Genomic DNA, 134,083 nt, shown 5'->3' with positions numbered 1-134,083 from the left:
TTATATGCTTTTCCAGCACTATTAATAATTGCAGAGATAAACTATGCTTGCTAAGCTTATTAAGCTAGCTAGATTTACTAATTAGCAATGATAATGCTTTAAGCTTGCTATTAATTATACAGATTCTGAATATACTGAATAAGCTAATATATCTGATTAATTAGTTCTTCCTAAATAAGAGCATATAAGAATAAAGAAGTTCTCTGAAAAGCTATTATATTCTATATTGCTTAAGAGAATAATACTGAATTATTCTTAAATAAGAATTATCAAAATATAATAAGCATTGCAGCAATCCGAAGATTCCAAAGTATACAAAGAGATTTATGCTAATAAGAGTAATATCAAAATATCAAGTTCTTGAATACAGAATTATATAAATCGTAATAAATAATGCAAGTATTTATTGCTTTTGAAGCTATTTAGTATATAAAACTGAATACTTAGATTAATAACTGAAAAGCTATATATTAGATTTATCTGATAGCAATGAATATATTCTTATATATTCAGCTCTTTAGTATGAATTATGGGAATCGCTAGCGAGCTTAGTGATTCAAAGTATAAGGCTTGCTGAGATTGCTAGCAAGTTTAGCGATTCTTTCTTCTTTATAACTCTAATCCTGAATTATATAATCAATGCTTTATTAGAACATTGAGTTCTTAATATCTAATTCTTATTACTCATATTCTGTTTCGTGATCTGCATGTTGAATAAGTTATAACATTAAATAAGCTTTTTAGCTTGCTTTTGCTTATATTATTATTATTTCTAATCTTTCTTCTATTAATACTAGTTGCAAATCTTATTATTAATATGAATTATATAAAGTATTATTCTATATTACTACTATTCTATTTTCTTATTTATATATTGCTTAAAGCAGTTGTTTAGTAGCTTAATATATACATTATTATGCTATCTATTAAGAACTTCTCTAAAGCGAAATTCTTGTTCTTTAATAGCTTAAAGGATTTATTTTGATTTTCTAATAAAGAACTATTCGTATTGCATTTTTTCCAAGAAATGCTTTCTGTAGCTATAATAAATATAGAAGATCTATGCTAGCTTATAATATAGATTATAAAATAAGCTGATTTAAGAATTCTTGCTTTATTATGCTTTAATATTTTGCAAGAGAATATAGATGAAGAGCTTCTCTAGTTCTATTCTATAAACGAAATATTTAATTCATATTATTTTCTTGTTCCATTCAATGCTAAAGGGAAACCTTTCTTTTCAAACTTCTATAAAGCTATCAGATTCGCTATTTACAGAAAATTCTAATAGATTGCTAGATTATTCATTTTAGCTTAATTTCTCTATTGCTTGAAAGATATTTTCAGTATTATTTAAATATTCATACTAATAGCTAAGAGAATATCATTCCTTATTCATATCTCTGATTATAATGCTTAATATAAATAATAAGAAATAATAAAGAGTATTATTACTAAGTTCTTTCTTTAATGCTTGAATATTCTATTTAGTAATATTGAAATAATTCGAATTATTGCTGCTTATAATTATGCTAAGCATATATCCTCGTTCTGCTATTGCTATCTGCTTATAATACTTAGATTTCTAAAGAAACTATTCTAAGCTTTTCTTACTTGAGAGATATATTAAGCAGTTATCATTATAGCAGAATATTTAGCTAAGATTTCTGTAATTAATAGAGTTCGATATTTGCTTCGAGAGAATATTTTTGCTTAGTTAATTGAGTTTCTGTTGCTAAGCAATATTTACTTAGCATTCTTTCTGAATTAGCTGCTATTTATTCTTTCGGAATTAATAGCAGTTGTATAATATATATTTCTATTTATTGCAGTTATAGCAAATAATACTATTTCTCTTGCTATACTGCTTATTAGTAGCATTAAGCTCTATAAAATCAGCATATATAGTGCTACTCTGAACTATATTGCTATATTAACTGCTGTTTTTATATTAAAGTTTCTTGCTTATATTAGCTAAAAGCTTTTAAATTTAGCTTTTTTCTTTCTTAAATTTCTTTATTTATTATTCATATAGATAATTATTAATACAGATTACTTAATTAAAGAATATTGCAAAGTTTTCTAGCTAATTCTGCTTAGAAATTTCATTCTTAATATTATTCTTAAATTTCTTATAATAATATTTTATAAGATTCTTATCTTTCTATAGAAATTATACTAAGAATTATTTAAATCTAATTATATAAGCAGAAGCTAATTTAGTTTGCTTAAGATTTATAAATTGCTAAGCTATAATATATTCTTTATTAAAATTATTAAAAGTTTTCTTGAAAGCTTTCTCAAAGCTTATAAAGAAATCAAATATATTCTTAATACTCTGAATATATATATTGAAATCATTCTAATGCTCTAAATAGTTATATAGAGAAAGCTTATATTAGATAAGAGTATTCTTTTCGAAATGAATTCTTGTAAGAATAACTTTCTCAGATTTCATAATAAACTAGATTGCATAATATAGAAAGTATACTCTGTAATAAGTAAGGAATTTATATAATATCTTCTGATTACTATTATATATAGCAAGTTTGTTTATTTTGTATATCTTTCTAGCATTATTAGTAATTACAAAGATAAACTGTATCTGCTAAGCTTATTAAGCTAGCTAAGCTTACTAATTAGCAATAATAGCGCTTTAAGCCTGCTGCTGATTATATAGATTCTAAATGCGCTAAATAAGCTAGTATATCTGATTAATTAGTTCTTTCTAAGTAGGAGCATATAAGAATGAAGAAGTTTTCTGAAAAGCTATTATATTCCATATTGCTTAAGGGATAATACTGAACTATTCTTGAATAAGAATTATCAAAATATAATAAGCATTATAGCAATCTGAAGATTCCAAAATATATAAAGAGATTTATGCTAATAAGAGCAATATTGAAATATTAAATTCTTAAATACGGAATCATACAAGTTTTAATAAGCAATGCAAGTATTTACTGCTTTTAGAGCTACTTAGTATATAAGACTGAATACTTAGATTGATAACTGAAGAGCTATATACTGAATCTATTTAATGATAATGAATGCATAGTTATATATATATTCAGCTCTTCAGTATGAACTGTAAGAGTTAGTGATTGATTACTGCGATCTGTTGCTCGAACTGTAAGAATTAATTATTAACTGCTTCAGTTCTCTTCTAATTAATTGCAGTTTGTAATCCTAGCTCTGGGTTACATAATCCTTGTTAGTTGTCTGATGTTGAGTTATAACATCTGGTTCTTGCTTGCTCGTGACCTGTTTTTGTAACCTGCATGTTGAATGAGTTATAACATATAGTTATACTTAATTAATAATATATAAGAATATAAAGTTTCCTTAAGTATTGCTATTCAATAGTATGCTATACTTATATTCTTGAATATATATATCGAGCTTAATATAAGCATAATCTGCTTTAAAAGCTTTATATAGAAACTATTCTAATCTAATCATTTGCAGTTCTCTTATAAGCAATTCTAGCTTTTTGAAATTATTAAGAGCTACTTATTCTTTCTCTAAGCTTGCTTTGCTACTTCTTAAGTAAGCTTTTTAGCTTGCTTTTGCTTATATTATTATTATTCTTAATCTTTTTTCTATTAATGCTAATTGCAAACCTTATTATTAATATGAATTATATAAAGCATTATTCTATATTGCTACTATTCTATTTTCTTATTTATATATTGCTTAAAGCAATTATCTAATAGCTTTATATATATATTATTATACTGCTGTTGTGGTGGCCAGGGTGGTAGTCCGTGGGACATGGAGTACAGTGGGTTAAGAGTCCTCATACATATAAAGGATACCACCCACTTTTCAAATTCTTTAGCTATAGAAAACAATGAAGCATCCTTTCTCTTCCTTTCAATTTTGAATCCTTTGAACAGATCTAAGACAGGTTTTTCACCCTGTTCTTGCGCCCGTGTGGCCTTAGTTTGCTGTCCTCATCTGTACAGGCACGCTTGGGTTGCATGAGCCCTTGCCCATTGCTCCAGCAGCTGTTTGTCCCTTTTTCTTTCGAGGGCAACAGCGCCCTAGTTCTGGTTCACTGCTTATTAAGAACTTCTCTGAAGCAAAGCTCTTGCTTCTCAATAGCTTGAAGAATTTATTCGGATTTTCTGATAAGAAATCATTCGTATTGCATCTTCTTCAAGAAGTGTATTCTGCAGCTATAATAAGTATAGAAGATCTATATTAGCTTATAATGTAGATTGTAAAATAAGCTGATTCGAGAATTTTCGCTTTATTATATCTCAATATTTTGTAAGGAAATACAGATAAAGAGCTCTTCTAGCTCTATTCTATAAACGAAATATTCAATTTATATTATTTCTCTATTCTATTTAATACTAAAGAGAAATCTTTTTTTCCAAACTTTTATAAAACTATTAGATTCGCTATTTACAGAAAACTCTAGTGAATCGCTAGATTATTTGCTCTAGCTTAATGCTTCTATTATTTAAGAGATATTTCCAATATTATTTAGATATTTATACCAATAGCTAAGAGAATACTATCTCTTATCCATATTCCTAATTATAATACTTAGCATTAGTAATAAGAAATAATAAAGAATATTATTACTAAGTTCTTTCTTCAATATCTGAATACTTTGTTTAATAATATCAGAGCAGTTCGAATTGTTGCTGCTTATAATAATGCTAAGCATATATTCTTGCTCTTCTATTATTATTTGCTTATAATATCTAAGTTTCTAAGAGAATTATTCTGAGTCTTTCTTACTTGAGAAGTATATTAAGCAGTTATCATTATAGCAGAATATTCAGCTGAAACTTCTATAATCAATAGAGTTCATGTGGCAGTGGCCATAGGGGCTTCAAGTGAATGAGGCTTGGCTGGCCACCCTGACTCACTGGCCTGGGCCATTCAATGGAAGGGCAGTGAGTCGTCAGGTACGCTAGCCTAGTTGGGACTAGTGCCAATTGCTGGCTCTTATAGAAAGGCAATTGGCAACAGCGTGCCTTGAGATAGATTAATTGAAGAACCATCTTCCCTTATACCATTTGTAGTACACCATAGAGTGCTTTCTACAAGTGGTAGCTACGATCATACACTGCATTGAGGAATTCCTTGAGGATTCACCCCACGAAGCCACTGTGCTGATACGCCCACCTAGGAAATCAGCAGCCTTGGCAACCCAAAAACACCAAAAGCCCACTATCGTGAAGATCGTGGCACCAAAACAACAAGCCCTTGGCACCACGCTCACCTGAAACTGTGCCACGGACTTCTCTGACGCGTTACGCTTACCTGAGACCTTGCAAACAGGCGTTTTCATCAAAAATACCACAAAAAACCATCAAAAATACACTCACAGGCATTCATAAGCATTCACAGCTAAGCTGTTTTTTCCTTTTACTCCGTTGCTGATGGAAGCTCTAGCAGTTGAAATCAGCAAGCATACTCTGATCCTTGCGAGCACGGTTCAAGACATCCTCGCGCAGATGCCACGAGTTACTCTGGTTACAGCACACTCGCCTGAGAAGCCTAAACCATCTCCTAGCCTTCATATCCATCTGTTGCATATCGCCAAATTGGCTTGATTAGCAGCGATTTACTGTTGATTTTGACCCCAGCTAGACAGCCTGACAGCTGAGCTAACTATGAGCGGTTTCTCAAAGAACCCAACAAAACTGCCCGCATACCGTGCTACTACAGCTAATCTAGCTGCCAGTCTGGCATTACAACTAAGCAAAGACTCTGAACTTCTCCACAGTCGCTCAACCAGCGATAACGCAATGGCGCCCTAAGAAGAGAAGAATGCTAGTTAGGACAACCCGTTCCAGGCAGGAGACTACTATGGCAATAGCTCAGCGCTGTTCGAATCCCCTGCTGCTCAATGCAATACTGGCATCCTCCAATACAAGAACCCTGAAGAACCAACCAACTTCTCAAACAACTCTGCTTTCAAGGAGTATATTCGCTATATTAAGATGCAGGCTGATAATGCGAAGATAGCTGCGATCTATGCAAATCTGGAAATCAGGAAGATCTTGGAGGCTGTAGTACGTTTTGAGATCCAGCAAGCCACGATAGCTATTAGATAAGGAGCTCTTGATACTCAAGTTGGTAAATAAACTAACATGCTAGCTTAGCTGATGCATTACTTCAAGCTTGGCCCTGAAGCTACAGCTTCAGATATTCGCTTTCAGGCCAGCAACGGTAATCTACCTCTCGCTATATCTGGCTCTTTACAAGATCCAGCAGCTTCCTGATGAGCAGTTTACTATAGCGCTGAAGGAAGTGATTCTGATGATTCGAGTGATAACTCCAACGATTAAGGAAGCAGTGGCAGAGGCTGTTGTTCTTCTAATAGGCTTCTAGAATCTGGATTAGGCAATCTCTATAATCAGCATAATAATACTCCGTTCTCTAATCAATCAAGCATTCAGCATATTACGAAAATGAAGAAAGAGGAACTTGGAGTCTTCAATTCTGAATACAACAACTCTGAAGATATTAGCATGATTACAATTAGCAAGAATCTCATCTTTACTAATATTTAGTCTTTTCTAGACTATTTTGAGTTCTTTAAAGATAGTATGAATAATACTGATATCGAGAATAAGATATTGTGCATATTCAGCATCTTACTATAAAGCGCTACTATTTACTAATAAACTAATGAATTAACTAATATCAAACGCTCTAAGCTTTGCTAAGAAGGTTACAGCATTATTACTAATCTTCTAGCTCAGCGCTTCGCTATGAAACCCATGCATGCTATACGAAAGTTTTGTAAGAGCTATTTAATATTGAGAAATATTGCTGAGAACGAGTTTGCTCTGCGAAAGTTTATTCAAAAGAATCTTCAGTATATACATAATATAAGTATTCTCAACTGCGAAAATCTCAACTGAAAGAGCGCTCTGAACAACATCTAGAGTAAGATGAATAAATGCATTCAGCACCACTTTACTCCTCCTTGCTGCTACAATACTCTGAATAAGTATATAAAAGAAATTAAGCAGGCTAAGAGTATCTTAGTTAATATAGCTAATCAGTAATACTCTAAGTATTATAAAGGAAAAGGTAGTTATTGCAATCATTCATCTGCTTGCAAGTATAACTCTCATACTAGCAGCAGCTACTGCAATGATTATAATTACTGCAACTACTGCAATAATTGTAATCGGGATTATAGAAAGGATTATAGCTGTAATCGCTGCAATAAGAATCGGTTAAGCTATTATAATAAGAGTATAACTTGTTTCTCAAGATACAAGCTTCAAGATTGCAATTCATACTGAAACCAGGATTCCAACTGCAATAAGTCTCGGAATTGCAACTACAACTGTAATTATAATTAGTTCAAGAAAGATAGCAAGTCTGAGAATTGCAAGAAATGCAACTAGAGTTGCTTAGCAATCTCTAATAAAAAGAAAGCTTACAATATTACTGAGAATAAGAATAAAAATATAGTTTCTAAGGATAATAGTAATAATCTATCTTTGCTTAGTAATAAGCAGATATACTGAATTGATAGTTCTGAATAATCGCTCTTACTAATCTTATTATACTACTCTTAATTGCTTAGCTCTATAAGCTGCATCTACAACTTACATAAAGTTAATCATTCAGTTAACTGCATATATATCTTTTGTAATAGGGAGTTTGATTCTCGAAGCTAGATGTTTCAGTATATAGGCGCTTGCTAGAACTGAGATCAGAAGATGAATATTTTCAAAGAAGTTAAGAAACATCTGAAGCATGCTATGTTTTTTGAAACAGCTTTGCTTGAAACAAGCATACTATCAGTTCAATATCATACTAAAGATATCCTTACAGAAGCTATACTCGAGAAGCAGCTGAACAAGCTTATCAGCAATTATACTCATATAAAGATCACTATATGAGCTATTCTCACCAAACATAATATAACTCTCTGCAAAGATACTAGCACTAGCTACAATTTGGTAAACCAACAGTTCCTCAATCAGTTCCCTACTGCTAAGATTTCAGTTTACAAGCTTCAGAAGATTAGGAATATGAGAAAGAGCATGATTATACTATTCAAATACGCTGAATAGAACTTCTACACTTATAGCAGGCGTGCTAACAGCTCTCCTGAATTGCTATACTAGCGCGCTAAAGCGTGAATCGTAAACAATCTACCCGCTAAAGCCCTTATCAGCAACAGATAGCTCAAAGCCTGTAAGGCTATTATCAACTACAAGAATCAAGCTATTACATACTCAGAGCAAAGCAACTTTCATATGCTTTTCGAGATCCAGCATTAGGCCCTCTCATCTACTGTACAAAAGATGAGGATAGCTCATGCTTATATTATTAGCTCTGGCGAGACTGCTTAGGTAGCTATGAAATATGCTGAACTGCTCAAAAGCTGCTCATTCTCTTTCATATCAACTCATGAAACTGCACTGAATACGCAGATCGATGCTTCTTCACCCCCTGTAGTAGCTCTGCACAATGCTATAGAAGGAGCTATTAAGATTTTCAAAAGCATGCAGATAGGCACTATTTACAAGTATGAAGATACTGGATAGTTCAAAGCTACCTTTAAGAGCGCTATAAAAGCCCTAGCAATAGCAGCTGCCTTGAGAGGACTAGCATTAATCTATCAGCTAGCTAATACCTGCGCAATAGATGCATATGATGTGCAATTCGCATCTTCATTGAAGATTTCTATTAGTTAAGTAGCAGTGAATGAAGAGTTCAATCTTATATCAGAGATTATTGCAACAGCCAAGAGTGCAGAGACAGAGATATGCTCGATTAGCAACTTTCTGTACAAGAAAGGCTTATTCTTCATACTTTACAGCAATACTGTTTGTTAGTTCCTAAGCAACATAGGAATAGCTTATAGCATTAATCTTTCTGCAAATGCTGAGCTTCTACTGTCTGATGATTACGATCTCGATATAAGGAAATCTTCGATCATTATTAAGAGATCTCTGGGAATCAAGGCTCCAAACGAAGCTTCAGCTATAGTTCTCAATAATAGTATTCATATCTGTTTGCAGAACTTTATTAAAGCTCAGCAGTTCAAGAAGATTGTTAAGAAATACTTAGCTGTATAGGAAAACAAAAGCTTTCTTAATATGCTAGAAAACTAAATGATAAAGATTCCCTTAATGAAGAGATAGCAGCATGCAAAGCTGAATCGCTCCTATTACTCTGTTTCTTGCAAAGATGAAAAGTTCATTAATCAGGTATACGAGAATATATATAAAGCTAGCTGCCTCGAATTCGCTGATAATATTTGCTTATTCGCATTGCTAATCTTTGTAGTCTGGCATACAGTATACGGAAAGGAAAAGAGCTGCATTATTGCAAATCTTAGAGCTCTTAACAAGTAAGCAGTACTTAACAACTACTCCCTTTCTCTTCAGTTAGATGTAATTGAAGCTATATGCAGTAAATAATACATTACAGTTATCGATACTACAGCTTTCTTCTACCAGTTCCCTATCCACTTAGAATACCGAGATTGTTAGACTATGGTTATGCACTGTAGCCTTAAGCAATTAATAATAGCTTTAATAAGCTACTATAACTCGCTTGCTTACGCTTAAAGATACATGGATAGGCTGCTTTATGAATATAAGTACTTTATCAAAGCGTTTATTAACGATATTATAATCTTCTCCAACTCGTTTATAAATCATCTAAAGCATTTTAATATAGCTCTTAGCATCTTTGATAAGAAGGAGATTTCTATCTTTCTTACAAAGAGTTACATTAGCTTTCCCTCTATCAAACTGCTTAGCTTCTATATTAATGCACTTGGCTTATTTACTACGAAGGAGCATACTGAAGCCTTTTAGAAGATAATCTTCCTCAAAAATCTCAAAGATCTCAAGATCTACCTCAGCGCAACTGATTTCCTGCAAACAATGATCCCTTACTACGTGCAGCTCGTAGAGCTGCTTCAATTACGCAAGATAGTGCTGCTGGCTAAAAGCTGCAAGCTTGGGAAAATCATGCTTGAGAAGAAGTTGCAGCATCAAGCCTATATACATCGCATATACTACGAACTGATGAATGCTGAAAGAATAGCTTTTGAGAACTTGCAGAATACTATTTGCAAGAAGATGCATCTGTATTATATAAAACTATTTCAGAAGCTATTCATTCAAGTGAATAGCTGCTTGCAATAAGGATTCAGCATAATGGTTTTTTAGCTGAAGGAGAACTATGCTTAGCAGCTTAGCAAGCTAATTCCTTTATACGCTATCAAACCAGTGATGTTCCTTAGCTGCTGCTTAATAAAGACTGAAATAAACTACAGTTCCTCTAAGCAAGAAGTTGCATATCTGGTCTAAGCAACGAAATGCCTATGCAAGTTGATTCAGTTAAATCAAGCATAGCCTGTAGTTATTCTTACAGATCACAACGCCACGTATGGCATCGTTACTCAAACGCATCTTGATATCTCATTAACAGACTGTGCGAACTAATATCTTGTTAACGCTTCCATCTATCTTAGCTAGTACCAGTTCAATATTTACTATCTAGCTGGAAAGCTCAACTACATCTCTGATGCCTTATTAAGGCTGTCTGCAACAGGGGATATGAAGGCATAATAGAGCAATGAATCAGCTACTCTTGATATAGTGATTAATAATCTTCTCACAGTCTTTCTCATTTTATTAAAAGTACAGATATCTGAAGATATGCAATAGCACTTCTAGCAAGAGTATAAGAAGAATATAGTCTATAGTAATATCATCACAGATTTGATGAAGATTAGTTTAGCTGGAAAGAAGCTTTCTGCCTTAACAAACAATGGAAATATTATCTCTGCTTCTAAGCTCAGCTACTCATTCTGCTTAAAGAATCAATTGTTGTACAACTACGATAATAATGGAAAGAAGCGCCTTATCATCCCACGATCCCTCATGCAGAAACTTCTGCACGATTCTCACGACGATAAATACTACTTCAGCAGAGATTGTATGATAGCTGAATTGGATAGTCTTTATTTCAGGAAGAAGAGATTGCTCATTTCTCAGTATATCGATTACTGCTATGAGTATAGCATTCAAAAGAAGCAAAATCAGAAGCTAGCAGATTTATTTCAGCCAATTCAAGCCTCTTCTGAATCTATGCATACAATCTCCCTTAACTTCATTCTTGAACTGCTATCAGTCGAATCAACAGGCATTCTGTGGCAGATGAAAGGCTTCAAAGCTTACAACTCACTGATGCTTATCACTTGCAAAACTTTCAAGAAAACCCTACTGATTCCAGGCTACTTAATCTACTCAGCCAAGCAATAGGAAGCTGTTCTGAGCAGATAGCTGCTATTAAGCAACTGAGCATACTCTTGAGCAATTATCTCTAACTGCAACGCCAAGTTCACTTCAGACTACTGAACTGGCCTGTGGAAGACCTTTAGCACGCATTTGCAGATAATCACAGCATATTATCCTTAGGCTGATGGGGCAGCTGAATGAAAGAATCAGGATGTTGAGCTAGCTATTAGATATTATGCTGCTGAATACTCTGATGAGATTTGGATAAATCTAATTCCCTCTTTGCAATGGAATCTGAATAATTCATATTAATACTCTATCAACGCAAGCCTCTACGAGTTCCTGTTCGGATTCAAGATCTAGTTATAAGGAGAAACGTATGAGCTGAGCACGTGGAAGTGGCTGAATGAGTGTTGAGATTGAATCTATCTAATACAAAAGGAAGATCTTCTAAGTAACTAAACCAGGCTCTGAGATGGTTTATGAGGAGACCAAAACAGAGGGTTAGAGTTAAATATGCCCCATTTTTCATACACCCCCCATCTGACTGGTCAGATGTGCCAGAAAAGTGAGTCTTTGTGGGGTCCCTGCAGATGCGTTTAAGCTTATGTGAGCGCGTTTTACAGTTGCCTTGCCTTCTTCCAGTCCTCTTTCTTTTTCAACCAGCTCTTTTTCCATCTGTTTTCAAGGTTTTTGAAAGCCTCTGCGCGTCAATATGCCTCTTCTAGTTACTCCAGATTTCTCGTCAGGCGAGTCTAACGTTTCTGTCCCTCTTAGCGAGCTTAGTATGGCTGTTTCTGATGACAGCGACTCTGCTGAGGGCGAGATCTATGTGGCTTCTTCTGGTCCTTCTCCCGATGTGGAGACTGATGAGGATCTCTTGGGTGCAAACCCCAGCTCCCCTGCCAGTGTGTCTGAGTTGCATGGTGGTCCCTCGATAGCCACAGAGAAGAGCGCGAGCCCTGTTCAGTCTGTCTCGCGCTCTGTCGATGATCATCCTGTCGAGTCTTACCGTGAATAGCATCTGAAGCACGAGAAAGCCAAAGCTGATATTGAAGCAGTGCTGGCTACCCTTCACTCCCCACCTAAGGAGTGAGCCCTGTTCAGGCTTAGGTGTGCTCTAAGCTTTGGTAGATGATTGGGTTTTTTTTTTTGTGGTTAAGTCCTTTGGTTCGTCGTTTGATGAAGGCTGCACGCTTGGTTTGCATGTTTCTGGATGATACCCCTGAGCTATAAGCTCTCATTTTTGATTTTGATAAATGAAATTCAGTAATTGAGAGCACTCAAAAGGGGCTAATGTAAGATCGAGTTGCTCATCTATATCCCTTTAGATTCCTTCTTAGTCCTCTGATTCAAGGTATAGCTGACATCCTGAAGGTTAAGAAACGCTCTGAAGTGTTCGAACTGTGCTTGATTGAGGTTCTTGGTTAGTTCATCAGCTGGCATGCTCTGTGTTAGCATATATGAAACCTGGAATTTGCTCTTTTGGAACTCCTGCTTAAGCTACATTTGGTATATATTCATATAGCGGAGCTTTGTATTTATCCTTTCATGCTCTGTAACTACTAGCTGTATAGCTTGTTGATTATTACAGAAGATATTCCAGAGCTTGCTAAGGTTCAAGATGAAGTCTTAAAAGAAGCGTTATAAGGCGATCGTTTCCTTGGCTGTAGCTGAGAGAGCGTACAGTTCAGCCTCTGTGGTTGAAGTGGTTACCAAGCTTTACTTTGTTGCTTTTTATTATATAGAACTTCCGAATAAGCTGAAGATATATCCTTATGAGGATTTTCGGTCCTCCGCATCGTCAGCAAAGAAAGCATCTCCAGCGATTAGCAGGGCTTGAGCCTCAGGGTGGCTTCCTCCGTACTGAATTGCCAGAAACCTCGTTCCGTACAGATAACAGATTACTCTGTCTGCCTGTTCCAGGTGCTTTAGCTCTGAGTTTGTCAAAAACCTGGAGAGAAGAGTGTATGCAAAAGCTACATCTGATCTTATTATGATAGCAGTATACAGAATTGATCCAATCTTCTCCTGATACTCCTTAATTTAGTTTTTTGATGCTTCCTCTTTCCATTTAACAAGCTTCCCAAAATCTAGAAGCGTTGGAAGTATTAAAGCTGTATTAGCTGCAAGGCCAAACTTATTAGCTATTTTCTCGATATATGCATTATAGACTAAGCTAATCGTGCAATTAGCTCTGTTTCTGATGATTCGAACTCCCAAGAACCATTCCGCTGCTCTCTGATTCTTTACCTCATATGCTTCGAAGATCCCTTCCTTCACTCTGCATGCCTTTGATGCCTGGTCCTGCGGATAGAACAGTAGGATATTGTTCATATAGAACAGGATGATTAGCTTGTTTGCTTTGTTGGTAAATATGCAGGGCTCTTCAGTTGAGGGCGTAAGGCTGAGATTTCGCAGAGTTGAGCAGAAGTGCCTGTACCAGAGTGCTGGCGAGTCCCTCAGGCTGTACAGTGCCTTTTCCAGAAGCACGATTTTCCCTTCCTCCTTGAATCCATCAGGCAGCTTACAGAAAACGCTTTCCTGGCTTTCCCTGCTGGCATTCAGGAACGCTCCAGTAATATCCATCTGGTTGATTTCTAGATCGAAATATGCTGCTACAGCTATAAGTATACGAAAGGAGTGTGTAGCTAGCGTTGCTGTATACATATCTTGAAGATTGCTTGCTTTTTGCAGATCTTCTCGCATACAGATTCAGGCTTTGAATGAGATTAAGTAACTGTTCTTATCAAGTTTGTATCTGTATATCCATTTGAGTAGCAGTAGCTTCTCTTTGGCTTTCTCATGCTCAAGGATCTGCTATACCCTTTTGTTGACTAGTCTCTGGATTTCTGATTGCATCGCTTTCTATTATTCAGTATAGAAAGGATTATTTCATGCTTCTTTTCAGATTCCAGATTCAGATAATAGTTATTTATAATGCTTCTTTTCAGCTATTGCCAGCTCTATAACTTGCTAAGAAGCATCAAAGTGCTTTTGCTGCAAATGTAAGGCTCCTCTGCATATAGAGTTTGCTTTAAGTACAGCAGCTGCAACTACATTATGTATAATCTGAAAACGCTTATTTCATATTCTGATTGCTTCCTTTAGCTAATCAGGCAAAAAGATAGCTATAAGGTTTATTAGAGCTGTTTAGCTCGTTACAAAGGCTGTAGCGAATAACTCTTGGTATTAGCAAGCTTTATTGATTAGTTTCCATGCTTTATCTGAATGCTGTATGAATTGAGATCCATAGATCTCATTCCTTATTCAATAACATCTAGTTGAAGCTTAACCAAGCTTATACCCTCGCACTGCAAGCTAGCTTGTATCCTAAGCAGTAGATGCACTAGTAGCTTATTATTCAGTACTTGAAAACGCCTGTTCAGTTGCTGAAACATCCTCGCTGCTTGCAGCAGCACTTCTTTCTAGCTGATCCGTTCGTTCCAGTACTTCAGAAGATTTTTCAGAAGTTGGAAGTTCTTGCACCTTATCCCCTAAGCTTCTTCCCTAGGATGGATTGCTTTGCAAAAGCGCTTCATTGCTAGTCTCAGATGCTCTCACCCCCAAGTTTCAACTCGGAATACCTCCTAAGGGAAACTCTGAGAATAGGCTACTATCCTCGTCAAACAGCGGATGAGATCCTTAGTTTCGATTTGTAGCATCAGGCCAGGGAACTGAATCCCATACGCTTCCAACAATGATTGTATTCATGATTTTCTCATTATTTCCAACCTCTGAAACAATTAGTGCTAGCTAAGCACAAAATAATGCTTCTAATACCTTACTGCTGTTTGGATTATAGAATTAGCTCTTATTGAATAGAATATTATGCATAATTGCAATTCTTGCAAGTACTGAAAGCTATATGCAATATAGATTGCTTGCAATGTATTCTACAAGATAGCTCTTGTATATTCTTAGTTCTGTTTTCATATCCTGTTTATAAGAGCTAAGTTCGCATTCTTCTTGCAGAATATATGCCTAGCATCCATATGCGTAGATTCTAGCTCAGTTGGGCTATAGATTCGAGATTGCTGTTCTAACTATTTCCAGTGCATATCAACAAAAGTACTGCCTGAACCAGCTATCCAGAAATAAATTTAGCATTTCGGAGTACTTGAGCATGGATGGAGAGATGTTGAATAGCCAGATAGCTGCTTTTACATACTCTAGCTATAGGTTTTTTGGTAGTTTGGCTAACAACAGAAGAACTAGCGCACACTTCTGAATTTCACGCCCAGCTCGCTCAGCAGCGCTATTTAACTCTTTCGTATGCAGTAGAGTAATCTCCAGATCGATGCTATTATTAGCACATCATTGTATATATACCGTTTCGTATAGCTTCCTTATAACTGAGAAGTCTGCATTCTGTTTGATTTTGCAGATGAAAAGGCGATATTAGCATTATATTCAGATTTCGAATAATCTAAGCATATTAAATATTATGGATTATGCTTTGTTAGATATCGGAAAGGCAAACAACTTGCTACTATACTCATCTTTGAGTATAAAAGCTTATTTTGAGCTATTCTGCGCTTTATTATAATCAAGAAGATCCTAACTAATGCGCTAGAATGATTAAGAGCTGTAGTATTCAGATCTTGCACATTGAATAATCTTTATAATACGCTCTAGAGTATAGTATTTATAATTAATTCATTTGATTCCGTTGATTCTAATACTACGAACTAAGTAAACAAGCTCCTTCAGAGTATTAATACCTAGATATTCTGATCTTAGATGCTAAAGATACTCTAAATTACTTCTTTCAGGCGCTTCATCATATGAAGAACAAGAATGCTTGTTTCTTTTTAGAATTGAGAATACGAGAACGCCAGCCCAGCTGTATAGCAGCATAGCTGAAGCTCGAGAGTAGGAAGAGTTTGCAAAAGAAATATATTCGAAGAAAACTAAGTTGAACTCTCTATATAGATTTGCAATTATTGCACTCTATTCAAGCATTTCTAAGCGCAGTATGCTATCTTTGCCACAATACTAGATCTCTTTCTCATATAAGAGAGCCTTAGCAATTATATTAATATGAAAGCTATTTACAACTGCTATACAGTTGAGAACTAGATTCTCAGTGCATTTCCCTCGCCTCTCATTCAGTACATTTTTGAAGCATCATTTCCCGAATCCCCATATTAGCAATGATAAGCTCTCTGCTTTTACAACTTCTGCATCCCTTGAGAAAGAAAAGATGTTTAGCTCTAGAAGGTTGATGCTATTAATGAAATATACAGCTTCGCAGTTATCCAGAACTATGCTTTGGGAAAGAATATAAGATGTTTGAAACAGTATTGAGAAGACTGCTATGCTTGCTTGTAGCAATACTGCTTGATTAAAGAGTTGAGAGTTGAAGATAGCGTTTATTTGAAGGAACTGAGAATGCTTTGTTTTAGGCTTGAAGAGTATTGGATCTGGCATTTTGATGTTATAATTGAGAGGTTCTAATACTCAACAGTGCCTGGATAGAGATTTCTATTATTCTCCATTCTCTATAAGATCCTCCCTGTTCAGCCTTAAGAAAGCCATCCAGTTCTGATAAGATCTAAACGGAGCTCCTGATAGTTTTTGCTAGCCAGCTTAGAAAGGATCTTCTTTCTTTGCTCATCAGATGAAGCCTTGAAGATTGAGTCTAGCTTAATTCTGATACAGGCGTACTCCAGCTTTCTGCAGCTTATAGAGCTTCATTTATGCTTCCTTTGATACGATTTGTAGAGGCACTTGTAATCTCTCTTTTCGCTCTAGCTGGAAGATTCATCTTGTTTCTTCTCAGATTTTGTGCCTGAGTTGCTGGATTGTAGGTTCTCTCCGCCTATAGTAGCGAACACTATTGAGCCTTTTTTCTGCTCAAGCTGAAGTTAATGGATTGAAGCAAGATTTTGTTGAAGCTATTCGATAGTCTTGATAGGCAGACCATCGTTAGATACTGTAGCAAGAAGATATTATTGCATTTTAGCCCACTCTATCTGAAAGCGAACTCTAACAGCAGCAAGGAAATTATCAGAGCTCTAAAGTCCCTCAACTTTATCAATGCTATAAACCTGAGCTAGATTTAGAAGATCCTAATGCTGCTAGCATCAGTTTTGGAAATCAATACCTTGCCTGATAGCCAGCTCAAAATGATAGCAGTACTGGAAGCGAACGATCTGTTTCATGCTCTCCTCAAACGAATAGAAGTCTTTCTTCAGATTCCTAAGCATCTATTGAATCAAGAGAGACTTCTTTCCTGAATAGATATACATATAAGAAACGAGAACTAACAGAAATACTGTTTTCTGAATCCAGTTCCACATTCTCTATACATTCTAGTAAGCATGCAACTGCTTGTTTTGATAAAGCTAAAAGCATTTCATCTTCTGATCATAAAGAATAGCTTGTTCCTGAATAGAAAGTAGCTTATAGTTCTCCATTATAGTATTTTTGCACTCCTCCTCAAGATTCTAAGTAAACTTGGAAAACTTGAGGTTGAAGTCTTCAGATTCGAAAGAGAGCGCATCTGAGCTATCCGGGTCTAGATACTCTCAAACACCCTTTCCCTTGCTCTGGAACTGCAAAATGCTGTACCAGGATGAAAAGGAGTAGGTATCGGTATACTTTACCGAGAGTGTAAGATCGTCAGGTTTGCGCTCCATTGTGAGCTTTGATAGAGCATAAGTATAACTGTTTGGAACAAAAGATGTGTTCTAAAAGAATAAGAAGTAAACAGCTCAGTTTGTTTCGATAGATAAGGGGAAGATTAAACCCGATTCTTGCAAACCGGGCTCATAACTAAGGAGAAACGTATAAGCTGAGCATGTGGAAGTAGCTGAATGAGTGTTGAGATTGAATCTATCTAATACAAAAGGAAGATCTTCTAAGTAACTAAACCAGGCTCTGAGATGGTTTATGAGGAAACCAAAACAGAGGGTTAGGGTTAAATATGCCCCATTTTTCACAAGTTACTATTAGACTGATTAGTTAATATTACTAAACAACTATCCGAGATACGCTTTATGCATGAATATCTGCAAAAAGATGTGTAATTAGCTATGGATATTGTTGCAGCAGATAACAAATGCGCATATAATGCTAAATACTAATACAAAGAGTACAAGAAGAGCAACAAGATCTAACTAAAACTTAGCAAGGCATACAAGCTACTACTACGCTAGAGCAACAAGATGCAAGCTCTTTGTAAAGAGCTGTTCACAATTACCAGAAAAGTATCATTTTTGGCTTATAAGCTTGATTTCAAAACTAGCAATTATGATGCTAATGTTCAAGTATACTCAGTAGTCAGCATTCAGTATCTAAGTTGATACAAACCTACTAACAACCCCTTCAATTGCTAACTATCTGAGCCTAGCCCGATTGAGCACAACGAGAACAGCAACAACTCAATTAGATCTGATAAAAACTACTACAAAGTTAATCGCATCATGAATAAGAAGATCAAGCAATGAGGTAGCAAGAATACAGTACAATACCTGGTACGATAGAAGGGATGGTTCTTACAGTACAATCGCTGGAAGGATCTGAGAAGTCTCAAGTGCCCTAGCCTCATCGAGGAATACGAATACGCACACTCCGATAAGGCTACAGAGATTCTCGTAAAGGATGGCCCAGCTGATCCCGTGAAGAGAAAGCTCAGCCAGCTCTTCAAGAAGCCGTTGCCTGACAACAACGAGGATGGAAATGCCGTGCCAGCACGAAGAAAGCGAGGTCGGCCTGCCAAGGTCACAGCCTCCCCAGCTGTCAACATTAACACGTCTAACAACGCGTCTGGAGGCCTTCCTAAGCCTGAAAAGGATGGAAAACAGAGCTCTGGAGCCTCTCCTGGCCTCCGAAGAAGCGCGAGACTGATACGTAGGCATGTGATCCCTAGATAGCTGCTGAGAACAGCAGGAACATTTTTCCGTAGCCGGCACTTGTGGCAGTGGCCATAGGGGCCTCAAGTGAATGAGGCTTGGCTGGCCACCCTGACTCACTGGCCTGGGCCATTCAATGGAAGGGCAGTGAGTCGTCAGGTACGCTAGCCTAGTTGGAACTAGTGCCAATTGCTGGCTCTTATAGAAAGGCAATTGGCAACAGCGTGCCTTGAGATAGATTAATTGAAGAACCATCTTCCCTTATACCATTTGTAGTACACCATAGAGTGCCTTCTACAGTTCAATACTTATTTTAAGAGAATATTTTTGCTTAGTTAATTAAGTTTCTATTGCTAAGCAATATTCACTTAATATTCTTTCTAAACTAGTGTCAGGTGGAAAGGTTGCAAAGGCAATGTAGCGAGGTCTTTTCTCTCTTTCAGGGGTATACAACCAGAATAACATTGAGGCCTAAGGAGCTAAGTTCTGCTCAGCAGTGCTGACGTGGCTAGAAAGCCGCTTTATAGCTGCATATTGCTTAGTTATCCGTAATCCAGCTGGCTTAGCTGGCTCTGAGCCTTGCTGGCACAATCAGCCCTAACAGATTGTTCCCCCTTATCAGGCCTTGTTCTCAAGGCCTTTGAGGCTTCCGAGCTTTCGTTGCTTTCAGGCTTCCGTTGCTTCCAGGCTTCCGTTGCTCCCAGGCTTCCGTTGCTTCCAGGCTTTCGCTGCTTCCTAGCTGCTCCTACGCCTTCTCAATGCTTCAGGCTCTTAAGATCTCTCAGTGCTTCAGGCTTCTCAAAGCTTCTCAAAATCCCTCAGTGCCTCAGGTTTCTCAAAGCCTCTCAAGATCTCTCAGTGCCTCAGGCTTCTCAAGGCTTCTTAAGGTCTCTCAGTGCCTCAGGCCTCTCAAGGCTTCTCAAGATCTCTCAGTGCTTCAGGTTTCTCAAAGCCTCTCAAGATCTCTCAGTGCTTCAGGCCTCTCAAGGCTTCTCAAGGTCTCTCAGTGCCTCAGGCCTCTCAAGGCCTCTCAAGGTCTCTCAGTGCCTCAGGCCTCTCAAGGCCTCTCAAGATCTCTCAGTGCCTCAGGCTTCTAGGCCACCCAAGGTCTCTCAAGATCTCTCAGTGCCTCAGGCCTCTCAAGGCCTCTCAAGGTCTCTCAGTGCCTCAGGCCTCTCAAGGCCTCTCAAGATCTCTCAGTGCCTCAGGCTTCTAAGCCACTCAAGGTTTCTCAAGATCTCTCAGTGCCTCAGGCCTCTCAAGGCCTCTCAAGATCTCTCAGTGCCTCAGGCCTCTCAAGGCTTCTCAAGGCCTCTCAACCATCTCCCTCCTTCTCTTCTAGCTTCGTCCCCGAAGCCTGTGAAAAAAAAAATCTCTTTTTAATCACATTCCAGATATAAGTCTTCCGAATGCAATATTCGCGCTATATATGCTACTCAATTGCTGCTCCCTCAGCGCTTTATCTAAGCACTCTTCAGAACTTAAAGCTGTTTAATATAGATTGCAAGCCTTCTATCAGGAACTTGATTTGCAGCTAAGAAGCTCAGCATTCAGAATAGCATCCCTGCAGCTATAACAGATAATTATAGCTTTCTATCTTGAGAGTTGCTCTCTAGCAACTCTGAAGCTGTTATTATGCTTTGCTTTATTGCTAGATGCAGAAGAATAATTAGTTTGCAATCTAATATTCAAGCAACTTCAGTTGCTAAGCGAATACTCCGCTTCAGCTCTGCGCTCTCGCTTAAATAGCGAAGAGTATACTCTCGAAAACAGAAGATACTCAGATCTACTGCTTACTCACTCTGCTCTCTCGCTTGAATAGCGAAGAATATATTCTCGAAAATAGAAAATACTCAGATCTACTGCTTGCTTACTCTGCTTTCTTGCTCGAATAGCGAAGAATATACTCTTGAAAACAGAAGATACTCAGATCTACTGCTTGCTTACTCTGCTTTCTCGCTTGAATAGCGAAGAATATACTCTTGAAAACAGAAGATACTCAGATCTACTGCTTGCTTACTCTGTTCTCTTGCTCGAATAGCGAAGAGCATACTTTGTTCTAGCTTAGCAACTCGAATGCTCTGAATCTCTTCTAAATGCTTCTTACATGCTGCTTGCATACTGCTTGCTTGCTATTTGCTCTAGCTTAGCAACTCGAATGCTCTGAATCTCTTCTGAATGCTTCTTATATACTGCTTGCATACTGCTTGCTTGCTGTTTGCTCTAGCTTAGCAACTCGAATACTCTAAATCTCTTCTGAATGCTTCTTGCATGCTGCTTGTATACTGCTTGCTTGCTGTTTGCTCTAGCTTAGCAACTCGAATGCTCTGAATCTCTTCTGAATGCTTCTTGCATGCTGCTTGCATACTGCTTGCTCGCTGTTTGCTCTAGCTTAGCAACTCGAATGCTCTAAATCTCTTCTAAATGCTTCTCGCATGCTGCTTGCATACTGCTTGCTCGCTGTTTGCTCTAGCTTAGCAACTCGAATGCTCTGAATCTTTTCTGAATGCTTCTCGCATGCTGCTTACATACTACTTGCTTGCTGTTTACTCTAGCTTAGCAACTCGAATGCTCTGAATCTCTTCTGAATACTTCTTGTATGCTGCTTGCATACTGCTTGCTCGCTGTTTGCTCTAGCTTAGCAACTCGAATGCTCTGAATCTCTTCTGAATGCTTCTTGCATGCTGCTTGCATACTGCTTGCTTGCTGTTTGCTCTAGCTTAGCGACTCGAATGCTCTGAATCTCTTCTGAACGCTTCTTGCACGCTGCTTGCATACTGCTTGCTCGCTGTTTGCTCTAGCTTAGCAACTCGAATGCTCTGAATCTCTTCTGAACGCTTCTTGCACGCTGCTTGCATACTGCTTGCTCGCTATTTGCTTTAGCTTAGCAACTCGAATGCTCTGAATCTCTTCTGAATGCTTCTTGCATGCTGCTTGCATACTGCTTGCTTGCTGTTTGCTCTAGCTTAGCAACTCGAATGCTCTGAATCTCTTCTGAACGCTTCTTGCATGCTGCTTGCATACTGCTTGCTCAACACTGCTTGCTCGCTGTATTCAAGGCTCGAAAGCTCGAAAATCGAAGGCTCGAAGGTCAAAGGCTCGAAGGTCAAAGGCTCGAAGGTCCGAAAAGGATAGTGGTCTGATCGTTTGCTCTGCTCCTGCTCAGTATTAGCGCTGCTCCTAGGGAAAAAAAAAGATAGAAAGCCTCGCCGGATTGCCTCCTTTAAAAGGGCCAGGCCTCAAACTGTCAGGTGGAAAGGTTGCAAAGGCAATGTAGCGAGGTCTTTTCTCTCTTTCAGGGGTATACAACCAGAATAACATTGAGGCCTAAGGAGCTAAGTTCTGCTCAGCAGTGCTGACGTGGCTAGAAAGCCGCTTTATAGCCGCATATTGCTTAGTCATCCGTAATCCAGCTGGCTTAGCTGGCTCTGAGCCTTGCTGGCACAATCGGCCCTGACAACTAGCTGCTATTTGTTTTTTCAGAATTAATAGTAGTTATATGATATATATTCTTATTTGTTGCAATTATAGCAAGTAATATTATTCCTCTTGCTATACTGCTTATTAGTAGCATTAAATTTTATAGAATCAGTATATATAGTGCTACTTTAAGCTATACTGCTATATTAACTGCTATTTTTATATTAAAGTTTCTTGCTTATATTAGCTAGAAATCTTCAAATCTAGCTTTCTTTCTTCTTAAATTTCTCTATTTATTATTCATATAATCAGTTATTAATACAAATTGCTTGATTAGAGAATATTGCAAAGTTCTCTAGCTAATTCTGCTTGAAAATTTTATTCTTAATATCATTCTTGAATTTCTTATAATAATGCTTTATAAGATTCTTATCTTTCTATAGAAATCTTATTAAGAGTTACTTGAATCTAACTATATAAGCAGAAGCTAATTTAATTTGCTTGAGATTTATAAATTGCTAAGCTATAATACATTTTTTATTAAAATTGCTAAAAGTTTTCTTGAAAGCTTTCTTAAAGCTTACAAAGAAATTGAATATATCTTTAATATTCTGAATATATATATCGAAATTATTCTAATGCTTTAAGTAGTTATATAGAAAAAGCTTATATTAAATAAGAGTATTCTTTTCAAAATAAGTTCTTATAAGAATAGTTTTCTTAGATTTCTTAGTAAACTGAATTATATAGTATAAGAAGTATGCTCTGCAGTAAATAAGAAATTTATATAGTATCTTTTAGTTATTATTATATATAGCAAGCTTATTCATCTTATATATCTTTCTAGTATTACTAATAATTATAGAAATAAACTATACCTGCTAAGCTTATTAAACTAGCTAAGCTTGCTAATTAGCAATAATAGCACTCTAAGCTTGCTATTAATTATACAGATTCTGAATATACTAAGTAAGCTAGTATATCTAATTAATTAGTTCTTTCTAAATAAGAATATATAAGAATGAAGAAAATTCTTAAAAAGCTATTATATTCCGTATTGCTCAAGAAGATAATACTGAACTATTCTTAAACAAGAATTATCAAAATGTAATAAGCACTGCAGTAATCCGAAGATTCCAAAGTATACAAAGAGATTTATGCTAACAAGAGCAGTATTAGATATAAGCTTTAAATACGAAAATGCAATTAAGTAATTATACAAGTATTTACTGTCTTTGGAGCTATCAGAGTAGAGAATAATCTAATACTTAGATTAATAACTAAAGAGCTATAAACTGAATCTATCTAATAATAATAAATGTGCGAATATATATTCAGCTCTTTAGTATGAATATATTGGATAGCAACATATTCAAGTTATCCTGCTAGCTCTGAATAGCACATATCCCAAGCTATCCTTCCTAATTGGTTATGCTTGTAACCCTAACCCTGGGCTATGTAATCAATGTTTTGTCAGGATGTTGGATTCTTAACACCTGGTCCTTGTTTGCTTGTGACCTGTTTCGTGACTTGCATGTTGGATGAGTCATAACAAAAAGCTTCGAAAAGGAATTTTAGCTAATTACTTTAATTCAAACATTCTTATTGAAATTAAACAAACAAATAAATACTATAGAATAGAATTCCTAACAAAAGAAACATTCTTATTTAAATTAAACAAACAAATAACTATAGGATAAAATTCCTATTGAAATTAGATAACAAGCTATTTCAATTCCAGTAACTAAATGTTATTTGAAAATCTAAATTGAAACTAATTAAACAAAGAATGTATAAACAAATAAAGAATGTTATAATTTAATTAATAACAAAGAAATAAACAAATTAGTTGAATTAGTAAATTTCTATTGAAAGAAATTCAAAGATAAATAGTTTGTATATTTCCTTCTTAATTCAAGATAGAAATATAGTATTAAGCAATTCAATCAAGCTTTTTAACCAACTATCAACTATTCCAACCAACTAGTATTTCCCTCTTTCTACTACCTTTTGAAGCTGCTTATTAGAAAATATTTCTTTAAATGCTTATGAAAGTTATTATATTTATTATTATTTGTAATATTTTAAGAAATATCTTTCTTTATTATTTTCTTTAAAAGCTAATTCTTTCTTAAAGATACTAAAGCAATCTAAATTGCTATTATTCAGAATTATATTATAAATTAGTTCTTTTCTTCTTATTACTAGTTGTTTAATCTTTCTTTATAATACTTTCAAGAATTATTCTAAGCTTTTCTTATTTGAAAGATATATTAAGCAGTTATTATTATAGCAGAATATTCAGCTAAGATTTTTATAACTAATAGAATCTAATATTTGCTTCGAAAAAATGTTTTTACTTAGCTGATTGAATTGCTATACTTGTATTATATTAAGCTATTATTCTTCAGAAACAGATTTCCATTGTTAAAGCTTCTTGAATTAGTTAAAAGATAGTAGAAAGAGGGAAATACTAGTTAGTTGGAATAGTTAATAGTTAGTTGAAAGGCTTAATTGAATTACTTAATATTATATTTCTATCTTAAATTAAAAAGAAAATATACAGATTATTTATCTTTGAATTTCTTTTAATAGAAATTTATTAATTCAACTAATTTGTTTATTTCTTTATTATTAATTAAATTATAATATTCTTTATTTATTTATATATTCTTTGTTTAATTAGTTTCAATTTAGATTTTCAAATAATATTTAATTACTAGAATTGAAATAGCTTATTATCTAATTTCAATAGAAATTTTATTCTATAGTTATTTATTTATTTAATTTAAATAAGAATGTTTCTTTTGTTAGAAATTCTATTCTATAGTATTTATTTATTTATTTAATTTTAATAAGAATATTTGAATTAAAATAATTAGCTGAAATTCCTTTTCAAAGCTTTTATTTCTTAGTTTAAACTAATCAATAGCTAAGAAGAGATAATTATATTATTCAGTTTTCTTGAAAAAGGATTTATTAACTCTGTTCAATATCTCGATTAGGAAAGCGTAATCCAATATATAAAGAACTTGCTAAGAAACTTATAAAAGATTATTAAGAATAATAATTAATAGAAGAGAGATAATATTATAATCCATCTAGCATACAGATTACAGAATAAGCTCTGCTAGTAAGGAAGACAGGGAATACAGCTCAAAAAGCATAAATATGCTTAAGAAAAGATTAAGTAATCAAGGGTTAGAGCTAAACAGAGGTGAATTATCAGGATTACTAGAATCACTAAGAGCACAGCTTACTAAGCTTACTGAATCACTGCAGTAATCCATAAGATATCACAAAAACAGTAATCTATACTGAAGAGCTGAATATATAAGAATATATTCATTATTACTAGATAAACCACCAGAATATAGCTCTTCAATCATCAATCTAAGTATTCATTTGTTACATACTTGAATAGCCCCAAAGGCGAATGAATAGCACTTGCACGGATTACCCAGTTACAGTTCTGTATTCAGTGGATTCTACTTTGATACTGCTCTTGTTAGCATAAACCTTTTTGTATACTACAGATCTTCGGATATTGCAGTGCGCTCATTACAATTCAGCTCTTCAGTATAGCTCTATAGATCTGATAGCAGATTCATTGATCCATGATATGAGGATCTGAGGATCTCCGAGCAGATCCATAGATCCTCCTTTTATTACAATCCTAACCCTGGGTTATATAATACTGTCTGTTGTCCAACGCTGGGTTGTGACACCTGGTCCCTTGTTGGCAGGGCCTTCTCTGTGACCTGCATGCTGGATGGGTTATAACATGGTTGCTACTTTAATATCGCTCTTGTTAGCATAAACTCTTTGTATACTTTAGGATCTTCGGATACTGCAGTGCATCATTACATTATATCCCTTTCGACAACATACTGGCCCGCTATTGTAAACAATGCACTAATCAGCACCCAAGCTTTCATAATTTGCTCATATATTTGGCGAGATCATAGTTCGGCTGCAAAGGTTGAATGCAGGGATTGGCTGTACTCATGCCTGCTGAGATCTCCTGGGCCTCCCCTTCACTGGCATTCTGAACATCCTGGATATGACCTTGTGCAAGCAAGTTCTTGATGCCATTGTCTGCTGCTTCTGATTCCTCAGTTTCCAGGATAGTTGTTGGAATCTGGCCATGGATCTCGCCCCCGCCATCCTCCCTATTCTGAGAAGAACTAACATCCAAGCAATCATCAGAAGACAATTTCATGTAAAGCTTTATTAGGACCAGAACTTACAGCATTTCCTTGAGATTGTTCGTCTCCAGTGTGCTTGTCACAGGTGCTTTTCGCATTTGGTCTTGAATTCACGCCTGGATTTGCTCAATTTTGAATGGTTCTGGTAGACGGAGAATGATAATAATGAAAGCATCTCGTGTTTCCCAAGTCATATGCCATAATCATCCACATTTATAAAGGAATTGACCAGGGACTTATACGTGATGATGACGTCGGTGTTCCGTAGCTGTTCTGAAACAGGGGCAGCATATACGACGGGAATGCCACGAGCCGAACTGCACGATCCTAGCTGAGCCCGTGTTCCGGGCGATAAGACGTTGAGGCGCCTGCAAAGGCTGCAAAGGGGTGCCCGATTTGGTGTGGTCACGACATTGAGCAAAGAGCTCCTAAAGTAATTATTCGTGTCGGCCGCTCCATGGGACAAGAAGTGTTCACAACCTCGGAGGAGGCTCCTACAATTACTGTCCCGAATTGCATGGTGATCACGGTGATTATAGAAATCTATATCTTAATGATACTGTGAGGTCCTGTGCTGTGAGAACCAGGAACTTTGCTTCTCGGAAACCCATCGAGTATATATTGATCAACGACTAAACAGGTGTCAATAGAGGCTTGAGGTCTGAAACAGCTCTTAGCTAACAGCCCTTCCGGATTCCGAAAGTCACTACCGGGTCAATCATGCAATCTTGGCATCCTTTCTCGGGCCTGCAGCTTTCAGAGCCTTGAACGCCACTATGGTCTCTCTGGTGCTCTGAAGCAGCAGGATGGAAGGTATGACAATCCAGAAGGAGTTGAGCAGAACATAGTATCCCCAAAAGTATGCTCTGTCCGGGCGCGAATATGCCGTTTCCCGCACAAGCTCCTCGAAGGTGCAGATGGCGTAGTACAGAACGTCTCCGTACAGTTGTCCTAAGCTGACGATGAATTGGACTGGGTGGCGGGCAGGGTGGTCGGCAGCAATGTAGTACGCGCACAGTAGAGATAGTGGGCCCCAGAACACTGCCGTGATGGTCTCCATGCATACAGTCTGGCGTTGTGTTGTGTTAGAGCCACATCCTGTAAGGCTTGGGGGAGATTAAGAATAATGAAGAGGTAAGAAACAAGGTGCTGGGGCATTGGCGGAAAGCTGAGAGAGATGTCCTTACAAAAGTATCGGATGTGAGATAGCGGGAATCTGATAGTGAGTACTCTTTCCACATTTGGCCCATCAGACCGCCGTCACCACCCAAGGTGGAGTGGTTGAATGCGAAGTAGCCCTGGAAACAGTGAGCGGCCCAGTTGTAACATGTTGGAGGCGGAGGACAAGGTCTTTCTTCCTACCTCGACGACGATGTGGATATACCCGCAGAGGACAAACCACAGAGCGGTAGCGAGCTCGCTGCTCGGCAGGCCAGATCGCCTCCTGTTGATGAGGAAGAACGCTGGAGATAGCGCAGCTGCACACAGACTACAGAAGTACATCAGAATGGCGGGCGTGGAGAGGGTATTCGCGACGTAGCCTGTAGCCAGGTGAGTATACGAGAAGATGCTCGAGGAGGGGATGGAGAGAAAAGGCCCGAAACGTAGCATCGATACCGACCTTGAATCACGACGCCTGGAGGATAGTAAGGGTGGAGTGGGAGGTCGGGCTCCCCTGAGAAGGCGTGCGCATCCTGTGCGGCCATTGTGTTGTCTTTTGTGAGATGTAATCGAGTATGATGCGCTCCTTCCTGAACGATGATTTAGATGGGCAGGAATCCTCCAGTTGATCTTTCTCTGGGATGGCAAGGGTTAGGGTCGCACAGGGTATTCCGCCTACTCCCTAACACCTCGGGTATTCAAGGAAAGCACGTACTTGACTGGCTCCCCCAGATGTGTTCTCCCCAAAGGACATCGACCATCAACAATCGGCTGTCGTTGGTGTCAGTCGATGAGGACAAGAATGAGTCACAAGCCGGGGCCTCTTGTAGGAGCCATTATATCACCAGTCTGTCGACCACGATGGAGGAGTGCAGCATCTCGACTTTTCCCCAGCGGCCATAAGCGCTGCCTTCAGACAACACAACAGTGGCGGACTGATGGCGTCTTCAGAGGTCTCACAGATGATCGACTGCCTATGCCATGGATCGAGGCCTTCAGGCTCCAGAAGGCTGGAAAGGGTGTAGCTACTGCGTCTGAGGCGCAGCCCCAGGAGCGCGACCTCAGCCCGCGGAGGATGAAGGACAGTTATCACAGGGTCGTCCTACCGCTTGGCCAGGATCCATGGCTCTCGGACCAGTATCTCAACAGCTCGGGACATATCAGGTAATGTTTTGTATATTATACCTAGCCATACAGAAAGCAAATCTTCAGCATCTGGCCTGCTTCAGCTGTGCCCCCTGCTGACGTCGCCGCTCCAAAAACCGTTCAAGGCTGGGAACAATCTTTATGGATTTGGATGCTCTCTCAGGGATCGTGGTATACAAACACACAGGCCCTGGCGTGACTGTGGTGACTGCTGCTCTTGACCGCATCACGATAGCACACCCCCTGACCGAGATCACGGACCTGGAGTACAGCGGGCAGGTCACGTACGCCACCGGGAGGAGCAGCCTCGAGATCACCTGCAGGGTTGCACGTGCAAGGCCTGAGGGGGAGCCCAGCAGGCCAGAGGACGTTCTCCTTACCTGCACCTTCACAATGGTCGCCCTGGACCCTGAGACTAAGAAGCCCGTCAACGTGCCACGCCTCATCTGCGAGACTGACGACGAGGAGAAGATCTTTAGGGCTGGCGAGGCAAAGTCCCTGGCCAAGAGGGAGGTGTCAAAGATGTCCCTGCTGGCCACTGAACCCAACGATCCCGAATCGGCCCTGATCCACCAGATCTGGCTCAAGCAGATCCAGTGGCATGATCCTAATGACCCTTCTCGTCAGCCATCCAATGTCGTTGCCATGTCCTCGACACAGCTATCCACCGCGTCCATCATGCAGCCGCAGGTAAGTTTCTCTCTCTCTCTCTCTCTCTCTCGCTGTGTGTGTGTGTCTGCTTCATGATATGAAATTCTGAACCGCTGACATAATTACTCACCCCGTCCCTCCCTGAAATCTAGTATCGGAACAGACATCAGACCATGGTCTTTGGGGGCTTCCATCTCAAACAGACCTTTGAGCTCGCCTTCTGCGCCGCGGCCAGTTTCGCCCACGCGAGACCTACTTTCATAAGCGCAGATCCTTGTATCTTTCGCAACCCTGTGCCCATAGGTTCGGTCTTGTACCTCACTGCCACGGTGGCCTACACTGACCCCCCCGTGGTGGGTTTCCCTTTTTACCCCATGCGACCACCACTTGATGCGCTGAAAGCCGCTGATTATTCATATCGTATGCATCTACTAGCTGGAGGAGGATGGTAGTGGGCCGCAGCAGAGTAACCCGTCGAAACCAATGACCCGGGTTCATGTGCGAGTCGATAGTAAAGTCAGAGGTAAGTTGTTCTTACTATTACCTCTCTCGACACTGCGAATTTCTTGTGTGCAGTCTAGTAGGATGGCATGATTTAAGTCAGGCTTCTTGCACCCACAGGGTCCATAGTCAGAAGATGCGACCATGTGCTGACCTCTCTTTTTTGCGATTATTCTTATGTAGATGTCGAGCACGGGAATGCCAAGTCGACTGGCCAGTTCAATTACACCTTTTCAGTGCCCAAAGACATCAAAGTCATTCCGCATTCCTACTCCGAGTACATGATGTATATCGACGCGAGAAGAAGAGTTAAACTAGGCGATATGCAGTCTCGCCAGCTGGAGGAGACCGACTCCTCTGTGCAGGAGCGAAAGCGCCTCACCGAGGATGGTAATCTCACCGAATAAGGGATATACAAGCATATATAGACAAGCTAATCCAGCAGATGTGTTGTAATGTTCAAGGCTTTCTTTCCCGTTGTCTTCTTCAACCATGTACAAAGAAATTCAGACCGCAAAATTACTGCCCTGAGTGTGTGACCAGGTCGGCGTCATTTCCGGGGGAGGACCAAAAAGCCGCCGCATAAGATAGGCTTCTGAAACACCAAGCAAGTGGATACAATGCAACCGTCCAAGCAATCGTACAACTCCCTACCAGAGGCTTTCTTGCAGAGGGATTTTCTTCTCCTTCAAGTCATGGTATTCCCTCTAGTTGCTGCTTCCGGTGATGACAAGCGCAGGCTTTTCAGTTCCTGCAGGGGTGGGATGTCCTCCAACATGCCAGCCGTTAGCTTATCCCATAGTATGCCGCACCTTGGCTTGCTGACGCTGGCGTCTGCCGCGGTTATGAGCCTGGTGGGCGTGATGATCAAGTCGCATACGGTGTCGAAGGCCTCCGGGACCAGCTCCTCGTCCAGCACCTGGCAGTCATGGACAACGGCGGCAGTGGTTGTGTGCGGGCCGACGATGCCGATAGAGTACAGCATAGCCCATTCCAGGTCGAAGAAGCCGTGGCCCTTACCGAAGCGGATGCCCTTCTTGTTGATGGCGCCCGTGCCCGTGACCATCAGCCCGACTTTGAGGTGCATGGCGGCGATGTCCTGGAGGGTGACAGGCGTGCCGATCTTCTCCATGCCGTCCAGGGTGGCGGCATATTTGAACAGCGCCGGGTTGTCGATCCGTGAGGGGTCCAGCAGCCAGAAACCCCTGCGGATGCCATAGGTGGTCATGAGGATCTTGACTCCCGCGGCGAGGGTCTTCTCGCGCAGGTGCTCGAGGCAGTTGTCTGGGGTGATGAAGACACAGGTGCATGCGGTGAAGGAGGGGTGGGCCAGGAGGGTCTCGTTGGCCGCCTGGGAGCCCTCGAAGTCGGCGATAAAGCTCGAGAAGTCGAAGTGGAAGCGCGAGTCTGGGAGGGCGACCTTGCGCAGCTCAGTCCAGATCTTGGAGCGGATTTCAGCTTTGTGGTCAGCACCACCGTGAGCAAGAGACATCTCTGTCGGAGATATGTGCTGTAGGTACTATATGTTTGGATGTTCTGATTCGTGTGGGTGAGATCATTAACAGGTCGGTCGACCAGATGAGTCTGGGAGATCAAATACTGAGTAAGTATACTACTGCTTCTACCACTACTACTGGACGTCAGTAGGTGTTGATGGATATATTCTGCTGTTTCACTCAGATCGCTCTCTCCACTGCGGTCTCCCGCCGCCGGAATGTATTGCCGGACAGCCTGGCTATACTCCCACATGTATCGAGGATGACCAGACAAAAAACAACCTCCACACCTTGTTCTCCAGGCTGTGATGTATGCTAGATAAGCACAGAACCTAGTCCTGCATACAACCTTTTTTTTCCTTCTTTCTTTCTTTTTCCCTGGTGCCTTGACGTGCATGCCACGTTCCCGACTCTCTGGGTCAAAGACGGAATGGTGACCTAGGACAGCTGCATCCCGCATGCTACGAGGTGGGTACCATTCCTTTACCATGGACGTACATACGTCTTCTGCAGTGTGCTGTGCATCCGCTTGATCTGCTGTGCATGGTCGCAATCTATGGTCGCAAGTCTAACCTCGTGGCACCACCAATCATTCGTAGTGCTCGTACATACTTTGAAAGGTAGTACTATGGATGGAGCAGCTGAAGGTGCCCGAGGCAATGTACTGTACAAAGCCCGCCCTCCTTTTTTCTCTCATACTTCAAGACTGCATCACGAGAACTGGACGGAAGGGGGGCGACGATATGGCAATGTAAAGGGAACGCGTGATGGAAATGTGTCAAGATAGTCATTCCACGCCATAGTATACGTACTGACAGTAGTTGTATCAGCTGAAATCTGGGGGAGATGCCGGAGGCCACGACGACTAATTTGACCACGACCGCCCATAGTAGGATAGTACATACTTAGTATATATATTGAAGGCCTAATTTGAAAATGCCCCCGAGGGTGCCGAGTCAAGGGCCTTAGCTTAGTACTGTCTCTTTCTTAAAAAAAAAAAAAAGGGGGCTTCTCTACTTACGTATGGAAGTCGAGACGGACATTCAGGGCTCAACCCTGTGAGGATTGCTCCGGATAAGAAGACGTGCAGCGGGAGCTAGTTCCGGCAAAGCTGAGCAAAAGGGAAGATGGGCATGAAAGATAATGTGGCAGCGGAATGCGGCGATGCCCTGTGGCCAGTCTGAGTGAATCGTGGGCGATAACACGGCCATCGCCTGCGCAGTAGGTTCATTATCTTGGAGAGAGATAGAGGGAAGATGGCTTCGACGCCAGTAATGAACCAGACCGTCGTCCAGTCAAGAGATGACGATAAATGCAAGTGGTCGACGATGGTTGCCAAGAGGTAATAGTACGCATTGAGAAATCAAAAAACTGTATCATGAACGAATGTACTGTGCTACGCAAAATACTATGTAGCGGTACTTGTTGCTTGTAAATTGTACGAGCATAAAATAGAATGAGTGGAACCACTCAAAGAGCAGTTCCCACTGCAGAGAAACGTCCCACAGCAGGAGGGGAATCCTTGGGAGTTAGTTCTTGGAAAGCGATTGGTTCCTTTGTTTTCTCCCCCTCCTCTTCATTCTTCCATTCTGAAGTATGTCTTGATGTTTCTCGAAATTTGATAATCTGCTGCTGGTGCTTATGTGCCAAGCCAAATCGGTCCATCTGTCACTTTTTTTCCTCACAGATTCTGTCCTATCCGAGCATGGTATGCACACGAACAAGAAATACCAAGAGGCATGGCGACGCTTATCTCGACGTGCCACCACCTGGGCATTTTCAACCCCACCACACCACCTTCAACCCCTTGTCGTGGCGCGTCCCACCCTTGCCGGGGGGCCCCTTCTTTAGGGCTCAACCGCGGCTCGAAAACCGCCCGCGACGGCCGGTCCGCTATCTCTGCAGGAATGCCAATCAAGGGCCTTCTCGATCGATTCTCTCCAGCTCCCTAGTCCTGTCTAGCAAGGATGACCACCGACCCAGATAAAAAAGAAATTTCTCAAGTTCGACACAGCTGAGAGTTGAAGTGGCCTGTTGTTTCCCTCTTTCCCTCCTCGTTTTCGCTCAGACAAATACATACGACTTCAAAGGGAGGAAAGAAGAAGAAGAGGGGGGGGGAAGGAGCTAACGGAAGGAGAGAAAAAAAAAGAGGCAGAAGTAGACGAATAGGAGAATGACGAGGAAGTAATGATGGGGGACGATAACACTAATTAAGTACTTAATTAGCCTGTCTTGTCTCTTGCCTTTTGCAAACGCTTCTAGAGCGTGTTGGTTTCGGAGGTACGAGAAAGAGAGAGAGGAGGGGGGGTGAAGAGAGAAGAACCAAAATATCCCTCTCACTGCTTCCCATACAAACCATGTACTCCTACTACTTTACTGGTACCAGTCAATCTATACTTGGGTATGAATAATTCGCCTTACCACCCCTGTTCTGCTCACACCTTATCGCAGCTGTGGCAGCCAGACCCCCATCCTAATCCTGGGATGGGCCAGGGACAGAAGATGTACTGTACCTGGTGCTGGTCTCCATAGTTTATTAGTTCCAGAAGCTCTTGATTCAAAAGTAGGGTCCTTTCCGGTCCTTTTCCAGTGTTGTGTGGCGGCTCTGAATCGTGTCTCGTGCCTTTTTCTTTTTCTCCTCCTCCACCGACCACGACGGTTGTCACACGACGATCACTATCTCGCCCAAGTCCCTTTGATCGGAGTTGAGCCGAGCCGGGTCGAGAAGAAGAGTTGCTGTTGTTGAAGCTGAGCTGTGCTCCCTCTCCTCCTCCTCCACCAGGTTCCGGACTTGACCGAGCGAGAGAGTGTCTGTGAGAAACAGATAGAGAGAGAAAGAGATATAGAGACAGAGAGAATACAGGAAGAGGCAGAAGAGAGCGAGAGATACACCCACACCCAGGGAAAATGGCATCGCAATCACCACCCGTGGTCGAAAAGGAAAAGGGCGATATCGAAAAGTCGACGCATCGCAGCCCCGACGACAGCAGCGATGTCGCCGACTCGACCCTCGCCGCCCTCCAGCGCGTCAAGACTGCTGACGAGCACCACCCCATGCACTGGGGCTCCTTCAAGAAGTGGTTCATCGTCTTCTGGTACTGCATGCTGCAGGTCTTTGTGACCCTCACCACCACCACCTACGTCAGCGCCGAGTTCCTCGTCCAGGATCAATATGGCGGCTCTACGCAGATTGTTGCCCTCGGCCAGTCCATGTTCATCATAGGCACTGCTATCGGACCAGCCTTCCTTGGACCCCTCTCGTATGTCTCTCTTCTTCTTCTTCTTCTTCTTGTTGTTGTTGTTTCGTGTGTGTTTCTTGCTGACTTGGCTTTCCTCTCCTCGCAGTGATATCGGCGGTCGCAAATGGGTCTATGTCGTGGCTATCTTCATCTACGCCATCCTCAACATTGGCTGCGCAAAGGCCCTTAACCTGCCCATGCTCATCATTTTCCAGTTCCTCTGCGGAACCGCCGGCAGTGTGGCTCTGTGCAATGTCGCCGGCACCATCGCTGACCTGTTCGGCGACTCTGACGGCGCAGGTCAGCCCATGGCCCTCTTCGTTGCCTCTGCCAACACAGGGCCCAGCCTAGGCTCGCCCGTGGGCGAGTGGATTACTGACAACGTCAACATGGGCCTGCCCTGGATCTTCTGGATCAATGTTATCATTGGTGCCGCCTTTGCTGTGGGCATGTGCTTCCTCCCGGAGACACTGCCGCGCATCGTTATCGCCAATGCTGTCAAGAAGCACCAGTCCGAGAACCCAGAAGAGATTGCTATCGCTGAAGAGCGCATCGACGTCGCCAAGGAGATGCGCTTCGTCACCACCATGGCCCTGCGCATTATGGTCACCGAGCCCATTGTCATCTTCCTGGGTCTGTATAACGGCTTTGCCTATGGCCTGCTGTTCCTGTATCTGGACGGCGTCTTTGACGTCTTTGTGTTTAACAATGGCCTCTCGTGAGTTAACTACGCTGTATTCATCATCCGCCCTCCCCTTTCTGACCTTTGCGTTCTTCCTCGATAGATACATCGGCGCCGACCTTACCTACCTGAACTTTGTTGTCGGCGTGGCCATCATGTTCTGCATCGTGCCCCTCCAGACCTGGCTCTACAAGCGCGACCGTCTCAAGCACGGCACCAACCGCCCCGAGGCCCGCTTCCTCACCTCGCTCGTCGGCGTCTGGGGCTTCCCCATCTCTCTGTTGTGGTTCGCTTTCACCGACGACGGTAGCGTCAGCTACTGGTCGCCCGTCATCGCCGGCGGCCTGCTCGCCATCTGTGATCCTTTCCTGTGGCTGGCCATGCTGAACTACCTTACCGACTCGTACCCCAACGTGGCCGCCTCCGCCGTCGCCGCATTCCTGATCCCCAGTTTCCTCATCGCCGCCGGCTGCGCCCACGCTGGTATCGCTATGTTCGAGAACATGAGCACAAAGTGGGCCATGGCCACACTGGGCTTCGTCTCCTTTGGCCTGGTCGCCCTGGTGTATATCCTCTATTTCTTTGGACCTCAGATCAGGGCTAGGTCTAAGTTGGCTCGCAAGTTTTAGATGACTGTCTGCGTGTTCTATGTAGACGTTGGTAGTAGATAATTGGTTTTGCCTTTTGGATCCTTTTGAGGTGATCTCTTTACTTTTTGGACTTTTGGAGATTTTATATCCAGTGGACATAGAGGGTGGGGGCGAAGTGATATTTATGAATGCGATAGAGAAGGAGGAGGCGAGAGAGCAAAAATTAAAAATAAGGAAGAAACAAAACAATATATATATATATGTGTATCTACATACCTGATCCCAACCTAAACATGACTTCAGGTCCGCCTAGTAGTGAGAGGCAACCTCATACAAGTCTTTCTCATCGAACCTTGCTTTGCATTGCATAGGGCTGCGTGCTAAGTTGAGTGAAGAAAAAAAAAACCACCTCTAATAAGCCTATCGTGGTGTCCTTCTTCTCAGTGCCGTTGAAAGCCTCTAACGATGCTGAGCAGCGGCTAGGGTCTTTCGAGGGGAGGGGGTGTGAAGAAGAGGCCCAGGAAGCCCTGAGCCGCCAACGCTATTCGCCAATCAAACGACCCTGCAGGCCCTGCGTCCCCGCCCCCTCCAAGTACCCCCCGGTAAACGGTGTACTACCAAAGTACAGCCCGCTAACGTACAGCAGTATCTTATAGTGTTCAACACCGCCAAAACTTTTTTTTCTGCCGCATTTTAGATCGTCTCCAGTTCTCTTTCTCTCTCAAGCTCCCAGCACCGCCAAGAAGAGGGGAAGACCCTAACAAACATAATTGCACTTCCCTACTGGACTTATTCTCGACCTACATCAAAGGATATCAAACCTCCAGAGATCGATCGCCATGGCATCATCGCAGGAGAATTCCATGCCGTTCATCAGGAACATGGCCTCCAGTGGTAAGTGAGCCCCATAATTCATCCCCCGTTTCCCACTTCATCTTCTTCTCTCCTCCCTTCCCCTGCAGCGAGAAGCAAGCAAGGCAGACTCAATGACTAACTGTGTTGTCTCTCTTTTCTTCTTCTTCCCCCCATCTAAAGACCGCAAGGCACGCGAGCAGGCCTTGGCCTCCCTATGCACATTCCTCTCCGCAAAACACATCTCGTCCTCGCTCTCCACCCTCGACATTCTCAAGCTCTGGAAGGGCCTTTTCTACGCCCTCTGGATGTGCGACCGCCCGCTGCCCCAGCAGCAGCTCTGCAGGGACCTGGCCGAGCTCGTCTGGATCCTACCTGAGGAGGCCGTCGCTCCCTGGCTGCGGGGTTTCTGGGCCACCATGGCCCGCGAGTGGACCACGGGCATTGACGTGCTCCGCATGGAGAAGTTTCTGTTACTGGTGAGAAGGGTACTGGGTGTAAGCCTTGTGTGGGCGCAGAGCCGGGCGTCCGAGGCGGCCAAGACAAAGAAGACGACGACGAACAAGAAACAGGCCGGTGGCAGCAGCGCTAGCAGGAAGAGGAGGGCCGATGGCAAGGCGGTGGCCGCCGACGAAGCCAAGACCAACGACGAGGTCAGGTGGGATACAGATAAGGTCGAGCAGGTGTTGCGTCTGCTTGCGGACTGGCCCCTGCGGCCCGACGAGGAGAGCAGGCGCGAGCCGGAGGAGGATGGCCTCATGCCCAAGATGGTCCCCGTCGGCCTCAAGCTGCACGCCGTCGACATCTGGGTGGACGAGGCCGAGAAGGCAGGCATGCTTGAGGGAAGCGAGGACGAGAGTGACGCCGGCGGAGACGAGACGAAGAATAAGCGGGAAATGAAGAAGAAGAAGACGGAGGCTAGCAACGATACTTTGTCTGGCCGCGAGGTTCTGCAGCGCATCAACGATCTGGTCGAAACCCTGCGCAAAGAGACGCTCAGCACTGCGGTGCGGATACGATCCAAAGACTCGCTGGCCGACGACCGTCTACCCTGGAACCGGAGCAGTGGAGATGAGGCGGACGGCAAGGACGATGACGATGAGGGGTGGGGTGGCCTGGGTGAATGAGCTTAGTACGAGGTGCTGGCCCCCTCTCGAGACAGGCCTAAAAGGGTTCAGGAGATACCAACAGGCTCATTCAGAACGGAAGGGAGTGGAAGGGAACGGATACACTGCTTACCAGGCATGGCGTTGGCGTTCACGGCTGATTCAGATATGGACGGGCGGCGTGGCATCGGTGGATTATGTGATAGATACCCCGACCTGATTCATCGGCTTCCAAGGAATCTATTATTAAGTTGACTGATTATATCGAGTGAACATGTGACCGCTTCGATGTCCAGCGCCTGTTCTTGTAGCAAGCCCATACTTTCCAATACTCTTTCTTCCCCGCTTTCTCCTTCTCTCCTTTCTTTCTTCCTGTTCACCTCTCTCTATGGGTATCACTTTCTTCTTCTTTTCTCTTTCTAGACGCTGATCTGCTGCCTTATGCCTTACGTACAAAGGCCGCAAACAGAGCTTAGGCCGGCAGGAATGCTGCTAAATAGAATGTTGGACATTTCTCCTGACAGTTCCCCGAGACCATTCTCGTGTGCTGGATGGTTTTTCAAGCCATCAGCCGCTGGGCCGGAGTGACCTTATCCCAGTTCTTGGGCCCCGGTGCTTCCACTGTGCCTCTCTTGGTAATCACCATGCCCAGCCCAGGATGCACTTCGGCTTGGAATGGCTCAAACGGCACCTTCTCGCCGTCGATGCTGATGTACCCGTGCTCGTACTTGGGGACAATGCGGAATGCCGACACTTTGAAGTATTTGACAAGGGGGTGGTCGATGAACGTGTTATCACTGCTGGACGCGAACAGGCCAAGAACCTTGGAAAAGGGCACGTCGGCATTGATAATGTAGACGTCTAGAAATCCATCATTCATCAGGGCGGCGTTGAAAAAGAGTACGTCAGGTGCCATCCAGGCGAGCTGCGGATAGTTTGGTCAGGTCAGCCACACACGCACACATAAAGGCAACTTTGATGGTCAGTGCAGGGTAGAGAATGGTCAGTGTCACTCACATTGCCGGTGAAGATGGTTCCGATCTTGTCGGCGTCCACCTTGACCCAGTCCTCGGGGATTTTGTCGTCCGTGGTGCCGTATCTCAGCGGCGGGAGGCCTTTCTCGCCCGCCTGGCCCTCCCTGTCCAAAGATGGCGCCGCGGCGAGGTCCGGGCCCACGACGCTGCCCTCCCTGTGTCTCTTGTAGTGATCCCGCACGCCCTCCTTGTGCTCGACCTCCATCTTGACGTACAGCTCGCAGGGGTACTCCTTCTTCTTGAGGATGCGGGTGAGGGCACCGTACATGAACCGGGCGCTACCCATCCAGCGCAGGTGCTCGGTGGCCAGGTCGGCCTCGGCCATGACGCCCAGGGTCTGGCTGAGGAAGGACAGGGTGCGTGTGCCGCCCTGGGTGATGCTGATTAGGTCTATCGGGGTGGGCACGCCCTTGACGATGGCCAGGGCGGCCAGAGAGGGCCGGTGGGTGCCGAAGACGTTGCAGGCCAAGGCATTGCCGCTGCCGCAGGGCACATGGGCCACGGCGATCTTGTGGAGGGCGCGGCTGGCATCGGGCCTGCTGCCTAGCCCGTTGTAAACCTCATAGGCCAGCCCGTCGCCGCTGCAGGGGACAACAATGTCGAACTTGTCTATGTCCATCTGGCGCACCAGGTCCAGAGCCTCCCCGGAGCGCGTGGTCGTGTGGATCGTCATGGGCATACGGGCAGCCTCGAAGATGGGCTTGACCTGGTGATCCCACTTCTTCTGTGCGCCGCCGGGTCCGGCGTGGGGATTGACGAGCACATAGGCGGTCTTGCATCGTGGTGCTGGGCCGTATGCACGGCTCATGAGTGTATCGACCCATCTCGTGATGGCCTCGGAGTCCGCAGGAGCGGACGAATCCTCCCCCTCTCCGGGCGCTGAGGTTGTTGCTGCTGCTGTGAGCGTGGTCGAGAACGACAGCTTAGCAGCCTGCAGCTGCACATCGGTGACATTCTCGGCGTAATCAACGGTCAGGGTGTGCTGGTCAGCTGAGAGCTCAGCCCAGAGGACGTTGTAGAGCGGGATAGACCGCGGGGCACTGGATCTTCGTGAAGGGCCTATATGTCCCAACGGGAGAGGGGATGGCACGAGCCGTCAGCGTCTGCCACAGCCACCAGCCAGTCTGTGTAAAGAGGGTTCTCCGGACGACCCAAGCTTCTGGAGCGCCTGGCGTGGAACGTACCTGAGGCACGAGGTATGCATGACCGGTTGCTCTTGTGGCTTGTTGTACTCGACGTGCCATCTGCGCAATCAACCGATGATCAGCGGATCTTATCGTCTACCTGGCACGGCTTTGGTCGGGGTGTTTGTACCTCGGACCAGCAGAGAATCTTCTTGTATCGTGAGGGAGACATTCTCGCCGAGGCGTAGGGTGTCATCGGGAGACCGGACCAAGGGCTCGGGTTTCGGTGATTGATCGGCCATGCCTAGGCGGTGTCGAATCTGGGGAAGAGAACGAGCGGATGACAAGTAGCACCAGGCAGTAGGCTGGCAATTCAAGTTTTTCTTTGGAAAGGAGAAGGGTATAGAAGTGGTAAAAGTGGATTTGTAGCGGTGTGCTTTCTTAATTGGTCGCGTCTGAAGTAAGTCTTCGCGTCGACGGCGAGGTGTTCTGAAGGACAAGTAATAAGATGCAAGGACCCAAAAGAAGAATATTACGCAGAGACACAAGGAGAAATGTACAGGCCACGCATCAAGATCAAAACGAATGACTGTATTCTCTGATTATGTACGATATGTACCTTGAGTTGTATGTGCTGGGATGAAATATCCGAATTGCAAAAGGGAAAGAAGAAAAAGGAAGAGAAAAAAAAAAGGGAGAGGAAGATAAAACGGAAAGGACGAGAGGTTACAGGGGCCACGGGAAGTTGCATGTGAGGCGTGTACACTATGTACAGACTAAGTACACATGACCACCGAAGTGGAGGAGGATACCTGCCGTGTACATGCGAGTACCTGGAGAGCAGTACGACCATATCGAGAAACCCAACCGAGGTCGCTTTGCTCTTGCTTCATTACTACTAGTACTATGCATATTACTATGCTGTGCTATGTAAGTACTAAGTAGTTTTGTTTTTTGTTCCGGGAATGCCATTATTACTTACTCTGCTTGTTGACCATCAGTTCTTCCGCGGGTCCCGAAGCATCCCACGGATTAGAGGAATTGCCTGGCTTGGACATAATCAGAATTTATGCGACCTTGCCAGCATGATTAGACCAGACAGTCATGTAGGAAAAATAATAGGAAGAAAAAAAAGCTAGACAATACTTCTTGCAAAGTATGGGGGTGGTTTTGAAGGATTGCACCATGTACTATGTATGCACTTATAGTACATGTCATATCCTAGCTGTGCAGGCAGTCCAAGGCTCTGGTCTTACATAATCCACCCCCAACTCCAACACTTGCTCTTTCTCTTAATGCCCCATTGCAGTCACCCCATATACTACATACAACTTAATGACGACAACATTACCACAGCAAATTTGATGCACCACAGCACTAAGTGAGCAGGGCAGCTTTCAACACTTGATATCTATTTTATAATTCCACCCACCTGCAGCTCCGGTATACGTTGCTGCTCAAGCAGACAAGGTGGCTCGACTCTTCTGGTCACGTCCCCAACGTCCAGACCCGGACTCCCCGGCGTCATCTCCCTCCGCGCCTCCGCCACTGCCGTCCCGCGATATCATGAGCGAGCCTACGGCTCAGCCAAAGCTCACACCGCAGTTCTGCTTCTCTTCGACAGCATTACGTGGTATGTATACCATTCTTCCCCTTTGTCTGTTGTGGGGAAAAATAATGAGAGCTCATGTCTGACACCATTGCCCACTACCCCCCTGCTCCTCCCCCGATAGACTTCCTGCGGATCTCCCGCGGTACGATTGATGATACCATCGCCCAGAACCTGAACGCGCTCGTCACTCCTGCATCGGCAGGCTTCGATCCCAGCTCGACATGGCAGCGCAACCCGCGACCGTCGAACCACCGCCAGATCGACGCCCGCTCATGTAGGGCCTTCAAGGACCAGGTGCTCTTCCCATCATGGCAGGCCCGCTCCGACATCCTGAGCTACTGCGCCGCCGTCGCCACCAGTCCTGACCCGGACGACCCGGCGGCTGCCGCGCGGGGCGCAGAACTCGAGAGGAACAGGGGGAGAGTGCCCGACGAGAGGCTGGACCCCTACTCAGCGAGATTCTTCCCCACCGAGCCTAGGACGGCACAGCTGGCGATGCTGGTGCGGCAGGAAGAGGGCGTCGAGCGTATCGTTAGGACCAGGACGTGGGGTCTCGTCAGGGACAGGTGCGGTGACTCAGACGCCCAGGACTGGCAGGTTGCCCTCGCCAGCTGGAGGGGGGAGCATGCTGGTGCATAGCATATGAGCTATGGAGGAGGGAAGGGTGGGGAGTAGGGGCAAGGCAGAGTAATACTGCGTGCAGCCTTTATGTGTTGTCGTGTCTTCTTCTACCTACTGATACCTTCATGATGACAACTACAACAAGGGTAGGTCTATACCCAGGAAACTTATGGGGTTTCGACTTCCTCTCGAAAAGAAGACTGATGAAAAGACAAATAAATGAATTAAAAAAAGAACAATGATGATGATACACACAAAAATAGAAGAACATAAATAATAACAGACAGGTACCAGCCAGATGGGGGGCAAAGGTGGGTGGCAGGATAGTGATCAATGCTAGTATGCTATGGTACTTATAGTACTACTTACAGCTACCTACTCTGTACTATGGTAGCATTGTCTTCAGAGGATAGCTCCCCTTATCTTATCGGGAAGCTCCTAGGCCGGCGTGCCTGGCTGTCTCAACTGACCCCACCAAACCATTGCATTTAACCCAGCCAGCCCACCTGGGCCCTGACTGGCAAGGATTGTCAAGTGGCCCACAAGCTTGCACGCCAAAACTTGGAGCTCCTCTCTTCCGTTCGGTTTTTTTTTTTTTTTTTTAACTGCATACTTACATAGTAACATCGTACGTAGCCAGGCAGACGGGGTACAACTCTGGCTCGACCCCCACCCACGAATTCCCACCACCACGAGCTCAATCACTACTACTATACCTACTACGAACCACTACCACAGCCACCACCAGCAGCAGCCTGGCCATTTTTATTTGTGGTTTCTTGGGTTATTGCCTGAGCCAATATCTCTTCTCTCCTCTGGCCCCGCTCTCTTGTCGCCCCACCTCGTCTCTACACTGGACACACACTCCTGGTCTGGGTTTACTGTCCATAAAGAGAGACAAGAAAGACGACACGACGCTGCAAGTAGTCTCATTACGAGAGACCAATTCGCCAGCTCAGACAGCCCCAGGCGTCTCCCCAGCCCGGCTTCCACTTGCAAAGGGGCCTTCCGACGAGCTCGCATCACGCCCGGCGCCTAACGCACACGCACACGCACACGCACACGCACACGCACACGCACCTCCCACCTCCCACCACCTCCTCCTCCCCGATGCCACAACCTCTGAGCACGAGAGAGGGCAACCTCTTTCGTCAGGTCGTCCGCAACTATGAGGAGAAGCAGTACAAGCGCGGTCTCAAAGCTGCCGAGCAGATCCTCAAGAAGAACCCAAAGCATGGGGATACGATGGCCATGAAGGCCCTCATCCTCAATGCCCAGGGCAAGACCGAGGAGGCCTTTGCCCTGGGCAAGGAGTCTCTAACCATCGACATGAAGTCCCATATCTGCTGGCACGTCTACGGCCTGCTGTACCGCTCCAATAAGAATTTCGAGGAAGCCATCAAAGCCTACCGCTTCGCCCTCAGGCTCGAGCCCGAGTCGAGCCAGATCCAGCGAGACCTCGCCGTCCTCCAGATCCAGATGCGCGACTACCAGGGTTATGTCCAGAGCAGGCTGGCCATGCTGCAGGCCCGTCCTGCCCTCAGACAGAGCTGGACCGGCCTCGCCATCGCCCACCACCTCGCCGGGAACCTGACAGACGCCGAGAACATCCTCAAGACCTTTGAAGACACCCTGAAGACTCAGCCTGCCCGCTCCGATCTCGAGCATTCCGAGGCCCTCCTGTACCACAACATGATCATCGCCGAGACCGGCGACTTCCAGAGGGCCCTTGACCACCTCGAGTCTGCCTGCAAACACAACCTGGATCGCCTGGCCTACCTGGAGGCTCGCGCCCGGTACCTGACCGAGCTGGGAAACAAGGAGGAGGCATCTCAAGCCTGGCGCGCTCTCCTGGACCGGAATCCCGACCACGCCGAGTACTATGACGCCCTGGTTGAGGTGTCAGATCTTTCCGCCGGAGACGACCTCCTTAGCCGCAAGGCCATCTATGACGAGTACGCCGTCAAGTTTCCCCGTTGTGACGCCGCGAAACGGCTCCCGCTAGACTTCCTAACCGGTAAGGCTCCTTTCCTCCTCCCTCCTCCTCCTCCTCCTGCTGCTGCTGCTGCTGCTGCTGCTGGCTGCGCCTGCTACACAGCAATGACCGTCTACTGGGAGGGCGGGTTCATCAGGATTGCCGCACCCCCTCCCCCCTTCGCGGATGCATGTGCTGACACGGACTAGGTGACGAGTTCAAGGCCGCAGCTAAGTCATACCTGGCCATGGTCCTCGACAAGGGCATCCCGTCTACCTTTGCCAACCTGAAGCACCTGTACGCGGACGAATTCAAGAAGGCGACACTACGAGACGTTGTCGACGAGTATCTCTCCACCGCCGCCGCCGAGGGTGACAGCTCGAGGGGCAGGGGTGCAGCCGTCTTCTACCTCGCCCAGCACTACAGCTACTACCGCAGCCGCGACCTCCCCCGGGCGATGGAGTATGTGGACAAGGCTATCGAGGAGGACCCAGAGAATGTGAATTTTGCCATGACAAGAGCGCGGATATGGAAGTACTACGGCAACCCGCAGAAGGCCTCGGAGGCCATGGAGCACGCCCGAGAGCTCGACACCAGGGATCGATACATTAACACCAAGGCCGCCAAGTACCAGCTGCGGAACAACGAGCTGGACAGGGCACTCAAGACGATGGGCATGTTCACTAAGGCTGACACGCCCGGCGGCCCCCTTGCGGACCTGCTGGACATGCAGAGCGTCTGGTTCCTGACCGAGGATGGCGAGGCGAATGCGCGCCTCGGCAACTTGGGGCTTGCCCTGAAGAGGTTCCATGCTGTCTTCAACATCTTTGACATATGGCAGGAGGACCAGTTCGATTTTCACGGCTTCTCGCTCCGCAAGGGCATGATACGAGCCTACATTGACATGGTCCGGTGGGAGGACCACCTGAGGGACCACCCATTCTACACCCGCGTTGCAGTCGGCGCTGCCAACGCCTACCTGCGCATATACGAGCAGCAGGAAGAGAAAGCCGCGAACGGGGTCAACGGCACCGAGAATGGCAATGCCAACGGCGACGACGCGCTGGAGAAGAAGAAGGCCGCAAAGAAGGCCAGGAAGGAGGCCCAGCGCCTGGAGCGCGAGTCTGCCGAGAAGGCGGCCAAGCAGGATCCCAACAAGAAGGGGGTCAAGCCTGACCCGGATGCCCAGAAGAAGCAGGATGACGACCCCCTCGGAGCCAAGCTCGCCGCCACCACCGAGCCGCTGGCAGACGCCATGAGGTTTATCAGTCCGATGTTGCAGTGCAGCCCCAAGAGCATTCAGGCGCAGACCACCGCCTTTGAGGTGCTCATCCTCCGGAGTAAGTTTGAAGCCCTCCATGACAACAATGCCATCCCACCCAGGATGGAATGAACCTCTTGTAATGGCGAGTGGACTGACAATGAAGCAGAGAAGTATCTTCTTGCACTACGATGCCTAAAGGCCGCGCTGTCGTTGGATGCGGAGGATCCCAAGGCCCATGAGCAGGCCATTCGGCTACGGCACGCTCTGAACACTGATCTGGCGACGCTCCCACCCAAGGTCACAGAGGTTATCAACGCCGAGTTCACAGAAGTGTCCGCATCGGCGGACTTGGCCAAGCTCAACCAAGAGTACCGAGAGAAGCACAAGATCAGTCCGCAGCACGTGCTGTCAAGCATTCGTGTTCAGGCTCGGCTTGGCGAGGACCGTGGCAAGCTTGCCAAGGATGTTGTGGCCCTCTTGCAGCTCGACGACATCAAGGTGGAGGACGCAAAGGACGCGCAAGACGTGCTGAGAGCCTGGAAGAGCGGAGAGGTGGATGGATTCCAGAAGACGGCGCAGCAGAAATGGCCAGAGTCTTCAGTCTTTGCCTAGAACGCTTGGCTGGACAGCTTGGGCACTCTTGCGTCAAACGCAGCCTGTGGATCATGGCAGGTGAGATTGTCTTCCTGCAGGTCGGCACCATTGACTGGAGCGTGGAGCAGGTGAGCGGCCCTCGAATGGGGCGTGAACTCTCCGCCAGGATGCACGACTTAGGTGGGAGTCCAAAAACGGACTTGTGCATCCCCCTCCCCCCCTTTTTCCCGCGCTCGCTCACTCACTCATGATCAATGCTACCCACCAGAAACGCTGGCACGGCCGAGGAGCCGAAAAGTGGGAAGGGGGAAGGACATTAGGCTTGGAAGAGCGCATAGAGCATTGGAAAATACAACAATATCTTCACACAAAGACCATCACTGTTCGATGCTATCACGCCCGCCGGGCGCCAGTGGTGGTAGTAATATTGTTATGTCGTCGCCGTGGGGCGCAGGACTTGCTAGACCGAGCACGCCAGGGAGGAACGGCCCGGGGCTCCGGCGGCAGGTGAATCCATATGGAGAAACACAGTCCCAGAGGAAAGGGTTTCGTAAACCTTGCTGGTCGACGTCAGAGAAGGGCGATTATGAAATGCAAAAACAACCCCCCCTCAAAATCTATACTGGACCACGCCTGGAAAGGGAGTAATGATGTGTTGGGGTTCGTCGTTTCTTACCACACAGTTCCCCGTCCCTCAGCCTTTGTTCTTACCTGGAACGCCTTGACAGGATCGAAACGGATGATGGATAGCAAAGGGGGTGAGAAGCTGTGTATCGGGGCGGGCTGTAATTCTACCGAGCTCAGCACGAGGCGTATCGAATTGTCTTAGGGAGCGGAACTTTTGTCACAAACATCTCTTTTGTGGCGCACACACGCGCACGCACACGCACAGCGCACATGCCCTGCGTCTCCCGCCCGTCCTTCGGGGGCCAGGCATGATTCCCCCCTCCCCCCACCCCTGGCTCGTCTCATCTTGCTGCTGGTTTGCGACAGTACGGGAAAAGGATGTACATGCATGTGATGTTACGCCAACAGGGAGCGTCAATGGAATGGGGATTGAACATCTCGGGGTCTCGGGCTGGGTCAGTTCCAGAAGGATCGCACCATTTCCTTTTCTTTCTTTTTCCTGTTCCTGTTCCTGTTCTTCTCTCTCTTTCTTTTTCGTGGTCAAGTGCTTAGTGATTGGTAGACAAGCGCGGAGGGGAAGGTAGAGAGGGCACCGCAAGTCACTCCGTGATGAAGAGAAGTGTGAGAGGGCACATTACAATCTCGATCTCTGTCCCCCCCTCCCCCCTTTCCCCTTTACTCCTCTTCTAAAGAAACGATACTGCAGTCAACACCGAGATCTGCCTGCCCATGTCTATCGATGCAAGCAACGCAACAAGTCCCCATGCATATTTCAGATTCACAACCTGTCGGATGCTATGCTATGGATTGTGCATCTTGATAGAGAGGGCCACGGTGAAGGAAACATAAGCCTTGTTCACACTCCGCAGCCCTGGAGAAAACTCGTTCCGCTTGGGCCCCCGTCTCCTTCTGGTGTCAGGTCTGTTCTGACACACCTGCTATGGCTGCTGCTTGGAACAACAGCAGCTGCACCTGCAGCAATAGAGGCTGGTTTGGGTCACTTGCATGCTCGCATGCCAGAGATCAGCAGGAGGAGGACGACGACTGTGAGGACGATGGGATGCTTCTGGGTACTCCCCTGGTCGTGAACCACCGGAGTTGACTACCCTAACCGGGCCACACCCAAGATTTGATGCGAACTCGCCAATCTCGAAAGGATCCCCACTCGGGCTGCAGTGGTTGTTTTGGTCCAGGGCTGGGCCTCTGGCGAGCGGATGGGGATCAGCATCCGCCGGCAGAGGTCCGCGGCCAGAACAAGCTTTCTCTTTTGAGAGGATACTTGTGCCCGAAAAGTACCCTGCACATTGTATTTTTTTGTCTTCTTCTGTCCCTTTCTTCCTTTTCCCTTCTCTCTGTCTCCTCTCTCTCTTCTTGCGTTCATCCCCTCCTTATTTTTTATTATTATTATTTTTTTTTTTTTTTGGTGGCGCTCGGTCCTCGAAGAACTGTCAAGCAAGCAGGGTTTCTGTTTTCTTAGGCATTCAGACAGCGCACAGTATAGCACAGCACAACAAGCCTTGGCGGGGGCCACAAGTACACATTAGTCTGGACCTGGCCGCCTGGCGAAGGAGCAGACCGGTCTGGGAATGCCCCAAAGCCCCCCTGTGCAGACAGACTGGTTGTGAACATGTACCACTGAACTATGTACCATAGATAGTATGTACTGCTCTAGTAGCATGGGTTCCATGGTAGTATCCACTGTGCGGCGCGCCATATCCACCTTGGGGAAGACAGATGACGGGCCCCACAGAGGGTAATTTGAGGCTATTGCGACGAGATCATTGGCAATATGCCCAGGCTGGCTAATAGCAGCTCTATTTGTAAAGTAAGCAGTGGAGTGAAAAAGGAAGGAGACTTACATCAAGAGTCTGTGTAATAAAGTCGCTTTTTTGTTCGCTCAAGAAGAAGAAGAAGAAAAAGAAGAAGAGGAAGGGAAAGGAGAATGAGCCTTATATAACAGAATTGAGGAGGGGGAAGAAACCACCAAAATCATAGATCTTGACGTTGACATCGCTGGCGATATGTTACATACAATTACGGCTTGCTATCATACACTCTTTCAAATACACACACACACACACACATTTAGGGGTGATGAGAGGACGGACGGAGTGTCGACAGTGGCCCGTGGCCCGCCCATGTCATTATCGTTATGATACCATAGTCGTAAGTACTTACAAATATGTGTACAGTATTATTATGTGGTGACTGTGCCCCGTGTTATGTGCCCCGTACAGTCCCTCCTCAATCTTACTCAAGAGGTCTGAAATGGGGAAAGACAACCGGCCAAACCGTCCGCCAGGAGCCATATGGTCTGATCCGGAGGGGGGAAGGGGTTGGCTCCTCCTCCTCTTCCGTTCAAGGAGATTCTTTTCTCTTACTTCTGTAACCACACAGGACGTGCAGCAGCGGCGAAGCAATGTACAAAGTAATGCGTGTGCTATGTATGTGTGTCTGCACCGTGTCCGAAAGGAGACGTCCAGGCCCCCCCCCCTCCCCTGCTGCACATGCCCTGAGCAAGAAGAGAAGGAGGGCCAGGGATCAAGGGCCAGGGGCCGTAGATCAAGAAGAAGGGGGCCTGCTTGCTGCTCAAGGTTCACTTCTAGTACCGTTTTCTTTCTTGCCAGGCCTTTCCCAATTCGACAGCTCTGATGATGGGTGGTGACGAGAAGGGTGGAGGAAGGAGAAGAAGAGGAGGAGGAGGCGCGCGCCTCTGTGGGTCAGCCTCTGCCTCGTAGTTGTCCAGCAGGGAGGGGCCAAGAAAAGTCCCCAGAAAAGAGAAACAAAAGAAAAAACACAACCACTCGTCAACCAGATAAAAACACACACACTCAAGACAAGAATTGAACCTGATGGACCGACACAGCACCTTGACACCTTGTTTGGTTGCGGGACAATCTTTTCCGGATGTGAATTTAAGCTCCCGCTAAGATGGATTCCCACGGGCTCGCGTATCTCTGGCAGGTGAGGCGAGGGTTGGCGTTTCAATACCAGCAGCGTGTTGCCTTGCTTCGCTTGATGTCTCGCTTCTGCCCGTCCGCAGCTGCAGGCCATTTGGTCAACCCCAAAAGAAGGGGAGGGAAAAAAATCGTGGTTGTGGTGGCTGCTCCTCCTCCTCCTCCTTTTCTTCCTCCCTGTCCAACGTTTCCTTCTTTTCCTTCCTCCATTTTTCCTTCTCCTCTGGATCCTCTGGAGCGGGGTCACGTCACCTTCCACGATCCTTGACCATTGTCTGAGTGGGCAATAGAGGACAGTGGGCATAACAAGGGGAAGAACGAGGAGAAGAAGAAGGTCTAGTAGAGGACAAGGACGAGGGTAGGAGTGGGTTAGGAGTGGGCTTGGGAGCGGAGACACACACGCACCACACCAATGAGTACTGTAGTAGGGTCCATGTCCACGTCCATGGTCCATCCTCAACCCCCCCAGCCAGCCAGCACAGCCAGGTGTATGCACTTGAGGAAGACCAGGAGGGAAGAAGGAAGAGGAGAGAGAGAGAGAGAAAGAGAGAGAGAGACAAAGACGAAGAGGGAGACAGGCAAGCAAGGATGAGGATAACAAGGTGGAGTGGGAATGCAACCCTGGGATATGACATATCTCCAGACTACAGACAAAATGCAGCTCGTAAGTATGCCATGTCAGGGTGGGTGGGCTCTGCTCTGCTACTCCCTTTCCATCATAAGTGACAGGTCAGGAATTCTTGGGACCTACTACTCTGCAACTGTGTGTGAACCATGCAGCTATGGTACTATGTATGGTGGCAAGGAGGGAGGGGCAGTGGGCTGTTCTTCCCTCTGACATCTTGCTTCTTTCTTCCCCGATCACACATCGAACCCCCCCCCCCCCTTTTTTTTTCCTTTCTTTTCCCCCCCTCCCCTTCCCCTCCATCTTGATCATTAAGGTGTGCATAAGTATCTGTGATGGTGACGACAAAGACGAAGGAGAGTTCTTTTTTTCTTTCTTACTCTCTTTCTTCTTTCTTTTCCCCCCAATATCGAGCGAGGGTCATGTCTGATTGTGGACTTTTGAGGTTACGGCCGAGGTGGGATTGTGAGTCTTCCCCCCTGAGCAACGGTGAACACCACCCACTCGTAGCGTCTGGGGAGTTCCCTCTTCGCACCCCTCCCAGTGCCCACCCCCTGAAGACGAGACCTGAACGGAGATCCTGGAGCTGAACGAGGCTAGCCGCCCCCCCCCCTCCTCCGGACCCCTGCCAGGTTGAATAGCGGGAGCATGGACTCTTCTTTTCTTTCTTTCTCCTCTCTCACTCGCGCGCGAGTGCGTCAGCACGCTCTCTTTCCTGTTCTCACCATAGCCATAATGGTAGCAGACTGCGCAGGGTAGATCTTTATTAATGCGGGCTCACTGTGTGCGTGTACTAGCATAGCTGGGCATAACTGGACTGCAATCAGCACTGTACACTCCATAGGGGGGGTAGTGAAGAGGGTTTATGAAGTACATACATAGTACTGGAGGGAATAATATTATTTTCATAACTCTCCGAGTGCAGCGACACAGCCTAATCATTCAGCACAGTGAGAGGGGTGGAAAAAACAAGAAACTTTCCTACCAGACATGCCCCTCAACTTCATTCGGTCCATCTCACAGCCTCACGTTGAACCATCTCACCACGGCAGGAGGAACTGACGAAATTCGGCAAGTTCCGACAAGCTTGTCCCTACTATAGTCGAAGCAGAGGTTACCTACCATTATTATCATAGTATCATAAGGTCAAAGCACACGGCTAGCTAGCTATACTAATACCTGTTATAGTATGCTGCAGTCCCGAGGTTCCTTTTTTTTTCTTTTCTTTTTTTGCTTTCCTTTTTCTCCTTGTTCTCAGGGATCTGCTTCTCGCCTCGTGTTCGGCCCATGTATCCCAGGTTTTCTCCCCTGTTGGTGTCTCCCGGGGATGCAGGCGCCCTTAGCCCTGGATGGGGCTAACTATGAACTGTGCTGTGATATTATAAAGTGCTGACTGAATAGTCCTGCGTACGCGGATGCTATCATGATTGCTTTTGCAACAGCCGCCTCCCTCCCATTCACAGTGGTTTGTTCCAAGGCTTGTGTGTACCAGCTGGGAATCCAAGACACTTACGAGCATGACGGGTTAACATCTACTACCACAATGCTCTTTGATACGCTGCTTGGCGAGGTACTACTACTACTCTCGTTACGGTTGCTGAGATACAGTGTACCTGCTGGAAGACTCACAATAGGGAGGGGATGATACCTTCTCTTACTCGTAATTGCCATGTACGTAGTAAGTACAGCCAACATCTATGAGTTGCCCTGCTACCCTTACTCTGTATGACCTGACCTGACCTAACCTGGACCCGACCTGAACCTGGGCTGACCCTGTCATCTTTTGGCTTGGCCAACCCCTGCCCTGCGGCACTCCTCATCCTCCTGCCTCCCCCAAAACGTTGCATCTGCTACATAGTACAGCGACTGAACCCTGGTTCAGCCCCTGGCGCCGTCCCCTTTCGCCTACTGTGGGCATGTTCTGCACTGTTCTTGTGGAGAGGCTGCCACCCTGTGCGTACTGTGTGTGATGGCAAGAGAGAAGGTTCGTCTCGTAAAATGCTCCTCCCCCGTGCCCCCCTGTCGTACCCACCCCTGATGCTTGTCGACTTTTCCCACCACTCCCACTCACTTTAATTTTTTGTTTTGGGGGCTGGTCCTTTCCTCTCTGTTTCCTCGTTCAGAACGCAAGCTTGGCCTACGATCCATCCTTCTCATCCGATCCTCAGCATACATACACGCTATCCCATATACGACAGTTCCCGTCCCAGCCATCTTTCTCTGGCCCTGCTTTTTCACAAACAAGCTACTACTACTACTAGTACCCTTTAGAGCGTACTGTGGTACTAGTACTCTCCTTACCTTGTGGGCCGCCCAGACCTGCACCCATACACCCTGATGGCTCCTGCAGACAGAGAGCCCTGGGGAGAGGAGAGGGGGGGCAGGGCCCACCGCCGTACCAGGACAAGGACCGCCGAGCCGTGGAGCGTAGTTGGGTTGTGGGCTAGGTTTGAACAGTGAACTGTGTGAACAGCCAAGCAAGTGAATGAATAGTGAAGGGTGGATCGTAGTGAATGGCGGACAAGAGGGAGAGAGAGAAAAAGAGAAGAAAATAAAAAAGGGCGGCACGGATTATGACAGGACAGCACAGCGACAGTAACAGTATCAGAACCAGCAGTGGGCGGCACAGGTGGATCGGTTGAGTGGGTGCTCGCAATCCCAATTCGGTGGGTGCATGCTCCCGTATGTCCCTCAATATTAATAAAAGCAAACCCCAGGCAGGAGGAGGAGGGGAGGGGGGAGGGGCAGCAGAGAAGAAAAAGAGAAGAAGAGGAAAAAAATTATGGACCTCGGGCTCCACCATCACCTGCAGCCTCCTTCGTTACTATCCAGGCCGACTCCAAATCCGACGTCGACATCGACACCACTTTCACTCCCTGCCGTGACTGCAATTCCAGGCCACTCCCAATTGGCCGCCTCCTCCTCGTCCTCGTCCTCGTCGTCTTCGCCCTTCTTGTCCCCGTCCTTCTTCTTCTTCTTCTTCTTCTTCTTCTTCTCCTCCACCACCACCATCTCCTGGTCCTTGCCCTCGTTCTTCTTACATTGACGCGTCCTCCACCCTGCTGCCGTCGACCTTCCACCACCACTTCTCCAGACACTCGCCTCTGCACCCGTTGATACCCGCCCTCGCCCACGACGCTAACACCACGTCCACGATACCAGCCACTTCAGCAGCAGCCTCTTTTGGCCATAACCTTATTTAAACATCCTCCTCTACATCACCCTATATTTCTGTCGTTACTGGTCCACTGTTCTCCCGCCTCGACTGGTCCTCGCAGGGAATCGTCGTCTATACTGCCTTTCATCAGCACTTTTTTTTTCTTTTTGGTTGTTTTCTTACCACGTCCATCCAGCTGCAACCTGAGGACGAGACTTATAGTCTGTCCCGAGCGCAACGAGAAGCAGCCGTGGTGGAGATATATATACACACACATATACATACATAAATATATATTATCCCCCACGGTCGCTCCAGACAGGGACACACAAACGCAAGTCGCAAGCATCGGAAACTGACCAGTTTCGCGATTATACTGTTCAAATATTCATCAACCTCGACCTCCATTCTATAGGGCAACGGCCCCGCCCCCTTACGACCTGCCAGCAGAACCGCCAGTAGTTTCTGCGGCAGCAGTGGCATCGAAGCCAGCACTAGCACTGGTCGATCCGAACAGCCTCCCAATTGTCAGCAGCAACAACAACAACAACAACCCCGACGACCCTCTTCTCCCCGTCCTCGACCCTCCTCGTCCGCGTTCGGGGTGCATGCCACCAGCTCAAAGGCACACAATATCCGCCCTCCTCCTCCTGACCTGTCCTCGTTCGCCTCCTCTCCCTCTCCGTCCATGTCCCACCCTCCTCAGCCCGCTGGCCCTCCACGCCAACACCAACAACACCAGCCACAGCCACAACACCACCAGCATCCGCACCAACACCAGCAGTCACCGCAGGATGCTGTTGTCCCGCCACCGCAACAACACCACCAGGCCGTAAGCTACCCTCCGCCGGGTCCTCACCATTATGTGACCCACGGCCCTCCGACCGGACACACGCCCGCGGCCCAGTACAGCTACCCTAGCCCTGGGGGACAATCTGTTGATCAGTATCGTCAAAGTCCGACCGGCCCGCCGCCGCACCAGCTTGCGCTTCCCAGTATGCGCAGCTTCGACCAGCAGGGCCAGCAGGGCCACCACCACCAGCAGCAGCAGGCGGCGCTATCACCACATCTTCAACAGCAGCAGCCTCAACCTCAACACCACCAACCTGCGGCGCAGTCTCCCTATCCTCAGGTCCAGCACCATACGCAGCATCAGCCCCAGCATCCCCAGCAGCAACAACCACAACACCACCCAAATCCGTATCACCAGATGCACATGTCTCCAGGGGGCCCGATGGGCTCGACCATGGCTCCTGCCCCGCACATGAACTACTTCCAGATCCAGACACAGCCCTACGTGCAGGAATCCATAGGCATGCGGTACGGACTGCCGCCGGGGTTCTACGATCCAAGGATGCAGTTGGGCCCCGGGAGGCACAAGAAGGTATGTACCGTGTGCGCATCCTCGCACCTTTGGTCGTTTTTCTTCTTCTTTTGCTTCTCTCCTTCTTTTGCCAGGGAGGGGGGAAATTCTGGGTGGAAGAGGGACTTGGCCAAGATTTTACCTCCTGAGCTGGTCACGCAGGCAGGTTCCTTGCTGCGTGCAGGCGTCGACGGGGCTTCGGGGCTTTGAGACACAGAATCATGCGTTTCTTCTTCGCCTCCAAGGTCCCTGGGCTGTCACTGACGGTGGGATGGTGTTGCTAATAGGAGATCAAGCGTCGGACCAAGACTGGTTGCCTAACTTGCCGGAAACGAAGGATAAAGGTGCGTTGCGATTGCCATCTGTGTTTTCTTAATGTCATGACCTGTTCCTCCCTTCCCCCTTTTCAATACTCCCTTTTCCCATCTACCATCATCACCACCTCCCACCTTCTCGGCTCACCGTGTTGGGGATCCATATCACACTCAATGTGACGAGATCTGGTGGAGGACGAAGCTATACGAGAGATGTTGGCTGGTTTCCAAGATGCCATATCGTGTCGAGGAGGAACGCAGCATGGGGGTTGTGAGAGGCTCTGGTCTCCATGAAACATGCCCTACTACTGCGTGGAGAGGAAGCATATGAGAATGATAAGATGATCCGCTCGCCTGGTGGGGCATTGGAAAGTGAGAGGGTTTCCCCTTTCCCAAACATGACTTAGTGCGTGGCGTGGCGCGGTCTCTTGTCTAGCGGGCTCGTTCGCGTCAACGGTTGTTTGTGGGAATAGGATGGAGGGTGTCTGACCAGGGGAAGCCAAGGTCGACGACCCATCCTTGACTCTCAAAGAGAAGAAGCGCCCTTGGGGTTCCTAGCTCTTGCTGGGTTCCTGGGTTCTGGGGTTCTGGGCACTTGATGGACTCTTGGCCTTGGAGTCCTTGTTCGCTTCTGTCCCTCTACACATTCTTTCTCTCTCTCTCCTTCTGGAATGGAAGGCCTCTTGGGTAAAGAGGTGGGCTCGGCCCGAGGGAGACAAGAGGAAGACTAGAGACGGGCACAGGCAGCAACTAGGTTCCCACGTGCCAGGGAGAAAACAAGGAGACACCAGGGCCAAGCAGCACAGAAAGACACGTGAGGCAAGGCCTGACTGACGTCCAGTCCGTCGTCTTGTCCGTCTGGTCTCCATCGTCCCGTCCCGACGCGTCGTCCCAAGATCACACAACCCCTGTTGCCTTGTCTCGCCTGCGCTGGTTGTTCCTGCATTCGCTTCCGCCTGCTCGGCTCGCCTCAGGGCATCATCCATCCACTCTTTTCTCTCCACTGCACAGAGCTTAGCCTGGTGGCCCCACCAGCCGTCACGCACCAATTGCTGCTGCTGCTGCCTGTCCCCTTCCCCCTTCCTGCTCTGTCTCTCTCTCTCTCTCTCGCCCCTTCCCTTTCTTATTGCCCTTCTCGCCAGCTCATGTGGGTCTGTGCAACTTTGGGGCTAACGCGTTGCTGTACGCTCCTGCTACCTTTCTAGTGCGACGAGACACACCCTACGTGCAACAACTGCAAGAAATCCAAGCGCGAATGCCTGGGCTACGACCCTATCTTCAAGCAGCAACAGGGCCCGAATACCCCACACCCTACATCCAGCGGCGAAGTCTCTCCCTCGACGCCTACGACCGGCGGCTCCACCGCACCCTCGGCTGCGCAGGCGCCCTACACCACGCATCCCACGCCCATCCTGACCCCCAGTGAGCCTTCCAGCGCGGCGACGGGCGAACCCTGTGGAGGGCCAGAGACGACAGCTTTCAAGCCTCAGCAGGGGCGCGAGGTAGAGAAAACCTCGGCCAACATCGACCCCAACCTGGCCTCCTCTTTCGCCCTCGTCGGTGCCGGCACCGCACACCACGCCGCCGTGTCCACGACCGATTTCATGAACCAGCAGCCCGGCGAGGCACTACAGCTGAGAGGAGGAGGAGGCGGCGGCGGCTCTCCTTTCAACTTTACCTCCTCATCGTCAGCCGACCCCCTCTCCCCCCAGCCCTTGCCCTCCCCTTCGCCCCCCTTCAGTAGTACGCCTGCAGCAAGCGCATACGCTTACTCGAGTTGTCCAGCAAAGATGAAAGTCGATGACCTCGTCGCCATGTCGGGGGCGGCGCCCCCCGAGACGAACCTGATGCCCACCCCGCAGTCAGTGGAGGAGCTCACCAGGATCTACTACGAGATCTACGCCCCTGGCCTCTGCCATTTCTTCGAGTCCCGCTGGTTCAACTTCAAGACCGAGGGCCACAACCCCGTCTCCATACTTCTGCACAACAGGCCGCTCATCTCCCTATTGGGCAGCTTCCTCGTCTCCCTCCACACCGTCAACGCGGACCCCGTCCATACCGCCTTCTGTAGCCACATCGAAACCCGTGTCGTCTGGGCCCTGACGAAGCTGGCCTATACCACCCAGCTCGGCGCCAACACGCCGCGCGACGATCCCCTGCCTGATGACAACGCCAGCGAGGCCAGGAATCGCGTCTGCGTCGTCGAGACCCTCCTCGAGGGCGAGGATCTGACGACCAACCCTCTGTTGCCGCCTCCTAGGAATGCTGACCCGCAGCGGCGTAAAGAGTACGACTTTTGGTATTCTCTGGCTGAATCCCTGCGCTTGCCCGACCGCGCTGATCGGCACCAGCTCCTGCAGAGGATGCGCATGCTGCTAGACGGCCGCGAGAACCGCGACCTGCTGTATTCGCTCGCAATCATCCGCCATCTCGCCCCTGAATACGAAACGGGCTGGGAGGATAGGGTGCCGGACCATCTGAACGAGAAGGACCCTCTGAACCAGCTCCACGTGGCCATCCAATTCGTCAAGGCAGAGAGCTCGCCGACCGGTGGTACCACCAACGTCGTGCGACATTTTGCACACCTGGCCATCAAAGCCCTCATCAACCCTGGAGTGAACCTCTCCAAGAAAGCCTAGACACACTCCTTGGCAAGGCACACATGTTCCCTAGTCAATCTCAACGCGACAGGCTTGGCATGCGATCCTATCCCTGGCGGAAACAAAGTATCTCACACTTGCCATCATCATCATCATCATCATCATCATCATCATCATCATTCATCAAGAAAACAATAATGAGAACTATTTACGGAGCGAGGAAGAACTTGGCCCTGTTGTTGCATATAGCGTTGGGATTGAGGGCGCAAACAGCAAGTGAAACAGGGGTTCACTTAGCTTCTGCGTCGTCAACATGCGATTTCGAGGAAGGGAAAAAAACATCGTTCATTTTCATTCAGGGAGGTGCAAAGGGAAATGGGAAAAGCAACGGGTAGGTCTGTATCATAGGCATCATTCTTACCAGCAGAAACATTTAGTCAAGGGGCACCTCGGAGGTCGGGACAAGCAAACACAGTTTGGGAGTCGGCGATCACTTTGGTTTATGGTCACGGACCAGCCGACATTGTATTTCTAGTACTTAATTAAGCAAGGCGGCAGTAGGCTATACTCGCCGCCGTCTGTACCATATGGGAACTCAGATGACTTTTCTTTAGCCTTTCAGAATTCCAAGTCCGAAGTGAGGTCCATGGTGGTCTACAAATCTCTACTGCGCATGCCTTGCCTGGAGGGAAGACACACGTTCATCTGTAGGTTGATGGAGCAATGAAATACGAAACAAGGCACAGACACATTAGACAAGATGTGTGACCATACTTCCTGCGTCTTGGATTGAGATTTCACGCCAGCCATCCTCTTCCTCTAGCCGTGATCTAATAGACAAGACATATTCTCTATCCTTGACACACACACACACACACACACACACACACACTTCACACACACACGCACACATGTGCACACGCCCCTCACTCCATATGCCTCTGCTCAGGGACGATGCTCAGCAGCTTCCCCTCCTCGAGGGCCTTTCTCACGTTGGCCATGGTCCACTCCTCCATCTTGGCCATGGTCTGCGCCGTCGACGTGCCCATGTGCGGGATCAGGAGGACGTTATCGTTGGCCAGCAGGCCCGGATGGACCAGGGGCTCGTTCTCGTAGACGTCAAGGCCGGCGCTGGCGACTTTTCCCGTGTCGAGGGCCTCGACGAGGGCGGCCTCGTCCATGACGGCGCCGCGGGCTGTGTTGACGATGATGATGCCTTGCTTCATCAGGGCGAACTGATCGCGCGAGATGATGTGTCTTGTATGTTGCTGTGCGTGGGGCGTGAGTGAGTGAGTGTGGAAGGGCGGATCAGCAAATTTGTACACTGTGCTGAGTTTGGTTTTGTCTGTATGCATATATATTTTGATATACATGATATACATTTATAGTAAAAACAAAAGAGGGTAAACTTACATTGAGTGGTAGATTCAGGCTCAAGACGTCACTCTCCCGAAGCAGCGTCTCAAAATCCCTATACTCAGCCTTACACTCCCTCTCCTGTTCGGGCCGCAGCCTGTTCCGGTTGTGGTAGCGGATCTTCATGCCAAAGGCGAGGGCCTTCTTGGCCATGTTCTGGCCTATGCCGCCCATGCCCAGGATGCCCAGCACCTTGCCCTGGGGGTCCTGGCCCTGGCGGGGGGTCTCCTCCGGGCAGGCCCCGCGCCACACGCCGCGACGCATGTTGCGGATGGAGAGGTTGAAGTTGCGCAGGGCGCCCAGCATGAGAAACATGGCACAATCGGCGGTGGCGTCGTCGACGGCGGTCTGGATGTTGGAGACGCGGATGTTTCTTGCCGTGCAGGCGGGCACGTCGATTTGGTCGTAGCCGGCGCCGTTGTGGCAGATGAAACGCAGCGACAAGGGCAGCGCCGCCACGAGCTCGGCGTCGACGCGGCCCGTCACGTCCACGGACTCAAAGGTGCGGAAGGCCACTGTGCAGCCGTCGAAGGCGCCCGAGCGGCACTCGGCGAGGAAGGAGGCCCTGTCTGTGGACTGGGGCACGACGATATCGGCCGTGCTGCCAATGGCCGCCCAGGTGGCGTGGGCATTCTCGATAATGCCGAGCTGGAGGACACGAGGCCGCGTCGTCATCGTGGGTAGCAGATGCCGACTGATTGATTCTGTCTTACACACATGTACACACACACACACACACACACACACACACACTTGGCTTGGTCTGAAGGAAGGGAAGAAAGAGGAGGAGGAGGAGGAGGAGGAGGTGAAGGTGAAGGGAAGAGAGATAGAAGGTTTGCTACCTTTGGATATACACCCGCCGTCGTCCCTCGTTGTAGCTTTGATCACCACTAAGCGATGTGACCTCGATCTAAATATTCATACATACAACTGAAACCGTCAGCGAGAAGGATCTCGTCTAAGAGGAGTAAGAGAGAGTGAGATCACAATCACGAGTTACACAAATCAGACACACCCAGAGGTTATATACACACAAACACACACACAAATATATATAATACAACAACAGTAACAACAACGACGTCAACAACAACAACAACAACAACAACAACAACAACAAATGTGATATGAATATCGTTTAGCGAACGGAGCGATGTTTTAGACTCCCATGACGTTCTGGTTCGGGATCCGCCATCGCCAATCACGACTCGCAAAGGAGACCGTCGACATTGGCATGATTGGATGGGACCGAGGAAAAGGAGTCATGCAGATGGATTGCGTGCCCTCGGGATGGAACAGGAATAGGAGGATTGCGTGGTGGTGTAAAACGGGTGCGCGCGCGCGTGTGCGTGTGGGAGGGAGGGAAGAAAAGACAAAAAGAGACTGGAGATAGGAACGGCATCGGCATTGCAATATCACTTTGAAGGAGGGGTGATGTGGTGTGTGTGCGTGTGTGTGCGTGTGTGTAATCTAGCACCGGGCACCGAGAGGACCGCAGTGCCGAGCAATGCCCAAGTGACATCTTCTCCATCCAATCCAGCACGATAAGTAAATGTATATCTGCAGAGGGAAGAGAGGGGGCCAAGAGGGGGGAGCACAAATCTCGTACATGAGAAAACCCGAACCGCCGACTCTGTTCTCCCTCTTGACCGACTCTGGAGTCTTGGGCATGTGTGTTGAGGTGGTCATTATACATATGTTTATATATATTTATACACATATGTTCAATGACTGTCTGTGTGTGCATATCTATATATACACCCATGACAATAATGGTTTATAGATGGTAAAAGAAAAGAGAGAACGGGAATGCATGCATGAGGGGATCAAGGGAAGAAGAGAAAAGGATGGAAAAAGAAATTTAAAAAGAATAGTGTTAACTTACAGAAACTGATGGAGCACGAGACGTTGATGTATAGTATGTCTGCCGTTGCACAGGTCGTGGACAGGGAACAAGTGGATGGCAGGCAAAAGAACAAGTTTATCTGGCCGAAAAGAAAAAAAGAGGGAGTCAAAAAAAAAGAAGAAAGGAGAAGAAGCCAGTGCGTACTCTGTGTGACTGAATGTTATCAAGGTTTGTTGTATGCAACTATACTTTGGCAGTCGGTCCGGGACTCCAAATGATGGTTCTGAATCAAACCTACCGCGTGGAGATATACGAATACATTACATAGTATTATTATACAGTATGTGCATAAGTTACTCGGTATGAAACCGCCCTTTTTTCTCGTCAAGAGCTGCCTTGCTTCAATGCATGGGGGTCCACTCCGAGACCGCTCCGGCTAATCTCCACCGGACCGGCCTATTCCTACGCAGCAATATACATATTTGTTGCAAAGGCCAGGCAGTAAACAAGACATGAATGAGACCTTCTTTTTTTGGGCTGACGGGCGTGACGCAAAATGGTTTACGACAACAGAGAGAAGTATACCAAGGTAGCGAGCAGGGAACAGGTAACAAAAAGAAGACGGTACAAGTCACGATGGCCTCAGTCGCACAGCATGGCATGGTTTGGTGCTTGAGCAACCAGCTTGCTCCCTTGAGACGTCTTCCTGTCTTTTAGAAGTATCTCCCGTGTCTACTACTATTCTTCAGGCTTCGGTTGACGAGCCAACCCCCATCGTCTCCTCCGCCCATCTCGCCCACGCTCTCCATCAACAGGCTCTTAAGAGTGTTGCTGCACTGAGCACGCTTCTCACGTGTCTCTCTCGCTTCAAACGCCTTTTTCCAATCGTGCGCGTGGGGGGGATATCAATATATCAGTGGTATAAGTCGACCCAACGCCATTTTTGTTGAAAAAAAGCATGCTGTTGTTGCCCCACCCCACCACGCATCCGATTCAATGCCTTCATTGCTCCTGACCAATCTCCCATGGAAATAAGTAAAGGAAAAAAAAAAAAACCAAAGAAAAAAAAAAGGACAGCAAAGCAAGGCTGAGATGCCAAACCATGTCCTACAGAATCGTCGACATCATTATGCTGTTGAGAACATAGACTATTTTGGCGAAAACCCCCATAACGCAATATCGCTCGTCAGGTCATGTGATATTATGGCGAGCTACGTTGTTGAAACATACGCAGGCACGCTCTCTCTGTGTCTCTCGTACAAGGGGGCAGTGATTGGTATATGTGTGTACTGCTTAGTAGCGGTAGCTGGAGGGGGAGAGAACAAAATGTTAGCGAAGCTGGTCAGGTAGGAAGATGAGGAAATTGGGAAAGGAGAAAGGCGGTGTCACATACTGGTCGCTCTTGTAAGGGCCCTCAACATCCAGACCAAGGTACTCGGCCTGCACGGGGGTGAGCGCGGTGAGCTCGACGTTGACGTGGTCCAGGTGCAGCTTGGCGACCTCCTCGTCCAGAATCTTGGGCAGGACGTAGACCTGCTTCTCCAGCTTGCCGGTCTTGGCGAAGGCGATGTACTTCTCGCCAAACGCCTTGTCCTCGTTCTTGTACAGCATGATCTGGGCCAGCACCTGGTTGGTGAAAGAGCAGGACATGACAAAGGACGAGTGGCCGGTGGCGCAGCCCAGGTTGACCAGACGACCCTCAGCCAACAGGATGATGTGGCGGCCGTTCTTCATCAGGTAGCGGTCGACCTGGGGCTTGATGTTCTGCACGCTCGCGGCGTTGGCCTTGAGCCAGGCGACGTCGATCTCGATGTCGAAGTGCCCGATGTTGCAAACAATGGCGTCGTTGGGCATGGCCTCGAAGTGCCTGCTGACGAGGATGTCACGGCAGCCCGTGGTGGTCACAAAGATCTGGCCGAGCTTGGCGGCGTTGTCCATGGAGATGACCTGGTAGCCGGCCATGGCTGCCTGGAGGGCGTTGATGGGGTCGACCTCGGTGACGAGCACGCGGGCGCCCATGCCGTGCAGAGCCTCGGCGCAGCCCTTGCCGACGTCACCAAAGCCGGCGACGACGGCGATCTTGCCAGCAATCATGACATCGGTGGCACGCTTGATGCCGTCGATCAGGGACTCACGGCAACCGTACAGGTTGTCGAACTTGGACTTGGTGACCGAGTCGTTGACGTTGATAGCGGGCACCAGGAGCTCGCCCTTCTTGAGCATGCGGTACAGGTGGTGGACGCCCGTGGTGGTCTCCTCAGAGACACCGTAGCAGTCCTTGAGCATCTCGGGGTACTTGTCGTGGACGAGGTGCGTCAGGTCACCGCCGTCGTCGAGGATCAGGTTCAGCTTCTTGCCGTCCTTGAAGGCGCTCAGCTGCTGCTCGAGGCACCAGTTGTACTCCTCCTCCGTCTCGCCCTTCCAGGCAAAGACGGGGACGCCTGCAGCGGCGATGGCGGCGGCGGCATGGTCCTGGGTGGAGAAGATGTTGCACGAGGACCAGGTGACCTCAGCGCCGAGGGCGACCAGCGTCTCGATGAGGACGGCAGTCTGAATGGTCATGTGCAGACAGCCAGCAATGCGGGCACCAGCAAGAGGCTGGTCCTTGGCATACTTCTGGCGGGTGGCCATCAGACCAGGCATCTCGTTCTCGGCCAGCTCAATCTCCTTGCGGCCGAAGGCGGCGAGGGACAGGTCGGCGACCTTGAACTTGTTGGCGGGAGCAGACATTGTCGGAAAAGGTTGTAAGTGAAGCACGGGGGAAGAAAGGGAGGAGATTTGTAGACTCTGTGGCGGTAAGAGCAATGGTCAGCGCTGTGGACGAAGACTTTAGAACAGAAGAGAAGAGACACCTCAACTCTTTGAGGAGGAGAAAGGAGATGATGGAAAAGGAAGGAGGAGGAGGAGGAGCTTTTTAAGAACGAGACGAGCTGTTGGGGGGTAAAAAAATCTGAAGCCCGTTCATGTTCGGTTCGGCGAGTTTTCCAACAAGTCTCCGTGCACACCCAACAGCTCCGAGCTTGCTCACTAGGGGGACAACACAGTAGGAATTGTGACTAGATTTAGCCAAGACAAAGTTACTTACAGTGATCAATCCCGTCACAGGAATGATTGAGGACAATTGAAGAGAGGAAGAGTTGCTGTTTGATTGCGGTGGAAGGGACAAGGAAGAAGAAGAAAAAAAGAAAAGACGTTAAGGGAGGGGCGAGGAAAGTCTCGTGTCTTAGGAGGGGAAAAAAGTTTCGGGGGGGGGGGGGCGTTCGCCTTGGGAAAATGGAGGGGAAATTGCCATTTTGCAGCTCTGGGCCACCCAAAATTCGACCCTGACCCACAAGCGTGCTCACCCCTGACGGCCCTACTGGTTGGCTGGACTGCAATGGGCAAGTGTTGGAGGGGCGGGGCATGTTTTGGGAGGGACCTTGGGCGAAAGATAACCCCCCCCCAAAATACACTACCAAAAACTACAACACACCAGCTGGATGCATTTCCTAGCATGTAATTTCAGCTGTCATCTTCTCTTTGTCTGCTACCATAGTACCATAGTAATGAATAGTGTCTCGATACCTAGCAACATTTTGGCTGCTACAGTGTGGCAAGGTATGATTGACTTGTGTGGTCAGTTAAACATAAATATGCGTACGGTGATTGATGTAAATAAAATCGGCAGTCGACTAGACGGCTCGTCTCTGTTTCTGTCTGTATATCCTTCCAAGTACTGTCTAGCCCTCTCTGCCCGGCAATACCTGCCAGCCCGGCCCTGTAACATCTTGGCAGGATATCCATCATCACCTTGTCCCATACCGACAATCCGTGATCATCTCCTTGGTTTTTGCTTGTCTTTCCAGCTTTCTACATGCCTTGAGGGAGAGATCCATAGCGCACTTGAAGTGATCGCCTGAACGCCTAAACCATGCAGCCCATAGTTTGACCGTTTTTCGACCTCCTCCACCTAAACAACAAGATTCAGCCACTCCCCTCCTTTTGACCTTCTTGAACACCCCTTACTCCGGCAGCAGATTACCCCGGACAGCAAACATCTTGGCGCTGATGTTGGCCGTGAACCCATCCAGCTGCCGGCTGTACTGCTCCACCTGCCTCGCGTTCAGCATGCCCTCCAGGCGGCTGGGCTCTGGGGGCAGCTTGAAGAGCCTCTGCCACTCGTCTTCGGGCAGCAGCGGCTGCTTGGCTGCGGCCCGAGAGGCATTCTCCGCCTTCCGCTTAGTCTGCCAGGCCGTGATCTTAGTTTGTTCGCGCGCGAGCTGCCTCTGGTAGTACTGGTGGTTGTTGAGATCCGTGTAGTGCGACTCGACGCTGTCCAGGAGCAGATCGCACGTCTTCTCCAGGAAAGGATCGATGGACAGGTCCAGGGTGTCCAGCGAGGGGTAAGGGGGAATCTGGACCGGGGCGCGCTCGATATCGGCCAGCGACGAGGGCAGGGGCACGTCGGGGTCAGTGGGCGGCACGGGCAGCTGGTGCAGGAAAGAGGTCAGGAGGTGAGAGTTGTGGATGTTGACGGGCAGCTCCAGCAGGATATCCCTGTACGTGAGCTTGGACTTCTGCAGGCTGTCGGTGGTGAACTTGCCCTCCTTGTAGGCGGCCATGAAGGTGCTGGACAGGCGGAAGGCGCGAAGGCTGAGTGATCCCTGCGAGGAGCGGCTGACATCGTGGACGAGGGCGACGACGTTGTTGTTCTCGCGCTGGTAGTGGTACTGGTTCTCGATGAAGCCCAGGTTGATGAAGTTGCCCATGGTGGCGCTGGTGTACCATCCGACATTGTTGGCGTCGACATTCACCTCCTTGAGATGCCTTATCATCTCGTTCTGGTAGTTGATGTTGGCCTTGGCGCGGGGAGCCGCAGCCGCCAGGCTGGAGGCATCGTTCTGGTGCGAGTCGGCGCTGGCGACGTCGATGGTAGGGAAGGGAAAAGTGTTTGTGACCTCGAGGAGGCCGTTATTGTCCATACCCACCAGAGATCCGGTGGCGGTTGTAGGGAAGCTGGTGGAGGAGTGCTTGGTGATCTTCATCACCACCTAAAGTCGCAGCAACAAGAAGAGACATTAGCCATCGTGATCAAACACTACATATATACATATTGATCCTTTCCGAGGACCAGATAGGTCATCATGAACCAAGAAGAGTCTTGACATCGCGACAGATACGCGGCGAAAAGGTCGCGAGGTCGCGAAAGCCAGAGACTGGAGAGGTGGGGCAGTAGGCGGGCTTGGGTGAGGAGGGTAGACTGGGAATCTAGAATAAGGGAAAAAATGGGTTGTATCAATAGCATACCAGGGCTTCGACTTGCACCGACTTGATGGCCTCATCCTTCTTTGCGTCCGCCATGATTGCAAACAGCAGATTTCCCTCTGCTCTCCGTATTATCTTGGACAAGGGTCGACGGTCGTGGAGGAGGGCGTGTCTGAGGGGGGGAGAGGAGGCGGTCCTTGAGCGACTTGGTTGTTGAATGGAGGACGATAGTTTTTTGAGGTTTTGGTGCGGCGCGTTTGGTGGGGCTCCTAGACAAAGCAAAGGGGTTCTGATTGGCTGGGGCACTTCGGTCAGGGAGTCCCGGTGTTGCCAGTGTATGCCCTGGGAGTGGTTTAGCGGGCTTTTGGAGGGGCAAAGGGCAGAGGGGCGGCGAAGGCCCAACCTCCAGCGTGCCGCAGTGAGCCAAGCTCACTATGCCTTCTAGTGTAGCAGCGCAGCGCAGTACACTGGTAGTGGCTGGCCAGTAGACAAAGACTATGTAAATTATCCAGACTCGAAGCCCGATGGAAGAAGAATGTAATGTGTAGAATTCCTAGTCAAAAGAATGCCGTCTATCTTTCTTCCATTGCCCCTCTGCTTCCTGTTCTCCCCGTCCTATTATATTTCTTATCTCCATTTGCTCAAGATAAAGAAAAATACGTGATCACTCACCCTCTGAATGCGACCTGCTGTTTACTGCTTTAGGGGGTTGTGTGTTAGGTATACCGCGCTGAACCGCGGCGGATGAGCAACTGGATCGTCACACTAGGGGGTGGAAAAAAAGACCCATAATCATTATCATAATACCCCCAAACCTCATCCCACTCTCATCCCACGGCTCCCCCACGCCAATGTTGATTTAGAACAATCTTAAAGTCAGCCTCTCCCGTCCACAGAACACACTTCATCTCCTGACCCATCCTCTTCTTCTTCATTTCACGCCTGCTTGGTCAAAGTCTACCCTTTCCCCCGTGTCCGTGAGATGACCAAAAACAGCGGCCGTGCGCTCGAGGCCCAGACATGGTCGTGGGCTCCAACACTGAACTATCCGACACCTGACTGATACGATCATGTCGCACGTTCTTATTCTTCCTACAACCCGGTACACCTCGGGTCTGGTCTGAGCCTCTTCACCTTCTTTCTTCCCAGTCGTCCACTTTCGACGCTGGTGGTGTAGCGAACGGAAGCACCGAGACAATACCCAGCCAGCCAGTCCACCACACGAGACGGGACTGGTGTCGTCCCGTCTACGTCCATTTGACAATCTTCCAGTTGTTCACACCGTCATCGATGATAAGTCGATGCTGGTCAATCTTCCATTCCGAGTACATCGATCGCGCTGCCCCTGCCGCCCGCCGATGATCTGGCCCAACGCTTCCCTTCTTAGCGTCCTCCTGCGATCTCCAGATACAGGTCGCCAGATTGCGCAGGTCCTCATTGGGAGTGCCGAACCAGTACCTGCCAGGCGGCGAGGGTCAGTGCCCCGTCCGAGGGCTGGAAGAAGGGGAGGGAAGAGAGCACTCACTTCAGGAATCCGCCACTAGCCATGGCCTCTGCGTGCGCCGCCTTGTCGAGTGCCCCCAAATCTGGGTACACGGTGGTAACTTTGATCTGCGATCGAAAGGCGACAATATACCAGGAAGTTTTCCTAAAGGCATGCCGTCTTGCCATCGCCAGCTCTCGCATGCGCAGGATCACCTCGTCCCAGTTGAACGCCTCGTCGTAGGATGCAGTGGCATAGTCGTCCCGCACTGGCGCCATCCCCGCTAAGGCCTCACTCAGGATCTGGCTCTCCATGTCCAGCGTCTCCAGATCGAGGAGGTGTTCCTGCTCCACATACGGAGAGGCTACCAGGTACCGTTGGGAGAGAGGCGAGGTAGGCAGAGAAATAGTAGCAATCTCGTTTGTCACAAGCTCTCTGCCCGTCACCAAGGCCGCTGTCTTTTCCCACGGTACGGGCCTTGCCGTCACGATGTCAGACAGGTTGGTCATGGCTGGAATCGTACGCTTCGATCGATGGTGGTTGATGGTTCTGTTGTGCGCTTCTCTGTCTAGTGGCTCGCCGGCGACGACTAGCCGAGCGTCTCGATCATGGGGTGAAATGTTTATCTGGTGGGTTTCAAAGGTTGGTTTCTCTCGCTTTCTCCGTCTCTTTTGTCTCTCTCTGTGTCTCTCTCTCTTACCCTCACTCTCTTTCTCTGTAGGGAAGCTTCTGCAATTGAGAGATCAGAGAGGGAAGGTGGTGTCCGAGGCCTACAGCATTAAGAGCAAGAATATGGTGACCCTCGTTTGGGACGCTCTGAGGACATGCGACACCGAAATGGCGAGCTCGGCTGATCTTAGACCATCGGCGGCCAAGAAGACATGACACGACCCCAATGACAATTAAGGCATGTAGCCACTGGTACAAGGATCAGGACCCTTTTTTCTTCTTCTTTTCGCATCGAGAGTTCGATGTTCTAAGAAAAATGAAAAGGCTTTCTTATCTCGCATCTCCACGCCCGTTGGTCATCTGACATCGGTGAGCTGTTGCCCCCCTTGGTCTATTATCTCTGGGCCAGATATCGATTTTATCTAATGCTCTGCGGCGCGTCAAGAAAGACTGCAACTTTATCATTGCCTCCCCGACCTTGAAATCTCCAGGGTACTTTGTGGGCACCGCCTGGTCACTCGAGCGAAGTACTGTGCCTAGCCCACCCGGTTGTCGACAGCGTCCGCGCGAGTTTTGTCTAGCGCTTGATATTGCTCTCTGGCGGCGTAGATGGCGCCATACCTTGTGTGTGCCGCTCCCGTCCAGGCATAATTAGTCAAATCTTGTCTTCCTCCAGGGATAGCACGGCCGGATCCCCCGAATTTTACCGCATGCTTGTGCTAGGTTTAGCAGCCTGTGTGCCTGGTTCAGTCTTCATCCTTTCTACTTCCATTTTATTCTCTTTCGTTTCATCATGTTTCTCTGTCTCTCTCTTTTTCCTTTATCTCTTCCTTTTCTTCCTTGTCCTTGTCTCCTGCTAATCTTTGTACTATTATTACTCACCGCTACGTTTTCATATGCCTGGAGATTAGCCCACACCGCTCAAAGGTGACCCTCCTGATGCATGCTATCTATAGGCTATTCATCGCAGGCCGCCCGCTCACACCCCCAACATAACTCTCGACACCGAATCAAGTGTGGGAAAGGAAGACAAAAAAAGAAAAATCAGTGGCAGGATCGATATCTGATATGGCAGTTCATGGAGATTGGCTCTTGTTGGGGCAAGCATTTTGTTGATCTCTGCGGATCTCTGCAGCGATTTGCATATGCAAGACGCGTGCGTGCGTGCGTGTGGGCAGGGGGATTCGAGTAGTGCATACATAGTAGAATTTCTTCCTGGGTCAATTTCATGCATGACAGGGGCGATAGCGAGAGAGCACATGGCAGATTCAACAAACCACATGGGTCGGATTTTGGTTTTGACTAACTCTCTTGAGCGTTCCGTCACCTCCGTGTGCCCCTCATGTTACTGTTACAATCTAAAAGAAATCTACCGTTGGAAACCACGGAACAGCAGACCACAAATAGGAAGCACTTTGCGCACAACCTCCACCTCCTCAACAAAGTGTGCCTTCGTTCTCCTTAGATAACGCTGTGGGCCTGATTAAAGGTCCTCTTCATCCTCACCGGCTGTGCCTTTCAACCACACTTTGGCGACCTCGTATGTGCCGAGATATAGCCCGCTACCAATGGCGGTCCATGCGGCTCGCAGGAGGCCGCCTCTAAACAGACCTTGTATGCCTCTCTCCTGGTACACGAGGCGGGCCACCTGCAGGCTGCTCACCTTCTGTCGTCTTGGTGCCTCTCTAGTCTGCTCCTGAGCGGTGGTGGCCTTCTCCTCTCCAGCAGAGAGCATCATGCGGGTCTTGACCACATCGGTCGGCGTCGTGATCACCGCTGCAACCGCCCCAGAAGCAGCTGCACTCGCCCCGTTGACGTAGGCCGTCTCGAGAAGCCCGCGCGTCAAGGCCCCTCGCTCGATTTTTCTCTCCCCACCGCCTACCCCTCCTGCTCCATCCTTGACAGTGGTGGCATTGTTGGTGGCTGCAGCGTCCGTCCTGCGGTCCCTTCTTTCCCAGATCTGCCGCCGTACCGCCTCAAAGATGGGGAACTGGATGGCCGTGAACGGCAGGTTGCGCGCCACGAGGGCTGTGTAGCCTGTCAGCAGGCGGTGCGCGGCGCCCGATGCACCGCCAGATTGGGAGACGATACGTAGCGCCTGGATGGACGTGCTGCCCCTCCACCCGCCGGCGCCTTTGCCGCTGCTGCTGCTGTCACCCCTCGAGCGGATCATCTGGGCGTTCTGCTTGATGACCTCGGCGGGCGTGAGAATGAGACATGATGCCAGTTCTGCGGTGCCTGAAGCCAGGGAGTGGATGAGTGGCGTGGGCACGGTAAAGCCATTTGGGAGGAGGGCATTCTGCTTGAAGAGGGTAGAGTAGAATGTCTTGGTAGCCTCATAGGTCGTGAAGAAGATGCCGGCTGTGAGGGATATGCATATCAGCAGGCGGTGAGCCCCGTGTTCGTCGTGGTCGTGGTCGTGAGAAGAGCTCAGAGAGAGGGGAATAGAGAGAGAGCAAGAGAGACAGCAAGAGAGACAGCAAGAGAGACAGCAAGAGAGACAGCAAGAGAGACAGCAAGAGAGAGAGCATGGGTCACGCAGTGCGGTTACTTGCCGGCGGGAAGTGTGGCTACAACGACGCTGCCCACGCCCTGGTAGAGACCTCGAAATACGGTAGCTCGAGACTGTCTGGCGGCAGCGGGTTCTGCTGCAAAGGTCTTGAGGTAGTCCTGGCTCTGATATCGGGTCTTGATGGTATCGAGAGGGTAGATGAGCAGGTCGATCGTGAAGGCAGCGGCTGCGCCTGCCTAAAACCCGGAAGAGAGGGAAAGAAGATAAAATGGTCAGCCTCCGTTGATTCTACACCAGAAAATGCATCTGATGTCACATTTTTCTTGTCATGTTGTGACTCTAGTGTCTTCAGAAGATTGAAAAGAAAAGATAAAACAAGAATGTCGAGAATTGGTGCGATCTCTTCCTGATTACGGCACCGTGAACTGCAAGAATATCACATCAGAACTAAGCAAGCTTCTGATAGACAGACAGTCACACTGACCCATATCCACCATAGCCTGAGACTGAGCTTTTGTCCTCCAGGATTTGATTTCATGAAGACCGTCCATCCGGTCCTGTCATTTCCAAAAGGACGAGGTAGGCAATGCGTGCTCTCAGATGGACTGGTTGGCTGATCGAACGACTGGCTGACTTACCAATACAATGTCCGTGTTTGAGTTGCTCATCTCATGATAACAATCAAGATTATCCGCAGTAGAGAGGGAGGAGAGACACTGCCTGGAGTCTAAACTCACATCAACCGCAGCGCAGAAAGAATCAGTTGATGGCTTATTGAGGGCAGCGGTTCAATGACATCAGCGTCCACAGCAGGTTCAGGCTCAGCAGAGAGGATCCGTGATTTGCTCTTAGTCATCAACTCCCTGAGCGCCTCCTTTGCACCTTCCATTATTTTGGTTGTCCCTGCTCTGATTATATTAATTAAACCCATGTATTCTCTCTTTTCTTTTTACTCACAATTTCGGATCACACCGACTTCACTCTTGTAGGTACCCACAATGTTCTCAGACTGAGGGAATCCCGTGCAGGAATTGTTTATCTCGTGCTCTTGACATCACTGACCACTGCAGATAAGCACCATTACACATTTCCAAACGAAGGCAAATTCCAGGTTGTTATTATCTTTGTGTGTTAAGAAGAGTCTCTCTGAACAGGAACCTCAACCGCAAGTCAATCCCGCAGATAACAATCACTACTAGTTGCTATTGAAGCAATAATTGGCGGCCAGGACCCTCGTCTGGACCTAGCTTCTTCTGCCCAGTCATTGAAGCTCGTCCGCATCCGACGCATGTTTCCTCAAGAGGCATGCCGTCCACAGGTGCAATGATGAAGCCTTACAGGTACGGAGAGCTGCCGGGAAGGTGCGAGGGTCCTGGTAATGAAAAGGGACCTGAAGACGGGTAGTGAATGTCATTGGACAAAGGCCTGTCGATTTAACACTTGGAGTGTGAAAGGAGGAACTGAAGGCTGAGAGAAGAAGAAACGAGGTTGAGGCTTCTTCTTTTCCGTTTCCCCATGCTATGGTCTCGGACCCTATTGCTCTCGAAACTAAACCCCGAGCAAGGAGATGGCATGATGAAGTCATTCACCTTGTCAACACCAGCGACGGTCTTGTTTCTATCACTTTCATCACAATTTATACACATCGAGACGCTCTTGTGTCATATCTTGACAACACCGGGCACGAGGAGAGCTTCTCAAATATCACGAGGTGGAGACTCTGCCTCATCCCAGACAAGTTCAGCTTTCTCACCTAGCACTTGTAGAAAAGGAACAGATAGGCTTTCTGTAATCAGACCTTGATTGCCATGATCATAGATTTGAAGAGTATGACGAGGAGGCAAGACTAACTTTGGGCACCTTGCTAGGAGCTGTAAGGCCGACAAGGAAATTTGAGGACTAATTACAGGTTGTCGAGAACTATGTCTGCCACCGGTCTGCGACCACAAAAACGAAAACATGTCCTCAATTACCACTGCCGTTACTCGTCTCCCGATCATATCCCACACCAATCCATTCTCGCCCTTTTGTATAAGTACCAGGCTCAAACCTCCCCCTTGCCACAGAACCTGGCCAGCCGCTCAGATACCCAAGGCCATGAGCATGGCAGACACGAGCTCCCAAACGAAGCCACCAATAGCACGAGCCCCGTCAAACATGACGACGAGAAAGCCGATGGCGGCGGCGCCGTAAAACACACTGACGACCACGAAGTCTGTCCAAGTGGCACGAGAAGCCTTCTTGGATCCCTGGGGGCTCGGTGTGACGACATTGCGCGACATGGAGCCTGGGACATACATGACGGGGAATCGAGCGTTCAGATTGTCGGGGACGAGATCGTAGAGATCATTGATGTAGTTCTGGAACGTCTTGGGGGGAGTCGTGGTATTGCCGTCGTCATCAGAGTTGTCCAATTTGGGCGAGACGTGTTGCTCCTGCTCAGCCTTGTTCTTGGTATCCTGCGTACCAGAATAGCGTCAGCTACCAAGCCAAATATATCGTATGGTAACTTCCTCCATCTAGGAGGCTGGGAGGCGAGGGGTAGAAGATGGTTACGCACATTGGGGCTGGTCGCGCTCTGAGCGCTCACGCGACGTTGAAAACCGCCGCTGCCGTTGTCGCGAGCCATCGTTGCTGTGTTACTTCAGTTCTCGGTGACGATTGATGATGAGAACGGGTTGCAGATACGTGATGGAAGAAAGACTCAGATATTAAAAGCGCAGGGTCAAACGAAAGGATCAATGGAAGGCTAGTTGAGGTTGTTGATACGAAGTTGAGACTCAGAAGCAGAACTTGGGGGACCGTCACTTGTGCCTGCCCACAATTTTTCACTTACTAGACAGCAAGCCAATGTCTATCACAGAGGACAGGCAGCAGTACATTGCTTATGTCGTCAAGAGAACAATGAATTGAATTCAAGGATGGATTCCTGCTAGAAACCTCGCCAGGCAGGTCCCTTCACTTCCCTCAGCTTCAAGACCCTGATGGCAGATTCAGAGAATTCAAGGTTCTGAGGAAGAACCAGAGGAACTATTTAATATGACTAACTGTGTATTCTGGCCTTCCCTCTAGGTAGGTACCTTGTAACTCTTGCGATGATTTACCACCCTTTCCACTCTCCATAGGCTCGGAGATAATAGCCCACAAAGTCACACAACGAGACCTGGGTTGACAAGTATGATCTAATGAGTCAAGACGGGTAAACGTCAATCGCATTAATGACTATGAATTCATGCATTTTGGTGTGCCCGAGCCCAGTACGAAAAATGCAACGCAAGGCAGGCAGCATAGACCCCTACGTTTGCGCGACGGTATCAAGTTCATAAAGTCCATATCCGTTGTGTCGCCATCCACCAGCAAAATATCAAGTGCCACGGCCCGGTGCTGTTTCAAAAGGCAATAAAAGGCAAAGAAGAAATTGATGTCCTTTCCACGCGAATCCATAAAAACACAGACATAGCTGCTTCCACCTGCAGCTCACGTTACGGTCTTGCTGCGTCCTGCACGGTCGGCCAACTTAGCCTTCCAGCTCAGCTCGCAGCGCGAGAGGTGTAAATTCATTTACAGCTCCTGTTTGACCTTTTCCTTGGCATCACCAGCAGTCTTCTGCGCGGCATCGGCACCGGCATTGAACTGGTCAGCGACCCACTGCCAGGTGCCTCGCACAGTCTCGCTGATCTTGGCAAAGAGCGTCTCGGACGGAGAGTTGGTACCGTACCGCCAGTAGGTGGACTGCTTACGAGCATAGGCCCGCAGCTGGTCGATGGTCGATCCTTGGGGAACGGCCTGTGCACAAACAAGGTCAGCAAATCTTCTCGTGTGAGAAATCCTGATGGCTTTATCGCCTGGAAAGCTGCGAGACTCACCACTCCGTAGCTGTCGAGGTAACTCTTGAGATCACTCTCGCTCCACGTGTCAAAGGCACTGGACTTGGCCGAGTCCGTTGCCTTGCTAAGGTAGCTCGTGACGGAGGCGTAGTGGGTACCGCCTGCAGACGAGGCCGATGTATAGGCGGACTGTGCGGCGCTGACGAGCTCATCACGAGTGGCACCCGCCTTGTCGGCGGTCTTCTTGGCGGCAGCATCACCATTCTTCTGGAGATAGTCCTTCAGGTTCTCAATGGAGTAGTCGTCAAATGACCATGAGCTCCAACCGGTCGCCGCCTTGTGGGCGTTCTTGCGAACCAGAGCGCGGAGCTCGTCAGTCTTGGACGCTTGGGGTACAGGGACACCGCGGGCATCCAGATACGACTTGAGACGGCTTTCGGACCAAGTGTCCACAGCCTTGTTGAAGGCATCATGTGCAGCCAACGAGGCATCACTCGAGGTCTTCGCATACTGGTCTCCAACCTTAGAGGTGGCGGCTCCAAACGCAGAGGCGGCGGTGCCAGAGACAGTATCACCGAGGAAGTCAGCCCTGTGCTTGCGGACGAGAGCACGGATCTCATCAAGCTTGGTGCCTTGAGGGACTGCGGTAGCATATAAATTAGCAATGGGAGTCTTAGAAGCGCGTCTTGATTGACATACCGGGAATGCTGTTCTTGTCGCAGAATTCCTTCAACTGCGACTCGCTCCATGCATCGATGACCATATCAGTGAGAGTCGAGTACGCTGACTGCGCGCTGGCAGTGGCACTGCTGAGCTGCTCTTGGGACTTGAGGTAAGCCAGGCGGGAGTTGCGACGGACGCTGGCAATGAGTTTGTCGCGCTGCACATTTGGGTTAGGACGGATCTCTCATTCCAGTGTCGAAAGGGGTGGATCCCACTCACAGTGCTGGGCTGAGGGGCAGGGACACCATGTGTGTCGAGCCATTCCTTGAGGTCGGATTCAGTCCAGGTCTCGTACAGCCAGTTGCCAGGGTAGCTGGTTGCCTCTCCAAGCTTCTGGGCAACGGTATCATAGCTGCTTCGGGCCTTGGAGAGAATGGTATCACGCTTGCGGGGTTGAGGGACTGTGTTGGAACAAACAAGTTAGCACAAACAAAGCTGCCAGGAGGTACCAGAACCGCGAGAGTAGACTGACCAGGAATTCCATTGTGGTCGCAGAAGGCTTTCAGCTGGCTCTCGGTCCAGGTATCCAAGATCCAATCCTTAACGCTCGCGTACGCGTCCGATGCCTTGTCATCGGTCTCATACCAGAGACCGTGAACCTGGCCCACGAGCGCGTCTTTGTTTGCCTTCGCGGAGTCCTGGACGTCGACGCCCTTCTGTTGAAGGTAGCTTGTGAGCTGGGGGGTATCCCAGTTTTTGTAAGGAGAGATGACATAGCCGTCCCAGTTCTTCTGGATGAGCTTCTCAAGATCCTTGCGGTCGGCGGGGGTGGGATAGGGGATATCGTGGTCGGAGAGCCACCGCTCGAGCTCAGTCTCATGCCATTTGTTGTAAGCAGCCTTGGAGAACCAAGTGCTGGCAAGCGCAGCGTCAGCCACGAGGGCGACGGAGACGAGGGCCTTAAACAGCCTCATGACGGCGTATGGCCTGGTTGGTCCAGATGCAGCGTTGAGGAAGGAGGACGAGTTAGATGCAGTGGACAACAAACAGGACACAGGTCTGTAGGAAGCAGCAGAGGTAGTTGAGAAGGTGTTGATTGTTTGGTGATGATGATGGGAAGGGGAAAGGACAAGAAAATTGTAGTAGTAATGTTAGGGAGGGCAAGAGGCTCAAGGCAGGAGGAGAGGTGTAAACGAACTACCCTCAAGAGCAGAGAGCAGGAGCTGCCGTCAGAGCTGATGAGGTCAATCGATCACGTCACTGGTAGCTCTGTGAAAAGTGGCTTGCCTATGATGCCTGGCAGGTGGCAGCTTGGTGGGATCCAATGGGCGATAGGCTTGGCCTTTGCGCTGCCTTCGCCCCTTGTCTGCAGGTGGCGGTCCAATGTTGGCTAGACTCTGGCTCTGGAACCCGCGCGTGTTCAAACGTTTTGTATACATGCATGTCATCATATGTAAAGGGAACGGTCTAGGCCGGACACATAGGTAGAACCGCGTAGGGATACGACGAGGGACACACACAGCTACAATTAATCTGCTGGCGTTCACATATGTCAATCTCGTAAAGCCTATGGTATGTGTATACTGTGGCACAAGCTGGAGAAAGTCAAACGAATTCAGATGTACCACAAGATTACTCGACAGTACACAGGTGGTTTCGGGCATTATGTCATGTATAGCAACCTCCAAACGACTTTGTACATCCTGAGACCTGCTCCCGCGACGGAGCTTTCAGTCCTGCTACTGAGTGCCATCCCTACAACATGACGTAATGAGGTACACCTGCAGACGTCTGAGAAGGCTAAAGAAAGCCGCCACAGAAGGCTGGTAAAGGTGGTCATGTTTTGTTCTCGACATCTCGGCAGGATTGGCTCGTCATACTGGACCCTATTGCGTGTGTTGACTTTGCTGTCGACAGCACTTCCTTCCTCTCTCATCCTAAGATCTCCCCCGATCTGATGGGGTAGCGATGCGATCCGGTCAGAGTGCTCCGGTGATGTCATCTGATGATCTCTGCCAGCCCTTCTGAGGAGCTTGGGCCATTTCCCCACAAACGGCCATCCCCGATATGGCCCAGTCAGCCCTAACCCTACTGAACGCGGGACCGTTGATGATATGATTAGTGAGATACAGACAATTCATATGATACTTTTTTGTTTTCTTTCCCCCTACTCTCCTCTCTTTTCCCTTCACATTAGTCTCAGAAGCCTGCCCCTCGCTACTATATATTGTACAGCAGTATCATCGTGATCACCTTGTGCAAACGCTTGTTGACAACCAGTGTCGGTGATTTGTATTGGTTATTATTGATAATTGGTATGTCTCAAGTCAAGAGCACTGCATGTAAGAAATCTATGATTAGAGTTCTGGATCTGTTATTCCATCCATCCATTCTACTAAATGATTTTTTTCATTTGTTCTCGCTTCGTCTTCTTCTTCGCCCGCCAAGAACAACGAACATTGTGGCAGATGGGAGGGGATCGCGGTACAAAAACCCTAACCCTCATATTAAATCATACTGTACCGCATGCATGTGATTAGCCATGCGGCCCTTGCCCACTATGGCGAATAGCAGGTCAGATTTAGCTTTTTTTCTCTAATATTTTTTTCCGCAGCGGGGTGTTTGCGCATATGCTAGGCGCACGTTACCATATAGGAGTTATACTGATTTCTTTGGCATCTTCAATACGGAATTCCGGGTGATAAATGCAATTTGAATTTTTAAACTCGTACGATAGGCTCTCGGCCAACGCTGAGCAAGAGTTGAAAGATTTCAATCGTCGGTTTGCCGCCGGTTGACTCATCGCCACGACACTTGCCGTGTATGCTTGAGCCTCAAGCTGCGCCTGCCTCTCCTCCTCAACCGTCCATATATTACCCCCCTTCCCCTCTGTCCTAATGATTGACGTGCTTTCTTGTACTCTTCACTTTCGAAACTCTCGTACCATTCATCTTCTTCGAACCCAAAGACGTCTCTCTCGTCGATTGAACAGTGCAATTCCTTTCCCACTCTTACAAAAGTTCTCTCTTCAGGCAGAGCACCGCAAAATAGCACGGCCTGTGGGATCTGAGCAGCGAAGATTCAGCCACTTCAGTCATTCAAGCTCAGAGAGCAGGACTATATCGACATCGTCTCGTCGAAGTGTACCTGGGGGTCACCACAGATCCGTTTCGGGAAGGCAGGAGGATATGGAGCAGCTGGCGGAGCAGAGGGTTGCTGGGGCCGACACGGCTTCTGCCAAAATGAACGCGCCCTACGCCGACCAGAGCCCTGAGGTTGTCGCTCAGCTATGCCACTCTCTCGAGGAGTTCTCAAAATCCAAGAAGGGACGCGGCGGCGCTGTCAAGAAGACCAAGTTCAGCGTGGCCGGCTCTCGCGACGGCCTCACAGTGGACTCGTGGAAGGTGTCTGACTACGAATACAAGAGGCGCGATCTACCCACCTATGCTCGCGGCCTCTTCACCACGAGAACCCGCAAAAATGTCCATGAGATCGCCATCCGTGGGTACAACAAGTTTTTCAACGTCGGCGAGGTCCACGAGACCAAGTGGGAGGCCATCGAGAACTACACCCAGGGCCCATACGAGCTTACTCTCAAGGAGAACGGTTGCATCATCTTCGTCAGCGGCCTGGATGATGGCACCCTCCTGGTCTGCAGCAAGCACTCCACTGGCGACCGTAGCGACGTCGAGCTGAGCCATGCCGCGGCTGGGGAGAGGCATATCGAGAGGCAGCTGCAGGCGTTCGGTAAAACTAAGGAGGACCTGGCTCGTGAGCTGAGGGCTCGCAATGCCACTGCCGTTGCTGAGCTGTGCGACGATGCATTCGAGGAGCATATTCTGGCTTACGGCCCCGAAAAGGCCGGCCTCTACCTTCACGGGATCAACATCAATGTGCCAGAGTTCATGACATACCCCAGCCCCTTGGTACACCAGTTTGCAGACGAGTGGGGCTTCCGCAAGGTCGGCCTCATCTCGATGGAGACCATAGGCGAGGTCAGGACGTTTCTGGAGCAGTGTGCCGAGACGGGCGCCCACGAGGGCAGAGATGTCGAGGGATTTGTCATCCGGTGCAAGCGTTCGCACGACCCTTCAACAGTGGCACCATACGACTGGTTCTTTAAGTACAAATTCGAGGAACCATACCTGCTCTATCGTCAGTGGCGGGAGTGTACCAAGGCATTGATTGCAGGCAAAATTCCCAAGATCAAGAAGCATCACACTATCACTCAGGAATATCTGGCCTTCGCCAGGAAGAGACTCTCCGTCGACCCCAAGCTGGGTAAGCTCTATAACCAGAACCATGGCATCATCGCCCTCCGCAACGACTTCCTCGAGTTCAAGCACATTGACGGTAGTGACGCGGCCAAATTCGAGGACCTGTACGGTGGCGGTGGGGTAACTGAGGTTTCGAGGGATGTCATCCTCATTCCCATCGCGACCATCGGCTGCGGAAAGACAACCATCGCTGTCGCCCTCTCAAAACTTTTCGGTTTCGGCCATGTGCAGAACGACAACATCACAGGAACCAAGCGTCCTCCAAGGTTTACGAAAGCGGTTCTCGAACAGCTCGAAGACCACAAGGCCGTCGTGGCAGATCGCAACAATGCACAGAAGCACGAGAGGAAACAGATCATTACCGATGTCAAGGCGCAGCACGCTGTGGCCCGCATGGTCGCCCTGAACTTCGTGCACGACAACATTGATCAGGTTAGACAAGTCACGCAGGACCGGGTTTTTGCCCGTGGTGATAACCACCAGACGATCCAGGCTGCCACGGACCCAGCCAAGGTCAAGGGCATCATGGAAGGCTTCCTGCACCGCTTTGAACCTATTGATGCCACGAGAGCCCCTGACGATGGGTTCGATGCTATTATCGACCTTGACCCGTCCGCAGGGAGCCGACAGAACCTCGAGATCGTGGTAAATGAGCTGAAGAAGTTGTACCCCAATCTCATCGAGACGGACCCTACTGCAGAGGATCTGGATCGTGCTTTTCAGGAAGCCATGGATGAGTACAGACCAGACTTGCGACACATGATAGGCGACCGAGGTGGACGCGGCAAGGGAAAGGAGAATGCGCAGCAGGCCCAGGCCGAGGCCCAGAAGCCCAAGAAGAAGAAGCCTCTGGAGTACATGTCAGTTGACGTGCCCTCCACGGAGATCAACAAGGTCCTGGAGACGACCTTCAATGCCGTTGGTGCGGCGAAGGCCCGTTTTTACAAGCTACTACAAGGCACCCGTCGCGTCCAGCCCAAGTTCCACGTCACGCTGATGCATCGCGCGTCCTGCAAGGAGAACCCCGAACTGTGGGATCGATACGCGAAATTGCAAGCAGAGGCCGAGATCAGCACTGGCATCGGCGACGGCGCGCTGGGAGAGTGTGAGGTCGTGCTGGAGCGTGTGGTATTTGATGACCGCATCATGGCGATCGTGGTCAGGCTGAATGATCCCGAGGCCAAGTGGCACTGCACCAACAAGGTAGCTCATATCACCGTCGGCACTCGAGATAACAGTGTCAAGCTGAAGGAAAGCAACGCTCTGCTGGAACGGTGGCTTGCAGAAGGAACGGGGGAGGCCTCAGGAATCACGGATATCGGATTTGAAGATCGGCCAATCGTTCAGGGGGTGGTGAAGCCGGTGCTGTCGAGGTAGCACCGCCCACGACCCCACACTGGAGGGCAAATCGGATATTGTTGCGAGGGACGGGTCGTTCACGGTATCTAGCATGATTACAACAACCAACGGGCTAGGCGATGCTTAGGAAGTTGCTATGTCTGGGGTTTGTTTGTATGTTTGTCTGTTAAAATGGAGGGTTTTATAGATAGTCATGGCGCAGGCACCCCGGCTAATTTCACCCTCTCAAAAAAGCCATGATGCCACCTTCCACGTTAGCTGGGGAAGCTATTCGTGACCTCGACAAATGCATCCCACTGTCTCCAGGCCTCGCCACTCTTTATGGCCCATCTTGCCCTCCTGACTCCTTCCTTCCATCTCCCACTTCCAGGCCCGACCTCTGTGACCACCTTGCCGTCGTCGCCGGCGCCCATGTCACTGGAATCCGCTTCGCAAACTCCTGATATCACAAACAGGGCGGCCGTGTTGATGAGGACGAACTCGAGGATGGGGTCGTCGTCGGCCAACTCGTTGTTCAGTATGCTCTTCAGGATCTTGGCATTCTCGGCTGGCTCCTTACCCGGTGACACCGTGGACAAAGGGTGCCTCGAGAGACCAAAGTCCTCGGGCGTCAGGCTGAAGTGGCGCACTTCTACGTCGCCGGCAGGACCCTCAGCGAGCCTCCAGCATAGTGTGGGCCCGGCACAGCTGACCTCATCCAGGTCCTCCTCGCCGCAGACAACCATGGCCTTCCTGACGCCGTTTTGCCTGAGAGCCTCGGCGAAGACGGGGCCCAGATCGCGCCTGGCGACGCCGATGACGCGGGCCTCGATCATGGGGCTGTCGTGGACGTCCATGGGGTTGGCGAGAGGCCCCAGAAGGTTGAAGATGGTGCGCCAGGGCAGCTTGCGGCGAATGGGGCTAACGAAGCGCATACCCGGATGGAAGGAGGGGGCGAACAGGAAGGCGTAGTTGGTGCGGCTGTAGATCTGGCCGATGTGCTCGGGCTCGACGGCGGTCATGTCGGGGGGGCGCGGGAAGGCCATGTTGGCGATGAGGTCGGCGGAGCCGGACTTGGAGGTGGAGGCGCGGTTGCCGTGCTTGGAGACGAGAAGGAGGGAGGAGGCGAGGATGGAGGCGGTCGTGGAGATGTTGAAGGTATTGTGGGAATCGCCGCCCGTGCCGACTATGTCACACTGTTGGTTGCAAGCAAAGAGGTCAGTATTAGCTAACACAGTGATGGTCCACGAGTGAGGTAGAAGAGCACAAAGGAGGAGGAGGAGGATGATTCGACATACAAAGCCGCCACGATAGCTGCCCTCCTTGCGCCCTCTGGTCTGGACGACATGGCGGAGCAGTCCAGCATCGACGCGGGCAGCGGCCTTGAGCATCTTGCGAGCACACTGTGAGAGGACAGCTGGATCTCTGTCCAGACCGGTGAAGTGCAGGCACATCAACAGGGCGCCTGTCTGCACATCGTCGATGCGGTCGGTAAAGAAGTGGGCGATGGCATCAGAGATCTCGTCCGGTGTGATATCAGGCTGCTGTGGCCAGAGACGGCGGAGGAGATTCTTGATGTCGACGACGGGGGGAGGTTCAGGAGGACCAGCAGTCGTTTCGATTAGGTCTGGCTGGGAGTCTGAGGTGAGAGCTGTTGCTGGTCTTGAGGCGTGTGAGTGATTGTGCCCCGCGGCATTGTTGGAGGGGTCTTGAGATGCCATGCCAAACCTTGAAGAGACCGCTCTTCTGGAAGGGAAGACGAATCTCTTCCCTGGCCAAGGGAGAATTAGAGGTTCCAAGGGAACGACAAGAGGTGGGCGTGGATCTTTGGTCCTCGAACAGAACTGTTGAGCGCTTGTTGAAAAGTATAATAAGTCTTGCTTGGACAAATGCTCTGTACGAATTGCTCATTCAAGACCCCTCTGGGAAGAATTGCTCTTCTGGGTTAGACTCAGCGGTGCATGCTGTACGCCAAGCTTAATAGGGAAAGCATCCAAGTTGAAAGTTGACGGCTCTTCTGGACTACAATCACAGTAATTAATTTCTTAACATACATTCAATTGATTTGCCCCCTTGAAAGATACCAGCGGGCATTTACGTATGATAATACAGAAAAGTAACAGTCAGTCAGTCATTGATTCTGTGTCAAGACACCACTGTTGGACATTGACCCGTCTAAAAAATCAAGGTGGGTAACAGGACACTGCAAAAGCTCTTATCTTATCAATTTACTAGGGGGGTGCAAGGGGCCCCAAATTTTCCACGACGCGGGTTGATGATCCTACATGCAACCATAGGTGCTGCTGCACTTTGAAGGTTATCCCGATTGGGCGCAGCAGCTGAAGCTCAACACCGACACAGCCCAGCGCCACCTCCAAGCATCTGCACAAACCGTCTCCAGACAAGCGCGCGATAGCGGACCCGACCAGGAAGATGCCACCAAGGTTGCCCTCACAGGCCTCGAGGAGGCTTCGCATGGTCACAGGACAGGGCCGCATAGCAACATCGTCACCAGCAGCAACAGCAGCAGCAGCACGATGCGCTGACCCAAGAGCATGTCTGTCGCTGCCAGCAGTGCCTGGCTCCACCAGGCACTATGCCGTCGCGGCTTCGTCCTTAGCATCAGCCTTCAGACTACCTGATGACTACGTCCCTCCCACAAAACCGCCGAGCGCCAGGGCCCCCGAGGTTCGCAAGTCGCAACTCCTGCGGTCCTACACCTCCCTCCTCCGCTCCACGCCCTTTATACTCATGTTCCAGCACAACAACCTCACAGCCGTCGAGTGGGCTGCTATCCGACGAGAGCTGAAGGCCGCCCTTGCTGCCGTGCCCGCCCCCCCCGTTTCGCCCGATGGCAGAGCTCCTGTCGACATTTCGAACGATGTCCTGCTGCAGGTACTCCGCACGAGCATGTTCAATCAGGCGTTGAAGATTGTCGAATTCTACGATCCTGTCGCGGCGAAAGCCGCCGCCCAGACACCAGGCAAGGCCGGCGCAAAGAAGGAGTATACGCACGACCTTTCCATGGCCGCGTATCAGGCTGTCAAGGCTGCTGAGAAGAACATATCTGAGGATTCCGCGTACGCTCAGCTGGTGCCCCTGCTGATCGGCCCGCTGGCCGTAATCACGTTCCCGGCCGTGTCGCCCCAGCACCTGGCCGCCGTGCTATCCATCGTGGCTCCGAACCCTCCTGCCTTCCCGGCGCCATCAAGAAAGAAGAACCCTGGGTACCACGACCTGACCACGCAGAGCGGCCTGCAGAAGCTGCTGCTGGTGGGGGGCAGGATCGAGAGCAAGGTGTTTGACGTGGACGGGGTGAGGTGGGTTGGCGGTATCGAGGGCGGCCTGGAGGGGCTGCGGGGACAGCTGGTGGCCATGCTGCAGAGCGCAGGACTGGGTCTCACCTCGGCACTGGAGGGCGCGTCCAAGAGCTTGTGGATGACCATGGAGGGGCGGAAGACGATGTTGGAGGACGCAGAAAAGGGCGGCGAGAACAAGGAGTAGGAGGCGACATGATATATCTGTCCGGAAGAGCTTGGCCGGCAAGGAAGTCTGCACAGGAGAGAGGACAAAAGAGCATCTGTATATCCATTTTACTGATCAACACTGTACATTTGATGAGCATAAACAGTGAGAAACGCCCACTTGACGCTAAAGGAGCTGGTTAACACACCTCCCTTTTGTGTCCTCCGTCACTATCTACGTACAATCATTCTTGACCTATGTTTCACAAAAGAAGGAGAAGAAAGAAGAAAAAGAGAAGAAGAAATCTACATGAAGAAAGTAACGATATTGCTGGTTGATATAATACAGAGAAGAATCGGTGCTTGGAATCGTGGGTCTCCGGAGTCTTCATCCCCAGCTACCGGCACGTGGAGCCGCGCGGCAGGCATTCAACCCCGGATCTGTCCCGCGCTGTGGAGATGTAGTGGTAAGATGCTCCCTCGCTCCTACAAGACAAGGTCCCCTCAACTATCGATCAAATCTATCTCTGCGCGAAGACCCCCATCTTTTTCTCTACCTGCTACGCCAGCTCATCGAGTGTGACCGTCTGCTTCAGATCTCTCTCAAATCAGAGGGTGCTTGCGACGAACCTCGGAGCGCCTGCTGGGTCTCCTCGCGTCATGCTCGCTTCTTCTCGATAACAGACTGCCACCCCTCGACCCCGCCCCCCGCCGCCCGCCTTTCGTTACGCAAATGTTCGCGCCCTACCAAGCCGATCCGCCCGAGGCTTCTCGCTCTCCAGACATCGCATCCCCACGCGCCTCCCTCGAGCGCCGATCCTTCTCGCCTGCCAACTACCAGAAGCGATCGAACCAGGCGAGCCCTCCGCCCCTCCAGCACCCGCAGCCCCAGCGCAGCTGGCAGGCGACGGGCTATAATAATATCGTCCCGAGCCCCAGCTATCAGAGCCCCGCCCCGGCAGCCTCGAGGCCATCCGGGGGAGCCAGCGGAGGGGATAGTTACTTTGGGAACATCAGTGGCGGATTTGCTGCAGAAAGGGAAGGAATCAACGAGTTCGACACGAGTCTAGGCATCCGGCTGGACTACGAGGCGTGTCTGGCCTATCTGGCACTGCCGCCTCTGGGTGCGATCCTCCTGCTTATCCTGGAGAGAAAGAGCGACTATGTCAGGTAAGAAGAGATGCTGCTGCTCTTCTGGACGCTGGTTTGATGGGTCTTTAGTAGGGTGGGCTCAGGCTGACCTAGTGATAGGTTCCATGCGTGGCAGTCGGCGCTGCTCTTCACCGTCATCTTCATTCTGCATCTCGTATTCTCGTGGTCGACCTTCTTTGGCTGGCTCTTCTTCCTTGGCGACCTTGCGCTGATTGCGTTCCTGACTATAAGGGCGTATCGCGATGCCGACATGCTGGACAGGTTTGAAGTGCCTTTCTTTGGTCAGATCGCAAGCAGATTTCTGGACGATGAATAGCAAGGACAGTGTGGACAAGGACATGTCATGGCCGGGAACGTCGCAGAAGCGTGGACTGGGAGAAAGATGCTTGGCTGGTCGCGACTTGTCGCTTGACCTTGGTTTCCTTTTGTTTTTCTTCTTCTTCTGCTTTTGCTTGGGTCATGTGTTTAATTATCAGGCCATCTTCTTGTTCATGATACCATCTTCTGGCGTTTAAATGTTGATTTACTGTTTTTGAGCGGACATTCCGAACTCTTTTTGGGTGATGAGTTAGGTCGTGAGGAGTTGAAGGTGCCCCATCTTGTGTGTTGACAAAGATGTGCTGGTCGGATTTACTGAAGCAATTGACTGTCACAGCCTTATCCCATCGCGCACCCTTCCCATACGCCTTGATCATAGGGTCGGTCACCTTCTTCCCATACTTAAGCTGCGGCGAGGCCTTTCATCCTCTTCCAACTGCACCTGCTGGCGACGTATGCATTATGCACCGTGGAGCAGTGTCCGCACGCTGCTGTGTTCCTGCTGTGTTCTGGGTCCAGGGTCCCCCCTTATCGCTTATCGTAGCGTGGATCCGTCCGGAATTACGACGTCTGCTTGCCTGCCTAGGATGCTTGCTCAGCAGCGCTAAACCACCGGCCTCAGCTTAGTTACGGCCCGTTGTTTTGTACAGCAGTGACAACCCGCAAGCTGTCCAACGACAAAACCTCGCCTCCAAGACACAACATTCCCTTCCTCAACAAATAGTTCTCTTGTCCGTCACCTACGCCCAGCTTACGTGCCCATCACCACTGCTCACTGCCCTGCTATTTTCCTCCTTTCCCTGGACCACACCCACCTTCTTACTCTTCGAAGCCCTTGTGAGACGAGGTCCTCGCCATGTCGACCCTCGAGGAGCTCGATGACATCGATCGCCAAGGCCGCGACGACAAGGACAAGAAGGACGATAGGGATGATGCCGGCAGGGGCAATGGGAAGGCCCCAGGCGGTGATGCCGATGCGGAGATGAAGGATGCTGCAGAGGAGGAGAACGACCTGATCGACGAGGAGATCCTACAGCTCAGCACCCAGGACATACTCAACCGCAGGCGGCTGCTCGACAACGACGCCAGGATCATGAAGTCGGAACACCAGCGCCTGCAGCATGAGAAGGCAACCATGAACGAAAAAATCAAGGAGAACCGCGAGAAGATTCAGAACAACCGGTGCGTTTCCCCGGCACTCATACCCTCTTCGTAGCTGCCGTCTGCCTGCTGACTGACATCATCACGCTTTCCTATAGACAATTGCCTTACTTGGTCGGCAACGTCGTCGAGCTGCTAGATCTCGACCCTACGGCCGAGTCGTCAGAGGAAGGAGCAAACATCGATTTGGACGCGACACGGGTTGGCAAGTCCGCCGTCATCAAAACCTCCACCAGGCAGACCATCTTCTTGCCACTCATCGGCCTGGTTGACCCCGAGAACCTGAAGCCTGGCGACCTCATCGGTGTTAACAAGGACTCCTATTTGATCCTCGACACTTTGCCCGCCGAATACGACTCCCGCGTGAAGGCCATGGAGGTCGACGAGAAGCCTACGGAGAAGTACAGCGATGTGGGCGGGCTGGACAAACAGATCGAGGAGCTCGTCGAGGCCATCGTGTGGCCCATGAAGGAGGCCGAGCGCTTCAAGAAGATTGGCATCAAGGCACCCAAAGGTACGCTCCGCAGTCAAGAGAGCTTGGGAGCATCTGCGACTACGGTCTGTGTGGCTCGTGGCTGACAATGACACTACAAAACAGGTGCACTGATGTACGGCCCCCCTGGTACTGGCAAAACGCTGCTGGCCAGAGCATGCGCTGCTCAGACCGATGCCACCTTCCTCAAGCTTGCCGGTCCTCAGCTCGTCCAGATGTTCATCGGTGATGGTGCGAAACTTGTCCGGGACTGTTTCGCTCTGGCCAAGGAGAAGGCACCGTCCATCATCTTCATTGACGAGCTCGATGCCGTGGGCACCAAGCGGTTCGACTCGGAGAAGTCTGGCGACCGCGAGGTCCAGCGGACTATGCTGGAGTTGCTCAACCAACTTGACGGCTTTGCGTCCGACGACCGCATCAAGGTCCTGGCGGCGACCAACCGTGTTGATGTGTTGGACCCCGCCCTGCTCCGGTCGGGTCGTCTTGACCGCAAGATAGAGTTTCCCCTGCCCAACGAGGAGGCGCGCGCCCAGATTCTTAAGATCCACAGCCGCAAGATGAAGGTTGACCCCAACACCAACTGGAGCGAGCTGGCACGCAGCACGGATGAGTTTGGTGGAGCCATGCTGAAGGCTGTGTGTGTCGAGGCGGGTATGATCGCACTGCGGATGGGCAAGAACAAGATCAGCCACGAGCATTACGTCGACGCCATCGCTGAGGTGCAGTCCAAGAAGAAGGAGGTGAGTACAACAGCAGCGTCTCAGTCTCGCGTCCTCCGGGCCATTGAGGGCTCCTGCATGAATACCTCCCCATTTACTGACGATCTTGCCACAGACGGTCAACTTTTACGCGTAAAATCGACGACGATCCAGCGATTACGAAGCTCCTGGGCCTCTTTGGGAGAGAGGCCTACTGCTTTCTCGGTGGCAAAGGTCTTTTGCTTTCTGGAACTAGAGGGACGCCAAGAAGCGGCTGAGAGAGGTTCGCATGGAGATAGAAGGGTTTGGGCTACATCTGTACGACTACAACATGACTTTACCCCGATGGCCCTCCATGGCCTGACCAATGATGACGATGGCAACATGGTATCCACCCCCACCTGCTACAGACGACGTTTACCGACCCTTGGCTTGCCCTCCACCTCTTGGTGTCCACCAGGGTAGATGGCTTGATTTTTTGAGAGATTTGTCTTGTGTTCCTGTGTCTATGCGTTCACCATGTTGTCTGTAGGCCGGGGTTTGTGGACCCTGGACAGCGCCCTTGGCGCTTGCTTCTCCATTAAACCAGGAACTTATAACCGGTATTGTGCCGGTGAATTGTAGTCGCATGCCCCGGGTCTTTGCCTCGCTTAGCATGTCTTAGGCAACCGTACCAATGTACCATGCCCACACATCATCGGTTGCATGTAGTAGCACTATGCTAGGTTCAACAGGCTGCCTCGCATCAGTATGCGGCCGCCCGCCAGACCGTATGAGAAGAAGGGAGGAGGGAGAGGAGAGGAGAGGATCAAGGACCCTTGCGCCCTTGGTCAAAAGCTTGAGTTGAGAGAGGGTGGCATCGCAGTAGTGGCAATCAATTCTCCCACCCACCAAGCAGTCAGTAACCAAGGCGATGTCCCACTCTCTGGCTCGACTTGGACTGCGTCACACCCCTAAATAGTAGTCGCAGGGGTCAGACCGGTCGCTCGCTGCTACTACTGCGGCTGCTGCTGCTGCTGTGGTGGTGGTGGTCATGGCGTGCAGGCCCAGCGCCTTGGAAAGTCCAGCCCTGCAGGAATTGGGAAATGACAAACGGGCGCCGACCATGTCGTCACAAAAGTTACCACTCGTATGGGGAGTACTCCCAGGCCGAAAAGAGATCCGCCCTTGGCCCAATCCGGGGGCGACGACAAGGGGTACAGCAGGAAGGAGACGAGGGTTCATCTCAAAAAGTCCATTCACAAACGAAACAAGGTCCATACAGCACAGTATTAGTGGGGTGGAAAAGAGGAGATTTCAGACTACAATTGCCATGGGTGAGCAGGGCCGATGTGGGCGTCAGAGGAAGGTGGCGTATCAGGGGGTTGAATCCGGAAGAGGGTGTGGGGGAGAAGAGGGAGAAGAGAGGGAGGAGGGCAGAGCCACTCCAGAGCCACCCCAGAGCCCACACCAGGGCAAACCCCAGAGCCATCGCAGGGCCAACTCAGAGCCCTGATGCTGGTATTATAATTTCTCATCTCACGATGCTGTAGATCGGTCGGAAGTCGGTGACAATTGAGACATACAGTGGTCTGGCCCTACGGAGCCTCTTTTCTTCGACGAGAGGACGCACAATGCAGGTTGAATGTAACACTTGACCTGGTCCACAATATCTCTCTATAGAATGCCGTGCAGCAGACAGACCGGATGTGGCCGGCTCTACATGTTATGTAAGTAGTAATGAAGGAAAGACAAGGAAGTTACTAGTACTTGGAAGCCAGTTGAATAAAGTACCTTAGCAAGCGGTACAATTGTACATCCTACCTATGTACGTAGTCGCCGTGAGAGGAGTGACTGAGCACTATGCCATATCAGCAAAACAGCTCTCCATGAGAAGAAAGAAAGGGTTCAATCCACTTTGGACGTTGTATCCCGGCACTAGTAGAGAACGCCACAATGATATTATGGTACTGACGTCTTATGGACCAGCCTGTGTTTTGCGCCGGATTTGCCGAGCCAACGTGTGGCCGTGGGGCAACGGGGAAAGCAAGTAAGAGAATAGGCCCTGTGGGACCTTGACATGGCATGCACCTGGGCAGGAAAAAAGAGGCCTGAGAGAATGGGAATAGCAATTCTGACGATAGTCTCCACCGAAACTTGGCGAGCACTAGACAAGGCTCCGCATATTCATGTGCGTCAGATCCACAAAAACGGTACGATGACAAACGGGTTACAAAGAGAGAGGAAAGAAGGGGGGGGGGGTGGACAAGGGGTAGACCCCATCCACACTGTGGCGGCAAAAGGTACGTTGTGATGATCAATTAGCCTCATTTTTACCTCTTCTTCGTTCTTTTTCTTAGGTTCACATGAAAGTCTGGTTGTATTAAAATGACAATAAAATAAGACAGGGTCTGTCTGATGGTATTTAGTAAATGTGATAGGCAAAAGCCAAGATTGCGCCCCATGCACATGGCAATTAGTTTAAGTTCATATGCGCTCTGTTATAGCCCACCCTTCATAACTCTCTCCTCTATAGCCCCCCCCCCTTCTGTCACCCTGCTGATGGGGGTGCCTACTCGTGTCATAGCATAGCAAGCATCTATAATACCGGTGTAGTAAGCCGGGCCGCCTTGGTCAATAGCCTGATGTGAGGTCACGGTTGAGTGCATTCCACAATTGATACCATGGTAGTATTCTGCACCTCCTAGTGGCTCCCTCAGCAGAAGACCGTCTCCTAAATAGTCGATCAGCATCCCTTCAATTTCCCAAGACGTACGAGTGGCTGTCATGACAGCGCACCGGGGATTAAAAATGCAAACAAAGGACAATAGGAGGTTTGCCACTTTTGAGCATACTAGTTGCTGTCGTGGGGGTACTATGGTCGTAGTGCTGCTGGAATGGGCCCACCGCCGCAAGTGTTGGATGCAGCTCTCTACATGGTATGTCAAGGAACGTACTACAGTATATGTACCATAGTAAATCATTTCTGTACATGATAGCGGGCACCAGCTGTCAAAGCACACCGCGCTGAACAAGCCGCTCGGCCGATAGGGCGATCATTGATGATCACCAGGGGAAGAAAGAAACAGTTTGCTGCGCTATGTCCAAATGTGCCAATATCCCCTCGGACGTCTTTCTTTATCTGGACTTGTTCAGCCCTGGAGATTACTCTTCATGCAATGTCTTTGCGCAGGCTTCTTCAGGAAATTTAGACCAAGGGAGTCGAAGAAGTTCAAAATTTTAGCGAGGGAGAGAAAGACAGAGGGATGGCAACTTCCACCATCCTCTCGTGCGGCGTGGTGAACTCAGCACATGGCGCTGCCTGCATTTTAGGGGCCTGTAAGGAGAACAGTGCCAGCCAGCGTTGGCTTGATCATCTTCTCTACAGAATCTTTATGAGATGATCTTCTGTATGATAAGGACAGTGAGATATGCGACGAGAACAGTTGTGCTGCCACTTCTGCCCTCGAATTGCCAAGCCTTGGTCCAGGAATGTCGTTTGCCTGCTACTGGTATTGATATCTGAGGCCTCACATTATGTCAACGGCCAGCCCCGGTAAAACTCTATAATACTAGCTAAGGTATTATGCATAATTACCTACACAGAACGTAGTCAGGTACCCTTGAGAACCTGACTCTAGACAGAATTTCCTGATTCCTGAATTTATGTGGGTATCCCCTCCACCCCACACATCCTATTGACATATGAACGTTTTTTCCCCCTTTCCCCGGCGCTTGCTATGTAATGTCTAGTTGAGCTGGCCCAGGGGCGAGAAAACGCCCAGTAGTGTAAGGCGCCACGTTGTCTGTGCCCGGCATCCGACCGTATGTAGTCTTTTCTAAGCAGCTCGACATTTCCCTGGATCGTCGCCGTCCCTGTCAGAACCAGACTACACCCTGCCTCGAGCGTCAATCTATACGTCTATATGGGCTAGCTGCACAAGGTCTAAACTAGCTAAATGGCTTTGAGGGCTTCCTCCTTCCACCCTGGTACCCCGTAACCGTTGTTTGGTTTAAGTGATCGTCGACGAGCAAGCCGGATTCTAGATTCTCAGCTTCAGGGCCCGAGCCTCATTGGACAATGGCACCAAGATGTCTTGCCTTCGGTGTGCTGGCCTTACGTGGCTTTGCTCGTTGGGAGTGCCTGATGGCGCGGTTGACTCGTAATTAGTCCATGACGATCCCAAATGCTCAAGCCCCTTGGGGTTTGTCTGCAGCCAGGCAGGTTCACTGCATGTATGAGCCTTTGCCGTCCCCCAGGTGAACAGTATGGGAATGAATGACGACAGTCTATTCTTCTTATCCACGATGTTCACTGGGGGAGCCCGAGCAACTCTGAATATAAATACTGGGCTTCTCTCCTCGTCTGTTGAGAACATCTTGTCTATCTCATCGCATCAAGTTCCTCAGCTCTCTTACAATCTACTTCCCATTCTTCTTCAGCTCCACACAACATCTCAAAACATTTCAACGGCATCAACGCCCTTGAGACCATCAGACAAAATGCAGAGCTTTACCATCATCGCCGTTCTCTTTCTGAGCACCGTTGCTGCCTCTCCGGTTGTTGAGAAGCGCCAGTACGCGGCTTGCTCTGGACTGTGAGTAACATTCTAGCCCCTTTTCTTTATCATACAGTAGATGCCTGGGACTGACTCTTGGGATATTTCCCTTACACCTCAGGTACGACACGGCACAATGCTGTTCGGTTGATGTTCTCGGAGTAGCAGACCTTGACTGCGCCGACCCGCCTGAGACGCCCGAGTCTGCTGTGGACTTCCAGTCCATTTGCGAAGATATGTTAGTGACCTTCTTTCCCACTTAAGAGCCGGGATTCTACATGATCTTGTATCTGGCGAGACATATAGGGCGGTGTGCTTTGATGACGCGGTACTGACTTATGAATCATACAGTGGCCAGCAAGCTCGATGCTGTGTTCTGCCCCTTGTACGTTCCCCCAGCCATGCATATTATCCCGTCACAAAATTTAGAACTTGTACTAACACAGTTCACACAGCTCGATCAAGGCGTCCTGTGCGAGACACCCACTGGCGTTACCGACTAGAGTGGTCATAGGCACAACAGGCAACCCATTGTCAGAGAGTCTTGACAATATTGGTTGGGCCATTGGGCCATGGTTTCATTGATAGTTACTGAGAAGTGCTATGGGATTTATGTGAGGGGAAAATAGAGGGGACGGTTCGACACGGCACGTCTCATGTGTAAATAACGTATACGACTTTTATTTGTCTTTTGTACGTCTGTCAGTTACTTTCAGCATGAGCGATACATAAGAGAAGCTGAAACAAAATTGTACACATATATTGCAGGCTCCGATTAATTTGCGTGAAATTGCGAAGTGTTTTTCAAGAGCGTTGCTGCGGCAGCGTTCAAGTGATTCTCAAAGTGGAGTTTCTCTGATTGTATGGCCTTCAGGTACTCCCGCCCCTGAGGGAGCCCTGGATTTATATCCCTTTCCCATAACTCAATTGGTTCTCTCACTATTTTTCTGCTTGTCTCCTGTAAAAGATGAATTTGAAACTTGTGCAAGACTTCTCCAACTCATTTAACAGTAAAAAGACCAAAAAAGTTGTAATAATTAGTAGTGATTACTGATTGCAGCAGCAGTGCATCCTCGCCAGCCGAAGTCCTCTGTATCACAAGTTCAATCTTAAGAAAGGGCATTAGGAAGCATCTATGACGATGTTTGTGGTAGAAAATATTGTGTAAAAGTGTCTAGGGAAAGCAACATAGAGTGATTATCAACAGGGAAGCAGACAGCAACCCAGGAGATCAGTGCTCCGTGTCTCTTACATCAAGCCATGGCCATATCCATCTGCTTTCCCCTTGCGCTCCTCCAACCGACCAGCGCAGCGCCTAAGAAGGAAGCAGCCCCCATGGCGGCACTGACGAGGAACGTTTTGGCCAACGCGTTATTGTAGCTGAGTACAACATTGGCTAATTGATCTGCTGGTACGTAGTTCCTAAAACTCGTGGCACCCGCCAATATTATGCTCTCAGGATCGACCGAGGGCGCATAGGTCTCTATGGCCGTCACAAGCTGGTTATCGAAGACGTTCTGGCCCACCGAGACGAAGACGGCACCGCCTAAGGATTGCAAGAAGGTCATGAGTGCCATGCCGACCCCCAGATCCTCACGTGCTAGGACGGTCTGTGCCACCAGCATGGGCAATTGCAACGCCATACCGAACCCAAGCCCAAATAGAACCTGATACCCGATCCATACGGGGCTCCCAGTGTCAGGTGTCCAGGTGTGTATTAGGCCACCACCTGTCGCCATAAAAATAGTCCCAAGGAACATGAAGGGCGTGATATAGCCCAACACCGTGACGGCGGCACCGCAGAGGAAGGCAGCTATAACACTGGCCAGAAGGAGGGGAAGGACTCGGATGCCAGACTGGAGAGCGGTGACGCCTAGGATGGCCTGGAACCAAATAGGCACGTAGTAGATCATGATGAACTGTGCTGCACCGACACAGAACGAGTACAGGGAAGAGGACCAAACGGCGTGCTTCTTCATGATACGCGGAGGGACTGTCGCGTCCTCTTTTTTCCACCCCTGAACCCCCAAGAAGACGAGGAGCAGCACGCCGGTGAGCACAAACAATGCGATGACGCGGCCGGAGTTCCAGGCATATGTCGAGCCGCCCCACTGCAGGGCGAGTAGCAGACAGATGATGGAGGGTATGAAGAAGATGGTGCCGAGGGGATCGAAGAGGTTGATACGCGCCGGGAAGGATTCGTTCGTAGAGAAGGTCTCGATGGGCTTCTTTGGAGATGGAAAGAAGATGGTAATGCCGATGAAGGTGATGGCCCCGATGGGCAGATTAATGAAGAAGCTGTTTTGATAGTACTTTTCATCAGACGAGTCATGGATTCACGCATGGAAGGACAGGCAGGGTCTCAATAAGGCTGATAACTTACCACCAGCGCCAGGTAGCCTTGTCGGTGAAGACACCACCCAGTAGGGGCCCGGCAATAGATGCTACGCCGTACATACTGGTGATGGCACCACTATATACACACATGATGATTCAACTTAGCAGGTATGCCAAACAGAAGAGTGGAAGATGTATGATGATGATGATAATGATGGGAGACAAGGGCTCATGTATAGATGGGTCGCTTCTCCAAGGGAAGACTTTTGGCGAGGATGAGCAGGCCACCCGAGAATAAACCAGCTGCCCCAATGCCGGCAATGGCATGACCGACGATCAACATGACGGAACTTTGCGCGACGCCGCAGAGCAGACTGCCCAGTTCGAAGAAACTGATGGCGACCAGAAAGACCCTCTTGATGTCCAGGAAGGTATATAGCTTGCCAAACAAGAGCTGCAGCGAAGCGGTGGTGAGCAGGTAGGCACTGCCATACCAGCCCACATCATCTAAGCTGTTAAAGGCATCTGTAATCTTAGGAATGGCGGTCGCGAGGATAGACTGGTCAAGGGCCATCAGAAAGACTGCAAAACATAACGACGTGACGATCAAGAAGAGCTTGATGCCATGGGGATACTCCTCATCTGCCGATCGGTCTGATCTCGTTATAGTTGTTTGCCTCCCTTCTGAAGTGTCTGTCTTCTCGACTTGCGAGGCATAGTCGCCAGTAGGAATGTTTTCCTCAGTAGAGGCTGGTTCTGATGGGAGATGCAAACGTTCCGACGCCATCGCAGAGTTAGAGATTAATAGTTCAAGTGATTATAATAGTGCTAGGCGGCTTTTTCAAACAAAGGGGTCGTGGTTTGATGGTAGAACGACCGACCCATGCTTGTGCTTTAGGTGTCCAAAACTTGCCTAGGAACTAAGTAACTACGCTCAAGTGATGAAGAAGAAAGAAAGGCAGCACTGCAGTCAGATCCAGATGTTGGATGACCCAATTAGGTTGGTAGTGTTTCTCTTTTGGTTGTTACTCGCCGATCGTATGATATTTCTGTATTGGGCAATCCATTCTCCAGCGCAAGGGAGTCAGCCGCGGACGCGATTCCTCCGCATGTCCGTTGCAATCCTACTCTCAATAGTAAATTTGTTTGGCACGCCGCAGCGGACCAAGGGTTGGTCCGTCAATGAGAGTCAAAAGAGTCTATGGTTTCTAAATAAAAGTTGTGTCAAATGATAGCTCTGCGTGCCAACATTTTACACAATACTAAAGATGAACGCAGGGGGCTGTTGCTTCATCACAGCGTCAATAGCCATCACGTCAACTATGGACTCCGAGATGGTCTGGTTGATGGGACAGTCACCACACATGGTATTCTGGCAGTATAATGGTTATAACTGGGTCGTACACGTATCAATACCACATGCACATGAACAAGGAGGCATTCCCAGAGCCGTACACGCTCCGCCCGGGACGCTGGCTGGGAGAACCTCTTGGTCCAGACGGGAAACATCCCTTGATCGTCGGTGGCTTGGCCATGATGATCTCGCGATGAAAGTCCACATCAGCCCGGCTTGTCTCGTACAGCTCAAAATCATGACGGAGGAACATGGTGGCGATGCCGACGTAGAGCTCGGCGTACGCCAGGTTGAGACCCCACACATCCTCGTTCTCCTACCAAAAGCGCTCCAGTAGAAGGTTAAGTCCCGGCGTTAGAGTTACTGTAAAGTGAGATGGCTTTCAAGGGCTTATTATAATGAAGGGTTCGGAATACATATTGGAGAGGAGTGTTGGTCGATCTGCGTGTAGCTTCGAATCAGGGGGTTCTCTTTTCTACCAAATATATTGGCTCTTGTGATGAGTAAATATGAACTTGTGGACAAGTATAAACAATGACCTATAGTCGAGTAATATGGGCTGCATGCTCATCTAGAGAAGTACATATGTAGCTACAGTATTGAGTGAGTTATTATGAGCTCGTGGTTGGGGCCAAGTATGAAACCGACGTTTGTATTGAAAGACCGCAGCCAGTGCGTATCGATCGAGACAAATCTGTCATGAACTGTGACTGGCCATTTCTTTTTTCCTACGTACTACTTGCCTAAGCCTAGGAAAAGTCAAAATCGCAGCCCTTTGGAAGTTTTGGAGGCATAGTGCCGATACAATCTGGACAAGATGAACTGGCGAGAACCGGCACATGTATCAACCCGATGTATGAGACGAGAATATTCATCGGTATTCGGTTGCAGGAAAGGCAGCCCAAAAAGGGAACAGCAGATCGGGGTTTGGATGCGTACAACCTCTCCAGTTGATCTCTGCATGGTTCACAGAACCCAATTTTCCGCCCATCCCGACCGACGACCGAGTATATGTATCTTGTCGGCCATTTGCCCAGTCTTCAATTGGCTGATGGAATTGTCTTGTCCTGTCGGCCGCTTATCCGTCGTATCATTGGCCGCCTTGTTCCTTACCCTGCTCCTGTGTGCAGGTCCCTGATTGGTTGCCTTCTCTTGGTCGAATTGCCCACACGAGTCGGCTTATTATCATGGTTGAAGGTCTTCCGGTTCTCAAGGTTCATTATAAGATGCCACTGGCATTCTTTTTCATTTATACAAGCCCATATTCATTACACTTGCTATAGAGCTCTGACTATTTCATGCATGAACCCCTCTGCTTATGGATCTTATGTAAGCGTCAACGGAACATCGAGAACGATATACGAACTTTGAAGTACATGTAGAAGACCAAGATGGGATCCGTAACTGCGGTTGAGAAGCACGAAGATGCCCTCAGGTTCGGCATCGTGGATACGGCAAATATCGTGTGGGCACTCCTGGATTCCTTTTCTTCTTTTCTTCTTTTCTTCTTTTCTTCTTTTCTTCTTTTCTTCTTTTCTTCTTTTCTTCTTCCTCTTCGCAATCGTTGACAACAATTGTAGTCGTATGGCCTTCTGAATGCATATCAATTGGAGTGGACTGCTCGCGCCATCCGCGCCGGGAAGCATGTTCTTCTCGAGAAGCCATCGACAGCCAATGCGGCCGAGGCCGAGATTCTCTTTCGGATGCCAGAACTCTCTCATCCCGGTGCCCCGATTCTGATGGAAGCTTTCCACAACCGCTTCCACCCAGCCTGGATACTCTTCCGGTCTTTAATCAACCCTGCAGATGTGGTTCATGTGGACATAGCATCCATGATCGCGTGGTACTTTACCCGAGGGACTAGGCCTACTTCTCCTATAACATGGCAGCCGGATTGATCATGTCTATGGGTACTTATAACTTCTCTACGGCGCGCATGATCTTCGACGCCGAGTCAGAGGAGTGCGTTGAGTGCCAGACAAGCTCGTACACGGACGGAGTGCGCAACAAGGGGAACTGGGATTTCAAGGCCAAGTTTCGGTTTCCGAACGGGGGCACGGCCGACGTCAAGAGTACCTTGATTGGTCGTACGAACTGGACACCCTCTCATGTCACGGTGACGACCAAGGCAGCTGTGGTCCCGGATGACTCGCTGCCCGCCTCTCAGAAGAAGCTGCGGACTCGAGAGGTTACGCTGTACGGCCTCGTCCACGCTATTGCCTGGAGTCGGATTGATGTGAAGGATGTGGTTGAGATTCGTGACAAGGACGGCGGGGGCAAAGTGGTCAGACGGTGGATCAAGAAGACTTCCCACAAAGCTTATAGCTTTCAAAAAGACGGGCGGTGCGTTTGCAGATCTGCCTGGAGAGGAGGAGTTTGTGACTCGAATCAGGGGCCGCGAGACGCATCAATGGGTCACCCACGAAGATTCAATTGCTGCTTCGATGAAGATGATTGATATTGCCCATGAAAAGACCGTCTTCCTTGATGAATATTAGAAGAATTATGGCAAAACTCTTCGACTCTGCGGCTGCATGTTTTAATGGAAAGATCAGCGCTTTGCGGCAGGATTCTATTCGTGGGATATTCTAGCCATCTTTTGTCTTCCAGCGCCCACAACCGCAAAGTCTATTCAAGTATACGACGTAACGCCGTAGCACAATCTTGCGTATAAGTTGTACTACTCAAGTTGAAACTGCGGGTCTCGAGTCTTGCGTAAGACACGGGAGTACCGAGTTCTTGGCGCTGTCATCGTACATGAACGATTTCCTGGGACGAAGGGTGTAAAGAGCCAATCAGAAAAAAGAAAGGAGAAAACCCAAAGCCAACCATAATTGTATGCATGGCATTCTTGATGTGCCAGATGTTGCCAGTGGCTAGAATCTTGGATGAGCCCTTTGACACCACTGAAAGTGAAGGCAAAGAGACATGTCTATATCAATCAATTACTGTGAGCAGTTTGAGGTCTGTTGTAAGTTACTTTGTCCCATATAATAGACAATGAACTGAAGTACAGCATTTATTTAACGTGGGCAAATGGCTATCGTGACTGCCTCCAACGTATCATGCCCCTGAGATCCTTGAATGTTGGTTGTTTGCTTTCCATGTTCCATCCCATTCTTGAATATGTTTTTGTTCTAGTAGCCTGTTTCCCCCCTTCCTTTTGTGGGTGAAGCGAGCGAGCGACGCCAAAAAGGGGTTTATCTGCCGGATAAATCCATAATGCCAAGTGAAACGACGGAAACAAAAGAGATAGTTTGCGTGAAGGATTGCGTGCAAGTGTATTTCCGCGTCGATGGGGGGCGTTTGATATATTTCAACTCCACAAAATGGCTTGGCAAGTCTCCTCGAGAGCGATGCTACTCGCGAAAACGGATCCCACGGTCCACACCTCTGGTACCCACCATCCGCTCCCAACAAGGGGCGCCGGCCTCTGCCCTTGAGTTGGACGCGGCTCTCGACTCCTGAAATTTCCCTGCAGCGGTAAGGCTCCGGCCGCACTCGGCTCATGACGGAGATATTTCTGTCCGGCAGTGCCTGGTAAACGAGATTCGAGGTTCTGGGGAAGGAAGCGAGGTGGCGAGGAAGAGGGGGTACGGGGTGCAGAAGATGGATGCTCTACAGGGTCATGCAGGCTTCGATACCTTTTGGGAAAGGGGATTGCATGCTCGGAGGAGAACAGAAAAAAGTGTGTTGACATGTAAGCGAGGCTCGTACTTTACCTCGTCTTTACCACTATGTTGCTATGACCAGGTAATAATTGCCCCTGGGATTCGAGAACAGTCTGGATCTATACCAAAGCTTTTTTCTGCCTTTTGCAAGTATATAAGAAAGCCTCAAGACCAGCCAAGACCCAGAAGAGCTTGTTTTCTTGATCGGCATCCTTCTTCCCCCAAGACAATACGACTGCGTCGTTCAAACCCACCCACCACCTTTCCACCTCCCTCATTCATTCGTTTCTTTGCAAACCTCTTGCACCACCTTCTCTTGGCAAAGCTGGTTACTTGTCTCCATCCTCTTTTACTTATACGTACACAGACCCACACCCACACATATACGTATATATCCACACGATGCATCGCCAGATTGCTACCATCCTCGCCGGCGTGTCTGCCGTGCTCGCCACCCCAGCTCCGGCTGTGACCCCTGCTGCCACCTTGGCCAAGCGGGATTCTTGTGTCTTCAGCGGCAGTGATGGTGCCGCCTCAGCCTCGGCCTCCAAGGCTGACTGCGCCACCATCACTCTGTCTGCCCTGACCGTTCCCTCGGGCACGACCCTCGACCTCACTGATCTGAGTGATGGCACGTCGGTGGTATTTGAAGGAACAACAACCTGGGAGTACGCAGAGTGGGACGGTCCCCTCTTTGCCGTCTCTGGAAGCTCCATCACCGTCTCGGGTGCTGACGGGCACGAGCTCGACGGCCAGGGCGCTCTCTGGTGGGACGGCGAGGGAGACGATGGTATTTCCAAGCCAAAGTTCTTCCAGGCCCACGACCTGACCGACTCTACCATCGAGAACATCAACATTGTCAACCCGCCTCATCAGGTGTTCAGCATCAACGGCTGCCAGACCCTCACCGTCTCTGGCGTCACCATCGATGCCTCGGACGGCGATGCTGATGATCTCGGTGCCAACACGGACTGCTTCGATATTGGCAGCTCTGATTCGGTCACCATTACCGGCGCCACGTGCTACAACCAGGACGACTGCGTGGCTGTCAACTCCGGAACCAACATCATCTTCAGCGGAGGCTACTGCTCCGGCGGCCATGGTCTGTCCATCGGCAGCGTTGGTGGCCGTGATGACAACACTGTGGATACTGTGACGTTCTCGGACAGCCAGGTCATCGACTCGCAGCAGGCTGTGCGCATCAAGACCATCTCGGGCGACACAGGCACCGTCAATGCCATTACCTACAAGGATATCACCATCTCTGGAGCCACGGACTACGGTGTGATCATTACTCAGGCCTACGACGGCGATGAGGCTACGACTGGCGTTCCTATCACTGGCCTGGTTCTTGATGGCGTTACCGGAACCGTCAGCAGCGATGCTGATGCGGCCATCTTCATTGACTGCGGTGACGGTTCCTGCTCTGACTGGACTTGGTATGCTCGCCTTCTTTTTCCAAATGAATAAAAAAATGCCATGTCAAAATAATTACTAACATGAACTTTAGGTCGGGTGTTGATCTTACTGGCGCTGACAACGACTGCACCAACGTATGTTTTTCTGTTTTTATATACATAACCCCTTAATAGCAATGGATTAAGAAGCTGACTTTATGTGAATAGGAGCCTGATGGCATTACCTGCTAAGCAACAACCATACAACCTCAGGGCCAAGTGTGAAGCCTCCTGGCACTCGATCTTACGCCCACAGTTCAAATCACGAGGCGTATGATTCTGGCAACTTTCTCAAAAACAGTCTTTCTGTGTATATCATAAGAGACACGACATGTATATATCTATGTTTCAGTGCACATATAATCTACTACAAGTTTCGTCTTGGAAATATTTAGGAGCCACGTGAAGTGATTGGTGATATGATTGATTAGTGACCTGGACGTGCTAAACACTATGAAATGCGGTTCTGCTGTTGCCAGATTCATTGTCCAAGATGGGAGTCTAATTGTAATTTATCAAAACAGACTTGAAGACCGATTTGAACCCAACTTCATTCATCCCAACCAGGCCTTTATTACGGCTGCAGGCGAGACTTGTGTTGCTGCTGCTTCTGCGCTGTTGGCCTCGCTTTGTAGCAGCGCGGTTTGTATCATATGCAATGCCTGGTTTCCCAAAAACAATGGCATCTTGAGCCTTTGCGCCTCGTCAACTGCCCTCTGTAACCTTTGTGCACTCTGTTTCAACGCCTCCTTTTTGCTATCACTGTTTCCTTCACCCTGGGTCGTCGCCCTCGTCGTCCAATACTCTCGGGTTCCAGCCTTGCCAGTCTTGCACGCCGTGATCATCTCAGGCCCAAACGAACTCAGTATATAGGAGCCCCCTGCAGCATTGACGCATAATCCAAAGACCTGGTCCAGTTCAAGCCCAATACGGCTGGCAAACGCAATGGTCTCGGCGGCGGAGCAGAGATGAATGCCCCTGAGCAGATCCACGACGAGTTGCAATTTTTGGGCCTCATCTTGGCTGGACACCGGCCCGCCAGTAGTAGCAGAAACAATGGGGCCAACTTTTCCCACGCCCTCGCTATACAGTCTCGGTAGACAGGCGTCGTCATCTGCGCCCCAGCCACGGTTCAGGGCTGTCAGGTACACCTGCTCGGCCACACTGGTCAAGGGCGTCGGGAACTTGTATCTCCTGGCCTCGGATGTAACGATGCCTGCATCCTTCAGGATGATAGTGACCGCGCTCGCGACGGGCTTAAAATCTGGTGCGGCCAGCAGCCGGGGCAGTCTGTTCTCCAACATGAAGCTGTGTCCCTCGGACTGGAGAATGGCATCGGCTGATTTCTTCAGGTCCAGGCCGAGGTGGCTCGCAAAGCCCAGCGCCTCGCTCGCCGCCAGGATCTGGTTGGCTGCCAGCACCTGGTGGCACATCTTCATGTTGCTCCCCGCGCCGACGCCGCCCTTGACGAGGTATAGCTTCTGTGGGTCGGACAGGGCCTGCAGAAGCGCCCTGCCCTTCTCAAGGGCCTCGTCTGTGCCGCCCGCCATGATGGAGAGGGTGCCGTCGGCTGCGCGTATGGCACCTCCTGATACAGGGCTGTCGATGAGATATATATCATCACGACCAATGTCGACCAGCTGCCTGGCCAGTCCTTGAACAAAGGCACAGGGGACTGTCGAACAGAGGAGCAGCGTCGCACCGCGTGGCAGAGCGTTGGCTACAGGATGTTCGCCATCGAACAGCACAGCCTGGGCCTGTGCAGCTGTGGCGACCATGCATACACAAAAGTCCCTACCCTGGACGGCCTCTGCCGGCGTGGATGCCGTACTGCCTCCAGCCTGCGTGAAGCGCTCGAGGGTCGGGGCCCAGACGTCAAATCCGGTGACGGGATAGCCTTCCTGGACCAGATGAGTGGCCATGCCAAAGCCCATGGCGCCTAGGCCGAGAAACGAGACTGCTGGCTTGGTGGCTGCCATGATTGTGAGTTTTGCACTTGATTTGAGTTGAGCCCAACGAAGAAAGAGGATGGATGAATGACGGAAGGGTGGAAATGGTCGCAGTAAATCTGGACTATAGTTCAGACTAGGACGACCATGAAGAGAACTATATCGAGATTGGTCGTCTTGGACGGTTTGACCTCTAATTTGTAAAGTATTCAACTTTTACTTCGCAGGTGTACGTGAATGAATGAATGAAATGGTATACGAGCCGGTCTATTAAAAGCCCGAGATGCACTGAGAGGAAAAAAGGACCCACAGCCGTGGCCACACACCCGAGAAACGCTCCATCTTGTGAGGTCATGCCAGTCTTGCAGCAGCGGAGTAGCCAGAGGACCAGTCAGTAACTAATTAGCTCGTATATAACTCATTCTCTCCCCACATCGTGGGAGGAGGGTCCCAACTTGAAAGGGTCCAAACGTATTTTCCCCTCGCCAACAGCGTCATCAAAGACTCTCTCTCTACAGTTGGAGGAGACGTGTGTGTGTGTGGCCCCCCACGGGTGAATCAATCCATTGTATTTACCCGGTAGCAAATCCTAGCCCGAGGGCTGCATGAATCGAGAGACAGACCGGGGCCTTACACTACCTATTTCTCCAGTACGTGTGATTAATTTTCTTTGCTGGTCGGATACTGTCACAGGTCACAGTCATAATCAACGTCTATTTTCGATCCTTCTTTCTGTATTTTCCACCTAGAACACACAACCTTCTAACATCTAAAGAGGGAACAGAAAAGAACACAAGAAACAAAATTCAACATGCCACGCCCTCCACTATCACAGAATCGGTCCCTGGCCATCCTCAAGGCAGCACGAGAGGGGGAATATGCTGTTCCCGGCATGTGCTGCTACAACATCGAGGCCATCATGGCAACTGTCAAGGCCGCCGAGGCACGCAAGTCGCCAGCCATGGTCCTCCTCTTCCCATGGGCGATGCAGTACGCGGGAACATCGCTAGTCAGGGCCGCAGCAGACGCCTGCCATAATGCAAAGGTGCCCGTGTCCCTGCACCTTGACCACTGCCAGACGCCCGACCTGGTCAGGCAGGCCGCCGACATCGAGGATGGCTTCGACTCCATCATGTGCGACATGTCGCACTACGAGAAGGAGGAGAATCTCAGGCTGACCAGGGAGCTCGTCACCTACTGTCACGAGCGGGGCATCGCTGCTGAGGCCGAGCCAGGGCGCATCGAGGGTGGCGAGGACGGCGTCGCGGCCACGGCGGATCTCGAGGGTCTGCTGACGACGCCTGAGGAGGCTGAGGAGTTTGTGGCCACGGGCATCGAGATGCTTGCACCGGCCTTTGGGAACGTGCACGGCGAGTATGGCCCTCGCGGCATCCAGCTCGAGTATGACCGCCTTGCTAGCATCTACGACAAGGTCGGCGACAGGGTGCAGCTGGTGCTCCACGGCGCCGACCCTTTCACTGAGGATATCTTCAAAAAATGCATCCAACACGGCGTCACCAAGGTCAATGTATGTGTAGTCCCCTTTTCGTTTCACTTTGCTTTGATTCATCAACTAATTCATGCCTTGAAACAGATCAACAAAGGAATGAACAAGCATTACGCAGCAGTACAAAAGGAGATGCACGGCAAGCCACTGACCAGCGTGATCGAAGCAGGGACAGTGAGGATGCAGAAGGCCATCGAGACGTATATGGACCAACTGGGAAGCTCCGGCAAGGCATGATGAGAAATGATCCCATGGCAATGAGTGAATGCCATAACTAACCTTGGAAATTGTTAAACTTTTTCGAAGAGGAAAATGTATTTGTGAAGACCCGACCAAGACGAAGATGCTCATACGTAAAATGTATGCACATGGTCAAAATATGAATCATTCATAACAACTTAAAACTATCAATTGACTTTGTATAGAATATTCCTCAGTCAGTCTGTGTAGACATTGGTTCATAGGACGATTGCGCATGTACGTTTTTTCAAGCAGACTGCGAGGTCTTCCTGAAACATTTTCAAGGGGATGGCGTTCATATACCATGATTTCATAGCGTGTACTAAAGCAGACACTAGACAGGGTCTGCACGTAACGAGCAACATACCTTCGGCAGTGTCTTTGATCGCGATCCAGAAAGCATACCTCTCCGGTCACTTTGACTCACTCTTTTTCCTCATCACGAACACCCTTCGACTTCAATCTGTACTATTCCAAACTCAAATCAACCAACAAGTTCTTTCAGAAGTTTTGAGGGGAGAAGAAAACAATCGCTCCATCGCCACCTTGGACAAACATGGCCTCATCGCCCCCGCGTCGGCGCCTCGTAGGAGTCTCTACCAAGATGTACTTCTCGGCAGCTCAAACAAAACAGTACGTCTCTAATGTCGTGACGAAGCTTTCGGAGTCTCCAGACCTCCTCAGCAGCGTTGACGTTTTCGTCATTCCCGATCATCTCACGATGGCCTCCGTCGTCGCACAGCTGGAGAGCACCAAGACCGCGTCGTCCATCATGGTCGGTGCGCAGGACGCATTCTGGGAAGATGCAGGCGCATACACAGGCGAGGTCTCGCCCTCGGTGCTCGCTGAGCTCGGCTGTCGGATCGTCGAGCTGGGCCACGCTGAGCGGCGGCGGGAATTTGGCGAGACGGACGCGAGCACGGCTAAGAAGGCCGCCGCCGCCGCCAGGAACGGCCTCATCCCTCTGGTCTGCATTGGGGAGCGGTCTAGAGGTGTTGTGAGCATGGCTGTGGGCGAGTGTGCCACCCAGGTGGAGGCTGTCATGAGAGCAGTGCCGCACGAGTCCGAGGTGGTCCTGGCTTATGAACCCGTCTGGGCCATTGGGGCCGCCGAACCTGCCTCTCCTGAGCATGTTATTGGGGTGGTCGAGTCCATCAGGGGTTTGCCGTGCGTGCAGAAGCGCGACAAGGCAGTGCGCATTATCTATGGAGGCAGTGCTGGGCCCGGGCTGTTTGAGAAGCTGAAGGATGCGGCAGATGGCTTGTTTCTGGGCAGATTCGCACATGACCCACAGGCCTTTGTCAAGACGATTCGCGAAGTGTCAGGGGCATAGAAAGGAATATGATATATATAATTATGTATCTACATATAATTTGATTGGGGCGTGTTTCAATGTAGGAATACATGTAAGCACCGAGTCGACGAAATGGGTAATGTTCAGGAAAAGAAGTCAGCCTTTTTATCGGAAAGTTCAGCGTCCATGGATGCCTAATTCTCGTCACAAGCAAAAGATGATAGCGGCCCGTGTAGTCGATTCATAGCACCACAGTTCTACCAAACCATTGCACCTTGCTCAGGTGTCCTCTTCCTCCAGATCGTTGATGGCCTCAACCTTCTTGGCACTCGCGCTCTTCTCATCAAAGACATAGCCAAGCCACTCCCTCGCCAGCCTTCTCGCGAGCTCCAAGCCCACGACCCTCTCGCCCATGCACAGGACCTGAGCGTTGTTGCTCATGACCGCCCGCTCGACCGAAAAGGAGTCATGCGCAGTGACGGCGCGCACGCCTTTGACCTTGTTGGCGGCGATGGCGACGCCCAGGCCGGTGCCGCATATGAGAAGCGCCCGGTCTGTCTTGCCCTCGGCGACCAGGCGTGCTGCTGCTGCTGCGCGGTGCGGATACGCTGTCTTGTCGTCGGTGGCGAACGAGCCGACATCTTCGACATGCTCAACGCGGGGGTCTTTTTCGAAGTCCGACTTGATTGTGTCTTTATAATTGACGCCGGCGTCCTACATTTGCGTTGTGAAAAGTGAGATGAATGTCAGTGCAAAACAGAGACAGAGACACACACACACACACACACACACAGAGAGAGAGAGAGAGAGAGAGAGAGAGAGAGCGAGAAAAGAAAGAGTCACTTACATCACAACCTATGGCTATCCGCCATCTCGGAGTTGTTTCGGTCCCATTTGATCCCATATTGCCTCTGTTGTATTACTGCGAGTGAGTGATGAACAACTTCAGTACTCAGATGGTAAACATATGCTGTTCTTCAAGGACAAAGTAGATAGATGGCTTGTTAAGATTTCAAGCTTGCCAAATTTTCATTCACAGACTGGATAATGAAGACGAGGAGGTTTGTGATGTGGAGAAATTCGGGGCGTGAGGAGAAGGGAGGGAGAGTATTACAGATAGTAAGAGAAATCATATGTCAGTCAATAAGCAAATGATTATAACCTGCTAATTTCATCCAGATTAGCGGAGCATCACCTGGTCTGTACGAATACACCGGTACACTACCATACAATACAGCACCACCAACCCTTGCAGCAAGACGGACAAATCTGTAGGATTCGATTTCAACCGTGAGCTGATTGCACCCAACTGTGTTCCATAGGGCCGTGTCCGCCTGTCAGTACACCATATATTTTGAAGAAAAGTGACAGAATACATGTGTGAGAGGGGTGTTTTTCTCCAGGTGCGTCTTAATTTTGGATCGGACTCATCTCTCTTCAATCTAGCAAAGGCCACTGGGCATGTTATGTGTGTGTGTGTGTCTGTGGGTGTTTGAAACAGACCTCCTACGTCGCCAGTGTACTTCATTGACCATAGTACCATGCAGTACAATGCTTGAGCAGACCCCATCGGCTTGCCGTTTATAGTAGCCCGTCCTTTGTTCCTATAGTGTTACCTCCTTTCAATTCGTTCCGGCTAATTCAATCGCTGGCGGCGACGATCTCCACCAGATTCCAGACCCCAGCCCTCAGGAAGGATCCGATCCCTCCTCGGCGAGACTACCCCGCTGTCCCTCCGCATTCTGATGCACCCTTGATAGGTGGCGGTAGATGATCATGCGCAACAGTGGAGACGTAATAGCTGACCTAGGTCTGGGGGAAACTTTGTCTCTTTTTTTTGTGAACTGCAGGCCCTTTTTTCTCTAGCTGCATACACCTGGTTGGAGACCAGCCGGGGCCTTACACGTCGACTGTTATCCTGAGGCCGCAGTGGCCCTGATAGTCCTATGCGTGGGTTGTCTATGTCCCGCTCCTCGTCATTGCTGGGCTCGTCCTCCTCCGTGGCAAAGGCCACTTGATACAATTCTGGGAAGCCGACAGTAATGAATGTAAAGGACCCACCCCAGCTTGCTCACGAGATCCTAAACCAGTTCCTCCATAGTATCTGCCCGAACTCTGTCCGTCTCCAGCGCTATTTCGGGACATCCCCTCCTCTTTTCCCCCCATCCTGGGATCAAGTGAGCTGGCTGTTGGATCGAGCTGTAGACTAATTAGGCTGGACGGCTATTGATAATGTCCTCCCTGTCCATACTAGCCATGGGCTGGTGTGTCGGTAATGAGCAGTAGCTTGTAAGTAGTCATTTGGAACAGACCCGGCTGTCTTTTGACAAGAACAAGAGGAAGATCATCAAGAGTCGGCATATTCCTCGTCCAAACTTGATTTGATGTATTGTTGATTGTCAAACAAGTAATTCCTTCTTGCCTTCGTTGTACTGTTTCACCACATCATCTACTCTTCTTTTCTTCTCCCACATTCTACTTACATCGAGCACTTGACGCGAGAAACCCAAAATCATTGTATCACGAAAATTACAGTCATACAAGCCGGTCACGGAAAAAGGGAAGGAATGTCCAAAGCCCATCTCTTTCACTCCCCCGAGGGTCTCGTGGCCAAATCTCTCCGAGGCCTCATCTCCTACAACCCGTCCCTGTCTCTGGACGAGACGAACCGTGTGGTTTTTGACACCAAGCATGACCCTTCCAAGGTCAGCATCATCTCGGGTGGCGGATCTGGTCATGAGCCGGCGTGGAGCGGCTATGTAGGCGACAATATGCTTGCTGCCTCGGTGGGCGGCGACATCTTTGCCAGCCCGTCCACCAGGCAGATACTGGCCGCCATCGACGCCGTCCCTAGCAATAAAGGCTCCATTCTGGTTGTCACAAACTATACTGGCGATTGTTTGCACTTTGGCCTGGCAAACGAAAAGGCCGTGGCCAGAGGCCACCGCTGTAGGATGATCATCTGCGGCGACGACGTCTCCGTCGGCAGAAAGGGAAGCCTGGTCGGCCGCAGAGGACTTGCTGGCCAGATCGGTGTCCTGAAGATCATGGGCGGTGCCGCAGGCCAGGGAGACTCTCTGGACGAGGTCTACGACCTGGGCGTGGCCTTTTCCCAGCAGATCGTGTCCATCGCGGCCACCCTGGACCACTGCCACGTTCCTGGACGCACAGAACACGCCATGCTTGGTCACGACGAGGTCGAGATCGGCACGGGCCCGCACAACGAGCCTGGCTACCGAAAGCTCTCCCCAGCCCCCTCGGCCGAGGAACTCGTCGCGCAGATCCTCGAGTACTGCCTGCAAGAGAAAGATCCAGAGCGGGCCTACGTCAAGTTTGCTCCTGGCGACGAGACGTTCCTCCTCATCAGCAATTTTGGCGGCATGTCCCAGCTGGAAATGGGCGCTCTGGCGGACGAGATCCTGGAGCAGCTGGCGCGCGACTGGAATATCGAGCCGGAGCGGGTCTACGTCGGCCCTCTGGAGACGTCTCTCAACGCGCCCGCCTTCTCCGTCTCTGTCATCAACGTCACGGCGGCAGCAAGGGACTGCTCCTATTCCGTCGAGCAGATCAAAGCCTTTGCCGATGCCAAGACGACCACCTTTTGGGAGTCTGTCGCAGGTGTGCAGGGTGCTCGGCGCAAGCGACACCATCAGCTCGTGAAGCCGCCGCCCGTGGCGCCCAAGAAGGTCGTGCCAGAGGACGCCGACGAGGCCAATGATCTCAAGGTCGACCCAGCCGTGCTTGACCAGATGCTGAGGAGTGCCTGCAGTGCGCTCGTCCAGGCTGAGCCAGACCTGACCAAGTGGGACACCGTCATGGGCGACGGTGACTGTGGGGAGACGCTGAAGACGGGCGCCACCAGCCTGGTCGCAGCCCTGGACAGCAAGAAACTTGCTGCGAGGGGCTCTGTGCTCCTGGTGTTGCAGGAAGTGGAGGACATTGTCGAGACCAAGATGGGCGGTACCCTGGGTGGCATCCTGGGCATCTTCTTTGTGTCCCTCCGCCATGCGATCGAGCGCAACGTGAGCGCGGGCCAGACCAAGGATGCCGCGCAGATCTGGGGCCGTTCTCTCTCTGCTGCACTCGAGCAGTTGTCAAAGTATACGCCCGCCAAGGTCGGCGATCGAACCGTCATGGACACCCTGATCCCTTTTGCCGAGGCGATTCAGAACGTCGGCACCTTTGACGAAGGGGTTCTCGCTGCTACGAAGGGCGCAGATGCGACTAGGAAGATGGCGCCCAGGCTCGGTAGGGCTACGTATGTTGCTGCAGGACGGCAGAATGGGGGCTCGGGCGTGTTGCCACCGGATCCTGGGGCCTGGGGAGCCATGGTGGCCATCCAAGGGTTGAGGGATGGACAGGTCATCTGAGGTTTCTCTCGCGTTTATTGGAGGGACTTGGGCTCTTATCCAGATATGATGAATATGTCTAGACGCAGGTCAATATTCAGTTGTGTGCTCCAGCCAGATAGTTCATTAATGGTTCAATGTTTGCTAAGAGCTTCTTCATAGTGGTTTCAGCTGTCCAAGTGGTTAATCATTTATCTCGAGGGGCACAAAACTTATTGATAGTCATTGCTTGATTCTTGAGTAAGCTTCGTCAGAGAAATGTCTCCAGGTCCCACAAGAAAGCCCTCAGGCTTGACTGTCCAGATCGCTCTCGAATGCCTCTTGGACCAGTTCTCTCAGGGTCTTTCGCCTGACAAGCAGGTTCCCATCTCCATCGAATGTCAACCCTTCGCTAAGGTTTCCCGGCCCGCCTCCACCAAAGTTGAGCGGCAAAATAGTGTTCACATAAACCCCCGCCCAGTCCTGCGCCCGAACCGCCTCCTCCTTCTTCCTCGCCATCTCTTCCGAGCTGACGTCGACGGTAGAGAATGTACGCCCAGAAACCTCCTCGAGGACGTCTCTCACTTCCTCCATGGTGGTCTGCACCTCAGCAATTCGGATCCGTTTGTTCTTGGTCTTCTCCTCGTCCATCTTGAGCGCGGCCACCACGCACGCCGCGATGAAGCCAGTCGAGCTCCCTGTAAAAACCTCGGCCCCGCCGTCGATGAGCACTGCCTTGTCATGCTTCAGGTCCCACATGTCGAGCAGGCCCCGAAGACCGTAGTCGAAAAACATACCCGGTACGATCGTGGTGAAACTTGTCGGGGCGTCGCTCGCGTCAACAAGAGACAGGAACTTGTTCGCGTTGAGCACCGAAGGGAAATCCTTTCCAAAAGCGGCAACGGAAAGAGGGTGTAGCACATCCAGTGTATACTCGCTTGGGAAGATTCTTCGGACACCGGCCTCTTGCGCCGCCTGTAGGAGCAGGAGATCGACTTTGTGAGCCACCGTGGTGGGAAGAGCCGAGACCACCGCGTCGGCACCCTTCAATGCCTGAACCAGAGAATCGTGGTTCTCATAGTCAACTGGCCTCACTGCATACTCTCTCGAGCCCTGCTGACGGATGATAGGTTTTGCTTTTTGGACAGCATCGGCTGATGTGGTTTCGCGTACCAGAACCGTGACATTGAAGACAGGCGCTGTAGATTCAAGCAAGTTACGAAGTATAGGAGCACCAACACGGCCTGTCGCACCAACTAGGACGATGGATTGAAACATGGCGATCTTTGCAGAAATGATATGAGGAGATTCGAGCTGGGCAAAAGGAAACTCTGTGTGGGAAACAAAAGTAATAAGAATTCACCAGCCTCGAAGCCAGAGGTCTTTCCTTTTATGCTGAGTGTGGTCCATAGTTTTCAAAGCCACCATGAACCAGCCTACCTAGTAGATCTAGACCATCAATATTTCAAATCAGAAGTATTTACTGTTCTTTGTAATCATCGTGGTGCCAGAGGTCTTTTTGGGGCCCGAGGGGGGGGGGGATAAATTACAGCGGAGTCGGGACAATTAATCAGCAACCTCATAATGCCGTACCCTCGAAATGTCACCACCTTTTTATCCTTCCTATACGCCCTTGTGAAGGAGCTCTTGACATTCTGTAATTTGACTGAAAGCTGCAAAGATCTGCATCAAAATATATTGAAGAAGTGCGATTTTCGAATTATATATGCTGCCGTGTTGGAGACGATTTGAGTCAGATCAGCCATTATTCTCCTAGGAGCCAAAGAAATGCGTGCATAATGATGCGCTTGTTTCATATCAGGACAAGATTCTAACACACAGTATTTGCAAGTCATCATGATCAATGCAGGAAAGGTGATAGATTCATCATCATAGAGAGTGTTCTTTGTGTCTTGTGCTGCCCAGAAACGGGGGAATGGTAGGATGGATACTTGTGATGGCAAACCTACACAATTAGTAGTGCATTTAATAAGACTGGAAGTCCTCCACGTCGTGCAAATAAATCGAGTTCAAGTCACCTGCCTTGAAATGTATTGACAGTTTTGAGCATGATGCTCAGTTCTAGCCAACGGACGGACGGAGGGTTATTTGAATCACTGGACTTTCGGCAATCTTGTAAAATCGGAATATCTTCTCGTTGTCACAGGTCCACAGTTTTATATTTCCATTTTTTCCCCAACCAAGTTGAAGGCTGGAGAAGCACATATATTTCTGGGCCTACCAGGGTGTCTCTAGAGACGTGTGGAGAGTATGTTGGATATTCACCTGCAGGATGACCATTCTGACTTGAGTAAGTCGAGTCCCCATCTATTTGCCTTGTCTTGCTCTCTCATACCGTGCAGGACACAGTCACCTCTTCTCTCCTCATCTTCAGCCTTGCAGTGATTGTGCTACCGGATATCTGCGAAACATCGCTGTGCTTGATCTGCCTCGGCCTCGAAGAGGTGGCTAATATCAAAGGTATATGTGAGGTTTCTCTCGAGGGTGCTGTACAGATGAATTCTTGTCAGAGAAGCGAATTCTTAAGATCATTTCTTAGATAATCAAGCTGTTGTCGAAAAACTAAATGTGGATCGGATGATGAGTCTTGAGCAACTCCTTCGATACACAACATCATCAACTTGAGAAGAACCTGTGTCTCTACAACCAAGAGACGTCGGCATCCGTCAAAATGGATACCCAACTTCATATTATGGGCCTTTTTGCGTGAATTTCGATATTTACCGCCCTGACCGTTCCTGACGATTTTCACCTGAGACTGGATGGCTGTTAAAACATTGGGAAAACAAACACAAAGCAAGGTAAGGAGGGAAGAGAAAAAAATCAACGATGAAGAGGAAAACATTTGGCAGAGAAGCAGAAAGAATAGTAAGAAGAAGTGGAGAAGCGCCTCAATTCTCGTTTTTGACACGATCGTCTCGCATGATCATCTCAAGAGAAGGCAACGGCCGCGTAATGATCGTAGCGGCTTCTTTTGGTAGCGAGGTAGGGATAAACACCACTCCATGATAGTCATACAATGTATACCTGTCGACTTAGCATATTTGATCACCTTCCACGTAGATAAACATTCTCGAATTTCGTGTCGGATCAGATCCGACGCCCCCCCATCCGAACAGCTCTCCAAAACTTCAGCAGTTAAAACGACATGTCGCCACAATTATTATGGGTAGACTCATCATAAAGGGTGGAGTTCCCCGGTCTATAACCATCAGCTCCTATACGTATGGCGCCTTTGAATGGATCTAAGAGGATCCTCGGCGGCGCCTCGCGTCCCGAGTATCCCTTCGGCTCCACGCTGCCGAGTCTTGTCCATCGTTACTGGCTGATGATCTACCTTGGTGGGAACGCACCTGTGGCTCTTCTTGTACGAGCACTTGAAATCTCCGATCAGTTCAATTGTTCGAGAAACCTAAGTATGAACTCACTAGGACTTGATCGAGGTAAGGTTCTGAGGCGCAAAAAATCTGGATGAAGGATCAAAACAGGAAATAGGGAAAGTAACAAAAGAGAGAGAAAGGGCTTTTTCAATTCAAGGGGCAATATAACACATCACCGCTCCTAAGAGGAGTGCTGGAATTTTGTTCCAGACGAGGGGTGCTAAGGCGATTCTGGACCAATGCAATGGAATCTCTCCTGGTAGATCGCATGGAGTATTTTCGCATAACTGATTAGCCTACAGCAGATGATCACGGAGGGCGCTCATCTTATCCAGCAGCCTTAGCCCACAGTTCAGCGTCAGGAGTTGATGCATTGCAATCGGCTGTCGGAGCCGACAAAAGCTCTGCGCGCCGAGCGGCCTATCAGCTAGCAGACGATGATTATAAGCGTGGAGAGAAGTGAAAGCGAAAAAACTTCTCGCCTCAAACTCTCTCACTCTCCACTTCTCGTCGTCTGGAAAAGTACCGTGGAGATCCTTTAGTTGCGTTGCAACGCAGGGCTGAGGCGGTATCGCAACGTGATGCCTGCAGCGGTATAATTTCGGTCGGCGGAGCCGGAATCATGCTTGCTCTCTGCATTGCCGTATAGTGTCAGTATTGCCATAGCGCGTAGTCCGACCTTGGCCACTCAGGCATAAGCAAAGCCTTTTTTTTTCTAGGCGACTAAGACGACGGGCCAGGCCGTCGTTGAGTTTGTTCTTATAAAGCTTTGTTCCAGATGGAGATGAAAATCGCCAACTCCAAAGCCTCTCTATCTGCGTCCAAGTTCCTTTTGCCCGGTTTATCCGTGCCGCCACCCACTGTGGACACACACTTGTGAGTGGATCATGGCGTACGTTTTTACTGGGCCAAGCAGGCCCCAGAAGACAATTCCTTGCGACCTGTGGAGCCTCGAGTTCGTTTCAACGACATCACAGTATGTAATGGGTTCCGGGTTCAGCCCTTCGGCTTTTCCCATACCCTTGCGTAAGCAGCGTAATGCTACTTTGAAGGGCATTGTGATCATCACGCGACAAACTCGTACTATGTAACAGCATGGAGAGCCGCCATTTCTTTTTCGTTTTGGTTTCTTGAGTTGTGATTCTTCTTTGGTCCTACTATAGTTACACGGTCGTGCCGAGAGTGTCCCATGGCAATATTCGTCGCTGCAGCATCTCTACGATGTCAAGATGGCTGGTAATTAAAGGTGCAACGAAGATTCAAGTGTCGTCTGCAGAGTCACATGAACCCTTATCTTCCCTCCTGGACGGGCGTCAAGGTTCTTGTATCTCTTTATCTACCTGTATATCCGTCCTTCTTTTCTTTTTCTCCTTGCCTCGTCCCTGAAAGAAGAATCCAGCCAGAAATACACAAGATTGCTGCTTGCTGAAGTCCCTTAGCTTGCACTGCGTTCACAGCCCTTACAAAGAGAAACTACGGTATCCCAACCACTGGAGCTGGCATTTATTATGGTACACTACAGACTTAGCAATAAGGAAGCTAAGAAGAAGTTCCACCGCGTATGGAGCAATTTCTTGTGAATGTGGTCCTACGCGGAAAAGGCGTGGGACCGCTTGATTCTCCGAACACATCAGCTTGGAAGAGATCAGCAGTTAATAATAGATGCACCGTAGTGACACTTGGACTTTTCCCCCCTGCGTTGCAAGTTATAATTTGAAGGATCGTGAACTGGACATCATACAGGATTATACTATCATATCATGGTAAGAAGTAGCAACAGTCAAGCCACACACAGGTGACAATTCTTGCTAGGATCCATCTGTGGGAGCAAAGCCTGTCCCAAAACGCAAGTGGAAAGATACAACGTATCCGTCACGCCCTAATTTTCGGAACCAGCGGAATTAATCCGAGAATAACTAGGTGCCAATCTACTATTAATTATAGTATGCTTAGTGCAGTCGCTGTGCGCGCTATGGGGAAATGCACGCCTAGCATAAGCTACACGCAGGATGCCTTGACATTCAGGAGGTGTGTCTGATACTGGGATCCGCACTTGTCTCATTCCAAGTCTACTCACCCACGTCCCTGAATAGAGTAAGAACTGTACGTTGCAGACCTCGATTGCCTGAAACGGTTGACCTTGAGAGGAGGCCCAGCCATGCATAGTGTTGTGATCTCCACTGAGACTCCATACATCCCGCGGAATCGGGTCTGAAGCCGCTAATATGAAGGAGTTGGATACAATACTCCATTGTGTAAGGTCGATCGCTGTGGGTGAGATGTACGCCCCTTGCAGGGGCGCTCCCTACTTAGTTCAACCAGGAAGTTCTTGTTCTATGGCAGCAAGAGAAGAAAACTGCCTCATGGTCCGCCCTTCCTCGACTTTTATCCAGGCAGTACGAGTTGTGCCGAGCGTCGACCTTTGCGTGCGCATGTCTTTGTGTTTTACTGCTCAGCGTGTCGGTAAATAATACAGCCTCAGCTTTGGATACTAATTAGTTCAATATCATCGACGTCGAAAACATCTTCCAACTCGACCAAGATAGGATCTCAAAAGAATCACTTTTCTCTCTTCTCCCCCCCCTTCCTTTCCCCATCAGATCTTGATAGCATGACCATCTATCAAGACAACGCACCCCACGTCGTGGGGGCGGTGGTCAGCCTTATGATCCTTGGGCTTTCGAGTTTCGCCCTGCGAGTCTATGTTCGGCAGGGCCAGAAGACATGGGGAGCCGAGGACTCTGTCATGGCCGTGGGTGTGGTAAGCATGACCCAAAACAAGGAGAAGGATAGAAAGGAATATAATTGCGATTTCTACATGGCCACGGTATGACTAACCACCGTCTTTATGCCAGTTGCCCTTCATTGTGCTTTCGATTGCCTGCATTCTCGGAGGCGTGAATGGGATTGGAGTCACCGATGCACATATTGCAGCAGCGACAGACGCCGACTATGAGAAGCTGGGCATGATGTACTTTTTCCTCTTTGAGGTCTTTTACTGCGCTTCCATCATCCCGGTCAAGCTGTCCATCTCTTTGATGCTGATCCGAATCGCCCAAAACCAAAAACCATACATCTGGGGCTCGTGGGCAATGATGATGTTGTTCTTCCTCGCCGACGGAGGTGCGCTGTTCTACATCATCTTCCAGTGCGCACCTGTCTCGTAAGTATTCACCAAGAGGTCTCGAAATTAACACACTTTGACTAATTATATCCGTGCACAGATACGCCTGGAACACCGATCAAAAAGGCTCCTGTCTGCCAGCGTCGTGGCTTGCTGATGTATATTACATGTGTACCGCCGTCAATATCGTTACAGACTGGACGACTGCTCTTCTGTGCGTCCGATTCTTCTTCTCTGTTTTCTTGTAGTTTTCCCAGCAAAGCTATGCCTAAGGAGTTGCTGCTAAATCAAACTTAACCTTTGCAGGCCCATCCCTCTCCTGTGGCACGTCAGGCTCGAGCGCAGCGAGAAGCTTTCTGTGGCTGCGATTCTCGGTCTTGGTATTTTGTAGGTTTCCCCTACACGTGCATCATTTCTTGATCCAGCCTTCACTAACAAGATGATCCATTTTTTTGTAGTGCGAGTCTTGCAGCTTGCATCAGATTGAACTATACTATCAACCTCACCTCATCCGAAAACTATCTCTGTACGTTTGCAATATCTCTCGTGCACAATGACGAAGTATCCTCCGAGCTAATCGAGATTATAGACGAAGTGTCCAACATCGTGATTTGGGGTTATCTGGAGCCAGCAGTCGGCCTGGTATGTACAGTTCAATCTCTTGTTTCTTCTCCGACTGTGCATCAAGATCAGCAAAACGACCCCCCTTCTCTCTTCTCTACAATTTTCATCCCCATATAATACTTCTCCTTCCTTGAGATCTATGAATTCTAACGTTTTCAAAAGTTTGTCGGCTGTATCGCCACACTCCGACCACTCTTCAGGAGACTCTTCCGACTGGGTTCCTTCGGGAGCAGCAAGGGCAAGTCAGGTGCCGGCCAGTCCAATATGCGATTCCCAAACAACTCCCGTCGGACATACGATCAGTTTTCCAAAACCGGCGACTTTGAGATGGGTGATGTTGGCATGACGAGCAGGGCATACAATGGGGCCCACGCCCATCCCACCACACCAAGCGATTCCGACAGCATGGAGCAGACCTTGATGGACAAGAAAGAGCCACACCCCCTGCACACAAACCAGAGTATTGTTGTTAGCCGGCATGTGCACATTGCACACGAGTCCAAAGGGGTTTCATGAGATTTATAAGAACCAGTTTCCAGTTGCACGGAACCTGGAGGGTGATGAGGGTCGCAGGCTCCGCCTCAGCAAGAGATTTCTCCCCTTGCCCTTGTTTTATCATAATAATCTTTTCCCTCTTCTTTTTAATTCATTAAGCACATAAGGCAGTCTCTTATTTGCGGAAACAATGCAACAATAGGATCGTCGAAAACCTGGACCGAGTTGTATGATTTTGGATAGAGAAAAGCGTTTGCGTCAAACCTTGAGATTTGTATAAATGAGAGCTGTCACTGTACAAATTCCGACTGTGCCAGACGCTACGAGCAATGAAGTAGTGGCGCGACTGGAGTTCGGCAATTATTTATAGCGACTGAACGTCTGGAATAGCGGGATGGGGCCAACTTTATTTTATTTACAAGATAGACTTTCGCTTACCTGGCTGGATCGAGAAAACCCTGGTGGTCGCATGTCCTCAACTTGGACAAGGTCCGATCTATCATAATTGACTGTTGTTAAAACCGTCCAAGTGCAGTGAGGACTATGGCCGTGGATCGCACAGGTCGAGGCATGTCTCCGTCGCTCTAAACAATCAATTTCCATTATAAATACAATGAATCACTTGTAACCTGTTTGATATTGCTGTCGTGCTGGGAAGGTATTCAAGGTTGTATAAAGAGTACACGATTAATAAACCGTAAGAAGAATATATTAATAAGTTTCCATTAAAACTTGTTGAGTGACCATGCCAGACGGCATTAACACCAACTGCATAACATTAATTGTTGATGATAAATAAATCATACGTAGCTGTACGGGTTCATTCAATGTCGGTGCGAAATCCAAGCTGAAGGTTTCCCGTGAGACGTTCTTATCTTCCGAGATGGATCGGGAGTTAAAGTGTTGGCCTACTATTGATCGATTATATAGCACGCCCTTCCTAGCCGATGACTCCGTGTCTACTTAATTAGTACTTGAAAACCTAAACAATATCTATAAATGAAGCAGCATTTCACGTCGTTATTATTATTGGGGATCGCAAACAGCCTTTTTCTTTCTTCCAGCCCCCCAGTCCAGCAACCTGATCAATGCATGTGATTGACCAAGATATCAATTCAAAGCAAACCTGCAAAGCAATTTTCATAACACCACCCCCTGCGCCGCCATGTTGTCAACAGCTGCCCGCGGCACCTCGATCGAGGTCCAACCTGACGTCAGCCTTCACGTCGAGATTATCGACAAGAACAACAATGAAGATAACACAATCGACTGCGCCAACACCCCAACAATTGTCTTTCTGCATTACTGGGGAGGGTCAACACGCACCTGGTCCAAGGTGATCCCGCTCGTGCACGCTTCAGAAGAACATGCGCATCATGCTCATTATCATTACCGCACCGTTGCCATCGACTTTCGCGGCTGGGGCGAGTCCACTGGCCCTTCGCACGCCGGCGCCTACTCCATCGCACACCTCGCCGCAGACATCGACACCGTGCTAGAACGCCTGCAACTGACGACAGTCTACCTCGTAGGGCTCAGCATGGGCGCCAAGGTTGCTCAGGCCGTCGCAGGCCGGGGCAACGTGAAGGGATTGAGGGGCCTCGTGCTGGTGAGCCCGGCGCCGCCAACGCCGCTCGTCTTGCCTCCCGAGGCCAGCGAGCAGCAGGTCCATGCGTACGAGACCTGGCAGAGCGCCGAGTTTGTGGCGCGGAATGTGCTGCTGTCGTCGCCGGAGGCTATTGACGATGAGCTGCTGAAACAGGTTGTTGGGGATATGCTAAGAGGGAAGGCGGAGGCGAAAGCTGCATGGCCTGCGTACGCCATGGGGGAGGACATCAGTCCGCTGGCAGGGCGGATCAAAGTGCCGGTGCAGGTTGTTGCAGCGGCCAAGGATGTTGTTGAGCCTCTAGAGCGGGTGAAGACAGAGGTCTGTGCAAATATTGAGACCTGTGGCTTGGTGGTGCTGCCCGGGGCGGGTCATCTTTCGCCTCTGGAAGCACCAGAAGAAGTCTCCAAGTACATAGTAGACTTCATTGGAGGCTTGGAGGATGTTGGACCTCGTGCCCAATAGGCAGAAAGAACCGTCTATACAAGCTGCTTCTTGCCTCTAGGCTGTTCAAAAAGAAATTGACACTTTTCCATCTGGTTGTGTCTAGATCACTAAACCCCCCCCCCCCCTTTTTTTTTTTTTTCCTTTCTTCTTTCTTCTTTCTTCTCTTCTTCTTTCTCTCGCGCCTGCTTATTCCCTTCTATGAGCCGATCATGACAATTCTACCCTCCACCTTGGGTGCGATGGCCTGCGTCCAGTCGCAGTCGACTTCGTCCTCCTCGAGCTCATCATCTGCCAGTGCGTTCACTCCTGCCTTCCTGCACCAGCGCCCAAACACTCGCCTCATGATCCTCAGCTCCTTCTCCTCCTGTTCCTCCGAAATGCCCGACAGCGAGCGTTCGAGACTCGTGGGCGAGGCCGCAGGCACATCGGTATCCCGGTCGACATCCGTGTCACTCTCTGTGAGGGGACCGACGCTGGACCGCCGGGCTCGCATCTTGGCTGGCGTCCAGTTCTCCCAGCTGGATGCTGAGTGCCTGTGGCGGTTCGTCTTTGCTACTGGGCTAGGGTTCGGAGTAGGCTTCTTGGGAGGGAGGACGGGGTGCGACTTGGTCACCTTGGAGACCACTTTGTCCCAATGCTGGCTCATGTGGGGGCCTAGGTGCGTCCATCTGTCGAGAACCTTGAGCTGCATAAAGTACTGTCGCAAGAGCATGGAGATGAGGATTCCGTTCTCCTCCGAGACGATCACGATCGCCTGACCACCTTCCTCCTCAATGAGCAGGGACTTGTAGCCGTCTACAAAGAAAAAGGAAGAGAAAAAAAAAGCTGGTCAGCCATGGCATTCTGCTTCGAAAAGGCATCTCATCAAGCTCAAATTGGGGCGGCGGCGGGGAATCAATTACCTTTTCCACGACCCATATAGCCACGCGTGGAGAGTACGTATAGTTTCTCGGGCAGGTAGCCATCCCCAGCAATATCCACCTCGGTGACTCTCTCGCCCGACGGCCGTTTGGGGTCGAAGGTGAACCTGATGTTGGACACCTGCGGGAATCTTCCCTCCAGCGCCGGGTACAGGCTTACGCTGTTCTCAAGAGCCTCACGGATGGCCTTGCCGGTCACCTTGAGAACAACGATGGGGTCCTCGAAGGGGAAACAGTCTGTGATGTCCTTGACACGGATGGGACCGGGCGGGTAGATCTGGTCTCCACGAATTGTGCCGGCGGCCATGAGGGCGCAGTCGGCGTTGTAGTGGTGGCGCATAATATCACAAACAAAGTTGCCAATGTTGGACTCCTTCAGGCGGACTGTGGTGAAGCGTGCGTCGAGCGGGGCGGCAGTCCAGCCTACGGGCTTCTCGAGGGACTGCTTCAGCTTGGCAGTCAGCCTCTCGGCCAGCTCCAGGGTCGGCTTGTGTTCAGCGATCGAGGAGACAATATCCCGGCGGTAGATGGTAAAATCCCATCTCTGGGAGCTCCCGTTGGTGGCAGGTCGCCGTGCCTCGATGTAGCTGAGCTGCTTGAAGTCGGTCCCGGACCTCAGCACGTGGCACCCGTTGATGAGGCTGTGCGAGTAGTAGTGGTCGTGCCCGCCCAGGATCAGGTCGATCTGGTCACCGACGCTCTCGGCCAGCTTGTTGTCGTTGGGCTCGCGCATGTGGGTGAGTGCCACAATCATGTCGGCGCCCTCGGCTCGCAGCTTTGGGGCCAGCTCCCTGGCAGTTTCTCTGGCTGACTTGTAGATGAGGTCTGGCGGCAGGGAGTTGATGGTCTCGAGCCATTCTCGCTCCCCGAGGCCAATGACACCAATCTTGATGCCATTGCTGGCCGTGAGCATATGAGTGCGCCTCGCGTTGCCGATGGGGACGTTCTCGCCAAGTGCCGGATCGAGGATGTTTGCGACTAGCCAGGGGAAATGACACTTCCCCATCAGCTGGTTGAACTGGGTCACACCAAAGTCGAGGTCGTGATTCCCCAGGGCGGCAACGTCGGTCTTGATAGCATTGAGTATGGGGACCATGTGGGAGCCCTTGGTGATGGAACTCTCGAGACTGGGGTTGAAGGCATCGCCGGAGAAGAGGGTCAGGCAGTGCGGCTGGTCCTTGAAGCGCTCGCCCTCCTGATAGTCCTTGACCACGGTGATGAATCTAGCAATGCCACCGACAGGCTCTGCTGAGGACGAGTCGAGATGGTAGACATCGTTGTAGTGCAGGAGTCTTAGGTCAGGAGGAGTTGTGGAGGAAGGGCTGCCGTATGTGATGACCTCCTCGGCCGTGGGCTTGGTGGTGTCGTCCGGAGCCATGGTGGAGGGAAGAGGGATGAGGTAGCCTGGCCTGACCACGTGTGAGGCGAGGCAGCACGACCAAAGGCGTGTGAGTGGGGCTATGAAGCCGAGAATTGAAGGACAGAGTCGACAGTATTCGTAGAAGCAAGAGCTGTAGCAGCAGTGGTTGTTGAAACGGGGACGTGATGAGAGACGTCCTGTGCAATACTATCAATTTAGTACTTGTACTGCAACAACCACAGCAACAACAGTTTTCCTGTGGAAAGATCTCTTGTCCCTTGCACTGTCTGTTGTGTTTCTCAGTGTCTTGCTATGCCAAGCTGTCCTGCCACCTCACTCACAGCATTGCGTGGCGGTGAGCGAGTCGAGTTGAGCAAGGTGAGTAGAGCGTGTGTGTGTGCGATCGATTGTTACTGTACAGTATGTAAGCCCACCTTTTTGAGCTTGGCAACCGTTGTTTTCATTGGCCCCTCGTGCTGCAGACAGCTTACTGCGTATGTGTTCCAAGCGCACTTGTCTGTACGGGTAGGCAGGATCAAGGTACAAGATCGACCAAGTTCTCGTTGGTGAAGCCGTGCACAAGACTTGTCGCGAATTTTGGTTAAGAAAGTTCATGAAATTGGAATGTTGGAAGGTACTTCAGTAGGTCAAGAGGAAAGAGGCGTGCGTACTATACTCTGCTGTACCTAAAATACCTACCCGTGCGTGCATGCCGTTTTGATGTTGAAGCTTCTGTAACTACTAGGGTAGCTAGCTAGCTATCTAATTGACAGTTGCCTGTAGTGGTGTGTGGGCTTTTGAGGGGGACCGGTAGGCGTTGCAGAGGAGCTCTCGGCTCTCTCCTGGTGCAATCATCTCACCAATCGGCAGGTTCCCATTGGTAAGTGAGACCACTGGGGCGAGGGAGGGTACTGTACTGTAGCGTGTGTAGTAATCGGGCCCTGCTGATCCCCGAGTTGAGCCACTAAAGGGCTGCCATAACCCCTACACCTTTGCCATCCTGCTATGGTAGTCTTCCCGTTAGGCTGAGAGCAGGTGCTGTGGAGGGGTCAAGATGAGGGGCAGAATGAGGGGTACTACCATCTGTTCTTACCCCTCTGTTCGTTCCATCATGACAACGCTCTTTGGCTGCTGGTATTCTTTTTTTTTTTTTTTATATATATATATATATTTTATAAACGAAGAATTTTTATTGTGTAAAGCTACAACAATCATCCTCTTCTCGTGTTATATTATGTGCATCTCTCTCTGTTTCTGTAGTCATCATTCTAGCTGCTGTAATCCACTCTTTGTCTTGCAAAGAATTGTTTGACAACTGCGCAAGTGAGCATTGCCATGATCGAGCGAGCAATGCATGAATTCGATGTACGTAATAAAAATATAGCAGGGAAGAGCCCATCAGAGCTCTGTTGATACTATTAGACGCTACAAATACACCCCGCCTCCTGCATCAACATAATACAATAATATTCCTCACCGACATACAAGTCATTCAATTCCTGGCTGCTGCACTTCAGGAGCTATAATAAAGAAGAATCTCATCGGCCCGAACGTGTACTAACTTGGCAGTGTTGCTCCCCCATAGACTATAGCCAATATTACCTTTGGGTTAATCCTCCTTCATTGGCAACATGACGAGCCCTCAACCTCTTATCCGCCATGCTCGGCGTGAAGGTGAGTCTAGCACAAAGCCCCCGTGTTAAGCTACTTCAAAAGCCTCCCTCGCCTATCTTTTTCCATTCTACTAACTGAGATCTCGTCTGGCTCAAGACGTTCCCGCCATCCTCGGCCTGATCAAAGAGCTGGCCGACTATGAACGTGAGCTCTCGTCTGTCGAGGCCACAGAGGCCAAGCTCCTGTCTACCATCGCCTTCGCGCCTTCGCGCTCTTCCTCCTCGGATCCGCCCTCGACCTCGGATGCCCAGGGCCTCCCTATCACCGAGGCCATCACCCCGACCAAGCCTGCGCGCTGTCTCCTGCTCTTCCGGCCCGAAGATGGCAGTGGCAGTGCAGGGACGGCGGCGGTGGGGATGGCGCTGTACTTCTACAACTACAGCACATGGCGGGCCAAGGCAGGCATCTACCTGGAGGACCTGTACGTGACACCGTCCGAGCGCAACAAGGGCTACGGAAAGAGGCTGCTCGTCAAGCTGGCCGAGGAAGTGGTGGCCATGGACGGCGGACGGCTGGACTGGAGCGTGCTCAAGTGGAACGAGCCGAGCATCCGCTTCTATGAGGATGTCATTGGGGCAACGAGGATGGAGGATTGGGTCGGCATGCGCGTGGACAAGGAGGCGCTCGTGAGGCTGAGCAGAATGTTGGACTGAAAATAAAGAGGGAGAATAAAAAAGAATTACGAGGAGAATTCTCGGTCCTACCAGAATTAGATGCATAGACCGGCCATGGATGAACAAGGTCCTGGCAGATTGTGTTTTTATTTCTCTTTCGCAATTTGTCTTCTTGGCTTCTTGGGTCTCTTGGCGATAGCGTCCTTGAAGAAGGCTGCCTGGTTGGCCGTCGCGACGGGGGTCTTCTTCTCGACACGTCCCCACTCGACATGCCACCGGCCCGGCTGGTCTTCCACCTTGGTCATGGTCGGGGTCATCTCCCATATCTTGCTGTACAGTCTCGTCCAGAACCTCGCACGCTTGTAGGAGTGTACGCCTATGGGTGCGCCCAGCCCGTACGGAGCCTCCCCCTGCTCGCCGGTCCGTACCTTCATGGATCTCGAGCTCCCCCTCTCGATGTGCCTGACCGGGTGCGTGGCGAACTCCTTCCAGTCCCACTTGCCGCCGCCGCCGCCGCTCTGTTGTTTGCTGTCGTATCCTTCTTCTTCAGGCCTGCCTCCTTGATACACCGGCAAACCCTGGGGCCGTCTCGTGGGCATCTCCCAGAGGTTCCGGTCGGCCGTACCCGCGGCCAGGTGGCGCAGCATTTCCCACTCGCCCCTACCGACGGGCGGCATGAGGCGGTTGACCTGGGCCTTGTACCACTTGCGCATCTTGCTCCTGCGCAGCCTCGCAGCCAATGGGCGGCCCCATATGTTCAGTTCGGGGATGGCCTCCTGTGGGTTCAGCTTGTTTCCCTTGATGGAGGGTTTGGGGCTCCAGAAGCTCCTCTTGGCCTGGCTTGCGGCCAGTGCGTGGAGCTTTGGCAGGTCCCAGTTGTCCAGCCAGTCTCGCTTCAGCTGCCTCCCCTGTTTCGGCCCTCCTGCTGGTGCTTCTCGACCTGGCCCCTGCGGGCCTTCAGCCTCCTCGCGGATCTGCCTCGCCAGCTCGTCCGAGTCGGCAGGCGGAGGTTTGGCCAGGAACCTCGACATGAGCACCCGCCGTCTCTTGCCTATGCGCCCAAAGGACAACATCAGGACGCGGCGCATAGTCTCCATGTGGCCCATGTTGGCAGCGTGCAGGAGGCGGAGGTTATGGCGGGCGCGGCTGATGCGTGACAATGTGAGGGCGGACTTGTGGCTGCTCTTGTCGTGCATGTGCGCCCTGAAGCGTGTGCGGATCTGGTCGGCTACGAAGGGGCGACATACTGGCGGGAGGTAGGAGGCTTCGCGGAGGAGGCTGCGGAAGAGAGCGAGCGTTGTTGATGATGACGGTGATGTTGATTTTGGCATGAGAGAGGCCATCTCTGTCTTTTCTTCTCCTTCTCCTCCTCTTGGCACTGCTGCTATAAATTGGTTATTAATGTCATCCTCTTCAGGCCATCTAGCAGACCAGTCACCTGGACACAGCCGTTGTGCTAATGGGAGAGGAAGAGGAGGGTGGGGTGGAGTTTGTTGTAGTGGTATGAAGTGGGGTGGTATTGCTATGATGCTTTTGGAGGTTTGACTCTAAGACAAAGGCTGAATTGGAGGGCAGAATGGGGAAGAAAAAAAGACCACTTTACGCGTGCCCCACACACGCGTTCCAGCGTCCATCCCTCACGAATGGCGGTACAAAGAGCATATGCAGTGGTCGAAAAAAGCACGACAATTGTAATACTATTATTGTTATTATGATTATTATTGTTATCTTTCAAAAAAGAGAAGGGTTTACGCATGCAATACATCCATTACTTTTTGCCCATAAATCAGTCAGAGTCTTGTTCCCAACTTGATTCTTGGTTGGTTGGTAATCTTTTCTGTTGAGCAGATTCAGAAATCCCCCAAAATATTGAGATCAACCCCCTGTCTTGGGGGCTGCTGGAATGCCCCGCCCTTGGCCATGGCGACCCACTGACGCGACCATCTTCCCACTAAAGCCCTTCCACAACCACAGGCTCCCTTGGGGGGGGGGGGCGGCGCGTGTGTTGAACGAACCCCTGAGCCTCCCAGTGAGCACAAGCACTATGGGTTCAGTGAGCGAACTACACTGGCATGGCTGGCTCCAGTAAGCAATACCACCAGCCCACACCCTGGCTAGCTGCTACTTTACCACAACTACACGAAATGGCCGCGAAACAGACACGTCCAAGACTCGTGTCTTCCTAGGATCTTTTTCTCTTAATTAATTGCATGCAGAACCCCGAACAAGAAGCTGAAGCTACAGCTATCCCCCCGATGCTCCCCTCCTCCCTTTTCTTGTCGTGTCTATTGGTTCCATTCTCGGTGTCACAAGCCCACCTTTTTCCATCTCACCTGACCTCGCGTAAAGGCAACATACTGTACCTTTCTCCCCCTCCTTGTCGCTTCCTATCTGCTTGGGAGAGCTACGATCTAGGGCAGGGCAGGTAACAGAAGAAGTATCCATTGACTTTGACTTTGGTGTGGGAACCCCTCTTTCTTGATACTACTGCTACTACCATTGTTATCTTCTTTTTCTTTCCCTCCTCCTCCTCCTCCTCTTTACGCAGTCAATCAATACTCGAAATCGATTCGACGCGGCCAGCCACACGTCTCCTCGCCCTCCTGACCTTGGCCCATCCCAATCTCGACTCGACTCGACTCGACTCTCCCTGTCTGTCTCCCTTGACCAACTCGATCCTCCCTGTCAAAGACTTGGCAAAAGAAGAAGAACATACACCGAAAACACAAGCTCGCAGAATCTTGCCCCACACCGCCTTCACTAAAGTTCGCGTCGTCGATCTGGGAGAATACCGCTGCTCTTCTTCGCGTGTCAACCCCCCCTCGCGACGGGCTCCTATCGCTTCGCACATACATACACGTACACGTCTCAATTCCACGGTATTGCATCGTAGTGCATAGCATCTTTTGTCGCATTACAGCATCTCGTAGCAACAGCTTGTCAAATTGAAATCGAATCCCAGGAAATCGCGTCTCTCACCCATCCATCTATCCTACTGCTACCCACAGTAGCCGTCGAACAAAGCTTAGTTTCCTGCAGGTCGAGTGCGGGTGCGGGTGCGAGCCTAGACGCCAGCAGCGAGGACAATCAAATTGTCCCTCTGCACCATCACGCGCGCGTCAATGGGATCTGGTCCACCATAGCATGGCATCCTCCACCATCCTCACCAATCCCTCGATCGTTCCACACCCAGCTGGCCTTGTCGCCGCCCAGCCAGCCCATCCTCGCGCCTCTTTCTCCGCCGCCTCCTCTATACTCCCTCCTTCCACCACTTATCCCCACGCCGCCGCCGCCCACATACAACAGCAGCAGCAGCAGCAGCAGCAGCCGCCGACTCCTCCTCTCACCGCCATGTCGCATTCACAACCCTCGTCCCAGCACTCTTTCTCCTCGTCCCAGCAGCAGCAACAGCAGCAGCAGCAGCAGCAGGGCGGCCGCCCCACCGGCTACCATCACTTCGCCGGCTCCCAACCGAACCATGTCGAGGAGGATGACGGCCCTCAGATCTACTCATCCGTCTACAGCGGCGTCGAGGTCTACGAGATGGAAGTCAACCACGTCGCCGTCATGCGCCGTCGCAATGACAGTCACCTGAACGCAACCCAGATTCTCAAGGTCGCCGGTCTCGACAAGGGCAAGCGCACCAAGATCCTCGAGAAGGAGATACAGACTGGTGAGCACGAGAAGGTCCAGGGCGGCTATGGCAAGTACCAGGGCACCTGGATATCCTTTGAGCGCGGCGTCGAGGTCTGCCGTCAGTACGGCGTCGAGGATCTCCTCCGGCCCCTCCTCACCTACGACATGGGGCAGGATGGCGGTGTCGCCGGCCGTGGAGACCTCAACACCCCGACCAAGGAGCAGGCCATGGCCGCCCAGAGGAAAAAGTACTACGCCGCGCCTACGAGCTCGCGCCCCAATAGCATGTCCGGCACCTTCTTCCAAAACATCTCGGCCACTGCCTCTAACGCCGTCGCCGCCATCAGCAAGGCCCGTCTCGACTCGCCTGGACCCAGAAAGCGCGGCGGTGGTGGTGGCAATCTGTCACGCGCCGCCAGCTTCAACAGACAGTCCTCGATGCAGAATATAGATGACTTCCCCAACTCGCAGCAGAGCTACACCTCGGAACGCGGCCGTAATGCCGCCGCCGCCGCCGCCGCCGCCGCCGCTGCTGCTGCTGCCTCCACCTCGGATTCTGTCTACTCCTCACAGCGCATCGGCTCCCAGCAGATGAGCATCGACGGCACCGAGCCACCCAGGAAGCGACAGAGGGTCAATGTGACGCCCGCCGACAGCTTTGGCAACTCGCAGGGCATGCGCATGTACGCCGAGGCCTTCCCTGGGTCACCCACCGAGCCGAACGAGTCCTTCATCTACTCCCAGGCGGGCATCGCCGTTCATGACGATGCGGATCACGACGGTATCTCGCCTCTCCCGCCCCTCCCGTTTGAGGATTCTGTCGACGCCGATGTCAACCGAAAGACTCTCCTAGGCCTATTTGCAGACCCTGCCGAGCCTGACGCATTCGAGGAACTGCAGGGCCTGACTCCTGTCGAACTGGATATGCCGATCGACAGCCAGCACCACACCGCGCTACATTGGGCTGCCACGTTATCACGTATGAACATCGTGCAGGCTCTGATCAAGCACGGCGCAAACCCCTTCAGGGTCAACTCGGAAGGGCAGACGGCCCTCATGCGTGCCGTCATCGTCACCAACTCCCATGATAACTTCTCATTTCCCGAGCTCCTGGACCTTCTGGGCAACACGCTTGAGGTCGCAGACAACAAGGGCCGTACGGTGCTGCACCACATCGTCGTCACCAGCGCAATAGACCGTCGTCACGCCACCAGCAAGTACTATTTGGATTGTCTGCTGGAGTGGGTGGTGAGGCAGGGTAGCCAGCCCAGCAGTCAAGACCACAGCGTCAACGGCAACCATTCCGCCGCCGCCGCCGCTCTTAATGCCGCTCACCCTAAGATAGGGCTTGGGAGGTTTATGACAGATGTGGTCAACGCGCAGGACAAGGTTGGCGACACGGCTCTGAATCTCGCCGCGCGGATATCAAATCGAAGCATCATCTCGCAGCTTCTAGAGGTTCATGCAGACCCGGGCATCCCCAACCGCGTAGGCCTCAGGCCGCGTGACTTTGGCATTGGTGAATTACCAGATGGTGATCAGATGCTGGTCGACGCTGAACAGGTCGATGTTGCTGCGAGCAATCAGCGGAGCAAAGAGAGTAGTGATGATATCGTTTCATGTAAGTTTTGTTCTTGCTTACTTCCTCCTTTCCTTTTCCCCCGTGCTTTCCCTTCCCTACTCACCCATAATCTGCTCCCTGTGCTGACAATTTCGTCCCCGTTTTACAGCAATGAAAGACCTGCTGGGTGAGACGGCAGCGATCGCACAAGAGGAGCTCAAGAAGAAGCAGGACACGCTGGACGAACTTCACACGGGCCTCAGAACGTCGTCCGCCAAGCTGGCCGAGACGAGGCGCGACCTGGAGGCGCTGAAGGAGAAGTTAAAGCAGCAGCAGCTCCACCGACAAAAGGTCGCCAACCTATCACGCGAGCTCGAGAGGATCCAGTACCGGATGAGCTCGGTCGAGCAAGAACACGGCTCCTCGCAGTCGAGCTCTGCCGCGCAGTGGGAGGAGGAACTCGAGAGCGCCGCCGAGAGCGCCGCCTCGTCGCAATCCGACTCTGCTCATCCTCATTCTCGCCAGTCGCAGCCCAAGGCCATTGGCGGCTTGCCGGATGCTAATATCCTCCGCGCGCGCATAAAGGCGACCAGCGATGTGCTGCATAACGTGAAGAGCAGTGTGTCTCGCCTCAAGGGCAGCAGCCGCGATATCGAATACAAGTACCGCCGCCTCGTCGCCCTGGCCGCCAACTGCCCTGAGGACCAGGTCGACGAGCTTCTCAACAACCTCGTCCGCGCCGTCCAGAGCGAGAAGGGCGAGCTGGAGATTGGCCGCGTGCGCAAATTCCTCGGCGGCGTGGACGGCGTTTAGAGCACGCTGCCCACCCTCTCTTCCGCCGCGCGTACTACTGCGTTTCATGGCCGCACGCCCGCGCTGGCGACACCCCCCGCGAGCTCCTCTCCAGTCCGTGCTGCTGCTGCTTCTGCTCCTGCCACTCCCACTGGCAAGAGGCTTGTTACATTGGCCGCGCATGCGCTCGGGGCTTCAGCTGCACTTTCCGAGGATCTACTCATCACTCCCTCAAGAAAATATAATTCCTCTCCGCTGAGACGAGACCGGGCTCAGACCGTCTACAGTTCTGGAGGCGTCTTTAATTCCGAGGGCACAGACTTCTCCCCTTCAGTCATGTTTTGCGACTGAGCATCATTGTTGCCACACGGTATTCATCTGGGGAGATAATCCAAGAATCAACAATGGATACTCTCTCTCTCTCTCTCTCTCGGGTCCGGTCTGTGTCTGTTATGGCTACTTATTTGGGTAGTATCATTGTACGGACATGACTTGGTTTAGGGTTTTGTCTTATTTCTTTCCTTCTTTCTTCTGCTTGTCCTTTTTGTTCTCATTACGATGGCGGTGCTGGCGGTGGCTGTCGTTTCACACTTGATACCACGATTCTATCAGTTAGTTCATGATCTGCCTAAAGGCCGACAGAGTTGTTTATTGCCCCATGATAGGAGGGCAGTCCGGAGTACGAGGTTGGATGCGGAAAAAAATAAAATAAAGTGAAAGGTTATTGTTTACTTATACTTTCATGTCTACTTCGACTCGGTGTATGGTTTCTTTTTCTTGACCCATCTTAGACCCTCCTAAGGACGTCTTCTTTTGTGTTCATGGGGTCAATTCATGCTCTGGTTTATAGGTATTACGGTAATTCTAGGATCTTCACCTCGCAAGGTTCATTGACCGATGCTCACTCACAACCTGGGTGCTGGCCTCACTCTCACTTGAATCCCACATCTCCAACATCATCGTATGTACTTCATTACCACATCCATCCCATCAACTATTCCCCAACCTCTTTACTACAACGACATGAGCCTAGCCTCGTCAAGTGTCAGGCACTAGTGTCGTGGTAGCAGATGGTGTAACCATGACATACATCGTGCCGACTTGGTATCCTGGGGACGTACTCGTGAGCCCCTTTCAGTCCAATTCACCACTGGACACCTGTCGTGGAACTGGGGTGGAAGGTGGGAACTCGGCCACATCCGTGGACGGCTTTCGGTGCTTCATCGACTTGGTCTATGCGCCGGTCAGTGTCGGCGTGGCTGTTGGCGGCTGTAGCTTCTCCGTCCTGGTATTGGTCTTGGTCGATTTAGTTTTGGTCGTCTTGGTCTTGGTCGCCTTAGTCTTCTCCGTTTTGGTCTTGGTCGCCTTGGTCTTGGTCGCCTTGGTCTTGGTCGTCTCAGTCGTGGCCGTCTTGGTCTTGCTCTTGGTCGTTTTGGTCTTGGTTGTCTTGTTGTTAAGCGTGACGATTGTCTCTTCACTGTTCAGGAATGGTCTCGGTGTTGCCTTGGGCGAGGCATCTTTGACGGGAGGAGCGCCGGCCAGCACGATGACCATATCGGAACAGCTTCTGGTACCGTTGTTCGAGGTACACGCTGCCTTGACTTTGAGGTGTACCGTGGCCTCGTGAATGTCGTCAATATTGGTGGCAACGAGCATGATATTGATCAGCGCAGTGATGTCCAGCTTGTCCAGGTCGATGACCACGGGGTTGGTGGTGTTGGGGACGAGGGAGACTAGGGCTGAAGATGTAGGTAGTAGGGCGCCAGGGAATCCGGCGGCTTCGGGTGAAGTCATCGAGGTCTGGGGCACCGTCTTGGTTTCTGTGCTTAGAATAGTCGTGGACAAAGTTGGGCCAATGTTTCTCGGTGTTGACGCTGGCATGGAAGGCTCAGCAAAATACGGAATCGTCATGGTGGTCGTCTTCGGAGTGTGTCCAGGAAGAGTGACGGTGATGATTTTGGATGAACCCGTACTGGTCTCTTCCACTTGGGGCTGCGACAGCTGGAAAAGCAGATCCTGTATTTCAAAGACATCAGGGGGTGGTGCGTTCAAAGTCGGCGCCGCGCTTGTGGTGCGGGTTCTTGTCGAATGCTTGGAGGTCTTGCCCGTCTTGGATGATGTCTTCCTCGAAGACTTTTTTGTTGTTGTGTTCAGCCCGGGAAGATCGTACGGTGGAGTGGTCTCGCCTTCCTCGCACTTGAACCTTCTCTTGTTGCTGCAGATTCTGTAGACCATGGAGACGTGCGTATACCGTCGATCGGTTTCTTTGTACCCACGTTGTGAAGTTGCAAAGTGGATTCTGTAGAAGTATTCTCCAGCCTGGACGATCTTGAATGCCTCCTTTTCAGTTCTCCTAGGTGGCCGGAAGCAGCAGAGTCCTTCGTCGTGCGGGCAAGCTTCGAAGCCCGTGTTCGGGTGCGGCGTTGGAAGCACCCTCGGGTTCATCTTGCCCGTCGTATTCAGCATCTCCTCACATGGGATGCTGTCGACACTGTCAAGCATAGCGCGAAAAAACTTCCAGTCTGATTCTAGAACAGAGAGTGATAGTGGAGACTGGCCACCA

At 49.9% G+C, this 134,083-nt stretch overlaps 40 protein-coding genes across 40 annotated transcripts; 22 read left to right on the top strand and 18 right to left on the bottom strand.

Annotated features, from left to right (window-relative positions):
* Positions 1-9,575: 9,575 nt before the first annotated feature.
* Positions 9,576-9,821, top strand: M406DRAFT_251798 (uncharacterized protein; the record flags this gene model as incomplete). The annotated part of the gene is made up of 1 exon (XM_040916786.1): positions 9,576-9,821. One exon carries the CDS (start codon positions 9,576-9,578, stop codon positions 9,819-9,821), a length of 246 nt encoding a protein of 81 aa, XP_040777702.1.
* A 999-nt stretch (positions 9,822-10,820) lies between these two features.
* M406DRAFT_224993 (uncharacterized protein) lies at positions 10,821-11,039 on the top strand (the record flags this gene model as incomplete). Its single annotated transcript, XM_040915712.1, has 1 exon — positions 10,821-11,039. A coding segment is annotated over one exon (219 nt), but the record flags the coding sequence as incomplete, so codon positions are not given.
* Positions 11,040-21,359: 10,320 nt separating this feature from the next.
* On the bottom strand, positions 21,360-22,197 carry M406DRAFT_321341 (uncharacterized protein; the record flags this gene model as incomplete). The annotated part of the gene is made up of 4 exons (XM_040919494.1): positions 21,888-22,197; positions 21,840-21,844; positions 21,722-21,814; positions 21,360-21,489 (listed from the first exon to the last, which is right to left on the bottom strand). Coding segments are annotated over exons 1-4 (310 nt in total), but the record flags the coding sequence as incomplete, so codon positions are not given.
* Positions 22,198-27,505: 5,308 nt separating this feature from the next.
* Positions 27,506-28,397, bottom strand: M406DRAFT_29095 (uncharacterized protein; the record flags this gene model as incomplete). The annotated part of the gene is made up of 4 exons (XM_040918930.1): positions 27,506-27,808; positions 27,927-28,037; positions 28,102-28,280; positions 28,361-28,397. Coding segments are annotated over 4 exons (630 nt in total), but the record flags the coding sequence as incomplete, so codon positions are not given.
* Positions 28,398-28,702: 305 nt separating this feature from the next.
* M406DRAFT_253094 (Thioesterase/thiol ester dehydrase-isomerase) lies at positions 28,703-30,605 on the top strand (the record flags this gene model as incomplete). The annotated part of the gene is made up of 5 exons (XM_040916878.1): positions 28,703-29,064; positions 29,172-29,736; positions 29,850-30,050; positions 30,133-30,220; positions 30,382-30,605. 5 exons carry the CDS (start codon positions 28,703-28,705, stop codon positions 30,603-30,605), a joined length of 1,440 nt encoding a protein of 479 aa, XP_040777698.1.
* Positions 30,606-30,886: 281 nt separating this feature from the next.
* On the bottom strand, positions 30,887-31,690 carry M406DRAFT_76089 (uncharacterized protein; the record flags this gene model as incomplete). Its single annotated transcript, XM_040925932.1, has 1 exon — positions 30,887-31,690. The coding sequence occupies one exon, from the start codon at positions 31,688-31,690 to the stop codon at positions 30,887-30,889; it is 804 nt and encodes a 267-aa protein (XP_040777697.1).
* Positions 31,691-34,408: 2,718 nt separating this feature from the next.
* On the top strand, positions 34,409-36,477 carry M406DRAFT_287666 (MFS general substrate transporter). The gene is made up of 3 exons (XM_040918751.1): positions 34,409-34,954; positions 35,040-35,651; positions 35,719-36,477. The coding sequence occupies exons 1-3, from the start codon at positions 34,602-34,604 to the stop codon at positions 36,242-36,244; spliced, it is 1,491 nt and encodes a 496-aa protein (XP_040777696.1). The 5' UTR covers positions 34,409-34,601; the 3' UTR covers positions 36,245-36,477.
* Positions 36,478-37,044: 567 nt separating this feature from the next.
* M406DRAFT_337681 (uncharacterized protein) lies at positions 37,045-38,184 on the top strand (the record flags this gene model as incomplete). Its single annotated transcript, XM_040921281.1, has 2 exons — positions 37,045-37,099; positions 37,241-38,184. 2 exons carry the CDS (start codon positions 37,045-37,047, stop codon positions 38,182-38,184), a joined length of 999 nt encoding a protein of 332 aa, XP_040777695.1.
* Positions 38,185-38,722: 538 nt separating this feature from the next.
* On the bottom strand, positions 38,723-40,401 carry M406DRAFT_337680 (uncharacterized protein; the record flags this gene model as incomplete). The annotated part of the gene is made up of 3 exons (XM_040921280.1): positions 38,723-39,088; positions 39,181-40,243; positions 40,382-40,401. 3 exons carry the CDS (start codon positions 40,399-40,401, stop codon positions 38,723-38,725), a joined length of 1,449 nt encoding a protein of 482 aa, XP_040777694.1.
* Positions 40,402-41,677: 1,276 nt separating this feature from the next.
* Positions 41,678-42,572, top strand: M406DRAFT_287661 (uncharacterized protein; the record flags this gene model as incomplete). The annotated part of the gene is made up of 2 exons (XM_040918750.1): positions 41,678-41,954; positions 42,055-42,572. The coding sequence occupies exons 1-2, from the start codon at positions 41,888-41,890 to the stop codon at positions 42,570-42,572; spliced, it is 585 nt and encodes a 194-aa protein (XP_040777693.1). The 5' UTR covers positions 41,678-41,887.
* A 1,092-nt stretch (positions 42,573-43,664) lies between these two features.
* M406DRAFT_287659 (N-terminal acetyltransferase A, auxiliary subunit) lies at positions 43,665-46,756 on the top strand (the record flags this gene model as incomplete). The annotated part of the gene is made up of 3 exons (XM_040918749.1): positions 43,665-44,571; positions 44,739-45,869; positions 45,960-46,756. 3 exons carry the CDS (start codon positions 43,665-43,667, stop codon positions 46,403-46,405), a joined length of 2,484 nt encoding a protein of 827 aa, XP_040777692.1. The 3' UTR covers positions 46,406-46,756.
* A 10,278-nt stretch (positions 46,757-57,034) lies between these two features.
* Positions 57,035-58,069, top strand: M406DRAFT_254593 (uncharacterized protein; the record flags this gene model as incomplete). The annotated part of the gene is made up of 1 exon (XM_040916972.1): positions 57,035-58,069. The coding sequence occupies one exon, from the start codon at positions 57,035-57,037 to the stop codon at positions 58,067-58,069; it is 1,035 nt and encodes a 344-aa protein (XP_040777691.1).
* An 887-nt stretch (positions 58,070-58,956) lies between these two features.
* Positions 58,957-60,121, bottom strand: M406DRAFT_253974 (uncharacterized protein; the record flags this gene model as incomplete). The annotated part of the gene is made up of 2 exons (XM_040916931.1): positions 58,957-59,298; positions 59,444-60,121. 2 exons carry the CDS (start codon positions 60,119-60,121, stop codon positions 58,957-58,959), a joined length of 1,020 nt encoding a protein of 339 aa, XP_040777690.1.
* A 2,464-nt stretch (positions 60,122-62,585) lies between these two features.
* Positions 62,586-64,022, bottom strand: M406DRAFT_345131 (adenosylhomocysteinase; the record flags this gene model as incomplete). The annotated part of the gene is made up of 2 exons (XM_040922041.1): positions 62,586-62,598; positions 62,686-64,022. 2 exons carry the CDS (start codon positions 64,020-64,022, stop codon positions 62,586-62,588), a joined length of 1,350 nt encoding a protein of 449 aa, XP_040777689.1.
* Positions 64,023-64,930: 908 nt separating this feature from the next.
* Positions 64,931-66,703, bottom strand: M406DRAFT_345129 (uncharacterized protein). Its single transcript, XM_040922040.1, has 2 exons — positions 66,579-66,703; positions 64,931-66,322 (listed from the first exon to the last, which is right to left on the bottom strand). Exons 1-2 carry the CDS (start codon positions 66,630-66,632, stop codon positions 65,294-65,296), a joined length of 1,083 nt encoding a protein of 360 aa, XP_040777688.1. The 5' UTR covers positions 66,633-66,703; the 3' UTR covers positions 64,931-65,293.
* Positions 66,704-67,783: 1,080 nt separating this feature from the next.
* Positions 67,784-68,528, bottom strand: M406DRAFT_337672 (uncharacterized protein; the record flags this gene model as incomplete). Its single annotated transcript, XM_040921279.1, has 3 exons — positions 67,784-67,994; positions 68,062-68,435; positions 68,466-68,528. The coding sequence occupies 3 exons, from the start codon at positions 68,526-68,528 to the stop codon at positions 67,784-67,786; spliced, it is 648 nt and encodes a 215-aa protein (XP_040777687.1).
* Positions 68,529-69,959: 1,431 nt separating this feature from the next.
* M406DRAFT_345128 (mitochondrial carrier) lies at positions 69,960-71,868 on the bottom strand (the record flags this gene model as incomplete). The annotated part of the gene is made up of 5 exons (XM_040922039.1): positions 69,960-70,539; positions 70,571-70,585; positions 70,630-71,049; positions 71,244-71,436; positions 71,839-71,868. The coding sequence occupies 5 exons, from the start codon at positions 71,866-71,868 to the stop codon at positions 70,172-70,174; spliced, it is 1,026 nt and encodes a 341-aa protein (XP_040777686.1). The 3' UTR covers positions 69,960-70,171.
* Positions 71,869-73,281: 1,413 nt separating this feature from the next.
* Positions 73,282-73,829, bottom strand: M406DRAFT_76101 (uncharacterized protein; the record flags this gene model as incomplete). Its single annotated transcript, XM_040925933.1, has 2 exons — positions 73,282-73,659; positions 73,761-73,829. The coding sequence occupies 2 exons, from the start codon at positions 73,827-73,829 to the stop codon at positions 73,282-73,284; spliced, it is 447 nt and encodes a 148-aa protein (XP_040777685.1).
* A 562-nt stretch (positions 73,830-74,391) lies between these two features.
* Positions 74,392-76,841, bottom strand: M406DRAFT_287649 (uncharacterized protein). The gene is made up of 5 exons (XM_040918748.1): positions 76,223-76,841; positions 75,970-76,151; positions 75,727-75,907; positions 75,067-75,668; positions 74,392-74,986 (listed from the first exon to the last, which is right to left on the bottom strand). Exons 1-5 carry the CDS (start codon positions 76,662-76,664, stop codon positions 74,762-74,764), a joined length of 1,632 nt encoding a protein of 543 aa, XP_040777684.1. The 5' UTR covers positions 76,665-76,841; the 3' UTR covers positions 74,392-74,761.
* Positions 76,842-78,932: 2,091 nt separating this feature from the next.
* Positions 78,933-81,344, top strand: M406DRAFT_253580 (tRNA ligase; the record flags this gene model as incomplete). The annotated part of the gene is made up of 1 exon (XM_040916909.1): positions 78,933-81,344. One exon carries the CDS (start codon positions 78,933-78,935, stop codon positions 81,342-81,344), a length of 2,412 nt encoding a protein of 803 aa, XP_040777683.1.
* A 236-nt stretch (positions 81,345-81,580) lies between these two features.
* On the bottom strand, positions 81,581-83,026 carry M406DRAFT_53097 (uncharacterized protein; the record flags this gene model as incomplete). Its single annotated transcript, XM_040924506.1, has 2 exons — positions 81,581-82,501; positions 82,604-83,026. The coding sequence occupies 2 exons, from the start codon at positions 83,024-83,026 to the stop codon at positions 81,581-81,583; spliced, it is 1,344 nt and encodes a 447-aa protein (XP_040777682.1).
* Positions 83,027-83,738: 712 nt separating this feature from the next.
* M406DRAFT_345124 (uncharacterized protein) lies at positions 83,739-85,121 on the top strand (the record flags this gene model as incomplete). Its single annotated transcript, XM_040922038.1, has 2 exons — positions 83,739-83,844; positions 83,878-85,121. The coding sequence occupies 2 exons, from the start codon at positions 83,739-83,741 to the stop codon at positions 84,807-84,809; spliced, it is 1,038 nt and encodes a 345-aa protein (XP_040777681.1). The 3' UTR covers positions 84,810-85,121.
* Positions 85,122-85,502: 381 nt separating this feature from the next.
* On the top strand, positions 85,503-86,237 carry M406DRAFT_337666 (uncharacterized protein; the record flags this gene model as incomplete). Its single annotated transcript, XM_040921278.1, has 2 exons — positions 85,503-85,939; positions 86,021-86,237. The coding sequence occupies 2 exons, from the start codon at positions 85,503-85,505 to the stop codon at positions 86,235-86,237; spliced, it is 654 nt and encodes a 217-aa protein (XP_040777680.1).
* A 679-nt stretch (positions 86,238-86,916) lies between these two features.
* On the top strand, positions 86,917-88,990 carry M406DRAFT_321335 (26S proteasome subunit P45). The gene is made up of 4 exons (XM_040919493.1): positions 86,917-87,421; positions 87,499-87,914; positions 87,999-88,633; positions 88,728-88,990. The coding sequence occupies exons 1-4, from the start codon at positions 87,096-87,098 to the stop codon at positions 88,746-88,748; spliced, it is 1,398 nt and encodes a 465-aa protein (XP_040777679.1). The 5' UTR covers positions 86,917-87,095; the 3' UTR covers positions 88,749-88,990.
* A 4,083-nt stretch (positions 88,991-93,073) lies between these two features.
* Positions 93,074-93,632, top strand: M406DRAFT_53268 (uncharacterized protein; the record flags this gene model as incomplete). The annotated part of the gene is made up of 4 exons (XM_040924512.1): positions 93,074-93,168; positions 93,251-93,367; positions 93,481-93,514; positions 93,585-93,632. The coding sequence occupies 4 exons, from the start codon at positions 93,074-93,076 to the stop codon at positions 93,630-93,632; spliced, it is 294 nt and encodes a 97-aa protein (XP_040777678.1).
* Positions 93,633-94,382: 750 nt separating this feature from the next.
* On the bottom strand, positions 94,383-96,253 carry M406DRAFT_327842 (MFS general substrate transporter; the record flags this gene model as incomplete). The annotated part of the gene is made up of 3 exons (XM_040920262.1): positions 94,383-95,427; positions 95,513-95,573; positions 95,731-96,253. 3 exons carry the CDS (start codon positions 96,251-96,253, stop codon positions 94,383-94,385), a joined length of 1,629 nt encoding a protein of 542 aa, XP_040777677.1.
* Positions 96,254-98,702: 2,449 nt separating this feature from the next.
* Positions 98,703-99,318, top strand: M406DRAFT_327841 (uncharacterized protein; the record flags this gene model as incomplete). Its single annotated transcript, XM_040920261.1, has 2 exons — positions 98,703-99,163; positions 99,213-99,318. The coding sequence occupies 2 exons, from the start codon at positions 98,703-98,705 to the stop codon at positions 99,316-99,318; spliced, it is 567 nt and encodes a 188-aa protein (XP_040777676.1).
* A 1,575-nt stretch (positions 99,319-100,893) lies between these two features.
* On the top strand, positions 100,894-102,116 carry M406DRAFT_65827 (family 28 glycoside hydrolase; the record flags this gene model as incomplete). Its single annotated transcript, XM_040924949.1, has 4 exons — positions 100,894-100,935; positions 100,987-101,930; positions 102,002-102,044; positions 102,084-102,116. The coding sequence occupies 4 exons, from the start codon at positions 100,894-100,896 to the stop codon at positions 102,114-102,116; spliced, it is 1,062 nt and encodes a 353-aa protein (XP_040777675.1).
* Positions 102,117-102,502: 386 nt separating this feature from the next.
* On the bottom strand, positions 102,503-103,927 carry M406DRAFT_53284 (uncharacterized protein; the record flags this gene model as incomplete). The annotated part of the gene is made up of 2 exons (XM_040924514.1): positions 102,503-102,710; positions 102,753-103,927. 2 exons carry the CDS (start codon positions 103,925-103,927, stop codon positions 102,503-102,505), a joined length of 1,383 nt encoding a protein of 460 aa, XP_040777674.1.
* A 781-nt stretch (positions 103,928-104,708) lies between these two features.
* M406DRAFT_252189 (aldolase) lies at positions 104,709-105,641 on the top strand (the record flags this gene model as incomplete). Its single annotated transcript, XM_040916820.1, has 2 exons — positions 104,709-105,425; positions 105,492-105,641. The coding sequence occupies 2 exons, from the start codon at positions 104,709-104,711 to the stop codon at positions 105,639-105,641; spliced, it is 867 nt and encodes a 288-aa protein (XP_040777673.1).
* Positions 105,642-106,107: 466 nt separating this feature from the next.
* On the top strand, positions 106,108-106,977 carry M406DRAFT_355336 (mitochondrial triosephosphate isomerase; the record flags this gene model as incomplete). Its single annotated transcript, XM_040923142.1, has 1 exon — positions 106,108-106,977. The coding sequence occupies exon 1, from the start codon at positions 106,201-106,203 to the stop codon at positions 106,975-106,977; it is 777 nt and encodes a 258-aa protein (XP_040777672.1). The 5' UTR covers positions 106,108-106,200.
* A 240-nt stretch (positions 106,978-107,217) lies between these two features.
* M406DRAFT_53133 (uncharacterized protein) lies at positions 107,218-107,842 on the bottom strand (the record flags this gene model as incomplete). The annotated part of the gene is made up of 2 exons (XM_040924508.1): positions 107,218-107,652; positions 107,786-107,842. The coding sequence occupies 2 exons, from the start codon at positions 107,840-107,842 to the stop codon at positions 107,218-107,220; spliced, it is 492 nt and encodes a 163-aa protein (XP_040777671.1).
* A 1,663-nt stretch (positions 107,843-109,505) lies between these two features.
* M406DRAFT_253886 (dihydroxyacetone kinase) lies at positions 109,506-111,308 on the top strand (the record flags this gene model as incomplete). The annotated part of the gene is made up of 1 exon (XM_040916930.1): positions 109,506-111,308. The coding sequence occupies one exon, from the start codon at positions 109,506-109,508 to the stop codon at positions 111,306-111,308; it is 1,803 nt and encodes a 600-aa protein (XP_040777670.1).
* A 264-nt stretch (positions 111,309-111,572) lies between these two features.
* M406DRAFT_253279 (NAD(P)-binding protein) lies at positions 111,573-112,544 on the bottom strand (the record flags this gene model as incomplete). Its single annotated transcript, XM_040916892.1, has 1 exon — positions 111,573-112,544. One exon carries the CDS (start codon positions 112,542-112,544, stop codon positions 111,573-111,575), a length of 972 nt encoding a protein of 323 aa, XP_040777669.1.
* Positions 112,545-117,278: 4,734 nt separating this feature from the next.
* Positions 117,279-118,622, top strand: M406DRAFT_231224 (uncharacterized protein; the record flags this gene model as incomplete). The annotated part of the gene is made up of 7 exons (XM_040915867.1): positions 117,279-117,428; positions 117,523-117,830; positions 117,892-118,005; positions 118,098-118,178; positions 118,250-118,317; positions 118,381-118,433; positions 118,578-118,622. Coding segments are annotated over 7 exons (819 nt in total), but the record flags the coding sequence as incomplete, so codon positions are not given.
* Positions 118,623-119,941: 1,319 nt separating this feature from the next.
* On the top strand, positions 119,942-121,021 carry M406DRAFT_355334 (alpha/beta-hydrolase). Its single transcript, XM_040923141.1, has one exon. It carries the CDS (start codon positions 120,076-120,078, stop codon positions 120,979-120,981), a length of 906 nt encoding a protein of 301 aa, XP_040777667.1. The 5' UTR covers positions 119,942-120,075; the 3' UTR covers positions 120,982-121,021.
* Positions 121,022-121,159: 138 nt separating this feature from the next.
* On the bottom strand, positions 121,160-123,261 carry M406DRAFT_253243 (Metallo-dependent phosphatase; the record flags this gene model as incomplete). Its single annotated transcript, XM_040916889.1, has 2 exons — positions 121,160-121,758; positions 121,866-123,261. The coding sequence occupies 2 exons, from the start codon at positions 123,259-123,261 to the stop codon at positions 121,160-121,162; spliced, it is 1,995 nt and encodes a 664-aa protein (XP_040777666.1).
* Positions 123,262-124,874: 1,613 nt separating this feature from the next.
* Positions 124,875-125,661, top strand: M406DRAFT_274119 (acyl-CoA N-acyltransferase; the record flags this gene model as incomplete). The annotated part of the gene is made up of 2 exons (XM_040918210.1): positions 124,875-124,917; positions 125,014-125,661. The coding sequence occupies 2 exons, from the start codon at positions 124,875-124,877 to the stop codon at positions 125,568-125,570; spliced, it is 600 nt and encodes a 199-aa protein (XP_040777665.1). The 3' UTR covers positions 125,571-125,661.
* Positions 125,662-125,677: 16 nt separating this feature from the next.
* On the bottom strand, positions 125,678-126,862 carry M406DRAFT_53276 (uncharacterized protein; the record flags this gene model as incomplete). The annotated part of the gene is made up of 1 exon (XM_040924513.1): positions 125,678-126,862. One exon carries the CDS (start codon positions 126,860-126,862, stop codon positions 125,678-125,680), a length of 1,185 nt encoding a protein of 394 aa, XP_040777664.1.
* A 1,813-nt stretch (positions 126,863-128,675) lies between these two features.
* M406DRAFT_337653 (apses-domain-containing protein) lies at positions 128,676-131,541 on the top strand (the record flags this gene model as incomplete). The annotated part of the gene is made up of 3 exons (XM_040921277.1): positions 128,676-128,711; positions 129,021-130,788; positions 130,898-131,541. 3 exons carry the CDS (start codon positions 128,676-128,678, stop codon positions 131,539-131,541), a joined length of 2,448 nt encoding a protein of 815 aa, XP_040777663.1.
* Positions 131,542-134,083: the final 2,542 nt, after the last annotated feature.

The sequence above is a fragment of the Cryphonectria parasitica genome, assembly GCF_011745365.1.
Source record: "Cryphonectria parasitica EP155 unplaced genomic scaffold M406scaffold_3, whole genome shotgun sequence".
Taxonomy (NCBI): Eukaryota; Fungi; Ascomycota; class Sordariomycetes; order Diaporthales; family Cryphonectriaceae; genus Cryphonectria; species Cryphonectria parasitica.
This window is presented reverse-complemented; position numbering and strand designations above follow the sequence as displayed.

Bases quoted from the DNA above. Each gene is read 5' to 3' on its own strand.
- M406DRAFT_287666 (XM_040918751.1), top strand. From the start codon at position 34,602: ATGGCATCGCAATCACCACCCGTGGTCGAAAAGGAAAAGGGCGATATC. The intron at 34,955-35,039 runs GTATGTCTCTCT...CTCTCCTCGCAG, and splicing joins GCCTTCCTTGGACCCCTCTC to TGATATCGGCGGTCGCAAAT. The intron at 35,652-35,718 runs GTGAGTTAACTA...CTTCCTCGATAG, and splicing joins GTGTTTAACAATGGCCTCTC to ATACATCGGCGCCGACCTTA.
- M406DRAFT_345129 (XM_040922040.1), bottom strand. From the start codon at position 66,632: ATGGCGGACGCAAAGAAGGATGAGGCCATCAAGTCGGTGCAAGTCGAA. The intron at 66,323-66,578 runs GTATGCTATTGA...CTGCGACTTTAG, and splicing joins CGGTGCAAGTCGAAGCCCTG to GTGGTGATGAAGATCACCAA.
- M406DRAFT_287649 (XM_040918748.1), bottom strand. From the start codon at position 76,664: ATGAGGCTGTTTAAGGCCCTCGTCTCCGTCGCCCTCGTGGCTGACGCT. The intron at 76,152-76,222 runs GTCAGTCTACTC...GTTCCAACACAG, and splicing joins CGACCACAATGGAATTCCTG to TCCCTCAACCCCGCAAGCGT. The intron at 75,669-75,726 runs GTATGTCAATCA...ATGCTACCGCAG, and splicing joins CGACAAGAACAGCATTCCCG to TCCCTCAAGGCACCAAGCTT.
- M406DRAFT_321335 (XM_040919493.1), top strand. From the start codon at position 87,096: ATGTCGACCCTCGAGGAGCTCGATGACATCGATCGCCAAGGCCGCGAC. The intron at 87,422-87,498 runs GTGCGTTTCCCC...GCTTTCCTATAG, and splicing joins GAGAAGATTCAGAACAACCG to ACAATTGCCTTACTTGGTCG. The intron at 87,915-87,998 runs GTACGCTCCGCA...ACTACAAAACAG, and splicing joins TGGCATCAAGGCACCCAAAG to GTGCACTGATGTACGGCCCC.
- M406DRAFT_355334 (XM_040923141.1), top strand. From the start codon at position 120,076: ATGTTGTCAACAGCTGCCCGCGGCACCTCGATCGAGGTCCAACCTGAC.